This window comes from Vanacampus margaritifer, chromosome 2, assembly GCF_051991255.1.
Source record: "Vanacampus margaritifer isolate UIUO_Vmar chromosome 2, RoL_Vmar_1.0, whole genome shotgun sequence".
Lineage (NCBI taxonomy): Eukaryota > Metazoa > Chordata > Actinopteri > Syngnathiformes > Syngnathidae > Vanacampus > Vanacampus margaritifer.
This window is the reverse complement of record NC_135433.1, coordinates 39,856,104-39,991,636: the sequence shown is the minus strand read 5'-3', so window position 1 is coordinate 39,991,636 and position 135,533 is coordinate 39,856,104. Positions and strand designations below refer to the sequence as shown.

The 135,533-nt window shown below is 39.6% G+C and overlaps 13 protein-coding genes and 2 pseudogenes across 16 annotated transcripts in view; 10 read left to right on the top strand and 5 right to left on the bottom strand.

The window, feature by feature from the left end:
• The window catches only part of LOC144043012 (uncharacterized), a 2,063-nt gene extending 1,411 nt beyond the window's left edge, over positions 1-652 (top strand). Inside the window, exon 2 of the mRNA XM_077556193.1 lies at positions 1-652. This exon is cut by the window's left edge and continues 440 nt beyond it. Coding sequence (XP_077412319.1) covers positions 1-561 — 561 coding nt within the window. The 3' untranslated portion in view covers positions 562-652.
• Positions 653-3,413: 2,761 nt separating this feature from the next.
• LOC144043010 (uncharacterized) lies at positions 3,414-7,221 on the top strand. Its single transcript, XM_077556191.1, has 2 exons — positions 3,414-3,837; positions 5,557-7,221. Exons 1-2 carry the CDS (start codon positions 3,720-3,722, stop codon positions 6,741-6,743), a joined length of 1,305 nt encoding a protein of 434 aa, XP_077412317.1. The 5' UTR covers positions 3,414-3,719; the 3' UTR covers positions 6,744-7,221.
• A 2,267-nt stretch (positions 7,222-9,488) lies between these two features.
• LOC144043013 (trace amine-associated receptor 13c-like) lies at positions 9,489-11,060 on the bottom strand. The gene is given in 3 exon segments (XM_077556194.1): positions 9,489-10,305; positions 10,841-11,016; positions 11,019-11,060. Coding segments are annotated over 3 exon segments (1,035 nt in total).
• Positions 11,061-18,883: 7,823 nt separating this feature from the next.
• LOC144043015 (trace amine-associated receptor 13c-like) lies at positions 18,884-20,056 on the bottom strand (annotated as a pseudogene).
• A 4,559-nt stretch (positions 20,057-24,615) lies between these two features.
• On the top strand, positions 24,616-25,889 carry LOC144043014 (trace amine-associated receptor 1-like; annotated as a pseudogene).
• Positions 25,890-27,224: 1,335 nt separating this feature from the next.
• On the top strand, positions 27,225-40,602 carry LOC144043095 (uncharacterized). Its single transcript, XM_077556336.1, is given in 8 exon segments — positions 27,225-27,614; positions 29,361-30,362; positions 31,852-32,013; positions 34,355-34,449; positions 34,503-34,891; positions 35,207-36,213; positions 37,326-37,463; positions 39,461-40,602. Coding segments are annotated over 8 exon segments (3,882 nt in total). The 5' UTR covers positions 27,225-27,493; the 3' UTR covers positions 40,429-40,602.
• Positions 40,603-41,250: 648 nt separating this feature from the next.
• LOC144043094 (uncharacterized) lies at positions 41,251-46,920 on the top strand. The gene is made up of 4 exons (XM_077556335.1): positions 41,251-41,686; positions 42,866-43,860; positions 45,031-45,196; positions 45,712-46,920. The coding sequence occupies exons 1-4, from the start codon at positions 41,569-41,571 to the stop codon at positions 46,710-46,712; spliced, it is 2,280 nt and encodes a 759-aa protein (XP_077412461.1). The 5' UTR covers positions 41,251-41,568; the 3' UTR covers positions 46,713-46,920.
• A 599-nt stretch (positions 46,921-47,519) lies between these two features.
• LOC144043011 (uncharacterized) lies at positions 47,520-52,628 on the top strand. The gene is made up of 2 exons (XM_077556192.1): positions 47,520-47,923; positions 51,421-52,628. The coding sequence occupies exons 1-2, from the start codon at positions 47,806-47,808 to the stop codon at positions 52,431-52,433; spliced, it is 1,131 nt and encodes a 376-aa protein (XP_077412318.1). The 5' UTR covers positions 47,520-47,805; the 3' UTR covers positions 52,434-52,628.
• Positions 52,629-54,964: 2,336 nt separating this feature from the next.
• LOC144043009 (uncharacterized) lies at positions 54,965-65,300 on the top strand. 2 transcript variants are annotated; one of them, XM_077556190.1, is made up of 6 exons: positions 54,965-55,052; positions 55,117-55,175; positions 55,614-55,726; positions 61,910-62,110; positions 63,960-64,032; positions 64,161-64,306. In XM_077556190.1, exons 1-6 carry the CDS (start codon positions 55,029-55,031, stop codon positions 64,168-64,170), a joined length of 480 nt encoding a protein of 159 aa, XP_077412316.1. In that variant the 5' UTR covers positions 54,965-55,028; the 3' UTR covers positions 64,171-64,306. The 2 variants fall into 2 exon arrangements, with proteins under 2 accessions (XP_077412316.1, XP_077412315.1); XM_077556189.1 differs by lacking the exon at positions 63,960-64,032 and having other exon boundaries at positions 64,161-65,300.
• On the top strand, positions 55,760-58,059 carry LOC144044834 (general transcription factor II-I repeat domain-containing protein 2A-like). Its single transcript, XM_077559486.1, has one exon. The coding sequence runs from the start codon at positions 56,254-56,256 to the stop codon at positions 58,057-58,059; it is 1,806 nt and encodes a 601-aa protein (XP_077415612.1). The 5' UTR covers positions 55,760-56,253.
• A 4,615-nt stretch (positions 65,301-69,915) lies between the features above and the next one.
• On the top strand, positions 69,916-79,654 carry LOC144043093 (uncharacterized). Its single transcript, XM_077556333.1, has 4 exons — positions 69,916-70,349; positions 71,969-72,997; positions 76,578-76,733; positions 77,334-79,654. Exons 1-4 carry the CDS (start codon positions 70,226-70,228, stop codon positions 78,413-78,415), a joined length of 2,391 nt encoding a protein of 796 aa, XP_077412459.1. The 5' UTR covers positions 69,916-70,225; the 3' UTR covers positions 78,416-79,654.
• Positions 79,655-90,540: 10,886 nt separating this feature from the next.
• Positions 90,541-97,568, bottom strand: stap2a (signal transducing adaptor family member 2a). Its single transcript, XM_077558042.1, has 11 exons — positions 97,232-97,568; positions 96,556-96,627; positions 96,360-96,479; positions 94,173-94,229; positions 93,928-94,079; positions 93,686-93,817; positions 93,181-93,250; positions 92,870-92,972; positions 92,696-92,791; positions 92,497-92,634; positions 90,541-91,357 (listed from the first exon to the last, which is right to left on the bottom strand). The coding sequence occupies exons 1-11, from the start codon at positions 97,337-97,339 to the stop codon at positions 91,302-91,304; spliced, it is 1,104 nt and encodes a 367-aa protein (XP_077414168.1). The 5' UTR covers positions 97,340-97,568; the 3' UTR covers positions 90,541-91,301.
• A 1,131-nt stretch (positions 97,569-98,699) lies between these two features.
• Positions 98,700-115,647, bottom strand: LOC144044367 (endophilin-A2-like). Of its 3 annotated transcripts, none has more exons than XM_077558722.1 (10): positions 115,488-115,647; positions 115,331-115,402; positions 107,307-107,375; positions 107,000-107,216; positions 106,541-106,674; positions 105,555-105,713; positions 104,449-104,552; positions 103,520-103,653; positions 103,111-103,149; positions 98,700-101,563 (listed from the first exon to the last, which is right to left on the bottom strand). In XM_077558722.1, exons 2-10 carry the CDS (start codon positions 115,373-115,375, stop codon positions 101,373-101,375), a joined length of 1,092 nt encoding a protein of 363 aa, XP_077414848.1. In that variant the 5' UTR covers positions 115,376-115,402; positions 115,488-115,647; the 3' UTR covers positions 98,700-101,372. The 3 variants fall into 3 exon arrangements, with proteins under 3 accessions (XP_077414848.1, XP_077414849.1, XP_077414850.1); XM_077558723.1 differs by having other exon boundaries at positions 115,331-115,396; positions 115,488-115,646; XM_077558724.1 differs by lacking the exon at positions 103,111-103,149 and having other exon boundaries at positions 115,331-115,621.
• LOC144044370 (G-protein coupled receptor 35) overlaps positions 115,517-135,533 on the top strand; it is a 41,763-nt gene continuing 21,746 nt past the window's right edge. Inside the window, exon 1 of the mRNA XM_077558727.1 lies at positions 115,517-115,630. The gene's annotated coding sequence lies outside the window, so the exon portion shown is untranslated. The remainder of the gene's footprint in view (positions 115,631-135,533) is intronic.
• LOC144044366 (nuclear receptor ROR-beta-like) overlaps positions 117,704-135,533 on the bottom strand; it is an 18,510-nt gene continuing 680 nt past the window's right edge. Inside the window, exons 2-10 of the mRNA XM_077558720.1 lie at positions 129,544-129,629; positions 129,320-129,461; positions 127,053-127,574; positions 124,107-124,228; positions 123,842-123,974; positions 123,297-123,404; positions 122,536-122,646; positions 120,056-120,165; positions 117,704-119,975 (exon numbers count right to left, since the gene is read on the bottom strand). Of these exons, the coding sequence (XP_077414846.1) occupies positions 119,814-119,975; positions 120,056-120,165; positions 122,536-122,646; positions 123,297-123,404; positions 123,842-123,974; positions 124,107-124,228; positions 127,053-127,574; positions 129,320-129,461; positions 129,544-129,629 (1,496 nt within the window). The 3' untranslated portion in view covers positions 117,704-119,813. The remainder of the gene's footprint in view (positions 119,976-120,055; positions 120,166-122,535; positions 122,647-123,296; positions 123,405-123,841; positions 123,975-124,106; positions 124,229-127,052; positions 127,575-129,319; positions 129,462-129,543; positions 129,630-135,533) is intronic.

The following is a 135,533-nucleotide window of genomic DNA, read 5'->3' as shown; positions in this document are numbered from 1 at the left end:
CACATAGGAGGGAAATGTTATGCCTGCACGCTTTGTGGTAAAAGATTCAGCACAAAGGCATGTTTAAAAAGACACATCAGAGCACATACTGGAGAGAAACCATTTTCATGCAAACTTTGCGGGAAAAGTTTCACACAAAAGACACATTTAACCAAGCATAAGATAACACACACACAGGAAAAACCTTTTGCTTGCTTAGTTTGTGGTCAGAAATTCTCCTCAAATGAATCTTTAGCAATTTACACAAGCACACATACTGGAGAAAAAGCTTTTGCCTGTTCAGTTTGTGGTAAAAGCTTCCCCACAAATGGAAGTTTACAAAGACACATCAAAACACACACTGGAGAAAAACATTTTGCCTGCTCAGATTGCGGTAAAAGATTCTATAATAAGACACATTTAACAAGACACAAAATAGTACACAGTGGAGAAAAACCTTTTAACTGTTCAGATTGTGGTCAGAAATTCTCTTTAAAGGCGTCTCTAACAAAACACACTCTGGGGAGAGACCTTTTGTCTGTTCAGTTTGTGGTAAAAGCTTCCCCACAAATGGAAGTTTAAAAAGACACATCAAAACACACACTGGAGAAAAACATTTTGCCTGCTCAGTTTGTGAATACAGATTCACTGAAAAGTCGCAATTGACAAGACACATAAAGAAACACGCTCAAGAAAAACCTTTTGCATGCTTGGTTTGTGGTAAAACATTCAGTGTAAAGGCCACTTTAACGACACACTTGAGAACACATACCGGCGAGAAACCTTTCACTTGCAGCTTGTGTTTTAAAACGTTCACTGTCAAGCGTCTGCTGAAGGATCACAAGTGTGCTGATCACTGAAGCAGCAGAATACACGGAAGAAACTGAGGTTGGGAATCATTGTCTGATTTCCTATTCAATTACAACATGGGGTATTTATGTAGTGGAACATAGTTGTATGTGAAAAATGGAGGACATTTTTGATAGCATGTAGTAAAGTAGAAAAACAATTTGGTGCAGAAAAGTTTTGTTGTGCCAAGTTTTAAAACTATTTTTTAAATTGCTTTTTACATTTGTACATAGAACATTCCGGGATCTTTTTTTAAACTTCTACATAAGGCAGTGCTTCTCAATTATGTTTTTATTTGTTATGATCCTCCAGTAAGAAGAAAATATTTTTGCCCCACCCCACCCCCCTTCCCCCAACTCTGCTGTGAAACAGTGTCATTTATCTATAAATTGTTCTAAGTACACCTTTGCAGAGGAGCTAAAGCTTCTTGTGCACTCTCTGATAATGAAAGCGTTGCTGCCACCTACTGGAGTGGATGTGCAATTACACTTTATTCCAGTATTGGGGGGGGGGGGGGGGGCATGTTCCCTGTGGTCACTCCCTCTGAGAAGGGATGACATAAGTGCAAGAGTTGAGTCTTTACTTCTTCTAGTGTTTTTTTTCTTTTCTTTAAACAAGCATCTACTTATACTCAAGTACAAAGTGTGATTACATTTACTACATATAGTGTAATATGCATTATAATTTTGGGGTTATTTTGACTAAAGGTGCTCAAAAAGAGAAACGTGTGTGTGTGTGTGTTTTTAAATTGTTGTTATTGACGGAATATAATCAAAGTGTATTTTCACTTAATTTTGTAGTGGGTAGACAGAAATGAACAGCTTTTGCTTCTGCCCACACCCTTTCGGTTGAATGTTCATGTATGGAATTTGTTTTTGTCCATGTTGAATTTTTAATTTACCTTGCCAAAGAACCGAATACAATTTTCATTCAAATATTTTCATTAATTTTTTCCCGGGTTATGAATAAAGTGTTATAAATGAATGAGACGTATATGAGCTAGCTATCTAGCTGCTTGCTATTTTTCTAGCTATCCTGGTATAGTCTTTGGTCAGAAAGACTAGATCAAATTCCGAGGTTTAAACGTCTTCAATAAACTCCACAATGACAGCAGAACACAACATACAGTACTTGGGTGCGGACGAGTTGTAGTCCAATCAATCATTAATGTGGTGTTGTCGTAGTGGTTTTCTATAAAGAACACAAACATCATTGAAATGAGTTACACTTATTAATTACACTAATAATGCCAAATGTTTTCAGTAATAATGATTAGGAACCATTCTATTCATGGCACATGAATAATTTGAGTTACAGTATTTGCCCAAAATGCAACCTTTGCACTGAATGTCCACATGGGCGCGCCAAAGGCCGCATAATGAGTCCTGGCTTCAGAACACCAGCCCGCGAATAATGGCGAGTCTATTAAGCGTCCGAAATGGAATGTGGTATAATGGTTATAGCAGCGCCTTCAACACAATCGTTCCATCTAGACTTGTTTCTAACCTGAAGGACCTTGGCTTGTGCAACTCTATCTGCCTGTGGCTGCGTGACTGTTTGATAATAAAACAACAAATTGGGAATATTTTCTCATCTACCGCAGTTTACAACATTGGTGCCCCACAGGGTTGTTGTCTCAGTCCACTACTTTATAGTCTGTGTACACATACCAATAGTATTATTAAATTTGAGGATAATACTGTACTTGAACTCATTGCACACAACAACAAGGATGTTTACAGGGATGAGGTGAAGGAATTGTCAAAATGGTGTCAGGACTCGGAGACAGTTGAAATTGTAACTTTACATTTTTTGGTCATTCAGATTTCTGACTCCCTTTCATGGTGTCAGCTTTACTAGCAAAAAAGAAAAAGAAAAAAGCAGAGCAAAGATTATAACTATTTTGTCTCAAGAAACATGTTCTCTACGACTTTAATTTCTACAGGTCAATGATAACAGCATTCTGATTGGATCTACAGTATACTGTTTGGTTTGGGAAGATCACAACACAAGATTATAAGCACCTTACCAAGGTCAACTGGAGAAAAAAAAACTTGCTAGAGATTTAGGATATTGATTATTATCAATACTCATTACAGGAGGAAATTTCTTATATTTTAGGAGGATTTCAGAAATTTTCAGACGCCTAGACGATATTCAGGCTCTGAACTCTTGTTTTAGGGGCAGTTTTTATCTACAGCTGTTCGGATGTCAAAAAGCGGGCCTAACATCTTAATTTGATATGTGTATTATATGTGTTGTTATGGTATGTGATTATGTTTTAAGTGTCATTTGCATTGTGCTTATTTATTAGTCAAGACATTTGATTTAGAGGGTGCCAGGTCACAGCATGTTTCATTTCATATAAATGGACAGTATATTGTACTTTTTATATGAATATGACAATTAGCCGAATTAGTGACTACAGTATTTTGGCACGTTATAGTATTTGAAGCTCCTGGACCGAGATGATTAAAAAAAAATAGGATAATAATAGTAATAGACTCCTGATTCTGATTTTATACCAGTAGGCGGCGGTAATGCACCTAAACGTTATGTGCCAACCGACCAAAAAAAACACACAACAATAACGAGAAGAAGATCAACAGCACTTCTTGGCAGGTTTTGTGCAAATCAAACGCACTCCATTAAATATTTCTTCCCGAATTAGTATTGAATGGATTGAAGCCTCGACTCTGTGCGCCCCATCGTTACTCACTCATTAAGTCTTCGTGTCCGGATAATCGTCTCGGTGACCGCTGAAACTTCCCGAGTTAGTTTAGCATAGCTCGCTAGCCGCTAACAAAGGGAGATTAGATTATAGACTCGTTTGTTAGCGACACATCCTAAACAGAGATCAAGTGTGAACGAGTTGGGATTATTGTGTGCAAATGTGTGCAATATCGACAGCAGAATACGACGAGGAATTTTGTGGGACCAAAGAAGAGAGCAAACGTCAACTACTAGACGCTGTTTACAAGAACCCTCCAAATGTGCTACTCGAGGCTGGTTTGTACACACTTTATTGTTTCGTAACGTATCTACGGTTTAGTTTTAAAACTATTCAAGCGTTTATATTTGAGTGGAATGTTCATATTCTCACCTTTTCGGATTACCCAGAATGCACTGCATGTTGCCATATGGGTGGGGAGGTCCAACGAGCACCAGAGTCGTACATAGCACTAGCAGCGAGCAGAAGAACGTGTGTGTTGCACAATTCGTGTGCAGTCGTGTGCTCTAATAGCCAGGCGAAAAAATTCGGGAAGATTTTTTATCGACTCCCGAAAATTGTTACAAACGTCGAAGACGACTTTGGCTGGCTGCAATCAATTGATCAAGCCTCCTTTTAGGGTTACGATTTACTCCGATCACGTTGTCACAGATAAATATCCCCTTCGAATATGATCACTCTTATTTTCATCGTTCGTTAGACTGCTCTGCAAAAAAAAAAAAAAAGACACGTTGTTGTGACCAGCATACTGCTGTTGCCCTGCTCGGAGCCGGCGAGGCCATCACGAAATCAAACAAAACCATGCGTTGCTGATTTTGTTGTTTCTTTCAAAGCAAAATGATGAAACCTGGAAAGTGGTTTCTTGACTAGCATTTATCTTATTTCTTTATTAGGTCGTGCTGTGCTGCAATTTTTGCACATAATTCTAATTGTCTGTGGGTAAATTTCTATTATAAACATGTTTGTATTGTAAATCTGACTGGCTATAAAAGTCAGACTCAAATTTCATATATTAACATCAAAGTAATGAATACAGTTGAGAGCGAGTCATGCACCGGGAACACAGCATCTATTCGGGTTTGCTGCAGTGAAACCCCGGGCGAGACCCTCTGTTGTGCATTTAAAAGGCTAGGAAGCGCTGGGATCACGCAACTAGAGCTTTAGAGCTCTAAATTCCGATTTTCAATTGAACACACCGTCACGGGTGAATGAGTCTTTTACTACACTATAAAAAAAAACATGTTTGCTCAATGTCGACGATAGAAGGAACAATATTCAGTCGGTGTTTGTAACTAGACGTGCAGCTATTAACGGTTTTATGATTAACTGTGGTTTTTAAATGTCAGGATGAAATAACCGCAGCCGTTCAACAAAACCGGTTATTTCCATTCAGCACCATAGTTCATAGCGGGTTCCGAGGCGGCCGGGCCACGCTTGCACCGGCGGGAGGCATCCCCGCGCCGGCCTGGACCAGGTTGAGTGGACGTGGGGAAAACCTGCAGAATTGCGGCCCTCGAGGACCGAGTGTGCCCACCCCTGGCCCAGGAGATGCACAGATGGACAGATATAAAAGGAATGCAATACTATGTAAAAGTTCATTTCCGTCAGTATTATATGGTACACAACCACATGGAGCATTAAAAAACAAAAAAAATGACCAGTGCACATTGGAAAAAAAAAGGAAACACATTTTTTCATTCATCATATTTCTTTATTAATAAAACCCTTGTGTCACTTTCCTGAGATTAACCTGCAATAAATAAATAAGTGCTCTACAAAATTATAAAGTTGCTCCTTAAATGAAGCATTGGTTTGCAAAACTGCAGTAGACCAATATTTTTTATTTAAAACATATAAAAAAATTTATGGGGGGGGTTACGGCTTCATGATAGTTCAATTCATTTTCCATTGGATTGTAGAAACAATTAATACACAGTATCAAAATCACCCCTTGAGATTTGACTTTACTAAACCAATTGTGTGTTTTTGTCCTGCAGACGTCGATGAAAAATATCTTCATCCGGAGCAACAGGGACCAGCGTCCCCTCACATTAAAGTGGAGGAGGAAGAGCAGCCCCACTTTAAAGAGGAAGAGAAGCGAGAGACCGTCCTTGTTAAAGAAGAAGATGAACCAGACGCCCTCCATGTTAAAGATGAAGAGGACGACGTGGATATCAACAAATCGCCATTGACCTTTGCCCCTTTGAAGAGTGAAGGGGCAGAGCCTCCGAACAGCAGTTCAAATCAATGCATGACAACAGAAGATGATGCAGACCACTGTGGACCATCACAAACACGTAGTGATGACACATCATCACACTTCCCTGATGATGATGATGACGATGGACAGTCTGAAGGTGGTATGACATGTCACACGGACAACAAATGCTGGCAGTGCGCTCAGTGTGGGAAGACATTTTGTTCCAAGGGGAATTTGAATGTTCACATGAGAAAACACTTTGGGGACAAACCGTTTGCATGCACGGTTTGTGGTCAAAGCTTCACTGAAAGAGGCACTTTGACAGTACACACGAGAACGCACACTGGGGAGAAACCTTTTGCCTGCTCATTTTGCAGCGAAAGCTTCTCTGTAAAGGCAAGCTTAACAAGACACACAAGAACACATACTGGAGAGAAACCATTCGTGTGCTCAATTTGTGGGAAAAGATTCACCGAAAAGGGTACTTTGATAAAACACACAAGAACACACACAGGAGAAAAAAGCTTTGTCTGCTCAGTTTGTGGTAAATGTTTCTCGGAAAAAGGCACTTTGAGAAAACACACAAGAGTACACACTGGAGAGAAATCTTTTGCATGCTTAGTTTGTGGTCAAAGCTTCTCTGTCAAGACGAGTTTGACAAGGCATACAAAAACACACACGGGAGAGAAACCTTTTAGATGCTCAATTTGTAGTAAAAGCTTCGCTGCAAAGTCTTGTTTGGCAAGGCACACCAGAATACACACTGGAGAGAAACCTTTTGCATGCTCAGTTTGTGGCAAAAGTTTTGCTCAAAAGCCAAATTTAACCGTACACAAGCAAATACACACACGGGGCAAACCTTTTCCCTGCTTGGTTTGGGGTCAAGGCTTTGCGAAAAAGACACAATTAACGAGATACAAAAGAAGACACACGAGGGAGAAAAATGTTAATTCACCAGCAGCTGCTGCAGGAACTCAAGCTTGATGCTGAGAAGTGCAGTGGACAATCAAGCTGCGGAGGGGGGGGGGACCTGGAAGAAACAGGTTGTGTTTGGGGATCATGAGTCAGATTTCCATCCAAATGTTTCGAAATTTGTATGCGAATTTGCGCAAAATGGACGATTTATGCCTATTTCCAACTGCTCCTTTTTTCTTTCTTTTTTTGCACTCACACATACCAACATGGTCTCCCAGGTGGGGAAGCGAGCCCACGACAAGCTGCACCAAAGGTAAGTGACGGTAACCACTATGCCACCCGGAGCCCTTCCAGCCTCTCTTCTTTTGTGAATATACGTCACGAGATGACGTTGTAGTGACGCAACTTTGGGACAATGTTCCAGGTGGGAATGTTGGTTTTGACGGACTGAACGGAAGTAGTTTGTCTCGTTGGCTTCCCTCCCGCATGTAAGTGAAGTGTGTCGTTACATTGAGAACTGATGTTAATAAAGCCATCAAACATTGCATTCATTTTTTTCTTGAATTAATTATAAAAAAGAATCGTGTTTCTTCGTTTCCCCAAACATATCTTACTTTATCATCTGCCAGTTATTGTGACTACAAGCGTGCGTGTGACATAGTATCGGTCAAAACGTGCGACGTATATCCGGTCTTGTCGCTTATTCGCTAAACCTGTTTCCGTCGGCAAAACGCGCATTTTTCTTTTTTCGATACGCTTTAAAAAACCCTTTTAAGCATTTTTTTTTTTTGCGAATTTTGGGCCTTTTTTCGAATGTCTGGCGTTTGCATTTAGTTTCTTTTTTGCAATTCTTGAAAATAAAAATAAAAATAGGTGGATGGAAACCCACCTATTGAGGCGAATGTGTAGTAAATTAACGCAAATAAAACATGGGGACATGTTTTGACAGCAAGTCGAGTCATTTCTTTTTTTAATTCGTAAAAGCAGATTTTTGTGCATACATTTTTGGTTGTTCCAGTTGATCAAAACGGGTATTTGTATATGCTGTAATTGACATTTATTTTAATTTTATTTTTTTTAAAGCTTTGGCTTAACAACAGGAGTTGAGTCAGCACGTCGATCTTTTTTTAAACAAAAGTGTCCATATTTGTACTCTGTACTTTTCCCACCTTTGACTGTTGGATACATCTGAAAGATTATCCTGCGCAATGGTCTGTGCATTGTAATGTTGTTGACTAGGAAATTGGAATATAATACACAGTGGATGTTTATGTAATTTCCTTTACATGTAGAATAAAGTATATATCCAAATATCTATCTGTTCATCTAGTTTGGATTTCACGTACGTATTCTATCCATGATCTATTTTTTTCATCTGTTGAATTTTGTCTATTATCAGCAAATGTTTCCCAACATTTGCTTGTTCAACCTTCGCCTCAACAGGGGCTTGGCAACTTACAGTACAGTATCTGTACATACTTTCTAAATCGAGTCCTTCAACCTCAATGCTGACAAAGAGGCAAGAAAAAGAGACGTTCTATACAAAACAGCCAGGCTGAAATTGATTTTATTTATTGTAACGAAACCAGATAGACAGTGACTTGTATTCAATGAGATGTGACATGCGGTCCTTTATCTATGCAGGTGTTCACCGCAAAATGAATCATAAATGGTTATATAATGATACTCGTGTTAAAGATGTGTAACAAACTGTAATTAAGTTAATGAGTTTAAATAACTGGTTTCTTGGTTAGTTTCAATAAAACTAATGAATTAAACAAAGTAATTTTATGACGAATGAGCTGTTAATAACATATAACCTATAAACATAAATAACAAAAATAACATTTATTATTGTCATGCGGCGTGTAAGAGTGCCATGTATTTGTAACCTGTATTCTATGTGTGTGTGTGTGTGTGTGTATGCGCCTGCGTGCGTGCGTTTTGTTGCCATTTTTCATTTTATTTATTCAGCCTTTATTTTTGTAAGGCAACAGATTCTCAATTGCAATTCTGACTTGGCAGCAGAAAGTAGAGTAAAAGAAAGCGAAAATAAAAGCAAATAAAATATATAGACAACAAACTGTCCAATGTGATATAGTTACATAGTTTAGTCATTTATTATTCATGTTTTTTTTTTAATCAACATGAACCAGTGAAATTGTGTGAGTGAAAAAAGAGCCACTTAACCAGGGAGTACAGTTCATCCTATGGCCTCTCTGTGAAGCATTAAGCATTTCACAACAAACACATGATCACAGTGACACATTGCATCATCATCTAAACAACATATGATACTAGAGTGAGTAGTCGTAATAGTGTGCACCTATAACAAGGCAACTTGACAATATTCATTGACAGTAAATCACGTTTCCTGTAATCAGTTTCTTTCATAAAATGCCATTCAGGGGTGGCACAGTGAATGACTGGTTAGCATGTCCGCCTTGCAGTGCAGAGGTCGTGAGTTTGATTCCCAGGCTCCTGGGTGGAGTTTGCGTGTTGTGGGTTTTCTCCAACTACTCCAATTTCCTCCCGCATTCCACAAACATGTGTGGCAAGGAAATTGAACAATCTAAATTGTCACTAAGAGTGATTGTGAGTGTGAATGGTTGTTCGTCTATGTGTGCCCTGAGTTTGGCTGGCAACCAATTTAGGGTGTACCCCGCCTACTGCCCGGAGACAGCTAGAATAGGCTTCAGCACCCACCGCGACCCTTGTGAGGAGTAAGCGGTTTGGAAAATGGATGGATGGATGGAAGTCACATTCATAGAAGAAAACACAATCTTTTTTCACGTTCAATGTTTGAAATGGATTCTACAGTATGTTGGACTCTCGGGAGCCAGGCTGCAGTATGCGCAGAGTGACAATTTGCTTGACAGCTCTTCGAAACCAGGGGTAGAACAAGGCGTATATCAAGGGGTTCAGACATGAGTTGAGATAGTACAGGTACAGAGCGTATACTAAAAGCATCTCATAGTGTGGAGAATCAGGTACAAGAGACACACAGTAATATGGACAGAAGCAAATGATGAATATGAGAACGAGAATGCCAAGAGTCCTGGCGGCCTTCAACTCGGATTTCTTTGCTCTTAAAGGGAGAGAGTGTTGAAGTGTGCCATGCGTAACATGAGAGCGCATGGCTCGCGCCTGAGACACAGCAACCACAAACACTTTTGTGTACAGAATGACAATGATGCTGAGCGGAAGGGCGAAAGTCACCACCAGATCAACGACTCCTGTATTGAAATCGAAATTTACAACACACTCCCCATAACAGGAATTGTACTTTCCTGGACGCATTATCTCATTATAATAAATGATGGCACTGTAAGAAAGCGATGAAAACCAACACAGACAAATACAAAGCCGAACTCTTTTCACAGTGACTTTGGTGTTATAAAGCAGAGGATCACAAATAGCCACATATCGATCAACTGATATCAGCACCATGTTTCCCACCGATGCGGACGTCACTGTTAAAATTGTATACGAAAACAGTAAACACAGAATATCACCAAGAAACCAACATGATACCACCATGTAAATTTCTAACGGTACTATCTGGAAGCCCACCAGATAGTCTGCGACAGCGAGAGAGAGGAGCAGGAGGTTGGTTGGAGTGCGGAGCTGCCTAGACACACGCACACACCCACACACACGCACGCACGCACGCACACACACACACACACACACACAAGTTTGTTTTACTATCTTTGTGGGGCCATCTTATTGTCATAATATATTTCCTAGCCCCGCCCCTTAACCCCAACCATCAAAAATGATTGCCTACCCTTATTCCGTACCCTAACCTCAACCATAACCCAATTCAAACCTAAACTCTAAAAGTATTGACCCTCAAAAAGAGGTCTAAACTTGTGGGGACCAGCAAAATGGCCCCACATGGACGGGTGGGCCCCACAACTTTGTGAAATCCTGAAATGTTGCCCCCCCCTCACGAACCAACAACCTGTTAAAAAAACACACATCTGTAAGCAGAATACATACATAAAATAGTACTCAAATCAAGTCACAATCCAAAAAGTTTGTTTCCTTGAGAGAAATGAGACAATATTAACAGCTTGAGATCAACTTTGCAAAACCGGTCAAACACATAAGGGTTAGTTCTAGGGTTAGTGTTAGGGTACACCGAGAAAAAGAACACATGCCTGAAATGGGAGATTGCGATGATGACGAGCAGGTTGAGCACCACAGTGAGGACGGCAATGACGGACAACGGGACAAAGTCAGCAACAGCTTGAGATGAGGGCTTCCTGCAGGAGATGTTGGGCAGCTGTGGAAAGCAGAGATCTGATTGGTCCTTGATGTCCATGGAGAAACCAAACCGGAGGTCAGGCAGTCTTCTGCCTAAAACTCTCTGTTGTCCATCTCATTTATGTCTTTCTAGTACCTCCCCCAAGCAAATCTGATTGGGTCAAAATTTCCAAGTATGATGTCATGAATAGCACTATGCCACTACTATCAATAGTAATTTGAATACATATTAAATATAGCATCCTATTAAATATGGTCTAAAATGTTTTATTGGTGAATGTTTTTTTTCCTCTCCTTTTTATTGTTGTTATACGATCATATATTTTACTTTGGAGTCAGCCAGTCCTCCCTCAAATGTCTTCAGATTTTCCATAGTGCTGGTGCTGACTTCTAAACTGGAACTGGAAGAACTAAAAGGTTGCACATAACTTTTCTGGCCTCCTCCTGCTGGCTGCATATGCACTTCAAATTAAGTGTTAATTTTAAGATTAGGCTATTTTCAGAATCTTAACGTTTGGAATATTTGCGGAATCTTCCCGTGTATTCAATTGAGGATTTGACACGTTTGATCCAAAAGTAATATGGGTAAAAACTACCCACACTCATGAGTTCAAGCTACCGAGGGGATTCGTAAGAGTATGCAGCGTGAGTTTTGTGGCTCTATGACCCTGCTTACCAGAGGTACATGAGGATGCAATCTCAGGCAGCCATTTTTATCAGCCTGCCTGAAATTGTATCACCGCAAATCCTTTTCTGTTTGCCTAATCCGAACATGGTTTTCAGTGGAGACCGAGAGAACTAGTAAGAGTATTCAGGGTGAGTTTTGTGGCTCTGTGACCCTCCTTACTAGAGTTACATGGGGATGCAATCTCAGGCAGCCGGCATTTCCAAGTCCTATGGCATGGCTGCGCCAACAACTTCTGTTCGTCCAATCCTCATGTGCTTTTCATCATATATGGATGGTATGAGTATAAAGGGTGACTTTTTTGGCTCTATGGCCCTCCTGATCAGAGATACATGGGGATGCAATCTCAGGCAACCATTTTTTTCATCCTGCCTGAGATAGCAAAAATAAATTTTTGTTTGTCCAATCCTCACGTTTTTCATGGCGCGTTGTGGTTCAGTGGTCGTGTGGTTGTGTAACCGAGGGTTTGACATGACTTTTATTTTTTGTATCTTTATTTTTCATTTAACGCGATGTCTTCTGATTGATAGTGTTTTTTCCCATTTGCTATGAACGCCTCGCACATTAAATTGCATCATCTTTCGTTCGCTCGAGAGAGGGAACTTTCTAGAAGTTCCATGCGAGTCAGAGGAAGAAGCCGCTCTGATATATATATATATATATATATATATAATTTTTTTTTAAATCCTGAAGTTTAAGATTGGAAAGCTTTTTTTTTGTAAGCTGGGAAGCATTGGAGTCGAATGCTGTGATGCAGATAGCAGCAGAGGTAAAAGGGGAACCAGTGTATTTACACATGTACTACTATCAGGTACATTAGCACCCGAGCTAAACTTTGTCGTATGCTCCATGTGAGTTAGATATACAAATTACTTTTTGTTCGCTGTTCAACCGAAGCTCTGCTGTCTTGTATTTTTTTTAGTAGATATTTTTCACATTGAGTAATGGCGCTGCACGTTTTGTGCTGGCTGTTTTTTTTTTTTAAAAGATAGAATCGACTAAAGATTGAACTGTGCCATCTATGTCGCGTGGGACTTCGACGAAGGATGTTCAGATTTCCATGGTCGCCTACTTCCCAGGAGGGTGGTAGGACAAATCAAAAGGATTCCTTTTTTTTTTCCATTGAACACATTCTTTTTTCCCCCTGAGATCTCAATTTTTTGTGGGTCAGGCCTAATACCAAACTGATAAACGAATTTACTTGATACACAAACCGATACTAAACAGATATCAAACCGATATCCGTTTAGACACTGGAAGAGCATTTGCGATACAAACAGGGACTTTGAGAATATTTTCAAATAGATTAGACAGAAACAAAAACATTAAACAAAAAGGGGAAAAAAAAATAAAGAACCCCAAATTGTATTGAATTGTAAACTGGTATTGAACTTGTTCATAATTTGGTTTGAGAAAATCCTGTTAAAGGACTTTATTCGCACTTTTTGACCCCCTCCCCAATATATTTAATTACTGTTTGCTTGTCAGTGTGTCGCCAATCACCTCGTAACCTAAGATAAATAAACCCTAAATTGAATAGATTTGAATAGTTAATGCATCTGCGAGACATTGACTGATCTACTTTTCTATTCCTTTTCTGATTACTTGTTAGTAGAAGGGTGACACATAAGAGTAGCTACACATTAGGTGGCTACAGATGCATCGCAACGCTGAGGTTGTTGGTTCGATCCCAGGCCAGTGTGATTGCGTTGAAGTACCCTTGAGTAAGTGAACCCCCAGTTGCTCCTGATGCTGCGACATCAGCAGGTTAATGAGTAGTCAAACATGTAAAGTGGAAAAGTGCTATATAAAATGATGGACCATTTTCAGTAGAAACTGAGGGGACTAGTAAGATTATTCAGGGTGAGTTTTGTGGCTTTATGACCCTCTTGACTAGGGATGGCAATTGATAAGATTTTTCCGATTCAGATTCCGTTTTAGATTTTGCATAACGATTCGATTCTTTATCTATCGATTCTCTTATCAATTCTTTTGGGGAAAAAAGATGAATGAACAAAGATTCGCATCCACTTTTTGTATGTCTTAGTTGTATCTGTAAACAAGAGACATGTTTAAAGGTAACATGGTCTTACAAACCCAACAGTTTTAAGAGGTCCACATTCGAGGACTCAAAGGGGTCCCCAGAAAAATTTAAAAAAATAAAATAAAATTAATATAACAATTAAAAAAATAATCATCTTCTGTAGGGTGCAGAGGACGTGAGATCGAGTCCAGGCTTCGGCCTTCCTGGGTGAAGTTTGCATGTTCTCCCCGTGCTTGCGTGGGTTTTCTTCGGGTACTCCGGTTTCCTCCCACATTCTAAAGACATGCATGGCAGGTTGATTGGACACTCCAAATTGTCCATAGGTGTGATTGTGAGTATGGTTGTTTGTCTCTGTGTGTCCGGCAATTGGCTGGCAACCAGTTCAGGGTGTACCCCGCCTACTGCCCGAAGCCAGCTGGGATAGGCTCCAGCAACCCCCGCGACTCTTGTGAGGACAAGCGGTTAAGAAAATGGATAGATGGATGTAAAGGAACCAAGCGTCGTGTTGCTTATTCAACAGGGGCTTTATTTGGATTTCAGCAGCAAACTATTTGCCTACACAGTCGCATGAACCAACAAGCTGTTAAAAAAACACTTCAAGACCAACATCTGTAGGCAGAATACATCATTTTACATTTAAAAAAAGTACTCAAATCAAGTCACAATGCACACAGTTTGTTTCTTTGAGAGAAATTGGACAATATTAACAGCTTGAGATAAACTTTGCAAAACCAGTCAAACCCATAAGGGTTAGTTCTAGGGTTAGTGTTAGGGTACACCAAGAAAAAGAACCCTTGCCTGAAATGGGAGATTGAGATGATGACGAGCAGGTTGAGCACCAGGTTGAGGGTTGCAAGAGATGTCCTCAGAGGTTTCGGTCGGCCATGTTTTTGTCACTGGTTAACACCTTGGCTCATTAGCGCATTGTGATGATGACAGCGGCTTGCAATCAGAGTTGTGAAGACGACAACACATGAGGTAATGCTTGTGTGTCTCCCAGCAGAAACAGACAGCAGCCTTGTTGTCTTGAATCAGTTGGACGATGACAAATTGGCCATCGCAACCACTTTTCTGTGGGACATGGACATTGTTTAGGTTACATAAGTGATGTCCACTCGACACTTTTTGGATCTTTGCATATATATATTGTGTATTTGCACTTTCTTTGTGTACTTTGCTTACTGTAACTGCTAAAAGTGGATTAAGTAAAACATTGCAGTGTTTAACTGGTTCAAACAGAGATCAACCTTATGACACGTGTGTATGTCATATGGTAACATAAGATGTTTTTTTATACATGTGTTTAGAGTTTTGACAAGAGTGATTCATTTTGCACAGGATCTGAGATGTTCTGCATCTCATGTGCATGGTTGTCCTCATTGCGTGCAGTGTTTTTAAAATCCGAGCCCTGGATTTTGTGCTTAAGCAATCGTAAAAAACTGTAAGAGCCCCACTGACACAGCTCAGGAGCTAGTCTTCCTGGGCTTTCTTCCAAATTCATTACAATCATTTACAATCAATTTTTAAGCACACACGCACACATACACTTTACAGAAAAACAAATACTATACATGAATGAAAGCTCAATATCAAGGCAGTGAAATTACATTAAATACATACATAATACATGTAATACAATCTAAATAATAGATATGCTCCAATGTGTTTAACAAACTTAATTTATCATCTCACAGCCCAAATATGTGCATTACAAAATGAACCTACAGCCATCTCTTTCGGTAAGCGTATAAAGTAGGATTGCAGTAGATGACATTAAAGAATAAAAAAAAATAGCATTGCACCCTTAACCAAGCAGATGTAAAAAAAAATCTGTGATACTATGTTTTTATTTTTGACTTTTTCCTGGCGTCTGCACCTCCTGCGCATCTAGGTGTGCGTTAGCCTTTCCCTCTTTTTTCATTCAATCATTTTTAACATAAACTAGACTGTGCTGAAATACAAACTTGTGTATAGACATCTAGTGGGCGAAAGTCAAATTTAAATAGAGTTACTATACATTTAAAAATAATAATAAATCCATGAAATTGTGGGAACCCAATGAGGGGATGTTAGTTACCTTGTACAAAACAGCCAGGCTGAGAAAGATTGAATTTTTTATTTAAATAAAACCAGACAGACAGGGACTTGATGTATTGTCATGAGATATTACATTGGGTTCCTATATCAGTGCAGATGTCTGATGTACACAGCAGAATGAATCATAAATGATTATATAAGGGCGCCAAACCTATTGTGAGGGTCTGCTGGGAACATCTGGTGGAATCCCCTTCCAGAAATAGTTTAAATGCCCACCTCCGGCAGAACTTCTCTCTTTTCTTTCTCCCCGAGAGAGCTCAGTACTGTTCATTCGGTAATTTTACGGATTTTTCATGTCATCATCTTTTTATGTATTTATTAATTTTTTTTCTATTTTTTTTATTTTGTATGTGGCTGAGTATGTGCATGTGCGTGTGTGTGTGTGTGTGTGTGTGTGTGTGTGTGAGTGTGTACTCATTAGTTCACCTGAAACCTATTAAAAATCCCTTACCGTTCACCTAAACCGAATACTTCAGAATCCAGCTAGTCGTGAGGTTGTCAGGAGACCCGAGAAAGGATCAAAGAAAAGAAAGGAAAGTGAAATCCAGCACCGACCAGACATTACCTACTACCCACCGTGTTACCAACCAGAGTCTTTCACCAACCCCAGAAACATCTAAATTCCAACAAATTAGGGAGAACTTCTCTCTTGTCCTGAGGGAGGTGGGGGAGATTGAGTCCGAGTAGGCCATGCTCTGCGCCTCCATTGTTGAGGCGGCCGATTGGAGCTGTGGCCGTAAAGTGGTCGGTGCCTGTCGTGGCGGCAATCCTCGAACCCGCATGTGGACACCAGCGGTAAGGGATGCTGTCAAGCTGAAGAAGGAGCCCTATCGGGCCTTTTTGGCCTGTGGGACTCCGGAGGCAGGTGACAGGTACCGGCTGCCCAAGCGGAATGCAGCGTCGGCGGTCGCTTAGGTAAAAACTCGGACATGGGAAGAATTCGGTGAGGCAATGGAAAACGATTTCCGGACAGCTTTGAGGAAATTCTGGTCCACCATCTGGCGTCTCAGGAGAAGAAAGCAGTCCACCATTAACACTGTGTATAGTGGAGATGGGGTGCTGCTGACCTCGACTCGGGACGTTGTGAATCAGTTGGGAAAATTCTTCGAAGACGTCCTCAATTCCACCGACACGTCTTCCTTTGAGGAAGCAGTCTGGGGACTCTGGGGGAAAAGTCACTGAGGTGGTTTGAAAAACTCCTCAGTGGATGAGATCCGCCCGGAGTTCCTAAAGGCTCTGGATTTTGTGGGGCTGTCATGGTTGACACACCTCTACAACATCACGTGGACATCGGGGACAGTGCCTCTGGATTGGCAGACCAGGGTGGTGGTCCCCCTTTTCAAGAAGGGGGACCGGAAGGTGTGTTCCAACTATAGAGGGATAACACTCCTCATCCTCCCTGGTAAGGTCTATTCGGGGTGCTGGAGAGGAGGATCCGTCGGGAAGTCGAATCTCGGATTCAGCAGGAACAGTGTGGTTTTCGTCCCGGTCGTGGAACAGTGGACCAGCTCTACACCCTCGGAAGGGTCCTCGAGGGTGCATGGGAGTTCGCCCAACCAGTCTACATGTGTTTTGTGGATTTGGAGAAGGCGTTCGACCGTGTCCCTCGGTGAGTCCTGTGGGGGGTACTTCGGGAGTACAGGGTACCGAGCCCCCTAATACGGGCGGTTCGATCCCTGTACGACCGGCGTCAGAGTTTGTTCTGCATTGCCGGCAGTAAGTCGGATTCGTTCTCAGTGAGAGAAGATGGCCTTTTGTTACCAATTCTGTTCATAAATTTTATGGACAAAATTTCTAGGTGAAGCCGAAGCGTTGAGGGGTTCCGGTTTGGTGGCCTCAGTGTTGAATCTCTGCTTTTTGTGGATAATGTGGTGCTGTTGGCTTCATCAAGCCGTGATCTCCAACTCTCACTGGAGCTGTTTGCAGCCGAATGTGAAGCGGTTGGGATGAAAATCAGTACCTCCAAATCTGAGACCATGGTCCTCAGTCGGAAAAGGGTTCCGTGCCCTCTCCGGGTTGAGAATGAGATCCTGCCCCAAGTGGAGGAGTTCAAGTATCTTGGAGTCTTGTTCACGAGTGAGGGTAGGTTGGAGCGGGAGATCGTTAGGCGGATCGGTGCAGCGTCTAAAGTGACGAGGACTCTATCTGTCCGTTGTGGTGAAGAAGGAGCTGAGCCAAAAGGCGAAGCTTTCGATTTACCGGTTGATCTACTTTCCTACCCTCACCTATGGTCACGAGCTGTGGGTCGTCACCGAAAGAACAAGATCCCGGATACAGGTAGCCAGAATGAGCTTCCTCTGCAGGGTGTCTGGGCTCTCTCTCCCTTAGAGATAGGATGAGAAGCTCGGTCATCCGGGAGGGACTCAGGGTCGAGCCGCTGCTCTTCCACGTTGAGAGGAGCCAGTTGAGGTGGCTCGGGCATCTGTTTCGGATGCCTCCTGGACGCCTCCCTAGAGAGGTGTTCCGGGCATGTCCCACCGGCGGGAGGCCCCGGGGACGACCCAGGACACGCTGGAGAGACTATGTCTCTCGGCTGGCCTTGGAGCGCTTTGGGATCCCGCCAGAGGAGGTGGTTAAAGTGGCTGGGGAGAGGGAAGTCTGGGTTTCCCTCCTAAGGCTGCTGCCGCCGCGACCCGCATGCATGGATGGAGTTCATCAAAACAATCGTGTAAATATGGTAGAACCAGGAAATAGTAAGTGTGGAGTTGTTTACGGTCTAGTAAAGGGGCTTTCCAGGCACCTGTATGGCAAGGCAGCTTTATTTATATAGAACATGCACATTTCATACACAAGGTCAAAGTCATTGTGCTTCATATAAATAAAAGTACAACATTTAAAACCTTTAATAAAAAGCAGTTAAAAAAAAAAAAACATTTAAAAAGAAAGTATTGAAACAACAAAAACACAGTGCATAAACAAGAGTTTAAAGAAAGTGATTTAAAAAATGCTTTGAATGACCTGTATGAGGAAAATGGTTAAGTGTTTAAAAAAAGGAACATCGGGGTTAAAACCTTTTCATATTCTTTAACACATTGCCACATAACACCTCAATGCTCTCAAAGTGCATTTACAGTACATGTCAGCGTTAAAAACGTGGGAGCAAATTTGCATCTAGAGTATGTTGACCCGACAGGAGCCAGGCTGCAGAATGTACAGAGGGACAATGTGCTTGAGAGCTTTTCTAAACCCGTGGGAGAACAAGACATATATCAAGGGATTCACACACGATTTGAAATCATACAAATAAAGTACGTATTTCACCAGTGAATCCACAGACCCATTCTCAGCCACCAGACTGGAGAGAAACAGGCCAGGAAGGCCAGAACGAGAACACCAAGGGTCCTGGCCGCCTTCAACTCGGACGTCTTTGCTCTGAAAGGACCAGGATGTTGTAATTTGACACATTTTTACATGAGAGTGCATGGCAACCACAAACACTCTCATGTACAGCGTGATGATGATGCTGAGAGGAAGGACAAAACCTTAATGACCATGTCTAGAATTCTTCCATAAAACTCACAACCGATGATGCACTCTCCTCGGCAGGAGTTATACATTCCAGGATGGGCCAATTGGTCCTTTAAAACAATGCCACAATGGATAATCGCAACCAACAGAGAAAAACACAAAGTTGAATTATTTTCACGGTGACTTTGACGTTATAATGCAGGGGATCACAAATAGCCACGTAACGGTCGGCCGATATCAGTACCATGTTTCCCACAGAGGTGGATGCAGAAAGGAAAGTCATGTAACTCCACACAGAACATGCAATGTCACCGAGAAACCAGTAGGATACTGTCATGTAGAGCTCACCTGGCATCCCCACCAAGCCCACCAGAAAGTTGGAGACTGCGAGGGAGAGGAGAAGGAGGTTGGTGGGGGTGTTGATTTGCCTGCACAACCAAGGGGGGAAAAAACAGTGTTAGAAGCCCTTTCCAGGCAAATGTGACAAGGCAGAATACATCATTCAACACACTAGAATATTACAACACAATCATGGTTGCTTCCTTGAAAGAAATGAGACAATAGCAAACATGAACAGCTTGAGATCAACCTTGCAAGGTCTGTCAAACACAAAGATTACAGAAAAAATAACAAGTGCCTGAAGTGGGAGATTGAAATGATGACAAGCAAGTTGAGCAGCACAGTGAGGATGCATTCGACTGGCAGCAGGACTCTGAAAAAAAAACCTTCAGAATCAGACCAATCACATGATGGCTTCCTGCAGGAGATGTTGGGCAACTGTGGTAAGCAGAGATATGTTTGATCCTCGGTGTCCATAGAGAAGCCGGAGCATTCTGTCTAAACCACTCTGTTGTCCGTCTCATTTGTGGGCACTTGTACCCAAGACAATGTGATTGGGTCAAAGTTGTCCAAATATGATGTCATGATGAGGTCCATATCCCAGTGATGTGAATACATATTCAATATTACAGACTAAAATGTTTTCATTCCCAAACTCTTATAAATGACCAAAAGCCAGATAAAATGCCCACCTAAGGTTTGGGGGGTGAATATAGACAGGGTTGCCTCCTTGGATTTGTGGGAAGAAAAAAACAAACAGACACCTGACCAAGCTTGGGCACTTCAACACAGTCAAGCCCAAAATTATTCATACCGCCAGCAAATTTTGAATATGTGGACATTTTAGCATGACAAAATCCCAAAGCATACAGCATAAGTAGTTAAGAAATGGTTCGCGGATGAAAATATTATATACATAATGGCCCAGACATTCTAGACAGACTTGAATTCAGTTAAAAATCTGTGAGTGAAGGGAACTAAAGATTAGGGTAATGACAAGAAGAGCTCATCGCTAAAGATGAATGGGCAAAAATATCAGCCGAGTCATGCAAAAAGCTGGTCAGCAACTACAGGATGCGGTTTATTTGCTGTAAGCCAATAAAGGCTTTTTTCTTGATTTTTGAGGAGAAAGGTATGAATAATTTTGGACGTGCCACTTTTTTTTCAAAAGTATATAAAAACTGAGATTTTTTCCCCCACAGTCAGAGAGAGGGGGAGACTGTAATGCAATGTATTTCCCTCATCACAAAACAAAGTGGAATATTCAGCTAGTCACACACACTGTAAACTACAAACAAAGGCATACATTCTAAAAAACAACGTGATACAAACACGACGTGGCACCGTATAACTATTCTAGAAAAACGTCACCTACAATTACGTACGTGCTCAAAGTCACAGATAAAGTTCTATAAAAAGCCACCATGTGATACAAGTGTCGATATAAATACATTTTTGTTAAAATTTTTTGTTCAAATTGAAATGTCTGAAAATCCCGCTGTTTCTCTTTGCACTCTTTCGTTGTGACTCACTTCCCTGAGAGGAGAACTGAAAATACCGTAATGATAGTACTTTTTCTGTAAGGCGCAAAAACTTAGCTTTCAGACGCCAATGTAATTTTTCAGATAGCACAAACTGTGCCAGAGTTACGGTAATCCAAAGTGCACCTACGGAACTGTGCCACCGCCGGCACCGCCGTTTCACAGTAGCACAGGGGCATTTTCAAACTACAGAATTTAGGAAATCAAATTCAATTTTGATTAGATTCTTCCTAAAATTTGGGACAAATTGTGTCCCGGGGGAGGTTTTTATTTTCCCAGGACAGCTGGTATAAAAAAAAAAGAGAACAATTCTGGGGGAAAACGGATGAGTGGCAACTCTAATTATAGAGTCTGTCCACTTGAGGGTGGTCATGCAGGTCATGCACCAGAAGAAACCCAGAGTTGGGTTTTGGGTAGTGGTTTGGCTCCGGGTTAATGTTCACAGTTTGGCTCATTCTTAAAACTGCTGGGTCAAAAATAACCCAAATTGGGTGAAATAGTTAATAACCTACCACTAGGAGGAGGGACAGAGCCAATGCTGGGTTATTTATACCCAGTTCAATGGGTTGAGAATTTGACACGTTGGGTCAAAATTTTGATCCAACAATGAGTAATAACTACCCATATTGATCAGTTCAAGCTACCAAGAATTGGGTTACCAGGCTGCTGTGGTTAGGAAAAAAAACAAGACTGATTTTATTCCACCTTTTCCTAAGAAAAGCAACTTTCCCTTTTCAGGGGTCATCACAGTAAGTTAGTGGCATGATAATGTCACTCTACAGACATGACCAATCAACCCACGCTTAATCCTACTGAGTCTGAGCAATGTGGATCTCTAATAGATGCCAACTCAAGCTGTGTAACAAAACGTTTCACCCGGGTTAGCAAGCCTGCTGGCTAGCGTGCTCGACTGTGGCTCGACCCTCTTAACCTGGGTGACCTCAGGAAGGACCACACCAAATAACCACCATAACTTCATGCTCGAGGTAGTAGGAAGGGAATACGTCACCCACAAATACTTATTAGCGCTGCTAGAGGAGCATGGGTGTAAACAATATTTAATGACATTAATGATATCATATGTCATTCGTACTATCTTATTCCAAGAAGTAATTGCAAGGTCAATTTGTCAGTCCAGTTGAAAAACAAGCTCGGAGAAACACAAACATTGCCTCATGTGTTGTTGTGTTGTTTTCACACCTCTAATTGCAAGCCGCTGTCATCATTGCACACTAATGGGCCTTGGTGTGACGCGACAACAAAAACATAAGATCATTGTAGCCTATGAGGACGTCCTCCTGGGACATACAAGGCGCTTTAGTAAACTTCAACAAAGGCAAAGATCAACAACGGATACATTTGAATAGCTTACAACATTTTTTGCCGTTCAATTATTAAACTGTCCACGAGATGTTTTCCCATCCTGAGATAGTTTTCCTTAGAAACCTCTGATCTCACAATACTTGAATCTGGTTCAATTTATTCATTTTATAGAGCCTTGCGTGATTATTAAACCCACCTGCTTGCTTACTTTATGGGGAAATCTTTTCTTTTTTTTCTTTTTTTAGCCATGATTGGAACATAATCCATAAAAATGCATCTTTGATATTTTCTTTCTAACTTCGCTGCCATGCTTCCCCTGCACAGTATATGACAAAGGCCCAGTTTAGAGTCACAGATTGTGGTTCAAATTTGGTAACAATCGGACGAAAGGAACATCTAAATGGTGAGAATGACCCAAAAGTGGCCATTTTGAATCAAGCTGCTCGACTTCCTGTGTCTTTTTGGAAATATATTCTTGAGACTTTATTGCGGGTTTATTAAAGAGAGACTCTGTTTAAATGCAGTCAATATTGTGGTTAAGGTCAAAATTCTGGTTTCTGAAACACTCGTGAAAACCAGTTTACATGCATGAGCAGATGGAGTTACTTACATATTATCTTGATCTAAACCGAGACGCACGGTATTGTATTACGCAAATAGAAGTTATTTCTGCTTTTAACTTTCTACCGTCAATAAAAGAAATGAATGGATATTCCTGTCACTCACCACACTAATAAAGTAGTTTCCTGCTCGATTTAAAAGTGTGGTTCTCTGCTGCGTTGCCATGTAGCATTTTCTCCGTCTCCAGTTAAGCTGGGTCAGCGACTGGCAATGTAAGATGGCCGCCGCACATACAAGTGGTTCTTGAAGAAAAATATTACTTGCGGATAGAGCATGCGCAGAAAAACACCCCCTAAGTTCCGATCAAAGGAGGCCCGATCGTGTTTATATGACCAAATATTCAGGTTAGAAAAGGGGTACCCCAAGGGTCTTATTTGGGTTTTTAAAAGATGTGTACCTAATTTTAAAAAACAGCTTTATGGGCAACAAGTCTCTTGACAGTGAAGTGTGACCCTTAATCCCTTAACAATCAAACTTGAAGCTCTGTCCAGTTGGACTGTTAACCCTGTAACACCCAAACCACAGGACATCCAGTGGGACTCTTGCACCCTGACCCCCAAACCAAAAACCAGGAAATCCAGTAGGACCATAATCATCTTAATTCTAATCCTTTTTAGACTCTAACCCGTCTAATCCAACCTCATGTGGCTGGATCCTTACTCCTAATGCCTGCCTTTAACCGTAACCATTAACCGTAATCGTAAACCCGAACCCTAAATGGGCCTTCTTGCGGGCTTTTGTTTGTATAACTCAACTGAATTTAAACCTTGTGTGGTGTTTGTATTTCTGTTACTCAGCCAATGTTCATGGGTCTGGTGGACCCACAAGAGTTTTGTGTTTTCAAACAACACAATCAAATCATTTTATTTTCAAACACTTTAAAGATGTTTACTTCATATCCATCACAAGTCATATGAACAGCAAACATTGTTAGCTTTTGCCCGTAACCTTTGTTAGATCACATTTATGAATTAAACTTTTCAACCTTAATCAAATATTTTCATAACTCTTCTGATGAAACATCAACTTAAAACTAGTTGAATGGTACCTTTGCCATGACCTGAGGGAGTCTGTCTCATTTTTACTGGCACTAAGCAACTTGGAGGAGGATGGTAGGAACACTGCCACACAAAAAACTCCAAATGTGCTAAATGCTTTATGGCATACGTCACTTCCCCCTTTCTCCGTTCGTTACAAAGATGGAAGTCAATTTGAATGTCGATGCACGATTACTGCTTTCCTGGAAGAAGCTGCAAAACAACTGAAAAGTTTTGTCTGAGGTGACAAAAAAGAGGAAAAAAGGAAGCTGCCCGGATAAAATGACAATCAAGGATCAACATTGGCCCGAATCTCACTCGCTGGCATGAGCTAAAAAACATTTTTAAAAGACAATGCAATGCGCTTTTCCTCATAGGGAATAGAATGTTATATTTGATATGTATTCAAATTACTATTGATAGTAGTGGCATAGTGCTATTCATGACATCATACTTGAACAACTTTGACCCAATCAGATTTGCTTGGGGGAGGTATTAGAAAGACATAAATGAGATGGACAACAGAGAGTTTTAGGCAGAAGACTGCCTGACCTCCGGTTTGGTTTCTCCATGGACATCAAGGACCAATCAGATCTCTGCTTTCCACAGCCGCCCAACATCTCCTGCAGGAAGCCCTCATCTCAAGCTGTTGCTGACATTGTCCCGTTGTCCGTCATTGCCGTCCTCACTGTGGTGCTCAACCTGCTCGTCATCATCGCAATCTCCCATTTCAGGCATGTGTTCTTTTTCTCGGTGTACCCTAACACTAACCCTGGAATTAACCCTTATGTGTTTGACCGGTTTTGCAAAGTTGATCTCAAGCTGTTAATATTGTCTCATTTCTCTCAAAGAAACCAGCTGTGTGTATTGTGACTTGATTTGAGTACTATTTTATGTAAAATGATGTTTTCTGCCTACAGATGTTGGTTTAGAAGAGTTTTTTAACAGCTTGTTGGTTCATGTGTGTGTGTGTGTAGGCAGCTCCATACTTCAACCAACCTCCTCCTCCTCTCTCTTGCTGTCGCCGACTATCTGGTGGGCTTCCAGATAGCACCGTTAGATATGTACAGGGCGACATCCTGCTGGTCTCTTGGTGATATTCTATGTTATCTGTCTACGTATACAATTTTAACAGTGACGTCCGCATCGGTGGGAAACATGGTGCTGATATCAGTTGATCGATATTTGGCTATTTGTGATCCTCTGCTTTATAACACCAAAGTCACTGTGAAAAGAGTTCGGCTTTGTATTTGTCTGTGTTGGTTTTCATCGCTTTCTTGCAGTGCCATAATTTATTATGATGAGATAATGCGTCCAAAAAAGTACAATTCCTGTGAGTGTGTTGTTAAATTGAATTTCAATACAGGAGTCGTTGATCTGGTGGTGACTTTCGCCCTTCCGCTCAGCATCATTGTCATTCTGTACACAAAAGTGTTTGTGGTTGCTGTGTCTCAGGCGCGAGCCATGCGCTCTCATGTTACGCATGGCACACTTCAACACTCTCTCCCTTTAAGAGCAAAGAAATCCGAGTTGAAGGCCGCCAGGACTCTTGGCATTCTCGTTCTCATATTCATCATTTGCTTCTGTCCATATTACTGTGTGTCTCTTGTACCTGATTCTCCACACTATGAGATGCTTTTAGTATACGCTCTGTACCTGTACTATCTCAACTCATGTCTGAACCCCTTGATATACGCCTTGTTCTACCCCTGGTTTCGAAGAGCTGTCAAGCAAGTTGTCACTCTGCGCATACTGCAGCCTGGCTCCCGAGAGTCCAACATACTGTAGAATCCATTTCAAATGTTCATCATGTGTTTTCTCTTCTGTGTATGTGACTTTTAGAAGGAAATGGCGTATAGGAGTTAACTGGAAACTGTTGTGACCACTATGATACAAGACTTTGTTTAGATGATGAAGCAGTGAAGTAACATTGCCGAGTATCACTGTGGTTTCTCTTATGCTGTCATTATATATACACTACTCACAAAAAGTTAGGGATATTTGGCTTTCGGGTGAAATTTATGGAAATTGTCAAAAGTTCATGCTACAGTGATATATCATGAAAGTAGAACATTTAAGTAGAAGCATGCACTGCTGATTTCCTTATCTCAAATAATTTATTGAAAGAAAAGTTAACAATGGTGGGTACACCACAACGAAAAATTTCTCAATAACTCGTCACGTGCCCTTGAGCATCCATTACAGCTTGTTAACGAAGTCTCATGCTGTTCGCAAATCAACTCATTGTCTGCTGAGGCATGGCATCCCACTCTTCTTGAAGGGCAGCCCTCATTGAGATCATTGAGGTTCTGGGATGCAGAGTTTCCAGCCTCTACACAGCAACTTGGCTGATCCCACAGCTTTTCAATGGGATTCAGGACTGGAGAAAGTGCAGGCCATTCCATTTGAGGAACACCAGTCTCCAACAGCCGTTCCCTGGTGATGCCACCTCCATGAGCTGGCATTGAGGAGGATAACTGTTTCTTCTGCCCTAATGATGACAGAACGTTGGAACTTTACATTTTTATTTGCCTTACCTTTCCCTGAGCATGTCACTCTCCATACCTTCTAGAAGGTGATACTCTCCCTTTCAAGTACGACGTGCATTTAGCTAAGTGTTTAATACTCTGTTACCATTTTTTTTTTCATTTTTGAAACCAAATTTCCATGCATTGGATTAAGACAATTCTGAATTATGAGCCATCAAATGTTTTTCACTCTTATTTTCACATTGACACATGTTCACATTATTTATTGACTGGATCTAAAAATATCAAAACATACATCCATTGATTTCACAAGTTGAAATCGTATTCAATTTCAATTTATTCACGTCAAAATATTACAGTTGCATATTCATCATCATAGGGGCAACCTGAACATACAATCACATGTGAGAATGAAACCCCATAATAAGTTGCTTGTTGCTACATACAGTGTGGCTCAAACTATTGGAGACAAGTCTGTGTGTTTTTACATACTTGGCAAATGGATAATAAAGATTGTGATTCTGTTGTGATGCATGAGGTTGTTAATTTGTCCTGACTGCTGGCCCTGAGTTCCTCGAAGTGGAACAGAGCGCGCTCGGGTTTTAGTTCCGAACGCACCCTAACAATTGTTTTCTTAGCTACTTCCGTGCCCTTTTTTTCTTTGCGTAACAACAGTACACACGCGCTGCTAAATATTTATTCGCGAATCAGAACTGAACGAACTGAAAGTCCAACCTTGTACGTCTGTTTCTACTTCAAAGAACTAAGACATCATTTATGAAATCCTCGCTTGTGGATAGAATTGTCTCGGTGCTGGTTGAAACTTCTCGACTTAGCTTAGCTAAGTTTGCTAGTCGCTAACATGCGCGTTTGATAGCAACTTGTTGGGTTTATCGAGTGAACATGCTTGCAAGAACCTCAGCCGAGTACGTGGACCAAGTTTGTGGAATAAAAGAGAAGAATGAGCAACAACATCAACTGCTGGACGGCTGCAAGGAGACTCGTGTTGTGCCACACAAAGCAGGTATGTAGGCTACGTCTTTTACGCTTCATGGTAAATAATAGCGTATGTGCATTCCCGTTATAATTGTATAACAGTGATGGCCATAGGAAGCCTCTACGAAGCTCAAAAGTTTTCATGAGAAAGGTTCAATTGCGGAGGTTCGTCGTGCGTGATTGCGCGCAAACGCTTCTCTTTGTAGCTCGCCTAGCCGCTTCTTTTTTCATTAATGTGAAAGAAATTATTATAATTGAAAGTAAAATATGTCTCCGTTTATTACAGGACAATTTTACACTTTGGAAAAGGGGTGTGCACAGTATATCGGTGACACCCATCCTGCACTCGTGTGGGGTAAAGGTTCATTGACCTGGTTTTGAGCTATAACGTTGATATGTACAACAGTAAGATATTTGAAAAATATGTGTATGTCAACCAGCCAACATGAAGCTATGATCTAGCACTGTTTTGGGGTAAATAGGTCACACAACCTGCAAGCTGTTAGCGAAAATGCTAATGTTTATTAAAAAAAATGAGTGGGGTGTTGAAATAAAAACAATGAAAGACATATGTCAATCAGCCAACATGGCACGATGACCCAGCACTGCGGTCAATAGGTCACATGACAGGCGGCACGGTGAATGACTGGTTAGCAAGTCCGCCTCCCAGTGCAAAGGACGTGAGATCGAGTCCAGGCTCCGGCCTTTTTGGGTGGAGTTTGCATGTTCTCGCCGTGCCTCCGTGGGTTTTCTCGGGTACTCCGTTTTCCTCCCACGTTCCAAAGACATGTATGGCAGGTTAATTGAACACTCTAAATTGTCCCGAGGTGTGATTGTAAGTGTGAATGCTTGTTCGTCTGTGTGTAACCTGCCTACTACCTGAAGCTAGCTGGCATACGCACCAGCCCCCTGCGACCCTTGTGAGGACTAAGGGGATCAGAAAATTGATGGATGGAAGGCCACATGACCAAGAACAGTGTTGTTTTTCCCCCCCAGCTAAGTACCCCCTAAATGCACAAAGTGTGAGTCAGTGAAAGAGAGAACAGAGATCTTTTTTTTCTTTTTCCCCCAACCTTTATTTAACAAGATTTAAAAAAAAAAAAACATTGAGCTCAAGATCTCTTTTTCAAGGGTGACCTGGCCAAGAGAGCTTTACCACGATCGCAAAAGAGGACACTTAATGGTGATAATACATTTTCCGTGCACAAATCTTCATTTGTAATCAAGTAGATTTTTTTTGGGCTGCTCTCAAAATAAATCATTAACGTAATTGACAGGTGATGCTAGGTGGCAAATGGCAGCTTGGGTCGAACCATTTAGGTTAAAGGATTTTTTGCATAAATGTGAATTTTTAAATGTTTTAAAAATCTGACCAAGAAGCTAGTGAGCAAAAATGCTTTTATAGTAAAAAAATAAGAGGTGTATGTCAACCAAATTGTGGAAATCTCTGGCGTGACACCAATTCGACACATATCTCGATACACAGGTTGTGATTTGATTTGAAAAACGATGTGTTTTTTCGGAGAACGGTTTGATACGATTCAATTAAGTTTGGAAGTGATATTCAAAACAATGTAATAGTTGACATTTGTTGCTGTAGACGTCAATCATAAAACACCCAAAATTTGATTCTTGCGGCATTTTCAAAATTGCGAATAACTTGTGTTTAATCTCGTTAGTCAAGGCACCACGGAAGAAACGGTAATACACAATGTCAAAGTCACAGTATGAAATCAGACTTAACCAAACTAAATCCGTTTGTCTTGTCCTGCAGATATTGGTGAAAAATATCTCAGTCCTTGGCAGCAGGAGGCAGATTTCCCTCAAATTAAAAAGGAGGAGGAGGAAGAGCCCTTCCCCCCCAAAAAAATGGAAAATGAAAATATCAACAAGTCATTATTGACCTTTGTCACTTTCAAGAGTGAAGATGGTGAAAAGGGTGAGAGTGAAGAGAACGAAGGGGCGGAGCCTCCAGGCAGCAGATCAAGTCAACACTTGACAACAGAAGTTGATGCAGACGTCTGTGGACCATCACAAGCGCATCATGACGACACGTTAGACTTTACAGACACTGACGATGATAATGATAGTGACAATGAACGTGTAGGCTTTGAATGTTATCAGTGTGGGGGAAAATTCAAAACAAAGTGGTATTTTAAGATTCATATGAGAATACACACTGGAGAAAAACCTTTCATCTGCTCAATTTGTGGTAAAACATTCTCCACAAAGGCACATTTAAAAAATCACGCAAGAACACACACTGGAGAAAAGCCTTTTGTTTGCTCAGTTTGTGGTAAAACATTCTCCACAAAGGCACATTTAAACAATCACTCAATAACACACACTGGAGAAAAACCCTTTGTCTGCTCAGTTTGTGGTGAAAGATTTGCTTTTAAAGCCATTTTAGTAAGTCACGCAAGAATACACACCGGAGAGAAACCCTTTTCCTGCTCAGATTGTGGCAAACGCTTTTCTCAAAGCGCAACTTTACGAAATCACAAAAAAACCCACACTGGAGAAAGATGTTATGCCTGCTTCATTTGTGGTAAAAAATTTAATACTAAGTCAGATTTAACAAGACACTCAACTACACACAGTGGAGAAAAACCTTTCGCCTGCTCTGTTTGTGGCCAAAGATTCTCTCAAAGCGGTAATTTGAAAACGCACAAAAGAACACACACTGGAGAGAAACCTTTTTCCTGCACAGTTTGTGCTAAAACATTCTCTACTAAACAGCAGGTTCATAAACACAAGTGCTCTGGTCAGATTAAAAGTGGCCGTTGAGGCTTTTAAAAAAATGTCAAGAAACGGACACTTAGTGGTCAGATGCAAAAGTCTGAATTGTGCATAAAATACAAATTAGAATTTTAGGATGATTTTTAGATGCTAAGTCAATTTTTGGTGACAGAAGGACCATTATGTGATGTGATATGATTTCAAACATGCAATCAGATCAAGTACAGTGTTGTGTCGTTATAACGCGGTTCACTTTTCGCGGCCTCGCTGTACCGCAGATTTTTGTGTGTGCAATTTTGCATGCATTTTTTTTTTTACAGTGATGTACCTATTGTATCAAATTTATGAAGGTTTGAACATTGAGAATGCTTACACAAGAGAGAAATGTGATAAAATGTAAATGCCTCGATGAGAAAAGTGTATAAACTGTGGTTAGGGGTTTTACAGCCTTAAAACATAATAAATGTAAAACATAAAGCTACTTAGCGGATTTCATTTATTGGGGGTATTTTTTGGAACTTAACCCCGGAAGAAAATGATGGAACACTTTAATTATTTCGTCTTTTTGCCTGTAACAATTTTTGTAAACAACATTAAAAGCACAAGTGCAGTCACTGTAAAAGACTACTGCTTCATATAAGCGATTTGCAGATGGACCAGCTTTCTTGAGAAACATGTTTTAGTTTGGAATCAGGTAGGTTGTAGTTAACGAAAACAAAAATTGCATTGTTGCTGATGATATACAATTAAAACAAATATGCTGTTTAAAAAACAGACTAACTGAAACTAAATTTTGTGTTTACAAAACTAATAGCAGAAATTTCCTTCGTTTTCATCTTTGTCCTCTTAAAATTGGGGATAGATTGGACAGTCTTTGACATTATCATAAATCATTAGCTTCCAGGGTTCATTTTATGTATTTATTTCAGTATTCAATTGTAATGTATTCTCGTCAAAATATTACAGTTGCTTATTCATCATCATGAGGGCAACCTGAACATATCACATGTGAGAGTGACACCACACGAGAAGTTGCTTGTTGCTACATACAGTGTGGCGCAAACTATTGGAGACAATTCTGTGTGTTTTACATACTTGACAGATTCTGGTTCTGATTCTATTCACACATCTGATGTATGAGTTTGTGAAACTGCCGTCAGGGGTCTTGCTCATACTTGCTTGTAGTTTCCATTTGTCATGTCTGACGTGCTGGGCTCTGCGTTACTCGAAGTGGAACAGAGAGCGCTCGGGTTTTACTTCCGAACACACCCTACCAATTGTTTTCTTAGCTAATTCCGTGCCCTTTTTTTCTGCATAACAACAGTACACACGCGCTGTTAAATATTTCTTCGGGAATCAGTACTGAACGAACTGAATGCTCAATCTAGTACGTCTGTTTCTACTTCAAAGAACTAAGACATAATTTATGAACTCGTCGCCTGTGGATAAAATTGTCTCGGTGCTGGTTGAAACTTCTCGACTTAGCTTAGCTAAGTTCGCTAGCCGCTAACATGCGCGTTTGATAGCAACTTATCAGATAGCAACTTGTTGGGTTTATCGAGTGAACATGCTTGCAAGAACCACAGCCGAGTACGTGGACCAAGTTTGTGGAATAAAAGAGGAGAACGAGCAACAACTTCAACTGCTGGACGGCTGCAAGGAGACTCGTGTTGTGCCACACAAAGCAGGTATGTAGGCTACGTCTTTTACGCTTCATGGTAAATAATAGCGTATATGCATTCCCGTTATAATTGTATAACATTGATGGCCATAGGAAGCCTTTACGAAGCTCAAAAGTTTTCATTAGAAAGGTTCAATTGCGGAGGTTCGTCGTAAGTGATTGCGCGCAAACGCTTCTCTTTGTAGCTTGCCTAGCCGCTTTTCCTTTCATTAATGTGAAATAAGTTATTATAATTGAAAGTAAAATATGTCTCAGTTTATTACAGGACCATTTTACACTTTGGCTAAGAGGCGTGTACAGTATATCGGGCTATGTAACGTCGAGCTGTACGATATTAAGTTGTTTGAAAATGAAGAAACAGTTCAAATGTGGAAAAAAGAGGCGTATGTCAACCAGCCAACATAGCAATATGATCCAGCACTGATGTGGGGTCAATAGGTCACATGACCTAGAACAGAGGTTCTCAGCCTTTTTTCATTGATGTACCCGCTAAGAAATCGTTTTTCAGCTAACTACTCCCTAAAAGCACAAATCATTTTTGGTTGGAGAGAGAGAGAGAGAAACAGAGAACAGTGTGCTTTGCCATCATTGACTACGTTTACATGCAGTCAATATTCGGGTTAAGGTCAGAATTCCGGTTTCTGTAACAATCAAGGTAACAAGTTTACATGCGTGGCGGAAAGAATTACTCCCGTTTACATGCTCTATGTGTTCGATTGGAATAACCCATTTGGACCGCGACGCGCGGACAACGTAATTACGTAAATAACGTAATTTCCGCTTTTAACTTCCTGTGGTTCTTTGCTGCAAGCGTCATGTTTGTTGACAACGGCCCGAGTATTTCCGGTGGGTTACACGAAAGAAGCACGGACTCATATACTTGTATTTACTGTATGTGTATATAGGCACAAACTGCACAATAGGTCAAGTAAGGCAGGATCAGCGCACAATAAATTATTTGAAGGGCCCTCTGATTTAACATATTTTGAGCTCTAAATAGAAAATATATACTTCTAGCTAGTTTTTGTTGTTGTTGATTTATATGAATATTCCATGTTAACAAATCATCAATTATTATTCCCAATATCTTGTGTTCTCTAACACGTTCAATATTCACATTGCTGACTTGAATGATTATAGTTTCTTTAAGTCAATTTTATTTTATTTTTTTAACTAAATAACATAAATTTAGTCTTGATTCAGTGACAGTTTGTTTGCATCAAACCATTGTTGCAGATTGTACAATTCTTCGTTTACACTTTGGGCCAGCTTTTTTAAATCCTCACCTGCACAGAAAACATTTGTATCATCAGCAAAGAGTACCATTTTTAAAACACTAGAGAACTTGCATATGTCATTTATGTATAGTATAAACAATTTAGGACCCAAAACTGAGCCCTGGGGTACACCAAATGTGACTCTGAGTCTATTTGACATGCTCCCTCCGATTGTCACATATTGATATACAGTATTTTAGATAAATAGCTTTGTATCCAGTCTAAAGTTACACCTCTAATTCGGATTCTCTCTCATTTTTAAAATAATTTTTCATGATTTACTGTATCAAATGCTTTTTTTGGATCAAGGAAAATTCCAATAGAGTATAGTTTTTGATCAATCACATCGGTAATGATTTCCATGGATTCGGTCAAAGCTTGTCCAGTGAAATGATTTTCCCTAAAACCATACTGACTATCGTTTAATAATTTGTGCTTTGTTATAAATTTATCAAGCCTATCATTAAAAAGTTTTTCCAAGAATTTTTGACAATTGTGGACTATAAACGATATCTGCTATGTCTCCAAAATACTTAAAGTGTCCATAAAAAAAATCAAAACAACAACAAATATTAAGCAAAGGTGTGTGTACAATTATAGGTGTAAATTTGTGAAATAATTTTGGAAGTGACCTGAAAAGGTGTGAAGCACTGGTTTTGTTTAAATAAAAGGATGCATAAAAACAAAGTACAACAACAATATTTAAATCAGGTATAAGTCAGTACAAATGTAGAAAATAGAATGCAATAAAAAAATGTAGGTGATGTGTAAGCCTTTGTGCTGATTTATATATCTGTAAAAATGTTAGCTTATCAACTAAATGCACAATGCTGTTGGCAAATCTATGCACGTATAAGTGCAGTTGTTTATGTGTAAGTGGGTAGTACTCAATACGTTTTTTACTTCTTCCTACTCCCTTTTGAACATGTAAGCTGTGCTTCATGATAACCATGTATTGTATGTAAAAAAATGACTTTTCTTTTAAATCTTTTTATTTTAATTACAGTATTTCTGTTGCTGGTTTATATGTTCAACAAACAAACTAAATGTGTTTGTCTTCCTGTCCTGCAGACGTCGGTGAAAAATATCTCCGTCCTTGGCAGCAGGAGGCAGATTTCCCTCAAATTAAAGAGGAGGAGGAAGAAGAACCCTTTCCCATCGAAAAAGTGAAGGAGGAGAATATCAGTGAGTCATTATTGACCATTGTCTTGAGAGAAAGATTGAAGATGATGACAAGGGTGAGAGTGACGAGAACGGAGGGGCGGAGCCTCCAGGTGACAGCTCAACTCAATACTTGAGCACAGAAGGTGATGACTTGTCAGACCCTACTGACACTGATGAAGATGATGGTGGTGGTGACAAGAAGGACCATGATAATTATGATGATGATGAAGAGGACGACGATGATGATGAACGTGAAGGCTTTGAATTTTCTCAGTGTGGGAAAAGATTCAAATCAAAGTAGTATTTGAACACTCACATGAGAATACACATTGGGGAAAAACCTTTCGCCTGCTCAGTCTGTGGTGAAACATTCCATGCAAAGACACATTTCAAAAATCACACAAGACGACACACTGGAGAAAAGCCTTTCATCTGCAGTTTGTGGTGAAAGATTCGCTTTAAATTCAATTCTAATAAGTCACGCAAGGACACACACCGGGGAGAAACCTTTTTCCTGCTCAGACTGTGGAAAAATCTTTACCATAAATGGAAGTTTATGAAAAAACTGAACGCTTGCGGAAACCTTCCGCACCGCCGCAGCGCCCCATCCCTTCCGCACCGTATACGCACCGTACTGCAGCTGGTGTGAATTGACACGCAGACTCGAATGCTTTCTATTCCTCGCGTCCGTTCCGCAGTCAGTGTAAATTAGGGCGTCACAGTATGAAATCTGACTGAACCAAACTAAATGCGTTTGTCTTGTCCTGCAGATGTCGGTGAAAAATATCTCAGTCCTTGGCAGCAGGAGGCAGATTTTCCTCAAATTAAAAAGGAGGAGGCGGAAGAGCCCTTTCCTATCAAAAATGTCGAGGAGGAGAATATCAACAAGTCATTGCTGACATTTGTCACTTTCAAGAGAGAAGATGATGACAAGGGTGAGAGTAAAGAGAACGGAGGGGCGGAGGTTCCCGGCGGCAGCTCAAGTCAACACTTGACAACAGAAGGTGATGCAGACCTCTGTGGACCATCGCAAGAGCATCATGACGACACGTCAGACTTTACAGACGATGATTATGATAGCAACAATGAACGTGTAGGCTTTGAATGTTATCAGTGTGGGGGAAAATTCAAAACAAAGTGGTATTTGAACATTCATAGGAGAATACACACTGGAGAAAAACCTTTCATCTGCTCAGTTTGTGGTAAAACATTCAGTGCAAAGACAACTTTAAAAAATCACGCAAAAACACACACTGGAGAAAAACCTTTCAGCTGCTCAGTTTGTGGTAAAACATTCTCCAGAAAGTCACATTTAAAAAGTCATACAATAACACACACTGGAGAAAAGCCTTTTGTCTGCACAGTTTGTGGTGAAAATTTTGCTTTCAAGGCCATTTTAGTAAGTCACGCAAGAACACACACCGGAGAGAAACCGTTTTCCTGCTCAGATTGTGGCCAAAGTTTTTCTCAAACCTCAACGTTACAAAATCACAAAAAAACCCACACTGGAGAAAAACGTTATGCCTGCTTCATTTGTGGTAAAAAATTCAATGTAAAGGCAAGTTTAAAAAGACACGCAACTACACACAGTGGAGAAAAAGCTTTTGCTTGCACTGTTTGTGGCCAAAGATTCTCTCAAAGCGGTAATTTGAAAACGCACAAAAGAACACACACTGGAGAGAAACCTTTTTCCTGCACAGTTTGTGCTAAAACATTCTCAAGTAAACAGCAAGTTCAGAAACACAAGTGCTCTGGTCAAATTAATAGTGATCATTGAAGCTTTTAAAAAAAAATAAAAATAAATAAATCAAGAAACTGGCACTTTGTGGTCAGATGAATTCTGAATTGTGCATAAAATACCTAATTAAATTGTAGGATGATTTTTAGATACCAAGTCAATTTTATCAGCAAGGCAAGTTTATTTGTAGGCCTATAGCACATTTCATACACTCGGCAACTCAATGTGCTTTACACAAGGAAACAACCTATAAGCCTATGAACCTATAAGCATCAACAAACACAGAATTTAACAGCGACAGAAAAATAACAATTTTATTGTAGTGATGTAAAAAAAATAATAAAGTAAAATGTAAAGTATTTTGTCTCTTTGGCTGTTTTTGCTGATGATATAAAATAAAAACACATGCTGTTTAAAAAAAACTAAGACTAATTGAAACTACATCTTGGGTTTACAAAACTAATAGCAGAAATGTCCTTCGTTTTCGTCTTTGTTCGCTTAAAACTGGGGATGGATTGGGTAGTCTGTCAATATCGTAATCATGAGCTTTCGGGGTTCAATTTAAATACATATATTTTGGTTTTCAATTTATTCACATGTCAAAATATTACAGTTGCTTTTTTATCATGAGGGCAACATGAACATACATGTGGAAGAGACACCGCATAGAAGCTACTTAACAGTTGCTTGTCGTTACTTGGCTAATAAAGATTCTAATTCTGTTTCTATTCACGGTGCACGTGTGATGAATGAGGTTGTTCATCTGCTGTCAGCCATTTTGCTCGTACTTGCTTGTAATGAGTTCCTCGAAGTGGAGCAGAGCGCGCTCGAAGGTTAATTCCGAACGCACCCCACCAGTTGTTTTCGTATCTATTTCCGTTATACCCTTTTATTTGCATAACCACAGTCCAAACGCGCCGCTAAATATTTCTTCGCGAATCAATACTAAACTGTCTGAATGCCCAACCTAGTACGTCTGTTTCTACTTCAAAAGACTAAGACATCATTTGTGAAATCCTCGCTTGTGGATATAATTGTCTCGGTGCTTGTTGAAACTTTTCGTTTTATCTTATTTTAGCTACATTCGCTAGCAGCTAACAGAGGCGTGTTTGTTAGCAACATATCAGATAGCAACTTGATGATTTTATCGTCTGAAAATGTTTGCAAGAACGACAGCCGAGTACGTGGGGGAGGTTTGCGGAAGGAAAGAGGAAAGCGAGCATCAACAACTGCTGACCGCTGTTTGCAAGGAGCCTCGTGTTGAGCCACACAAAGCAGGTATGGAGCCTACACCTTTTTAGCTTTATAGTAAGTGGAGTATGCATTCCGTCATTAATAAATAACAAACAGTGATGGTCATATAAAGGTACGGAACCCCTCTGGTGCCAGGGTATGATTTTTTATTTATTTTTTGCTAATCTACCCCGGTTTAGTAATCTATACCCCATCCCAGTGCCACAGTTTAGCACATCAGTAAGAAACGAAGAAGAAAACACGGATATAACAGATCCGAGTTTGATTTATTTGAAAACTGGGGTAATGTTGAGTGTGAAACAGGCGAGAAACTCTATGCCATTTTCATTTTGTGAAAATGAGAACAAGTTAAAATCAGGTTTTTTGTTTTTGTTTTTAACTGTTGGCAACGAAGAAACTAGCGTCTCCACCCATGCAAAGCTTTAGAAACATTGCCATCTTCAGGACAGAAAATGCAATGGCTGTTAAGGTTTTACATTTTCGGCTAATAGACGGGAGCGCAACGGTAGAGCCAACTTCAGCATCGCTGCTCATTTGAGTTATCCATCGTTTATAGAATATATAACTAATCTATCAACCAACAATAATCATCCTGCTCTCGTGTGGGGTAAAAGTTCAATGACCTAGATTTGAGTTATAACGTCGATATGTACAATACAGACGCTCCCCAACTTACGAACGAGTTACGTTCCGAGCGATCGTTCGTAAGGTGAATTTGTTCGTAAATTGCTTCAGTGCTATATTTTGTATTATAATTTATGTTTAAAGAGAATACGTACAGTACTGTACTACGTATGTTAGAGAGAGAGAGCGAGAGACACACACAGTATGTACATGTACGTAATAAGATGAATAAAATGAAGTTTAACTTACTTTTGGAAGATGTACTCTACTTTTAAAAAAAAATCAATTCGGCAATATATCGCGATATTCCAGTGCGCAATTCTCAAATCGATTCAATATACACATATCTAGTGTTTCAATTTCTTTAATTAGGGGAGTTTGATTTCAATTACAAATATAATTTGAGTTTAATCTGGTTAGTCAAGGCACCACTGAAGAAACACAATGCCAAATTCACATCCAATTCACACCGACTGCGGAACCGACGCGGTGCGTGAGCTGTCCGTGTCCGGAAATCTGCACCCGCCAGACCACAAGATCACGGAGGTTTACGCTGGAGAGTTGTGTTCATGCCATAACAACCGAGGTGGGCATCGAGGGCCGGAGTCCTGCAGGTTTTGCATGTTGCCCTTCTCCAACACAGCTGATATATGATCAGCTCATCAGCAAGATCCGCATAATCCTGATAACGATCCTACTGGATGGAATCAGCTTCTGTTGGAAGTGAGAAACCTCCAAAACCTGCAGGACTCCGGCCCTCGAGGACCGAGATTGCCCACCTCTGTTGTATATAAAGTCCTATTGGTAAACAATAGCCACACTTGCCTGTTGTCACATCGATATGCTTTTGGACATTATTTCTGGGACTTCTACCATGGGTAAGTACGTTTTGTGTTTAAATAGTGTAATTTTATCATGTTTCATTTATTGTGAGCTCGTTTTTTTGTCTTAAATGTCCAACTCATGACATGCTTTGTAGTTAGCTAGCTTCCCTCGTCCAAAAATGAGTTTGCAAACGGTTTTATTTTGAAATAACTACCTTGATGCCGACGCTTGACTTCCTGTCTGGCTCGCGTAATTTCTTCAGCTTCATGAAAATCCGCATGCAGCGTCCGGGAAAAAAAATTGAACGCTTGCGGAAACCTTCCGCAGCGTCGCATCCCTTCCGCACCGCACCGCACACGCACACGCACACGCACACGCACACGCACACGCACACGCACACGCACACGCACCGCACTGCAGCTGGTGTGAATTGACACGCAGACTCGAATGCTTTCTATTCCTCGCGGCGGCCGTACGGAAAACGCACCGCGTCCGCAGTCAGTGTGAATTAGGCGTCACAGTATGAAATCAGACTGAACCAAACTAAATGCGTTTGTCTTCTTGTCCTGCAGATGTCGGTGAAAAATATCTCAGTCCTTGGAAGCAGGAGGCAGATTTCCCTCAAATTAAAAAGGAGGAGGAAGAGCCCTTTCCCATCAAAAAAGTGCAAGAGGAGAATATCAACAAGTCATTATTGACATTTGTCACTTTCAAGAGTGAAGATGATGAAAAGGGTGAGAGTGAAGAGAACGGAGGGGCGGAGCCTCCTGGCGGCAGCTCAAGTCAACACTTGACAACAGAAGTTGATGCAGACCTCTGTGGACCATCACATGATGATGATAGCGATGATGAACGCGTAGGCTTTGAATGTTATCAGTGTGGGGGGAAATTCAAAACAAAGTGGTATTTTAAGATTCATATGAGAATACACACTGGAGAAAAACCTTTCATCTGCTCAGTTTGTGGTAAAACATTTTCCACAAAGTCACATTTAAACAATCACGCAAGAACACACACTGGAGAAAAACCTTTCATCTGCTCAGTTTGTGGTAAAAGATTCTCCACAAAGGCACATTTAAACAATCACACAATTACACACACTGGAGAAAAGCCTTTTGTCTGCTCAGTTTGTGGTAAAAGATTTGCTTTGAAGGCAATTTTAGTAGATCACGCAAGAACACACACCGGAGAAAAACCTTTTTCCTGCTCAGACTGTGGAAAAAGCTTTGCCATAAATGGAAGTTTACAAAGGCACAAACAAATACATACAGGAGAAAAACCTCATGCCTGCGCAATTTGTGGTAAAAGATTTTATATAAAGTCACATTTAACAAGACACGCAACTACACACAGTGGAGAAAAACCTTTTGCCTGCTCTGTTTGTGGTCAAAGTTTCTCTCAAAGCGGCAATTTGAAAATGCACAAAAGAACACACACTGGAGAGAAACCTTTTTCCTGCACAATTTGTGCTAAAACATTCTCGAGTAAACAGCAGGTTCAGAAACACAAGTGCTCTGGTCGGAGTAGAAATGGTCGTTGAAGCTTTTTTTTTTATCTCAAAAAACTGACACTGTGGTCAAATGTAACATTCTGAATTTTGCATAAAATACCAAATTAAATTTTAGGATAATTTTCTTAATGTGACAGAAGAACTATTTTGTTGTCGTGATACCCCCCTCCCCTCTCCCATGTCAATAAAGTAAAATGTAAAGTATTTTGTCTCTTTTGATGTAACAATTTCTGTAAACAACTTTAAAAGCACAAGCGCACTCCCTGTAAAAACTCCTGCGTCACAAAAGTCATTTGCAGATGGGCCGGCTTTTTTGGGGTGAACTAAGTAGAAACACGTTTTAGTTTGGGAAAAGGTTATGATTAACTCAAATTGAAGGGGAAAAAACAGTTTAGCTGATTATATTTATTTAAAAAATGCTGTTTAAAAAACAAAGACTAACTGAAACTACATCCTACGTTTACAAAGCTAATAGCAGAAATGTCCTTCGTTTTCGTCTTTGTCCGCTTAAAACTGGCGATAGATTGGGTAGTCTGTCAATATCGTAATCATGAGCTTTCGGGGTTTATTTTAAATATATTTATTTCGGGTTTCAATTTCAATTTATTTACATGTCAAAATATTACAGACGCATATTCATCATGAGGCCAACCTGAACATACAATCAATCACATGTGCAAGAGACGCCCCATAGAAGCTACTTCTAACAGCTGCTTGTTGTTACTTGGCTAATAAAGATTCTGATTCTGTTTCTATTCACGGTGCACGTGTGATGAATGAGTTTTTTTTTATCTGTTGTCAGCCATCTTGCTCATTTGTCCTGCCTGACGCGCTGGCCTCTTAAGTTCCTCGAAGTGGAGCAGAGAGCGCTCAGAGTTTAGTTCCGAACGTACCCTACCAATTTTTTTCATATCTACTTCCGTGCCCTTTTTTCCTTTACATAACCATAAATATTTCTTCGCGAATCAATATTAAACTGTCTAAATGCCCAACCTAGTGCGTCTGTTTCTACTTGAAAGGGCTAAGACATAATTTATGAAATCTTAGCTTGTGGATAAAATTGTCTCGGTGCTCGTTGAAGCTTCTCGACTTGGCTTAGCTTAGCTCAGCTCGCTAGCTAGCCGCTACCAGACATATCAAATAGCAACTTGTTGGGCTTATCGTGTGAAAATGTGTGGAATAATGACAGCCGAGTACGTGGCGGACGTTTGTGGAATAAAAGAGGAACGCGAACAACAATTGCTGGACGCTGTTTGGAAGGAGCCTCGTGTTGTGCCACACAATGCAAGTATGTACGTCTTTTACGCTTTATGGTAAATAAATGGAGTATGCGTTCCCATATGAAGCCACGCGAAACTAACGTGTGGAGGTCCTACGTGCGTGATTGTGCGCAAACACTTCTTAATGTAATTTTAGCTACCCGACACTCGGGGCTCATTGGCTGCTGCGGTGAAGCTAGCCGCCTCTCTACGTAAAGATGTGTTATTGAACGTAAAATATGTTTCCGTGTATGGAATCAATATATATTTCATTGAGTAAGAGGTGTGTACAGTGTATCGGCCTATCCCGCACTCTAATGGGGGTAGCCTATTTACAATATTAAGTTAATTGAAAGGGTTGAAATAAAAGAATGAAAGAAAAGAAAGGCGTCTGGGCCGGGGTAGGTCACATGACTTGCAAGCTATAAGCGAAAATGCTCAGATTGTGTTAAATAATTGATTAATATATGAAAATATAGAAGACATTTTGTTGCCTGTAAAAAAAAGAGGTTTGATGATACCATAAGAATGTAATTTTGGGTGTTTGAAGATTAACGCCTACAGCAACAAATGTCAACCATTACATTGTTTTGAATATGGGAAAAAATGGTCAACGTGATACCTAAAATGAGACTTAACCTGGCTGAAAATGACAAGACATGATGACAATGGACCGACTTAGACTGAAAGAAAACAGGAAAATAATACACGACAGACACATGGACAAGATATGTAGCTGAGGGAACTGATTGGCTATAACACAAGGGGATGGGATGACAAGCACAGGTGGACGTGATAAGACTTGACGAGACAAAGGGAAACACAAGGAAAACGTAACAAAACACAGATCATCACAGAGAAAAAGGTAACATGCCAACTCAAATCTAATCAACAAAAACCCAAATCATGACAGTCTTGCTTGTGTAAAACCAGGAAATGGGCGTGTACCAAGGTGTGTTTATGCAGCATGAAGCCCGTTAATTTCTTTACAATTGTTTTAATTAATATTTATATTCTACAACACTGAATTTGGATTTGCCAATAGCATGTAAACAAGCTTTCAGTGGCTTGAACACATTTCTAGCGTCATTTATGAATAGTTTTAATTTAATCTTATTAGTCAAGACACCACTATACAAACAATACACACACAATCTCAAAGTCACAGCATAAACCAAACTAAATGCGTTTGTCTTCTTGTCCTGCAGACGTCGGTGAAAAATATCTCCGTCCTTGGCAGCAGGAGGAAAATTTCCCTCAAATTAAAGAGGAGGAAGAAGAACTCTTTCTCATCGAAAAAGTGAAGGAGGAGAATATCAGTGAGTCATTATTGACCATTGTCCTTGAGAAAAAGAGTGAAGATGATGACCAGGGTGAGAGTGAGGAGAACGGAGGGGCGGAGCCTCCAGGTGACAGCTCAACTCAATACTTGAACATAGAAGGTGATGCAGACCTCTGTGGACCATCACAAATGCATCATCACGACACGTCAGACCCTACTGACGCTGACACTGATGATGATGATGATGATGGTGATAATGATCATGATAATTATGATGATGATGAAGAGGATGACGATGATGATGACTCCAACAATGATGAACGTGAAGGCTTTGAATGTTCTCAGTGTGGGAAAAGATTCAAATCAAAGTGGTACTTGAATACTCACATGAGAATACACACTGGGGAAAAACCTTTCGCCTGCTCAGTCTGCGGTGAAACATTCCATGCAAAGACACATTTAAAAAATCACACAAGACGACACACTGGAGAAAAGCCTTTCATCTGCTCAGTTTGTGGTGAAAGATTCGCTTTGAATTCAATTCTAATAAGTCACGCAAGGACACACACCGGGGAGAAACCTTTTTCCTGCTCGGACTGTGGAAAAAGCTTTACCATAAACGGAAGTTTACAAAGGCACAAACAAATACACACTGGAGAAAAACCTTATGCCTGCTCAATTTGCGGTAAAAGATTCTATATAAAGGCACATATAACAAGACACTCAACTACACACAGTGGAGAAAAAGCTTTTGCTTGCTCTGTTTGTGGCCAAAGATTCTCTCAAAGCTGTAATTTGAAAACACACAAAAGAACACACACTGGAGAGAAACCTTTTCCTTGTGCAATTTGTTCTAAAAGATTCTCGAGTAAACAGCAGGTTCAGAAACACAAATGCTCTGGTCAAATCAAAAGTGGTCATTGAAGCTATAAAAAAATCTGAAGAAACTGGCACATTGTGGTCAGTCTGAATTTTGCATAAAATACCAAATTGAATGTTAGGATTGGTTTTTAGATGCCAAGTCAATGTGACCCCCCCCCCCCCCCAAAAAAAAAAACATGTCAATAAAATAAAATGTAAAATATTTTATGTCTTTGGCTGTAACATTTTTTGTGAACATTGAAATCACAAGCGCAGTCCCTGAAAAAACCTACTGCTTCACATAAGTAGTGTTGTGTCGTTTGTGAACATTTTGTTCAAAAAGAATAAATATTTTCAGATGGGCTGGCTTTTTTGACGTGAACTATGTACAAACCCACTTTATAGTTTGGAACGAGGTTATTTAGTTAACAAAAACTAACATTGGAAAAATATTTTTGCTAATGATATAAAGTAAAAACAAAAATGCTGTTTTAAAAACAAAGACTTTTACTGAAACTATATCTTATGTTTAAAAATAATAATAACAGCAGAAATGTCCTTTGTTTTCGTCTTCGTTAATATAATCATGAGCTTTTTGTGTTAAATTGAAATGTATTTGAGTATTCATTTTCAGTTTATTCACGTCAAAATATTACAGTTTTATATTCATCATCATAAGAGCAACCTAAACATACAATTATAAGAGACACCCTATAGAAGCTACTTAAAGCTAATTGGGTGGTGGCTAAGTAAGGACATTAAAATACATACCAAGGCGGAGAAAACCAGCAGTTCTGAGGTGTGCAGCAAACTGATTCCAGATGTGGGCATGGAGTCATAATAATGAGGGCAACATAAACATACCTAACCTGGATGAAAGCCACACCCCGTCATAAAAGCTAGTTAACAGTTGCATCGGAGAGGAAGTCTGTGTGTTTGTCGATAAAGACTCGGATTCAGGTTCTATTCACGATAAACGTTTGATGGATGAGCTTGTTTATCGGCCTCTGCGTTCCTTGTAGTGGAGCAGAACGCGCTCGGTGCATCGTTCCGAACGCACCCTAGTTGTTTACAAATGTGAGGTTCCGCCAAAATGGCGGAATGAATAGTCGCACTCTCTCGAGCTCTCGGGTTCAAACGTGAATTAACGCACAAATTGACACTTGCTCTCGAAAAATTATTGGTCAGAATTTAACCGAGTTAGATCAAACAAAACTGGTAGAAGAATAAACGAAGACCATCAAAATGCCTAGAAAGTCCGGTCTGAAACGGCCTAGTGACTCCAGCGAAGAGGCTAACGTTAGCTTCTTAGCTAACGACCACAACTACAGCAGCAACTGTAACCTGCAAACAAGCTTCGAAGAGGACGAATTCTCTGCTCTGCCAGTGATTCCAAGTAAGCCCCCGGTTCCGAAGAAACCTTCTTTGTTCTCAATTAAAGATTTGTTAGCAAGAAATAAAAGTGGCTACAATTTATTGCCGGAACTCCCTGACATAAAGGTCACTACGCAGAGAGATTATTATAATGATTATTTATTTTTATGTATTTTTTTGAAGGGTCGTGAGACTTAAGTCAGGGGTGGGAGATGGTTGTGTGCGTTTCTAAGTGCTGCCTGCTAATAGCAGTTTGTGTTATCATAAAAGTAGTTAATTTACAGTTAGTCTCGTCTTAATTCTGGGCACTTCCGTTAATCGTCAATTTCCGTCGATTATGATGCCCACTTTTCACCGTGTGCTTCCGCATATTTGGCGAAAGCTTTATGACACGAAGACTCGCAAAAGTACACGGAATAAGAGGGACTGTCTCACCCTGATCGAAAACAGCATAGTAGATACAGTTCACACCCAATATCAAAGTCACAGCATGAAATTTGACTGAACCAAACTAAATGTGTTTGTCTTGTCCTGCAGCCATTGGTAAAAAACATTTCAGTCCTTGGCAGCAGGAGGCAGATTTCCCTCAAATTAAAAAGGAGGAGGAAGAGCCCTTTCCCATTGAAAAAGTGGAAGAGGAGAATATCAACAAGTCATTATTGACCTTTGTGACTTTCAAGAGTGAAGATGATGAAAAGGGTGAGAGTGAAGAGAACGGAGGGGCGGAGCCTCCCGGCAGCAGATCAAGTCAGCACTTAACAGAAGGTGACGCAGACCTCTGTGGACCATCACAAGCGCATCGTGACGACACGTCAGACTTTAAAGACACTGATGATGATTATGATGATGATGGTGGTGGTGATAGTGACAAGAATGATCACGACTATTATTATGAGGAGGAGGAGGATGATTATGATGATGATGACGACGATGACAATGGCGACAACAGTGAACATGAAGGCGTTGAATGTTCTCAGTGTGGGAAACATTTTAAATCAAAGTGTTATTTGAGCAATCACATAAGAACACACACTGGAGAAAAACCTTTCATCTGTTCATTTTGTGATAAAACATTCTCCACAAAGATACTTTTAAAATGTCACACAAGAACACACACTGGAGAAAAGCCTTTCGTCTGTTCATATTGTGGTAAAAGATTCCCTGTAAAGGCAGTTCTGGTAAATCACACAAGAATACACACAGGAGAGAAACCTTTTTCCTGCTCAGATTGTGGCAAAAGCTTTTCTCAGAAATCAAGTTTACGAAAACACAAAATAACCCACACTGGAGAAAAACATTATGCCTGCTTAATTTGTGGTAAAAAATTCAATTCAAAATTTCATTTAACAAGACACTCAACTACACACAGTGGAGAAAGAGCTTTTGCCTGCTCTATTTGTGGCCAAAGATTCTCTCAAAGCGGTAATTTGAAAACGCACAAAAGAACACACACTGGAGAGAAACCTTTTTCCTGTACAACTTGTGCTAAAACATTCTCTAGTAAACAGCAGGTTCAGAAACACAAGTGTTCTGGTTAGATTAAAAGTAGTCATTGAGGCTTAAAAAAAATCGCAAGAAACTGACAGTGGTCAGATGTAAAATTTGCTTAAAAGACTTAATTTAAATTTAGGATGATTTTGAGATGTTAAGTCAAATTTATGAATGACAGAGGAAACATTATGTTGTAGTGATGTTGATTTATGTTATGTTCATTTTTGTGTAAATCAATAAATAATATATAAATTATTTTTGTCACTTTGCCAGCAACAATTTTTGTATACAACATTTAAAGCACAGTGCAGTCACTGTAAAAACCTGCTTAAGACTCTTAAGGTAAGTTGAACTATGTAGAAACACGTTTTAGTTTGGAACAAGGTACAGTATAGTTAATGAAAACTAAAATTGGAAAAACATTTTGCTAATGATATAAATTAAAAACAACACTGTTAGTAGTTAGGTGTGACGTTGACAGGATGAGATTGGTGGGGAGAGGCCACGTCCATAAAGGGGATGACATTAAGAGATGTGTAGAATAAAACTCATTTTTCAGGGAGGCGCTGACATAAATTTTAAAATAATATTATATACTTGCAAATGTTCATCCCAATCAAGTTTATGTTAGCACAGTGTGGCCCAAACCACCGGAGACAACTGTGTGTCAGTTTACATACTTGGCCAATAAAGATTCCGATGCTGTTTCTATTCACGGTATACGTGTGATGAATGATATTGTTTGTCTGTCGTTCGACAGTTTGCTCAGACTCGTTGCTTGTACAGTTTCCATTCGTCCTGACTCCTGCCTGACGTGCTGGCTCTTGATTTCCTCGAAGTGGAGTAGAGCGCACTCGGATCATAGTTCCGAACGCACCTTACCAGTTTGTTTTCATTTCTACTTCCGTGCCAATGGTTTCTTGGCGTAATCACAGTACACACGCGCCGTTAATAAGTGTTTCTGCGCGAATCAGTACTAAACAGACTGAACTCTCAACGCCGGTCTCTACTTTAAAGGACTACAACATTTATTAAATCCTTGCTCGTGGATAAACTTCTCGGTGCTCGTTGAAACTTTTCAACTTAGCTTAGCTGAATTCGCTAGCCGCCAACAGATAGCAACTTGTTTATCGTGTGAAAATGTTTGCAAGAACGACAGTCGAGTACGTGGAGAAAGTTTGTGGAATAAAAGAGGAGAACGAGCATCAACTGCTGGACGCTGGTTGCAACGAGTCTCGTGTTTTGCCGTACAAAGCAGGTAAGTATGTGCATCTTTTAGGCTTGGTTTATGCTCGACGCGTCCGCGAGTTTTAGTTTTCTTTATTAACAATATTAGTCTAGGTAATCGGTGCCAAATTACACAAGAATTGCTCACAAGGTGATACAAGCATGAAACTTTCCACAATGGGGTAGATGCCACGGACTTCCGACTTCCGGGTTTTACACATCAGCGCCGTTTCCGGCCACTGCTGGCCGCGTTCTAACACTCTCTGTGCCCCAAAACCGCGCGCTCCCGCTCATCGGCGAACGAGTAACCGAGCGGCACAAAGGCGGAAGCGCAAGTACTGGGATGCGCCTCCTCCATGGCATATAGTCCATAGTTCACAAGGGCATACTTTACTTCTAAATCCCCCCTCAGATACACGCCGTTCAGCCATAGCCTACGATCCTTTGCCTCTAATTGGCTGGTTCCCCCTGCATACACTGATTAGATTAGCTAACTTTTAGCATGAGGACTGATGAACCAATCGGAGGCAGAGTAGGGCGGGTCATGCCGAGGAAAGCAATCCTTCAAATGCTCCCTCGAGCCATAATGGCGACCCAGAAATTAAGCTCAGGTGAACTAATTTGCCCTCGTACACGGGATACTTGATCACAACGTGGGTTCAATTCTCAGTGTGCAAGCTGCCAGTTACACACTAACTACATCCTCTAAATACTGTCATTGATTTTATAACATATACTTTTTGTTTGCCTCATGATAAATACATTTGACATTATTTCAGGCTGCATGTGTTACCAAACCGTTCTTAACAAGTCATGATCATTTTATTATTGTGAGTACAGTATTGTAAGTACAAATGACCGATTTTTAATTCTTACATGTCACCGTTTCTAAAAGAGGACAGTACACCCACTTCTCCAGGGACCACTACACCACTGCTTGCACGTGCTCTATTGTACAGGTTTGTAAGGCATAATGCTTTGTCTCCTTGGCAATAAGGTCTCCTGCATTAATATTGAAAGAAGATTTTGTGCACATTTACTTACACTATAATCTATAATAATAATCTGCTTTGAAGAGATATTTGACTCATTTAGCCCTTTTCAGGAGTAAAAAAAATAATTTGTCTATACATGTGATAACTTATTTATTTTTCATGTACAATTAATACCTTTAAAAACTCATTTTGCCACTTGCTGTCACTGAAGATGATCTCACGCATACTAAGGAAGCAGGTAGCGACCAATCATGGCTCATTTTGCTAATGTCACATGACCAAACCCAAAAAACAGGTGATTGGTCGTTACCTGTTTCCTCAGCACGCATCATGTCATCATCAGTCGACAGCAAATGGCAAAATGTATTTTTATAGGTATTTATTGTACATGAATAATAATGAAGTTACCATAAATGGCTAAATGAGTCAAAGTATCCCTTGAAATCTACAGACTTGGCGGCGTTTCTCCATTGTTTCCTGCTGGGAACAAAAGACGCATTTGGGACAATGACTGCCAGTGTCGACTGTTTCACCTGTGGCAGTATCGCCACTAGAGAAAGACTGATATGTTGTTGTTTTCTTCAGGACTGATGCCGATTATTAGTAGTCAAGGAGGCCGATAACCGATATTTGGAGCCATTATTCATTGTCAGTAAAAAAAAAAAGAAAAAAGGAGGGGCGGGGGTTATATTGGAGTTTTAAAAAAAAATACATACAAATGCCAATCATGACTTTGTTGTAATGTCTTAAAGCAAGTTCATTGAACAATTTTTCTGACTTTTCAAAATGTAGGATTTTCTTTTTCTTTTTTTCCTTTTCTTTCTTTCCTTTTCTTTCTTTCTTTCTTTCTTAAACTTAGACAATAGACCAATAACCAATAACCAAATATTCAGGGAGCTTCTAAGGTTATCAGTACGTCTTAAAAAGTTGAATGGAAACTTAAACAAGTCCATACCATAGCTCTCTATAATTTTCAACAATAAATAATTTTTTTCCACAAAATTTAAAAATACCTGAAATCTTAAAACTTTCACATTTTTTTGTTTTAATGTTGAACAAAAAAAAATATTCAGAAGGTTCCCAGGGTCAGCAGCATTTCTTATAAAGTTAACTGAAATTTTAATTAAATAGTTCCCTTAGATTAAAATGGTTTTAGTTGTACTTTTTATTGGCCGTCAGATTTTTTTTTTTTTAAAGGTCAATACCGATATTTATCAAAATGCCCAATATCGGCGCCAATAATCGACCTGGTCTATCCCTACTGTGCAAGCTGTACACCTTCCAGGTAAGACTTAATGCGCCACCATTGGCCTTGCTCTCCTGCACTGGCACACATTGTCAATTCAGACGCAGCTATCTGACTCCATCCAGGGCTAGACTGGCCATCTGGCATACAGGGCAGATGCCTGGTGTGCAGGTGTGTTTTTGGGGCCAATGCGGTGCTATTGAATTATTATTCTACCCCAAGAGACTGCAGGGTTTAAAGTACTCCGGCACAGTGCCGGATTTCCGTCGTAAGAGCCACCAGCGCAATAACAAATCCAGCAAAGTAGACAGTTTTACATGGGGCGAATATTTGACAGGTCTGGCAAAACACCGCCAATGCGGAGAGAAGGCCAACTTCAAAATAAATCTTTCCATACCAAGTAATATGTGGAGCGCAATGCCAATGAACTCTTTTATTGTGAAGTTTTGCTAGTCGCGGCGCAACGGATAACTTGACTCGTCCTGCAGAACGTGAGTTTGCCGTTCTTATTGCCGGCGTAAACAATAACAGAAATCACGTTCGATCGCCAATTAAGGACACTAAAAGAAAACTTAATTATGCTGACATTGTATTGCACGGTGCCCGTTGCCAGTGTTTAGGGCGTCTGCAGTGTTAGCGTGCTAGCAGCTAGAGTCATCTGACTACTTTTCAAAAGGCAGTCTAATCGATGTGATGATACATGTACATGTATGTATATATATATATATATATATGTATATATATATATACTACTTGTTTTTTGTTGTGGTTGTTGTTTTTTACTGCAGTGGTCCCAGCATATTTATGCTATCGTTACTATATACGAACCAACTTCACAAAAGGCAGGTGATGACTTGAACAGGACATTTTCACATAGTCATAATATAACAATTTTCACTATTTAATTAACATCAAACATGGAAATGATCACATTGAGTGCTATCCCATAATATTTTGTACCATTTAGGAGTGAATATAGGAAAAATATATAAAAGTACAAAGTCATAATAACTGTGTAGCTTTTTGGTAGATTAACGGGAGTGCCCAGCTCTGTATATTTTACAATACGATGATTTTTTTTGTGCTCATAGCATGTAACATTTTTGTAGTGGTTGGAACACTTTTCTCACATTTAATTTAATTTAATTGGGGGAGCTTGATTTCAATTGTGAATATTTTGAGTTACAAGTGTGTAGAAAAAGCATAGTAGAAACAATAATAGACAACCAATATCAGTCACAGTTTTGACTGAACCAAACTAAATGCGTTTGTCTTCTTTTCCTGCAGATGTCGATGAAAAAAATTTCAATCCTTGGCAGCAGGAAGCAGATTTCCCTCAAATTAAAAAGGAGGAGGCGGAAGAGCCCTTTCTTATCAAAAATGTCGAGGAGGAGAAAATCAACAAGTCATTACTGACATTTGTCACTTTCAAGAGTGAAGATCATGACAGGGATGAGAGTAAAGAGAACGGAGGGGCGGAGCCTACAGGCAGCAGCTCAAGTCAACACTTGACAACAGAAGGCGATGCAGACCTCTGTGGACCATCGCAAGAGCATCGTGATGACACGTCAGACTTTACAGACACTGACGATGATGATGATAGCGACAATGATTGCAAAGGCTTTGAATGTTATCAGTGTGGGGGAAAATTCAAAACAAAGTGGTATTTGAACATTCACATGAGAATACACACTGGAGAAAAACCTTTCATCTGCTCAGTTTGTGGTAAAACATTATCCTCGAAGACAGGTTTAAAACGTCACGCAAGAACACACACTGGAGAAAAACTTTTCATCTGCTCAGTTTGTGGTAAAAAATTCTCCTCAAAGATAAATTTAAAATGTCACACAAGAACACACACTGGAGAAAAGCCTTTTGTCTGCTCAGTTTGTGGTAAAAGATTCTCTGAAAAGGTAGTTCTAGTAATTCACACAAGAACACACACTGGAGAGAAACCTTTTTCCTGCTCAGACTGTGGCAAAAGCTTTTCTCAGAAAACAAGTTTACGAAAACACACAATAACTCACACCGGAGAAAAACATTATGCCTGCTTAATTTGTGGTAAACGATTCATTACAAAGTCACATTTAACAAGACACTCAACTACACACAGTGGAGAAAAACCTTTCGCCTGCTCTGTTTGTGGCCAAAGATTCTCTCAAAGTGGCAATTTGAAAACGCATAAAAGAACGCACACTGGAGAGAAACCTTTTTCCTGCACAGTTTGTGCTAAAACATTCTCTACTAAACAGCAGGTTCATAAACACAAGTGCTCTGGTCAGATTAAAAGTGGTCGTTGAGGCTTTTAAAAAAATCTCAAGAAACGGACACTTAGTGGTCAGATGTAAAATTTGCATAAAACACCTATTGTATTTTAGGATGTTTTTTAGATGTTAAGTCAATTTTATCAATGACAGAAGAACCATTATGTTGTAGTGATGTTGCTTTATTTTATTATTATTTTAAAGTAAGATAATAAAGTAAGATATGAGGTATTTTTGTCTCTTTGTTTGTAACAATTTTGTATACAACATTTACAGCACAAGTGCAGTCTCTGTAAAAACCTGCTTAAGACTCTTAAGGTAAGGTGAACTATGTAGAAACACGTTTTAGTTTGGAACAAGGTTATAGTTAATGAAAACTAAAATTAGAAAAACATTTAGCTAATGATATAAATAAAATATATAAACTAATAGCAGAAATGGTCTTTGTTTTCATCTTTGCCTCTTACAGTTTTTACGATTGCATAAACACTAAAAACAAAAGAATTACATAATTATCAACGCCTTACAGGCTTACTCTAAAGGATAAAAATATTGGACAAGATTTTCACCACTATAAAGTCAACCTCACATTTTTTTCAGAACAATTCACACAATGATTTGCGAAACACTGAACACACTTTTATACATTAGACAAAGAAGTATGTCATAATGTCACTTCCTTGCAATTCCGAAGCACTGACTGAGAAATCACCACACCAAGGTTATTTTAGTTAATAAAAACTAACAATAAAATTACAACTAGAAATAAAATAAAAACGAAAATGCTTTTAAAAAAACGAAAACTTTCGCTATAATTATATAGTTTTTTAAACATAAAATGTAGTTTCAGCTAATGTATTTTGTTTTAGTCTTTGGTAATTAATCTAATACATGAGCCTTTTGGGGTGTTTTTAAATGTGATTTTAACTATATTTATTTTTGTATTAACCGGAATAAGGACCTTTTGAAAGTGTGTCGCACAGATGTGACGTCATCTACAAGCAGCCAATAGAAATTAATCTTCAGATGACGTCGCTCCTAGGCGACAATTATGCGTGCTTGACTTTTGGCAGCAATGGCTCGACTTAGCTGCTTTTTCATTTAACTTAGCCGAAATGCAACGCTACTTCAGAAAAGTGTTTCTATTTTCATTTTACTATAGTGTTTATTAAATATTGCGCACAAGTAATGCACATAAAAAAAGGAAAACTAATACTGAAACGAACTAGAACCAAACTAAAATTTAAGCATTTTTTAAATAACAAACTACAATAAAAAAGGAGCCAAACTGAAAACTAATTAAAACTAACTAGCTAAATTAATTAAAAAAAAATTTTTTTTAAAGTAAAAACGAACTAAAATGAAAATTCCAAAACTATTATAACTCTGGGCATGAGCCAGTTAAATAAACACACACACATTAGCTGTTTCGACACACGATTGCTTTATTGTTGACAAACCAATCAGTTTTGAACACTACAAAAATGCAGCAGGTTCACCTGTGTGAGAATCCGTGAGAAGTGAGGGTGAGAGGCGAGAATCCGTGGAGGGTAAGCAGGAGATAGAGGTTACCTGAAATGGGAAGAGAATGTTCTCAAAGGAGAAGAGGACCAAATTTATCAAATAAAATGTGTGCAACGCTAGTTGATTATGTCATCAACCATCAATTGATACTGAGAGAGGCTAGACCTTCCACCAAGAAAATAGTTTTTTTTTCTAGTCAGATCCAACTAGGCCAAGAGTATAGACAACCCTGGTCCTAGAGAGTCGCAGTCTTGCATGTTCATTGTTCATTTATTTCAGGCAGCAATCAAAATCAACAATTGATCAATTTCAGACAATACTCACCAAAACCTAGCCTGAAAAGGAGTGGGAGGAAGAAAATTGTGTTTTATATGCCTTCCTCCTCCAACACAGGTAATTCAAATGATCAACTCTGGAGAGGCCCCATAAGGATCCTCATCTATGTTGGAGGAGGGAGACATCTAAAACACACAGGACTGCGGCTTTCTAGGACCAGGGTTGCCTACCCCTGAATTCTGCGATTTAGGTACTACAGTATTTTTTTTATTTGTCTGTTTTCTGGGTTTACAGTGTTTGGGCAAATTTTGTTGTGATTGTCTATCTTGACTGATTTTGTTTATATGAAGACAAATGAATCTTATTATTATAATTATTATTATCATTATTATATATATTTTTTAATGATAATCTATACGTGCCAGTCACTCACCATCCCACTTGGCTGAGCACTTCCCTACAAATGTTTATTTTATTTTTTTTAAATAGCCCCAGCCCCTCCCTCCGGGCAAACGATTTAGCCAATCATAAGGTATAATACCAAAAAGTAACCAAAAATAACCAAAGCATGTAATTAAATAATATCTGCAACATATATTAACCATAACAAAAATCCTCCATTCACAATCCGTAACTTAATCTCTCAAAAAAAAGAACAAACTCATTCAATAATAAACCAAACTATTTTTGTGGTATAGTCTATAGTCATGTGACACTTGAAGCGCGGCAAAAAGCGCTATTTAAGTGGGAATCAGGAAGTGCTTCGGTTTGGTCCAGTGTGCATTGTCCAACGACCCCGCAGAATGCAGGTGAGCGTTTGCAGTGCGTGTCATGCGTCGTGCGTGTCATGCGTCGTGCGTGTCATGCGTCGTGCGTGTCATGCGTCGTGCGTGTCATGCGTCGTGCGTGTCATGCGTCGGTGTCGAGTGTGCACCCTCGGCACCAACAATGGGAAAAAAGAATGAGTCCAGGCGGCAGGTGAGCAGATTGTGAAAAATAGACGGTAGCGCGCCCCAGTCGCGAAGTGGCGGACAGTTAGAGGCGCTTCGTCACAGTCTCTGAGTTCCTCGAAGTGGAGTAGAGCACGCTCATAGGATAGTTTCGAACGCACCTTACCAGTTGTTTTCATTTTTACTTCCGTGTAAATTGTTTCTAGGCATAATCAAACACACGCGTCGCTTAATATTTCAGAACAGACTGAACCCCAAAAATAGTACGACTGTCCTTACTTTAAATAACGTAAAGATCTTTTTTTAAACCCTCGCTTGTGTACAAACACGTCTCAATGCTCATGGAAACTTCCTGACTTAGCTTAGTTTAGCTCAGCTAAGTTTGCTAGCTGCTAACAGAGGCGCGTTTGTTAGCAGTATATCAGATAGCAACTTGTTGGGCTTACTGTGTGAAAATGTTTGCAAGAACGACAGCTGAGTACGTGGAGGAAGTTTGTGGAATAAAAGAAGAAAATGAGCAACAACACCACCAACTGCTGGACGCTGATTCCAACGAGCCTCGTGTTGCGAGCAAATCAGGTATTTTTAACTTGGTTTATGCTTGATGCGTCTTCGAGTTATTAATTTCTTTATTAACAATACAGTACTAACATTTTACATGAACAATAGACCCCACTCGTTTGACGTCACCTTTGTGTGCAGACTTTGCTGTAGGACAGGCTGCTAGTTCAGAATGTAAAGTTATGTTGAACTGATGTTAATAAAGGCATTAAAAAAAAGAGGACAGGCTGCTAACGCAAATGAGTGAGTTAGAAAAGAGGCAAAAAAAGAAGAAAAAAAGTCGCCCAATCCTCGATCGCAACAATGATAAACGTCTACGCTGTCTACGGTTGCTCTAAACCAGACCTGGGCAAATTACGGCCCGCGGGCCACATCCGGCCCTTTGTACGTCCCTGTCCGGCCCGCGTGAGGCCAATCATAAACACCATAAATTAAACAAAAAAATTTTTAACTTTTATTTTGAATTTTTATTTTGAAAAGTGTTACGTCACTACGTATGCACGTCGTAGACGTAGCACTTTTACTCGCGCCAGGTTACCCTCAAGATGTCAGAACACCCCAAGAAAAGAAAAGTTGATAATGAATTCCGTATTTTCAACAAGACATGGACTGCCAAATATTTCTTCACAGAAATTAAAGGTAAAGCAGTGTGCTTAGTCTGTGGTAAACAGGTTGCTGTGTTTAAAGAATATAATTTGAATCGCCACTACACGACCAAGCATGAAGATAAATACAGAAATCTGTCTGGTGAAGAGCGTGCAATGGAGTCTGATGCATTGCTTGCAAAACTACAAACCCAACAAGGATTTTTCACTAAACTTCACACTCCCAGAGAATCAGCCGTCAGGACAAGTTATGTCATTTCTCACAAAATCGCCAGAAAAAGTAAGGCATTTTCCGACGGAGAGTTTATTAAGGAGTGTTTATTGGACTCTGCTGCGCTGATGTGCCCAGAGAAAAAGGGCGCGTTTGAGAACGTGTCACTCTCCCGACGCACTATAACCAAGTGGATTGAGGACATCGCGGGAAACTTAGAGCTTCAGCTGAAGAACAGAGCGGCCGACTTTGACTTTTTTTCTCTGGCTTTGGATGAGAGCTGCGATGTACGTGACACCGCCCAGCTGCTCATCATCTTACGTGGGATAACCGCAGACTTTCAAATCACGGAGGAGTTGGCAGCCATGCAGTCAATAAAAGGGACAACCACAGGTAATGACTTGTTCAGAGAGGTAAATGCATGTATGGCCATGTTAGGACTGAAATGGGACAAGCTTACAGGTGTGACAACAGATGGTTGTCCAAATCTGACCGGGAAAAATGTTGGACTTTTAAAGAGAATGCAGGATAAAGTGACAGAAATTAACCCTGATCAGAAATTGACATTTTTGCATTGTATCATACATCAGGAAGTGTTGTGTAAGACAGTGTTAAAAATGAAAAATGTCGTTGATGCTGTCACTAAAATAGTTAACTTCATCAGAGCGAGAGCTTTAAATCACAGACAGTTTGTTGCTTTGTTGGAGGAAAATGAGGCTGAACATGGTGACATAAGCTATCACTGCACTGTTAGGTGGCTCAGCCTTGGCAAGGTTCTGAAAAGTGTCTGGGACCTGAGAGACCAGATTCAAGAGTTCTGTATTCAGAAAGGTCATGACGTCCCAGAACTTTCAGATAACGACTGGTTGGCAGACCTCGGATTCGCTGTGGATGTGACTGCACTAATGAACAAACTAAATGTCAAAATGCAGAGCAAGGGCCTTTTTGTGCATGAGATGTACAGTGCAGTGAAGGCTTTCATGAGAAAACTGCAGCTTCTCTCAAGCCAAGTGAAGGAAAACATTCTGACCCACTTGCCAACACTTAAGGAAGCCAAAAGATCAGGTGATCATCTCCAAAAGTACTCAACCATGTTAGAAGCATTGCATGCAGAGTTTTCAAGGCGATTTCAAGATTTCAAAACTCTTGAGAGTGAAATGCACATGGTTTCTTCTCCCTTCAACTGCAGTGTGGATGATGCACCAAGTGAAGTTCAGATGGAACTCATTGATCTGCAGTCTGACACACTTCTGACAGATCACTTCAAGTCAGTCTCACTGCTGGACTTTTACTCCGCCCTCAAAGAGGAGAACTTTCCACACCTGAGGAGGCATGCTCAGAGGATCCTAGTCCTCTTTGGATCTACCTATCATTGTGAACAGACATTCTCAGTTATGAAGTTCAACAAATCCAAACACAGATCCTCTATGACTGATGACCACCTCTCAGCTGTCCTTCGCATAGCCACTTCAGACATTTCGCCAGATTTCACTGCCCTTGTTCAAGCCCAGAACAGACTGGATTATTCTCACTGAAGAGGTAACATGAGGTGGAAAACATTACAAGTTATTGTTTGTGGAGATTAACAAATTAAAAATAAATTGCACTGGTTCAATAATTGTTTTTCTTATTTAACCAATACACCACAATTTCACATAACCTAATATAAATATTTACAGAGTGTTTTATTCTTCTGATTATCAGTACCAGCTATTCAAAATATTTAATTTGAGCATTTTACAATGAAAGAAAGTTGGTGGCCCTCTGACACAATTCAGGTTTCTCATGCGGCCCCCGATAAAAATTAATTGCCCACCCCTGCTCTAAACGCTCATCTACCTAGAGATAAATCATTCTTCTTTATACCGGCAGAACTTGTAACTGTTAAGAACTTAGTGTTTCCTATACGAGGCTGTGATTCTGCTATTTCCACAATTCAACGCTTTATTTTCACGGCGTGTTCCATCTCGTGTTGAAACGCCCCCGCCATCTTGCAATGGGGGCACACAAACTGTAATAATAAACATATGCGCCAGATTCTACAAGAAAAGAACAAAATTGTGCCTAGCGGAAAGTTTTCCTGTGATTCTAAAATTACAGATATAAATTGGAAAAGCGTGTAAATAAAGGCTTAAATATCACTACAGGTAACCGAGGTCACTTTGTTTTCGTCTTATAAACTGTATTCGAACAATAAACAGTACACAAAATATGTGAGAAAATTGAATACAAACAAATCAAACACAGAACACGCCAGGGAGGTTAAAAGCATATAGAAGTTCAACAAAATAAAATCATCAATATAACAAAAAGGGAAAAAATAAGATGCAAAGTCGCATAAATAAAAGATAAAGTTTCCAGCATTTGTATGTTTTCACAGCTTTTGGATACATACAAGTAGATAATGATGAAAAATAACTTTTTATGGATATAAAAAACTCAATGAAGGATGGTTTCTTATGCATAGAAAGAGAGAGAAGGCTAATAAGGTTTATCACATGAAATTGTGCATGTTCAATTGTATTCATTTCTTTATTTAAATTCAAAATGTTTGGATGGATAGATACAGTGAAAAAACATGAGGATTCATAATTCAGAGTTGTCTAATCCAATGCTTGGATGTTTGGTTTTAAAAATGAAAAACCTAACAACTACATTAATGAAACACATGGTGTAAACAATTTAGTTAATAAAGTAACAATTTGATAAAGTGCATTTTTCCAACAAGTCGAGCCCGTAAGGAGTTTCTACCTCACCTTCACACATCTTGTATTTTTTTTACTGCCATATTTTTATATATTTTTTTAAAGATTGTGTGTAAATTAAAAAATAAAAATACATGAAGATTAAAGCGTTGTAGTCGGGATTCGAACCCAACTCCGAAAAAGCATCCGTTTTAACCATTGAGCTAAACGGCGACAGTGCCTCACATGTAGAATCACTTCACATAATGTATGGAAAGTGAAACTTCACATGTAGGACTTGGCCCATTTGGACTCGATGTCCCCTGCCTCCCCCGGTTCAAGGGAGAAGTTCTACCGGAGGTGGTCGTTCAAACTCTTTCTTTCCAGTCCGTTTCCAGCAAACCCTCACAATAGGTCTGCCAGGTCTGACCGGCATCTTCCCCCACCATCGGAGCAAACACACCACCAGGCGGTGATCGGTTGACAGCTCCGCCCCTTTCTTCACCCGAGTGTCCAAAACATGCGGCCGCAAATCCGATGACACGACTACAAAGTCATTGCCCACGTGAGCGTTGAAGTCCCCCAGCAGAACGAGGGAGTCCCCACAGGGAGCGCTCTCCAGCACAAGGACTCCAAAAAGGGTGGGTACTCTGAACTGCTGTTTGATGCATAGGCACAAACAGTCAAGACCCGTACCCCCACCCGAAGGCGGAGGGAGGCTACCCTCTCGTCTACCGGGGTGATCGCCAACGTACAGGCGCGAAGCCGTATGCCCACACCTGAACACATGGAACTTCTCAGCCTCACACACCAGCTTGGGCTTCTTCCCCGCCAGAGAGGTGACATTCCATATCCCAAGAGCCAGCTTCTGTAGCCGGGGATCGGTCCCCGCCCTTGGCAGCCGCCCATCCCACTACGCACCCGACCCCTTAAGCCCCTCCCACCGTTGGAGAGCCCATGGGAAGGGGGACCCACGTTGCCTCTTCGGCCGGACTTTGTATCGGTCCGTTGTGGTGAAGAAGGAGCTGGGCCGATAGGCAAAGCTCTCGATTTACCAATAGGTGGCAGATGGATGGGTAACGATAAAAATGCAAAATCTTGTGGCCAACCTGTAGCACTAGCAAACATTATGTACCGCGTTGGCTACAGTCTACATCAGGGATATGCAAGTTCGGTCCTAGAGAACCGCATGTTTTTGATGTTTCTCTCCTGGAACACAGCTGAGAGGCTCCTGCAGAACGTAATGATGACCTGATGATTTGAAACACCTGCTTTTGGAGGCAGGAGACACCGAAAACATGCAGGACTGCGGCCTGTTAGGACCGAACTTGCCTGTCCCTGGTTTATGTTGAATTTGTTCCCGAGTCCCAGTTATTCTCTTCATTGTCGTTCACATGTCCTCTTCCAATTGTAATTTTTTGCGAGATTTCTCTCCAAGTTGGGATCGAATTCATCGCGCTACTTGCGCATGCACTTTTATGAAAAACAACTGCACAAGGAACCAAAATAACACTAATACAATTACTTATCGTCTGTTCTTGTATTACTGCTTAATTTGGTTCTTTATGTTGTTCATTGTAAAGAACTTTGCTTCTCACTTTATTTGTCATATTAATTTATGGTATTTATACTTTTGATTAATGTTATATCTAGATTTTTTTTAATTTTTTTTACTCCATCCTCTCTGGCTCTGGTGCCGTGCATCCATAGTGGTACACACTTACAAAGTGAGTACAGAAGAAAGTTACGATTGAATTCTATTAAAATAACTTGTTTTTCACACATTGGGAAGAATTTGTTCCTTTGCGTAGTCTTATCTCACCTGTGCGTATGTGTTCCCACAGCATTTGTGTGTGAATATTTGTTATTTGAAGGAAAAACACTCAAAAGTCATTTTGAATGGGATCCTCCCTTCGCTTTTAGCTTTAGCGCTAGGCTAGCAAAGTTTTCAAAACGAAGCATGTTTTGTATTTAAATGTACAGTGGATGTAATTCTTGTTGTCATGTATTTAGTTTTGCGGTGAACTCCAACTGGGGTGTCATTAAACATCTTAAAGGACGCTTGGGGGACAACAGAATAACCAGAATAACACATACGCTATCCACACTCGCTAGTTGCTAATGCTACGCAAACAAAATGATGCATTTAGGGTACTTTCACAGCGTCTGAAACTTCGGTTTTCTTTGATAATAACGTACTAAGGAGGAAATAATTGGCCATTTGGCCCATTTGACGATTGTTTTGGCAGATGTTTGAAGGGCAATAATCGGCCGATTATAATCGGTGACAAATTAATCGGTTGTGCTCTACTTTTACGTACATTTAACGTAAGCGTTGTTCAGGAAGGGATTTGTGAAAGTTAGCAACAGAGCAATGTTGCACATGTCTGTCTACAAAGAAGCCAGAACCAGAAGTCGGAATAGTGATTTAAAAAAACAAACAAAAAAAAACTATTTTTTTAAATACATTTTTATTTTTTGGGGGGGGGAAATGTTGTCATGGGAAGGTTTGTTTAAAAACATTCAAACTATTCTCCCTACAGTCAATGACTTGAAAAGTCCATTTGCATAGACTATTTATAAAACTGAAAAAAAAAAAAGCATAATATGGAAAAAAAAATCCTCAACGGTTCATAAAGCTTTGCCCGGACCCATCTCTAGTATTAAACAAACTAAATGTGTTTATCTTCTTGTCCTGTAGACGCCGATGAGAAATATCTTCATGCTTGTCAACAAGAACCAGATTTCCCTCAAATTAAAGAGGAGGAGGAGGAGCAACCTTGTATCACAGAGGCGGAAAAACCCTTTTGCATCAAAGACGTGGAGGAGAGAGATAAGGGTGAGGGTGAAGAGAACAAAGGGGCGGAGCCTCCAAGCAGCAAGTCAAGTCAACACTTAACAGGTGATGATGCCGAACTCTGTGGACCATCACAAGCGCGTCGTGATGACACGTCAGACGTTACAGACACTGCTGCTGATGATGATAATGATGTGGGTGGTGATGACAAGAATGATCATGACTATTATTATGATGAGGACAAAAAGGATGACGACAATGAACGCGCAGGCTTTGAATGTTATCAGTGTGGGGGAAAATTCCAAACAAAGTGGTATTTAAACATTCATATGAGAATACACACTGGAGAAAAACCTTTCATCTGCTCAGTTTGTGGTAAAACATTCTCCACAAAGTCACATTTAAACAATCACGCAAAAAGACACACTGGAGGAAAGACTTTTGTCTGCTCAGTCTGTGGTAAATCATTGTCCTCGGAGAGAATTTTAACGAATCACACAAGAACACACAGACTGGAGAGAAACCATTTTCCTGCTCAGATTGTGGCAAAGGCTTTACCGTGAGCGGTTATTTGCTGCAGCACAAACAAATACACAGTGTCGAAAAACGTTATGCTTGCTCAATTTGTGGTAAAATATTTCATTTGAAGCAAGGTTTAACAAGACACTCAATTACACATAGTGGAGAAAGAGCTTTTTCCTGCACAGTAAACAGCAGGTTCAGAAACACAAGTGCTCTGGTTAGAGTAAAAGTAAAGCTTTAAAAAAAAAAAAAAAGCTGAAGAAACTGACACTTTTTGGTTAGCTGTAATATTGTTAGTTTTGCACAAAATACCAAGTTAAATGTTGTGATTTTTAGATGCCAACTCAATTTTATCAGCAACAAAAGAACCATTACTTTGTAGCGATATTGATATGCAGTGTGTATCAATTTTGCCATTCCAGATATGTCAATAAAGGAAGGTGTAAATTATTTTGTCTCTTTGCCTGTAACCTTGTAGGTGGAAAGCACCATATAAATGAATTATCATTTAGTGAAGTCACTGTAAAAAAAAAAAAAACTACTTACTGCTTCACTTAACTATTTGCAGCTCGATGGGCCAACATTCTCGAGGTGAGCTATGTAGAAACATGTTTTGATTTCCTTCCTCAGAACATTACCCAGAGAGAGAGAGCAGCTGGAATGAAGTATTTTTTCTAAATTTCTTTTTCTTTTTCTTTTTTAATTAAAAAAAAAAAAAAGACAAACCAGATATTGTGATATCACTACAGGGGGAACTTGGTCATGGCAATAAGCAAGTGAGAACAAAACTACAACTGCAGTTTGTTTAAAAAACAAACAAACAGCTGAAACAGGCGTACTTATTACTGAACTTTCCAGTTGGCGAGGAGGTTAGTCCTAAATTCACGAGTCGCAGAGAGGGCTAACTATGAAGTTCAATTAGGGTCAAAAGTTTTGTACTTTGAAAAAATACAACTTTAAACTGAAAACTGTTGAGTAAATCTTGAATTTGGCAAAATATAAAAATGCAATGATGTGTGAAATGAATTTGTATAATTTTGAATAAATTACTTTCATTTTTTGCTTCCAATATATATTTTGACATTTCAGGTCTTATTTTTTTCCGTTTCAGATGTTTTATTTTTTAAACTTATTTTTTTCAGTCAAATATTTGTTTCACTTTCAGATCATTTTGTTTATTTATTTTTTCTTATTTTTGGGGGGGAGTTTTGAACCGAATTTTACATGGGGGTGTGGTAACAAATGAGCAGGGCGTAGAATCATGAGTGACAGCTACACACTACTTTGGAACCTCTCCCAGTGACGGTGCCTTCAATAAACTAGGAAATGAAAGAAATCTAACTCAAGACTTATAGACACCCTATTCATGTGATTGGCAGAATAAGAATTGATGCTTTGTGTACTTTAAATACTCATTGTTTACTTTCCTTAGTCACAGAGAGCCACAGCAGAAGGATGAAAGAAAAAAGAGGTTGCAGCTTGATTTCAATTACACATAATTTGAGGTGCAAGTTTTGGTCATGGAACATAGATAAATAATCTCGTTAGTCAAGCCACCACTGTAGAAACAGTATTTACACAATGTCAAAATCACAGTATTAACCAAACTAAATGCGTTTGTCTTGTCCTGCAGATGTCGGTGAAAAATATCTCAGTCCTTGGCAGCAGGAGGCAGATTTCCCTCAAATTAAAAAGGAGGAGGAGGAAAAGCCCTTTCCTATCAAAAATGTCGAAGAGGAGAAAATCAACAAGTCATTACTGACATTTGTCACTTTCAAGAGTGAAGATCATGACAGGGATGAGAGTAAAGAGAACGGAGGGGCGGAGCCTGCAGGCAGCAGCTCAAGTCAACACTTGACAACAGAAGGCGATGCCGACCTCTGTGGACCATCACATCAAGTGCATCATGATGACACGTCAGACTTTACAGACACTGACGATGACGACGATGAGTACGACGACAATGAACGTCAAGGCTTCGAATGTTCTCAGTGTGGGAAAAAATTCAAAACAAAGTGGTATTTGAACACTCACATGAGAACACACACTGGAGAAAAACCTTTCATCTGCTCAGTTTGTGGTGAAACATTCCACGCAAAGAGACATTTAAAAAGTCACACAAGACGACACACTGGAGAAAAACCTTTCATCTGCTCAGTTTGTGGTAAAAGATTCGCTGTGAAAATAGTTTTGATAAGTCACGCAAGAACACACACTGGAGAGAAACCGTTTTCCTGCTCAGATTGTGACAAAAGCTTTCCTGGAAAATCAAGTTTACAAAGGCACAAAAAAACACACACTGGAGAAAAACATTATGCCTGCTCAATTTGTGGTAAACGATTCCATCTAAAGGCATATTTAACAAGACACTCAATTACACACAGTGGAGAAAGAGCTTTTGCCTGTTCGGTTTGTGGCCAAAGATTCTCTCAAAGCGGTAATTTGAAAACGCACAAAAGAACACACACTGGAGAGAAACCTTTTCCTTGTGCAATTTGTGCTAAAACATTCTCCAGTAAACAGCAGGCTCAAAAACACAAGTGCTCTGGTCAAATCAAAAATGGTCATTGAAGCTTTTTTTTTTTTATTCCAAGAAACTGACACTTTATGGTCAGATGTAAAATTGTCAGTTTTGCATAAAATACGAAATTGAATTTTATGATGATTTTTAGATCAAGTCAATTTTATAACCGTAAAAGAACAATTATGTTGAATTGATGGTGTGTTTTTTAAAAGTGATATCAAACATGTCAATAAAGTGAGATGTGAATTATTTTATCTCTGCCTGTAACATTATTGTAAACAACATTAAAAGCACAAGTGCAATCATTGTAAAAATCTGCATCAGGTGGGCAAGCTTGTAGAAACATGGTTTAATTTGGAACGAGGTGATAGTTAAAGAAAACAAAAATTGTAAAAATAAAAATAAAAAATCGTTAGAGCTGCTTCCTGTAAGAATTTGCCCAAAAATGTATTTGCAATAGACTTTTAATTGGCTTTTTTTTTTTTTATTAATTTTTTTAATGACAAACATCTTTTGATTAGCGTCTGGCTAATAAATTTCAGACTGCATTCAGTTTCAAATTTCCCACCCTCTGTCCTGTGGATGTGACGTCATGTGTGCATTGTGTGCATGAGAAGGGAGGAGGTAGTAGCAATAGAGATCGCGAGATACTGTGACTATCGCGAGACCTGCAACAAGACTGGGAATCCACAACATGGCGGCACCCTGCTGCTAAGATAGAACTAGCTCTATTTTGCTAAAACAAATCCGAATTTAACCACCATACCACTTGGCTTTTCTCTTCTCTCTTTCATACGGCAGATTTGGAATACCACCCAGAGTGGAGGACCTCGAACGTTTCATCGACAGATACTTTTACAGCTACGCGATGGAGGATCCTACGTACGAGAAACCTTCCAAGGGGAGAAAAAATTACTAATATAAAAAATATTAAAATGCATTCAAAATAAAAATAAGTGTGGAAAGCATTTCCAGGTCAAAATTAATTTGGATAATTATTTTGAATAAATTACTTTCATTTTTTGCTTCCTATATGTTTTGACATTTGAGGTCTTATTTTTTTTCAGTTCAAGAAAAAAAAAAATTCAGTCAAATATTTTTTTCACTTTCAGATCTTTTTGTTTCATTTTTTTTCTTTTCTTTTTTTGAGTTTCAGACTTTTGACCCGAATTTTACATGGGGGTGTGGTAACAAATGAGCAGGGCGTAGAATCATGAGTGACAGCTACACTAAAGTGAAAGTTTGGAACCTCCCCCAGTGACGGTGCCTTCAGGAAACTAGGAAATTAAAGAAATCTAACTCAGGGTTTATAGACACCCTATGCATGTGATTGGCAGAATAAGAATTGATGCTTTGTGTACTTTACTAATTTAAATACTCATTGTTTACTTTTGAAGAAGGTATATTAAAAATCCATACTTTTGCGTGTCCAATAAATCAAATTATGGGATAAGAAATGAACAGAGTTCCTGCGCAGGATGATTTATTCCGGAGATTTCCGTTACATCATTGAATCAAACTCCAACAGTGTCAGATCAATAATGCTACTCCTCTTTCGAAGAGCCCACACTTTATTACAATCAAATCGCAAGAACAGTGTCTCCAACACCGCCCCTCATGAATAAGTAAATGTCTTATATAATGGAAAAATACAGGTTGGAAAACAGAGTTCTCAGCACACAGATACAGCTGTGTTCGTCTCTAGTCAAAATATACTTTCAAGGCACTTCTCAGTACTTTCTCCCATAACAAAATCTCACAAACAAGTTGAACTCAACAGCTCCTAATGTAACATAGTTATATGAGTGTGCGCTCTCTCTCACGAACAGAAATGTGTTTTCGCACAGAGAATGAACTTCTAGACCAAACAATGGGTCCCACCTTAAGGTCAAATTATACTGAGATCAAAACTACTTTACCTACTTCACATCTATAAAACATTTCAACATGGTTGATATAAAGAATTAAAATGTTAATAATGTATAACAATGGTTAATATATGAAATAAAGTATTAAAAATGTTAATAATGTATAACACTTTCCAAAGTAAGAAAAAATGACTCCGTGACGGACACGGATGATCTAGCTACTACGGACGTCTCGGTCAGTATGCTGGATTCCATAAACAAAAAACTAGATGTCCCCTGCCTCATTTGCGAGGACGTCAAGGAATTAAAGGTGAGATTGGAATTCGTTGGCCAACAGGTAAGTGACCTCCAACGAGATAATGTCGAGTTACGTTCTTCACTCGCGGCTGTTTCAGCCGAGTTGGAAATGATTAAAAAGGAGAATGAAACGCAAAAAGAAACAGTTCTGGATGTCCAATCCCGTAGCATGCGGGAGAATTTAATATTCTCAGGCATATCCGAAAACACCTCTGAGAATCCAGAGGCTGAGATAAAAAAAATAATTATGACTTCGTTAAAAATTCCTCAGGAGACGGTAAATATCTCTCTTCACCGTGTAAATCGGCTCTGAGCTTGTAGGGGCAACGTCAAATTACCATCCGATATCTCTAATTAATATTGACATGTGTTAGGAATATATATATATATATATATTCGTTATACATTTGCTAAAACTTATTTAAGCTGTTTGTTGTGGGAATTTGTGCATTATCCCTTTTGTCAAACATATTCAAAGTTGTTTGCAGTGAAGAAGTGTTGTATGAAGATCGCTTTGGACAGACGCATTGAGGCCCAGGAGACGCTTATCAGATCCACGACTAACGCATGACGACGGCTACCAAGGGTTGATAACTGGTGTAAACAGATGACTAAGCAAAAATGCCTTGCCTTAGAATAACATATGTCTGGTGTAAACACCTCTGATAACGATTAGCCACACCCTGTATGGGCTGGGCTGGGCTTTTGCTGCGTTCAATAAAGACCAAGCTGAACGGGAGGAAGGGGAGAGCATCTGATGAGATGGCCATGCCTCCGTACCTTGTTCTCTTGCTAGCAACAAAACTTTCGGTGTCTTTGCCTACTTTTGTTGAGTGATGATTTCTACAAATGTCTGCAGGTAAACCTGACAAAATGGTATAAAAATGAAAGTTTTTTTTTTTTTTTTACGTCTAAGTCTAGACCCCTCGTCTATTCTTGGAGGTTTAAATAACCGCTACACATTTTCTTGAAGTTTATTTTTATACCAATTGCATACGCCTCGTCTAATCTGAGACGTTTAAATAACCGCTAATAGACGTCTAAATTTAAACTTTTGCTAGACGTTCACTTTTATACCAAATTTAAACCCCCATTACACGTCGTATAGATGTCTGTTAAACATTATTTACAACAAACCAATATTAAAGGAAATTAAAGTTGTCAAAATTGAATGTTATATCAGGTTGTCTAAAAAAGGGACCACATCTCACCTGTGATCCTTACCTTGATGTAGTTCCAGGATGACAATTCCCAACACGTGTTTTTGGAACTTTTAATTAGGTTAAATGCCATGCTCATTTTACCATTGGATATAAATACATCTCTTGATGTTAACATTAACCAAACTATCCTACTTAGATCTAAATCAATACATTGTTTTTCAAACATTATCCAACCATCACAAACATTTGAATGTGAAGATATATTTTTAATTTCTTTACACATTTATAAACAATATTACCAATATGATATAAACACTTGTTTTGTTTGGAAATTGGGGTGGAAAAGTGGCTTAAAGTCTACAAAATTACAAAAATAGTAAAAAATAAATAAATTAAATAAAATCCAGACACTACCTGCCTGGGATGCATAAACCAAAACGCAGAAGAAGAAGAAAAAAACACACCAATTTCTAATTTCCCAGGACATAATATCAAAAGTCTGCCGAGTCTTTATGGGCAACTGTCCACTCTCAGCTTTGATTTCTCCCCAAGAGTTGAGGCTCTTTAACCCATCCAAGGGCCTTATTACTAAAAGTATGTAGCATTCTCTGGCAACATGTTCAGGGTGTACCCTGCCTACTGTCCGAAGCCAGCTGGGATAGGCTCCAGCAACTCCCCGTGACCCTTGTGAGGACAAGCGGTTTAGAAAATGGATGGATGGATGTAGCATTCTGTCTGTGCGTTTGGATATGTTGTAGTTTGATTTGGTTGTACATATCAAGCAACATCTCTCTCTTTTTTAGTAAAGGTGTAGTCCGAAGGTTTTGTTTTGGCCTGCCTAGGACGTTTCTGGGTGGAGATTCAATGTTTTCCTTTCAGCCAGCCGACCGCTGACATCTGCAAAAATACTGCCATTATTTATATCACGGCTTTTGGTTTTAGATCTCCGAGATACATTGTAAAAAAATAATAATAATAATTGTCTGCAATGGAGTGCAAATATTTGTTGATGACAAATTACACACTTCTGATTAAATCACTCTTGCGAGCACCGTGGCACAAATATTACCTTGTGGGGTACTGGCTGCGGACAGTGTGGAGTAGAAAAGGCAATTAAATTACACCCCCCCCCCCCCCATTTTTTATTTTTTTAAACACTCTCACTATTGTGATCATATACAGGTGCTCGTAAAAAAAATTTGAATATCCTCAAAAAGTTGAGTAATTTCTGTAATTCCATTCAAAAAGTCAAACTTTTATAGATTAAAGATTCAGGGCCCACAATTTAAGTGATTTCAAGTATTTATTTGTTTATTTTTTTTTACATTATTTGGGTTTTCAGCTCATAAAACCCACTAAAACAGGATGTCAAAAAACTAAAATAATGTGAAGAAATCAACATGCAAAAAAAGATGCATGGTATTTTCAAAACGATATGTCAAATACTGTAAATATGTGAGTGCCGTAAATTGTAAACTGTATTTCCGGTCACGCATGCGCAGAACCAATAGAGCAGTTTGGCCTGGGACCGAAGGGGTACCGTACTTCCGACAACACCCTTCCCCTTTTGCCAGCATCGTCCGCTGCACAGTTTTGTACTTTCGTGAATATGTCCGATTACCGAACCGAATAAATCCTCGATACAGAACGACTTTACAAGACACAATTTTTTTTTTTTTAATCTAAGTGTCCGGGAAAAAACTCGTCTCAGTGCACGTTTAAGCTTGTCGGCCTTGTTAGTTTGGCTTTCAGCTCGCTGGGCGCTAACAAAAAGAGAGACTCGTTTGTAAGCGACAAGGCGCTAAACAGAAACCCAGTGGGAGAGTGTTGGGATTCTCGTGTTTAAATGTGTTCAAGAACGACAGCAAAATCCGCGGAGGCACTTTGTGGAATAAAAGAAGAGGACGAGCAACATCTTCAGCTGCGGAGCGATGTCTGCAAGGAGCCTCGAGTTGTGCTACATAGAGCAGGTTTGTACACTTCGTCGCTCACTATATATTTAGTAAACAACTCGATCAATGAGCTTCAAGGGTAGTCACCTGAAATGGTTTTCCAACGGCATTGAAGGAGTTCCCAGAGGTGAGAATGCCAAGAGTGTGCAAAGCAGTAATCAGAGCAAAGGGTAGCTATTTTTAAAAAACTAGAATCTAAAACATTTTTTCACCTTTTTTAAAGTACATAACTCCACATGTGTTCATTCTTAGTTCTGATGCCTTCAGTGAGAATCTACAATATAAAAAGTAATGAGAATAAAGCAATTGACACAATGAATGAGATGTGTCTTAACTTTTGGCCTGTACTTTACGTAATTGTATTTCACAAACGTATTGTCTTACGTCGATTGGACTAAAGGTAAAGGTTCTTATAATAAATATAACTAATATACTTTATCTGTATTACTTTGTGTGGGTGTTTTGCGACAGCACTTTTATTAGCGTAGCTAGTATTTATTAGCAAGCCACTTCCAAGGTATGTAGACACCGAATGCGAACTTTTGCCGTCATGTCAGGTGCCAAGTTAGCCGTCCATCCGCAGCTCGAGGTGATGCGGATATAAAATTTGGGCATTTCTGTCACACAGAGCACAGAAAGGGATACAAAAATGGAATCAACTATCGCGAAAAGACGGGTGGGTCGAAATCTCTGCATTCGGGCAAATTTATATCTTATATTCAATATAACGTCTCTATCTCACATCCCTAACGCAAACTCTTTTTTTTTTTTCAAAACCCACAAAACATGTTAATCCTCCCCAAAACACATTTTCTCACCTCAGGCATAAAATCTTTATTAATAATGTATCCATTTTTAGACCTTGTAGCCATTTTTGTATGGAGGACCAAAACTGCCCAAATTAAAAAATAAATGACTAAAAGTGAAAATAAAAACGGATATAAAAAATATAATTCGGAAATTAAATACAAAAAATAAATATAAATGGAAATAAAAACAATTATCTATCTATCTATCTATCTATCTATCTATCTATCTATCTATCTATCTATCTATCTATCTATGTGTGTATATATATGTGTGTGTGTGTATCTATATATATACACACATATATATATATATATATATATAGATAGATAGATAGATATATATATAGATATATATATATAGATATATATATATCTATATATAGATAGATAGATAGATATATAGATAGATATTTCTTTTGGGGTACTCTGAATAACAGAAGGGCACATTTGAACAACGCTCACACAAGGTTTTGAACAACCTCGGGCAGATTAATTTACCGGAAAAAAACGTATTAAAAGAATCGATACATGGTTTTATGAATCGATATTGGGCTATGAAAAGCAATATCGATATAATGATATTTTAAAGCCAGCCCTAATATGCACAATTTTCACCTTCACTCATCCCACGTCTGTCTTTCAAAATAAGATGCAATGTGACCATAATTTTGATCATATCATTATAACATTGGAGCAATTTGAGGATGTATTTGTTTACATTTTTATAAGTTGATATAGTTCTAAGTTAACACTTGCCAATCTGCCAAATGCGTGTTGAAATTCATTCTGGTTGGTGACCAAAAGGGTTTGTCTTCTTGTGTTCTGCAGGCGTCAGTGAAAACTCTCTGTGTCTTGAGCAACAGAGGCCCAATTGCTCTCATGTTAAGGAGGAAGAAGTAGAAAAGCCCATTCACATTAAAAAGGAGGAAGAGGATGATTTGCCATTGACCTTTGTCCCTTTAAAGAGTGAAGATGGAGGTGAGAGTGGGGAGAACAGAGGGGCGGAGCCTCCAAGCAGCAGCTCAAGTCAACACATGAAAGCGGAAGATGATGGAGACCACTGTGGACAATCTCAAGCAGATAATGACGACATATTATTGGACTCACCTGACACTGATGATGAGGAGGAGGAGGAGGAGGAGGAGGAGGAGGAGGAAGAAGAGTCTGAAGGTGGTATGCCATTTCACACCGACAGCACATGTTCTCTGTGTGGGAAAACGTTAAGCTCAAAGTTCAGTTTGAAAGTTCACATGAGAGTACATACTAGAGAGAAACCTTATGCCTGCTCATTTTGTAGTAAAAGATTCATTGATCAAAGCACTTTGATAAAACACACAAGAACACACACGGGGGGGAAACCGTTTACTTGTTCAGTTTGTGGCAAAAGATTTGCTGCAAATGGACATTTAAAAAGACACAAACTAGTACACACGGGAGAAAAGGCCTTTGCCTGCACAGTATGTGGCAAAAGCTACCCTGTCAAGTCAAATTTAATACAGCACAGAAGAACACACACTGGAGAGAAACCTTTTACGTGCTCAGTTTGTTGTCGAAGCTTCTCTGTGAAGGCAGATTTAACAAGACACACAAGAACACACACAGGAGAAAAACCTTTTGCCTGCTCAGTCTGTGGCAAAAGATTCTCTGTAAAAGGAACCTTAACAGACCACACAAGAACACACACAGGAGAGAAACCTTTTAGCTGTTCAGTTTGTGGTAAAAGCTTCTCTGTCAGGACAAATTTAGCAACGCACAAAAGAACACACACCGAAAAGAACACGTTCAGTTGCAGTGTGTGTGCTAAAAGATTTTCTAGCCATGCTTACGTTAAGCAGCACAAGTGTACATATGAGAAGAGCAGACACAATTAGCTTGAAGAAGAATTTCAAAAAATAACACTTGATGCCCAATTCAGATTTTTTGTTAACTCCGATCTTTTTATGGACTGGTCACACGCAGCCACGATTTTTTTTCACAAATATCAGATTTTTTTCACGCAGTGTGAACGGTACAATTCCGATATTTTTCACGAGACCTGGGCCTCTTTCGTTTGTGGATTTATATCCGATATGTATGCACTGTGAACGCTCATCCGCACGCATCCGATTCATACCTCATCAAAAGCCCGATATGCGTTCGGGCGGGAGAGAGTGCTTGGAAGGGAGACGACTGACGTCTGTGAATATATACAAAGCTGTTTTGAGTAACAGTTAAATGTTTATTTGTCTTTAATTTAATCACACTTGAAACGTGAAGCATAAAGTTGACATGTGTGGCGATAGTAGAAATTGGGCCCTGCAGACGGTTCAACACGAACGGTGATGACGCGACGTCATCGTCAATGAAATGAAGATATCGAGGAGTCTCCCCTCTTTTCCCCAAAATATTTCTACCGCTTCCAACCTCACTACTCTGGCTGTGATGAGTTTGACGGGTTTCTGCTCTGTTTGTAAACACTGACTGAGGCCGAGGACAGCAGCCAACCAGGAGCGAGCGTGAAAACAGTCCACCAATCGGGAGCGGGCGTTCGCACAGCTTAATTTGCATAATGTATGTAATCCAACTCCTAACACGTCCGCAAAAAGGAGTCCACCAGCCCACCAATCAGTAGCGCGCGTTGGCATAGCTGAATTTGCATATGACACTGATAAAAGTCGCTTCGGCGGCTTGGCTGGCGGTAAAACGTTGCGAGTCGGGTTACTTCCGTGAACACGACAACGTGACATTGTTTTGGGTTTTACGTCACTCGACGTGTGCTCTTTGCACATGCGAGTCACATCACGGGCGCGTTGCGTTCACATTGAAGTCGCATTTGTTTTTGTAATGTGAACAGTCCATAAAAAGATCGGATTTAACAAAAATTTGAATTGGGCATCACGCCCTGCAGTGCGAACGTAGCCTTAGATAACTTTTTTTTAGTCTCACAATGGGGACATTTATAATGTCATTTTGAATCGACTTTAATTTCATGACGATGTTGAAAAGATAAGACAATACTATTTTAGCGATTATCAGCTGTTTTCCAAATTTGCAATTCCACTAAGACAAAGAGGTCTTGATTACTTCTAACACTGTTTTTGCTGTGTTTGTTTTTTACTCCATATTTTTAGGTTTAAAGTTTGTTTGTACTTATTCTTTTCAGATTTTTTTTATGCTGCATTCATTTTCACTATGCATGTTCAAAATAAATTTTGGGGGAAAAAATTACAATATGTTCTTATTCTCTTTTAAAATCACTTCATGCACTCGTCCCGGACGCTGGACATCCTCTGGCATCCGCTCTTCTCCCTCTCTCTCTTTTTTTCCCCTTAGCTGCTCTTGGCGGCTCAAAAACTTTTAAGAACTTCTCTGTTCTTTTTTTTCTTCTCAGCTGCACGCCAAGCTCCAATCTCGCAAGCTGGCCATCGTGAAACACGACAGGCCAAAGCGCGTACGATAGTGGTGGGCAAACTCGGTCCTTGGGCCGGAGTCCTGCAGGTTTTAGATGTTTCCCTGCTCCAATCGCTGTCCGGCTTACGCGGAACTTGCTGATGAGCTCCAGGTGTGTTGGAGAAGGGAAACATCCCAAACCTGCAGGACTCCGGCCCTCAGGGACTGAGTTTGCCCCAAAAGGTTATAACTCTGCCTTGTTTTTTTTGCTTTATGATGACCACCGGACAGTTTGTTGTAACTTCGCAGGGATAACTGTAGTTGTCGACCACACAGGGGTGCCGTTTGTTAACAACATAGCTGTATTTTGAAGCTTAAACTTTGATGTGTTGTTACTCTGTTTAAGAAATTAACTAATGTTTCTGCCTTTCTGGCGTTTTGACTTTTCATGTGCCTGTGTCTATATTATTCATATGCTGCCATTTTATTGTATTAAAAAACATAAACATATTTATGAGTCATTCATTTGCTGTCGGTTTTCCAAAGCAACCACTTTTCAGTAAGGCATTAAGAGAAATGTCACCATGGGCTGACATAAAAACAAAACAAATAAAATAAAATATTGACGAGGCAAAGATTGTCGGATCCCGTCGACGAAGAGGAGAAGACTTGGACGAAAAGTAGGCTACAGACCAGAGAGTTGGCTGGTTGATTTATTGAACATATTATCCATCCATCCATTTTCTTGGCCGCTTTTCCTCACTAGGGTCGCGGGGGTGCTGGAGCCTATCCCAGCTGGCTTCGGGCAGTAGGCGGGGTACACCCTGAACTGGTTGCCAGCCAATCGCAGGGCACACAGAGACGAACAACCACACTCACATTCACACCTAGGGACAATTTGGAGTGTTCAATTAACCTGCCATGCATGTTTTTGGAATGTGGGAGGAAACCGGAGTACCCGGTGAAAACCCACGCAAGCACGGGGAGAACATGCAAACTCCACCCAGGAAGGCCGAAGCCCGGACTCGATCTCACGTCCTCTGCACTGGGAGGCGGACGTGCTAACCAGTCAGCCACCGTGCTGCCCTGAACATATTAGCACATTACAAAATATAAGTTGAAGTTAAAATAAAAATGTGAAGAAAATAATTAATCATTGTCATAATCTACATGTTCAAAAGGAGTAGGGATCACAATAACTTATTTATTCCTATCCAATAACGTATCATTAAAATAAAATAAAGGAAAATCAACAAGTTATGAACAGTTTGCTGGCAGGTTCCATCTAAAGATCCAACACCTGTGTGGACTCCAGTAGTCCCGGGAGAGGAGCTACAATACATAATTTACATGTACATAAAAAAAAGTAGCTACTCAAACGGCTTGTATTTACGTGTAATAATAATTTTGACAATGACATCATAACCAGAACTCAAGCCGTTAAAATTACGGCTCTGGGTGATCTTATTAGTAGTTTTAAAATTCTGATAGACATAGTGTTAAAGCAAAGAGCGACTCCTGTTCTTTTTCAGTGGGTTAAAGATTTAGGCTTAAGAGTTTTACATCACATAAACATGTGATTTGTGCATATAGTCCTATAACAAAAAAAGAAAAATATATAACACCCTGATGATTATCGCTAAAAACGTTTTACACAAATGCAAATTCATGAAATATCACCTGCCGTTCTTAATTTATATGAATTGAGAAAAAAAAAACATTAAAATGGGGTCAAACCAAGCAAGCCTCAACTCTTTTATTTTCTCCGTTGTTTTCATTGCTAGCAACTTCCGCTGCACAACTTCACACTTCCGTGAACGTTTTTTCCTTTGCTAAGGAACGCCAATACCTCCCCTGGCAGTACACTGAGCGGACTAAATCCTCGACACGGCACGCCTATCACTACTTTAATGGACTAAAATATTTTTATTATTAGTAGTAAATCCGCGTCTCTGGATAAACTCGTCTCGGTGAACGTTAAAGCTTCTCGGTCTGGTTAGCTTAGCTTTTAGCTTGCGAGGTGCTAACAAAAGAGCCTCGTTTGTAAACGACACGTCCCTAAACTGAAATCCAGTCGGAAAGCGTTGCTATTATCGTGTTAAAATGTGTACAAGAACGACAGCAAACTACGCGGAGGCACTTTGTGGAATTAAAGAAGAGAACGAGCAACTTCAGCTGCAGAGCGGTGTTCGCAAGCTGCCTTTAGTTGTGCTACACAAGGCAGGTTTGTACACTTTTTCACCTGTTTAGTACACGACTCGTTATAAATATTCGCGTGTTTGTATTTTGATGGAATAACCCTTATTACTCAGGGTAGACATGGCCAGATGAAATTGTTTGAGGAAAATGCGTTTAGGAGTTTCCCAGGCTATTCTGCTGAACACTTCATGCCAAATGAAATAGTTTCCCCACTCTCATACATTTACACTAATTAAAACACACTTAAAAGTATGAAAGACCCCTTTTTAAACACGTAAAACATAAATAACATACACAGAATAAAAATAACAGTAGAAATGTACAACTTTGCTCACAAGAACGTATCTGTAAAATGTCTTTCCTATTCAGAGCGACTTTCTGACCTCTAAGCTCCACCAACTGTACAGGAAGCCCAAAACATTTCCATATATAGTCAGTGAAGTCCACTGAAGCAACCCGTCTGTATTCATCCCCCACACACGACAAGCGGTGGGTGTTTCTTTCAGTCTTCGGGAAACAGGGCGTCCTCAGTGATGCGACAGAATTTCCGTCTTATACTGCATGTATGTACCACACAGCTGGCACCTACACAAACCAAATGTGTTTGTCTTCTTGTGTCCTGCAGACGTCAGTGAAAACGACCTTGGTCTTGAGCAACGGGAGCCTGAGTCCTCTCATATTAAACAGGAAGAAGAAGAGGAGGAAGAGCACCTTTACATCAAAATGGAGGAGGAGGAGGACGATGTCACCAAATTGCCATTGACGTTTGTCCTTTTAAAGAGTGAAGACGAGGGTGAGAGTGAGGACAACGGAGGGGCGGAGCCTGGAAGCAGTAGCTCAAGTCAACAGATGACAACAGGTCTTGTAGATCACAGGGGACCATCGCTACAAGATGGCCTCTTAGCTCCACTGTCCGATAATGATGACCAAGCATTACAACACTATCCTGATGATGATGATGATGATGATGATGATGATGATGAACGGTCCGAAGGTGATATGGCAGGTCATGCAGATAGCAAATGCAGGAAATGTTCTCAGTGTGGCAAAGCATTTAGCTCAAAGCAGGGTTTGAACGTTCACACGAGAGTACACACTGGAGAGAAACCTTTTGCCTGCTCAGTTTGTGGTAAAAGATTCACTGAGAAAGGCACTTTGATAAAACACACGAGAACGCACACAGGTGAGAAACCTTACACCTGCTCGGTGTGCGGTAAAAGATTTACTGAAAATGGACATTTAACAAGACACACGAGAACGCACACTGGAGAAAAACCTTTTGTCTGCAAAGTGTGTGGCAAAAGCTATTCTGAAAAGTCCAATTTAACCCAGCACACAAGAACACACACTGGAGAAAAACCTTTTCTGTGCTCAGTTTGTGGTGAAAGCTTCTCTGTGAAGTCACATTTAACAAGACACGCAAGAAAACACACTGGTGAGAAACCTTTTGCCTGCTCAGTTTGTGGCAAGAGATTCTCTGTAAGTACAAGCTTAACGGATCACACCCGAATCCACACTGGAGAGAAACCTTTTACCTGCTCCGTTTGTGGCAAAAGCTTCTCTGTTAGGACAAATTTAGCAAAGCACAAAAGAACACACTGTGAGGAGGAAGATTTTGGCTGCACAGTTTGTGGTAAAAGCTTCCCTGTAAAGTCAAGTTTAATAAACCACGCAAGAACACACCGAAAAGAAAACATTCAGTTGTAATGTGTGCGCTAAAAGATTTTCTAGTAATGCGGTTGTTAAGAGACACATGGGTGCATTTTGAAAACAGCAGTTATCGTTGATGCTTTAAGAAGAATTTGAATTATTATTAGTCCTACATTGAGGACAGTTGCCATGTGTATTTGAATACATTTAAATGAAAAACAAAAAGTTGGTTGAGTTGATCTTTTATTTCCAGTGCAAAACATACTCTGTGGGTTATTTAAAACTAAAATTCTTAATTTAAAAATAATTAGATATTATTATGGTATTAAGAGTATGATAATTAACTCTTTATATGTTGCAAATGTCTTGTTTAACTATACAAGCCATCTACCATAGAACATTTCCTTGAAATTTGTATGAAAATCAAGACCCCATCTGAGTGAATATTATTACCAAGACTAAAATAATAGAATAATAATAATAATAAATTCTCCCAATGTTTCCAGAATTGACATCTGATTCACCAGAATGCGTTTCCATAATGAAAATAAACACAAAAATAAGATTTAGCTCCTGATTAAACCTTATTTAGTCATGCGGACCCAGTTTCTGGAAAGATCATCTTCCCATTCATGAAGACAAAACAACCACGGAAAGCATAAGCAGCTTTTTCAATCTTTTTTCTCGCTTTCTGTCGATCTCATACATTCGAACAGTTGGCAATTGAGGCTGGTGGCCTGTTCATTTGCTGCATTGCACTGACCTCTAGTGGCCGTTTGTGCTATACTCGTGTTAATTTTATTTGCAATTTTTTAATTTAGTCCAGTTTCAATCACTTGTTTTCATCATAATCATACCTCTTCCCGTTTTTATTTAGTCTATTTTTAATCGACTATAAATCTATCATTTTAGTTTTTATTTTAGTCCAAGAAAACATAATCTTATCCATCTAGTTTTTAGTCAACAAAAACTGTCAAGGGTTTAGTCTAGTTTTAGTCAGGACAATCATTTTACCCCTGTATATATTTTTGTCAGCAGATTATGATGAACATTTTGGATCTAAAACTATTTCACATCAAATTTTCTTATGTAAAACAACTTCAATTATATAGAATATCAAAAGTGGCTCCATGCTATGAGCAAGTAAATTAGCCAGCATTAGTTAGCGGTCGGATTAACATTGTTGGAACGTTAAAACCGCTGGATTAATGTTAATTTTCTTTTTAATATTTCACCTTGAATTCACCTCCTGTATACCCCATGTGTTTGTGCTTGTTTGCTTGTTGAACTCGCTAGCTGCAGATTTTTTTTGGGGGGGGGGGGGGGGGGGGGTCTGTGTGTCACATGACAGTTTCACAGTGCTATTAAGCATTTTAAATAAAAAAAATATAAAAAAATTCAAAAAAAAGTTTTTAGTAAGTACATTTTCTTTTCGTCTTCATTAGTCGACAAAAATGCATACTGATTTAAGTCTTATTAATGTTTTTTTTTTTTGTCTAGTCTAGTTTTAGTCCGGTGAAAAATGTGTGTTGACAAAATAATTTTTGTTCGTTGACGAAGACTAATGTGTACAAATGAATTCGGTGCCAACTGTTAAGTGCATGAGTATATTAATGTTCAAACTGCCTATTTCAGTGGCTTACAAGGGTTATTACTGTCCAACATAAGTAAACAAAAATACACATGTATAACCAGGGGTGAAAGTGGGCCGGAACTGTCCGGAACGCAGTTCCGGTAATAAAAAAATAAAAAATAAAAAATGGACCGGTGTCGGGCTGCTAGATTGTATCGCGGTCCCCTACAGTTGATGTCACGCTACAGGATTGGCTGGAAATTGTCCGTTTACAATTGTTCAATAAAGTTGTATGAAAAAACATTGGAACTAAATCAAATGTCATTGAAATAACAAAATGTATGGACTGAAATTGTAAAAACGTGAATACACCTAAGAATATAAAAGCAGGATACTTTAAGATTGAAGAAATAATAAAATAGCACCTTCACTTTTCGATTCACTTTCGTTTGGTTTCTTTTTCTAGCTCTTTACAAATCACAATACATCACAAAAACAGTCTTAATGATAATAGGAAAAATAATTTATTCACAAATGTAGATTTATTAAATGTCGACCTTTGTTTTTGATTTATTGTAAGGAAATTGAAGAGTTTGGAAGGACATTGCGGAGGGTGAAGACGAAGCAAGCCTTGTCGGTATTTAATAACTTAAAAAGTTAACTGTCTGATTAGACCTTTTTTTTCTTTTAAACAAAAAAGGAAAACAAATTGATATTGTCGGGCTGCGCTGTGGGAAACAGGAAGTGATGCATTTGAGGTGCGGGGTCACTAAATAGCTTGTGACTTTTATTGTTACTTGAGAAAACATTTTTAAAAAAATACAACATTAATAGTTATTATATGTTGAGTAAAAAAAAAAGACTGCCTTATCTTTATTTTATCCTGCCACCGACTGTAGTGAATATGCAATTCTAACTTGTTCCAGTAAAGAGAGAGAGAAAAAAAAATCCTTCAGGTCCCCCATCCCCCCCTGCATCAGATTTTCCTGCAACAGCAAACCTACCAAAAACATGGACCGTGATCTTGGAGAATCCATAGCTGGTGGTCTTAGTGGCCCAGTACAGGTCGTCTTCATGTCAGTGATCTCCACGTCCCCGTTGGCCTCACTGACCCTCATGTTGTCAATTGGAATCGGTGCATAATTGTATGCCCAGACCGCACCACTCCTTTCTCTGGATATTAATCTGACGTGGTCGCCCTTGAGGATGTCGCAGAACACTTGGGCCTTGCTGCTCCTGCACTCAACTGACAGAAGCAGACAGAGGTGCCAAAAGTATTTCTCAAGTGTACACATACTCAAAAAGGTCAAAAGTGAAGTACTGATTGGATGATGAATTTCATTTCCTGCAACGTCAAACTCACCAATAACCTGGATATCAAAATAGTCCAGTGTTTTTTTGTCTTTTCTTATCTTGTAGGTTACCGTGTGCCGTGTGTCGCCGACATTCAGGTTCTTGATCGTCAGGGTGGTACCGACTATGGTGTACTTTGAAACAGCGACAACGCCGTAGTTCTCGTGTTTCAAACTGAAAGTATTTTTCTCATCTGTGAGTGCCAATTGCAGCTTTCGGCCCTCGGTGCCCTTGTACTCAATTGACAGGAAAAACAAGCAGAGGTGGCAAAAGTATGACTCCATTTTTCCACAAGTAGAAATTCACATACTACTGGTGGAAAGTACGGATTGGACGTGTTTAAGTAACATTCAACCTCTCATTAAACCAAGCACAAAAGTAAAATTGTATTTGTATAGCCAAGTTCAAACAGTATTTTGTCTTGTGTTGCTCTTACGCTATCATCAAGAAATTTCCCAGCAAACACATACAGTTGGGGGCCATATGGGTCTAGTTGGGCTTTGGCTGGGCTTCGGTGGGCCCCACTTGGGCAGTAGATGGGCTCAGCTAAGAATAAGCAATAAGTGGGCTCTGGCTGGGCTTCACTCCAAATTATTCAAATTTGGCACATTAACAGCATGGGCGATGGAGCTCACTCCCTGGCCTATATTTCTTTACCATCGAGTAAGATTTTCTTTTTGGAAAAAAAATGCACAAAAAAAAATCGATATTTCACCTTAATATCCATTAGTAGGACCATTAATGGGCCATTTCATACAAGTTTGATAGCACAAGATTAACATTCAAACCTAGATGAAAGCGCTGCACAGCATTCCAAATAAATATGGGAAAACTCTTCCCCTTTCGAGCCAATTAAAGGAAGTCTGCCGCTTAGCAACATTTTGCCACCTCAACAAGGATTTCAGGTTCATTTGAGGTGGGTACAGGCATCAGAAATACCATAATCAGCCCAGTGGGCCCCAGATGGTAGACAGCTGGGTTGCCAAGTGGGTTTTAGCTAGGCCCATATGAGACCCACCTTGAAACCATCTGGACATGCCCACATGGAGCCACCATGAAATCCCTGGCCAAAATTAACTGGGACCCAGTTGGGCAGCCCAGATAGGACCCACATGGGCGTGTTGGCAGGGTTGTGTATCATTGACTCTGGAAATTGCCTCTGAAATTCAAACAAGAGTCAGTAAGTGGAAAATCATTTTCTATGGTGCAATGCATCATGGGATAGTTGCGTTCCTGATGCAATGTGTGATACATTGAGCGCACGCTGTGCTCACTACATTCCATTCTAGCACTACAAAATGGCTGCCTCTCCACATTGTGGATTGGGAGCAACTGACTAAACCGGTTTGTTGCGGATTTTGGAGTAACCTGGCCTGCATTATTCACTGAAAAACTTATCGTGTGCTTTCTAAATACCACAAATGACAACAAAGCCTGAGCTTTTAGAAATGGAGTGCTTTAGTGCCATCGTGTGGCACCTGTAGGTAATTGTAGACGTTTTCAAGGTAAGTATATTAGGGTCAGAATTTAACTATTGAATTTAAAAAACAACTTCCCTCTGAGGAAGGGACACCAGTTTATTTGCCTGGCCAGGAGTTCAGCACCCCTAAACATCTGACCCGAGAATCGCCCCTGAAGCAAAAACCCGGACTGTGATGTTCAAGTCTTTAAAGGTGGTGGTCTTGCTGGCCTCATCCAGCCCACTGTCACTTTTCTTCAGGCCAGTGATCCTCACATGCCCGTTTGTCACAAGTGCTAAGCTTTTTGGAATTGAATGACCAGTCGACGCCATTTCTTTGTCCGGATCTCAATCTGACGTAACCGCCCTCGATGACGTCACAGACCATTTCCACTTTATCGCTCCTGCACTCAACTGACAGAAGCAGAAGTATTTCTCAAGCGTACACCAGTGTTATCACAGTTACCTTGAAAAAGTAAATTGGTTAGTTTCCTCCAGTGGTGTCCAAACTACGGCTGGGGGCCATTTATGGCCCGCCGTCCATTTTCTAGCGGCCCGCAGTAGATATAAAACAAAACTTTAAATCTGGCTTGCAACCCTAATTTTTAAAGTTTTGTTTTTTGATGTTTAATTCCAAGTTTTTATTCAAGTAAATATTTGTTTACAAGCTGTGTAGACACTAGAAGATGTACGATTAATTGCACAAAATTGTGTGATTAACTAGTTAAAAAAATGTAACCGTTTGACAGTGCTAGTTATTGGTTATTAATTCATGTATGTGATCATATTCATGTCTAGCAGTGCTCACATTTTCAAATGTTCACTTAATTACAACGCCCCATCACAGGTGAGCTAATTTTAAAAGGCTGCGGGCCACTCATGTGGCCCTTAAGGGGCAAAATAGCCGACAGGCATCGTTAGTGACCCGTGTTTTACACATAGGTTGTGTTAGGTTCAGGTGGTAATTTCACAAGAATATAAAGTGGAACTTTTCGCAGATAAAGTAGCAAGTATGTTATTAGGGTCATAATTTAAAGGTGAAGTGAAGCCAACCCCCCCCCCAAAAAAACAAACAAACAAACAAACAAACAAACAAACAAACAAACAAACAAACAAACAAACAAACAAACAAAAACAAAACATAAACAAAAACAAAAATCTTGGTATGTTCTATTCAGCCCCACTAATTTAGATTATTAGATATATTTTTGGGTTAATATTGCATTAGTGGGATATGAGTTAAGCAGCATAATCCAGCAGATATTTTTTTGAATCGATATCAAAAGATGGCCATTTTGTTACTTGCTGACTTGCTGTCAAGTAAAAATGACATCACAGTTGCTCAAGTCTCAGATAACAACCAATCACAGATCAGCTTCAGGAATCAGGTGAGCTGTGATTGATGGTTGCCTGATCCCTGAGCAACTGTGATGTCATCTTCAGTCGACAGCAAGTGGCAAAATGGCCACCCCCTCTGATGGATAAAAATGGCTGGATTTTGCTGCATAACTCATGTTCCTCAAATGTAATATTAATCAGAATGTCATGTATAGACTAGTGAGGTCACATATGACATATGTCAATTAATGTTGACTTCCTGGTAAACAATTACATTTTAAAAAACAACTTAAATTTAACCCCATATTGTAGAAGGGATGCTAGTTTATTTGACGGACAGTTGATGCTCAATTGCTACGATTTTTCATGGGGGGCTTTCATTGATACAACGCATAGATTTTCCTGTAATAGCAAACCTATTAAAAACACGGATTATGATCTCCTTTTTTTGCATTCACTCACAAACACGCACACATACAAATTTGGGTCTCCCAGGCGTGGAAGCGAACCCACGCCAAGCTGCATCGTAGGCAAGTGACGGTATCACTTAATGATGGGTCCGGCAACACCAATGCATCGATGCGTGTGTCAAGTTTGAACTCAGGTGTCGGTGCGTGTAGCGTTTTGTGAAAACCACGTGACCGACACAGCCGCTGTGTCACTCATCGCTGCCTGTTACCAGAAGTCGAGCTTTATAAGGAAGTGCCAAAGCGCGTCTGTTAGCGGGTTGCGTCTCTAATGATTCACACATTTTAATGAGGCTCAATAATTCCCTTCAAATCAGTGTTAAAGGGGTTCCGAAAGGAGAAGAAAAAAATGATTGTCCTACACGGTAGAATCAAATTACGGTAAAATCTTTTAATTTACCATTTTGGTTTCACTTTCCATATACATTATATAAAGTGATTTTACGCAGAGGACTTTCTGTTTTGCTCAATGGTAAAAGCGGCGACGAAAGCGCCTTAGATCGCTTGCGCTTAATCGTGGTTGGGTTCGAATCCCGACTACGAAACATAAATCTCAATATATTTTTATTTTTTTATTTACACACAATCTTAAACAAATATATACAAATGTGGCAGTAAAAAATAAAATAAATACAACACGTGTGAAGGTGAGGTAGAAACTCATCACGGGCTCGACTTGTTGGAAAAATGCACTTATACTTTATCAAATTGTTACTTTATTAACTAAATTGTTTATACCATGTGTTTCATTAATGTAGTTAGGTTTTTCATTTTTCAAACCAAACTTCCACGCATTGGATTAGACAATTCTGAATTATAACTCCTCATGTTTTTCTCCGCATCTATCCACCCAAACATTTTTAATTTAAATGAAGAAATTAATACAATAGGACATGCACAATTTTATGTGATAAACCTTATTAGTCTTCTAGAAAAATGTTTACAAATTTATGCATAAGAAACCATTCTTCATTGAGTTTTTTTTTTTTACATCCATAAAAAGTTATTTTTCATCATTATCTACTTGTATGTATCCAAAAGCTGTGAAAACGTTATCATTTATTCATGTGACTTTGTTTGCACTCTTATTTTTTATTTATTTTTTGTTATATTGATGGTTTTATTTTGTTTAACTTCTATATGCTTTTAACCTCCCTGGCGTGTTCTGTGTTTGATTTGTTTGTATTCCATTTTCTCACATATTTCGTGTACTGTTTATTGTTCGAATAAAGTTTGTAAGAAGAAGGGAAAAAAAAGTCACCTCGGTTACCTGTAGTGACATTTAAGATCCAGCAGGTGTCAGTATTCAGCGGCACAATATCAACACAGTGTGTCATTGTGTCAAACCGCTTCCTGACGCCTCATCGACCCATCACTAGTACCACTGCTCCACCTGGAGCCCATTTGTCCGGATATACTAATCTGGCGTAGCCGCCCTTGATGAAGTCACATCCCATCCACCTGGTACTCAACTGACAGAAACACAAGTGACAAACGTATTCCTCAAGTTTATGCATATTCAAAAGACAAAATAAAATGATTGTTGAATGTGTTTACTTAATAAAAAAAAAATATTAAAAAAGGAATGTAACCAAGTACAAAAGTAAAACAGATAAAAAAATTAAAAAAATACATTGTAAAAATATTTTTTACAGTAAATATAGATTTTGAGAATTTGGCACAACAACAAAAATATTATCTTGGACTTGAAGCCAAAATGCCAAATGTTCTGGAAGACAACTTCCACGATTGCCGTGACATCATCACAACGTAGCAACTCAATGATAGCTGGGCTCGGCTGCAGCACTTTCTGGAATAAATGTTATCAAATTTATGTTAAAAATATGCACACACACAAAAATCAAACTGTGGCTTTTTCTACTTTTGGAAATGCTCAAAAAGGCTTCGAGGGCTAATAAAGTCATACGAGCTGTTTGTGCAGCATCAAACTCACCAAAAACCTGTACATCGAAATGTACTCTCTTGACATCCCATTGGAGTAAATTGTTGATGCTGGCTGTGAAACTCCCACTTCTACTCGGCCCCAGTGATTTGAGTGTCAGGAAACATTCATCTAGGGCACGGTTAGGCAACCCTGGTCCTTGAGAGCCACTGTCCTGCCTGTTTTCCATGTCTCCCTCCTCAAACACAGCTGACTCAACTGATCAGCTAATCAGCAAGCTCTATAGAAGCCTGATAATGACCTTGTTCTTCAATCAGGTGTGTTGATGGAGGGAGACATGGAAAACAGGCAGGTTGTTTTGTCAACTTTTATGTTTCCGTGGCTCAACTCGAATTTTTTTGGACGGAGTTCGCGTTTGAAATCCATTTTTGTTTGCCCTTGATGACCTTAAACATCACTGCCAGAACTAAAACACAGAAATGGTGAAGTATAGAAGAAGTATAGAAGTAGCCTATCCTTCACCTGAAAAATTACTCGAGTACACAAGTAGTAGGCTATTTAATTATTTGATAACTTGTCCCAAGAACAATTTCAGAAGCCAAAGTGGTCACTTTTGATGCGGCCACAAAATATTGTTGCCAATTATTTCCAACAGGCCGATGGGGAACATCTTGCATCTAACTTTCCCCTTTTATGCAAATGACGTTTAACCTTTTTTTGGGACTATATTTGGATGTAATGTAGACATGTTACGCTGCATTTAAATATGGCATCAATAAAAGCATAATACTAAAACAAGTCGTGCACAAGCAAATGCCGTCTCCAACAACAAATGTGATCGAAATTTGTTTTGAAAAGGTCATTTACCGTCGCCTTTTTGTTTCCCCCCATTACGCACAAAGGCTTGAGTCGCCTCCACAGCAACAAGTTCATAAAAAGAGGAACAATGAATCCCGAAAACACTTGGACTTGTTTGACTAAAATGTCGATTTTCATTTGGCCACATTTTCAATTTTCGGCTTAGATTTGATTCCATTTGCGCGTTTGGAGGACATTGAAAGTGTTGCGCTCAAAGTTTGGCAAAACTGCAAGTTGCATCGCGGCAATGACGTCACGTATTTGCTTTGGGAAAGTGCTAACATAACACGCGCTTTTAAATAAAGCAATAAATAAAATAAAAAACACACACATTCGCGCGTACCTTGAAAAACATGCGTGACAAAAAAAAAGGCCAACCATAGCAGCTTGGAGACGTCCATCTTCTCGCTCTCCTCTTTAAAAAAAATCAAAAAAATCTTATCTCCTCTTTCCTGGCAGCGACTCTCGAGGACGACTTGCAAGATGGCTTTAAGACTAGTAAAACTAGTAGATGATGCAAACAAACACTTGATGACGACAACAAGCGGTCCGCCGAAAAACCGACAACCACGCCCAAATAAAGCTAGCAAAGAACGCGCGCACTCATCATCATCATCATCATCATCATGATCATGAAAGGACGCTTTAAAAGTTTGCATCACAGGTGTGCACCTGTCGGTCGAAATAAACTGCTTGTCCGAAAACACTGACCTATGGGTCTGCGCATGCGGATGTTAAAGTATCGTCCGTTCCCCTCGAAGGGCTGTTGGATTATATTTATTTATCCAATATTTGACCAGATATGACAGTTGAAACCTATTTGAATGCGAATAACTGACGTCAGTCCACTTAATTAGTATGCCTCGATCCTTTGGCTTCGACAAACTGACGCGTAGCGCGTGCGCAGTGATGCTTTCAGATCGTCTGCTCCCTTCGACCGTACACAAACAAAGCATTGGCATATTTGTCCTTTGCTCGCTGTTGAAGGAGAAAGTACAAACTTGTTTTGTAACAGATTACACAAAAATGTTTGGGATGTTATTAAATGTTTTATGTTTACATAAAATAAACGTTCCATTCACAGAAGAACAAGGGACCTAAAAATAAAAATTAATAATTATATGTCAGGTCAATTTGTGGATTATGTTATAATCCACAAATTGTTGACTTTATCGTTGCTTTGTTTGTTCCTCGGATCTGTCGATGGCAATGTTAAATCCTCTTCCCCTGTCCAGAGTCTTAACCTTACCTAACCTAACCTTAGATTGAACAGTGTAACAACCCGCAATGTGGCACCGCGCCACTATGGGGAGAGAGTTGTCTAAAAAATATTCACACAAATTAATTTGTGATTTTCACGTCTTTTTAATTTTGTGTGAGCATTTTCCATGACTTCTGCTTGCGAGTTGTCGAAAGTGCGTTTGTGGATCGTTGCGCACGCGCATTTATTTTTTAGACAATCACGCTAAATCGAGATATTTTCGCTCGCACGCACGCGCACACACACGCGCGCTCTCTCAAGATATTCACATGTGTTTAAGGCCCGTTCCTCCGCCGTCCACGGGGAGGCAGTATTACTTACTGTCTCCATTGAACGGGAACAAACAGTTTCTGCTTCTCATTTAAAATTGGACATTGAAAAACAGAAATCGAATCTTTATCTGACCTGTCATTATCTGTTTATTTTGCACAAGTCGGAAAACAAAATGCCACCTAAGTTTGTTTCCCTTGAGCTTGTTTTGCTTTCACTCAAAGGCACTCTTCTTCTGCTGTGAAATGTTCTTCTTCTACTTAAGCAGCAGCGGCCAAAGAAGAAGAGTGTATTTCGAGTGAAGCTAAAACAAACTCGAGGGAAACAAATTAAGGTTGCATTTTGTTTCCGAATTTTGTCAGATTAACACATAATAGGGCAGCACGGTGGCTGACTGGTTAGCACGTCCGCCTCCCAGTGCTGAGGACGTGAGATCGAGTCCGGGCTTCGGCCTTCCTGGGTGGAGTTTGCATGTTCTCCCCGTGCTTGCGTGGGTTTTCACCGGGTACTCCGGTTTCCTCCCACATTCCAAAGACATGCATGGCAGGTTAATTGAACACTCCAAATTGTCCATAGGTGTGATTGTGAGAATGGTTGTTTGTCTCTGTGTGCCCTGCGATTGGCTGGCAACCAGTTCAGGGTGTACCCTGCCTACTGCCCGAAGCCAGCTGGGATAGGCTCCAGCACCCCCACGACCCTTGTGAGGAAAAAGCGGTCAAGAAAATGGATGGATGGATGGATGGAACACATAATAGAAGATCAGATTTAAACAATATATATAAAAACTGTTACACAATATGTTTCTTTTTTCGCCCTGATAGCTCAGGAGTAAATCATCATCACCATCATCGCTCTTTGTTGTTGTTGTTGTTGCTTTGCCATCATACTACTCTTAAAGGGCCAGACTTGACCTGTAACAGGAAGCATCTGTTTGATTATGTTGAGGGGAAATGTAAAATAAAGTATCGACTATATAAAAACTGTTACCCAAGATGTTTAATATGGACAAGTTAGAAAGTTGCCTGTTTTTGCCAATCAAAATTTCACAAGATCTTGTATTGTGATAGGGCAGACTGATAGTGTTAAACAAGGGAGAAACTCATTTTGATTTTATTTAAATAGGAGCCCATCAAAATCATTGATTTCATCCATACTGGATGTAATGTTCGTGTTGAAAATGCAAACGTTGGACACTCATTGAAAGCTGGGGCAGCAAATAAGGTGAAAACCCTTTAACGCTGTGTTATTTTTGTAGCAATAAGAGCCCATCAAAGTCATTGATTTAATCAAAAATCGATGTAATCTTGGCAGTAAAAATGCACATGTTGGACATTTTGAACTTATTCCATTTGGCCAATATTTTCGTTTGAAAGCTGGGGTAGTGTAGAGTGTGTAACAGGTGAGAAATTCTATGTTATTTCGATTTTGTGGAAATGGGAGCAAGCTGAAATCAGGGTTTTTAAAAGGATGAAACCATCATCTTTCTTTACTCATGCAAAACTGTGGAAAACACTGCCACCAACAGGCGAAAAAGCACAATTGCGTTTGCAAATTATGTTCAATAGTCGTAATCTTTTTTGTATTGTTCACAGGTAAACTTATTGTCCCACACTGATGGAGAGTAACGAAGTACCAATACTTAATAGTTATTGTACACTTTTTCATTATTTTCTTCGTGTGTATGAAAAAGTGACCAGTACTTAATTTAACATTTAATCACAAAGTTGTCAAGGCAATTCAAAGTACACAAAAGAAGAAGAAGAAAAAAAGTAGTTGGAATCATAAATCAATTATCATTTATATTTTCCTCACTCTTCTGTTGCTGTAGCTCAGTCAATTTCATTTTAAACACTTGAACAACTTGTAGTAGAAAAAAGTTTTGCAGGGACAAATTGCTCCCATGCATAGTTTAATGCCCTTGACATCTAACAAAAACATATAGAGACGGAAGGAACACTTTTCAGTCACAGACACAGTGAGGGGACGGGACGCAGCCCAATTCTTTTGTGTGATTAATTAAAGGCCACACAGACCTTTTGTGTTTTGCTGCCATTTTAAAAGGGCCACACCACTAGACCACAGTTCCTGTTCTCACAGGTTGTTGCACTGATCTTTGTAATCAATGCTGTGTTTTGTTAAAAATGTCCTTTCGCAGCTCCAGTAGTTGAGCACAAAAACAGCTTGCTCAGCAAAAAAACAGCACCAGGCTCAGTTGGCTGTCCCTATTTTGTTAGATTTTTAGTTGGACTTCTCGAGGCCCTCATTGTGAGGAAAAGTTTTGTGCTCAGGGATAGTAAACAGTACTTTGTGCGGTTCAAGTATCAAGTGTGCCCACACCAGTCTCGATCTTAACAAAAGTCCGACATCAACACCTGCAACAACGATACGCAGCCTTTTGCGTTCCACCTCCAAGGCACAGGATGAATACGTAGCTGCGATGGGAAAGCGTTTGGCACCTTCTTCACTCCTGACTGGCTCGTCTCTTCTCCAGTTTCACTTTGAGCTCCTCGTTGAGAGCTGCAAGAGGAGTGAAAAAGACATTTCTTGAGATTTCTTTTCAGCATTCAGACACTGTGCCAGATATTGACAATTCCGAACTTCCGTGTATTTCTGCTATTTCCACAATGCAGCGCTTCATTTCCATGGCGTGTATTGCTTTTGCCTGTGACTAGCATACAAACCAGGCGTATTGTTATAGTAGTCAAACAACATTTGAACACATTTTCAAATCTAAATAATTTACACAAATCTAATTAAAATGATCCAAAGTCCAATGCTTTAAACCTAATCTTTTAACTGCACCTACTTTGGTGTAGGGTATTCCAGGAATCCACAGACTACTACCGGGGGTGCTTGTGTTTTTAAACTTCATTGTGTTTGTTCGCTTTTTTTATATTTATGTGAAGCACATTGTGTTGCCTTTTCAAATATGAAAGGCGCTAACAAATAAAAAATTGTTTGTTTGTTTGCATTTCAATGAGAGGAGAGCGTCTATAGACAAAGGAAAAATGCTGCATTCGAGGAATGTGGGAAATCGGAATCATCCCGGATTGTGTCAGTTCTGACCTCAAAGCATTCGAGGCAAACAAGACATGCTCAAATGACGTGATTTGGAATGACTGCATTCACCAGAACAACAAAGAATCTATTGGAATCAGCCATCTTTGTTGTTTACATTTGCCTCAAATGCTTTGAGGGCGGAACTGCGGCACTCCGAGTGGAATAAACCCGCTTTTAAACGCTCCTCGAATGCAGGATAAGACCGCCCTTTTGACTTGTGACGTAATTTCAGAATTGTCAAAAGCAAAGCAGTCCCAGAAGTTTACTGAGCATGCTGTTTGTTTCACAGCAGTTAGAGCGTTCTTTTATTTGTACACACAGGCAAAAAATGTTGCTGGCCTTTTGTGAGAGAAGTGAAAAGGGAAGAGAAAGCCACAATCGTCACAAGAACATTTTCCCAGAAGCATTGAGAGTTGTCAGGATAGCAAATTACACTGTCAACATTTTCAAAGTTATTGCAGAGATGACACATAACCTTACCTTTAACTCCGCTAGCTTAAAGCTAACAGATAATGAACGTCGCCTACGTGGCGAAGGGAACAACGGAACAACTTAAACTCATATTTTGAGGCATCCCACCTGACTGCAGCACTTACACTGTGCAAGAGGGGAAGGTGACAGGATGAGTCGTCTCATGGGGTTGGTGGGCGAGGCAGGCACTGATGAGGTCAGGATGCGGCGGTCCGGAGCAGGGGAGCGGGGCAGGGGGCTGCTGGGCCAACGATCTGCACCGACTGTAATTCAAATAAGAAATAAAAGGATTGAATACTTGCTGAGAAGTGCTTTCAGACAAACCTTGCTTGGGGGGAAGTGCAGGAGCTTTTGGCAGAGGGCTTGTGGGGGCGGTGTGTAGGATCCTTTCGCCATTCTCGTCATTGGCAGAAACATATGCTGAGGACGCAAAAATATTCCATAACTCTACTCAGAGAAAAAAATTAACCACAAGGCAAAAAAAACCCCACAACTCACTAATATTCTCCTCATAAGGTTCTTCTAGGAGAAACGGTTGAAGAGTTCCAGCTGTCTTTTCCACGAGGGCATTAATGACATCATGAAGTGTTGCACAGGGAATCTAAAGCAATAAAAGGAAAACTTCAGTTTCTTGACAAGATGGATGCAGTATATCAATATTAGTGGTTCTCATACTCAAGGGCTGAGCTGCAAGCGTCACATGACCAAACCCAGAAAACAGGTGAGCCCTGATTGATCGTTAGCTGAGCTTTTCTATGAGAACCACTCACTGACCTACAGCAAGGACTGCACAATTTAAATGAACTAACCGGATTTTCCACATCAATCACATAGCCACCCTGGTCCCGCTGTGTTACTCGGTAATGTCTGAACACTGACCTGAATGGAGCACAAACGAACAAATCTGAAGCACTGAGACGTTTCAATTCATCGTTAAATGGGAAGTCAACCTTCAACATTTCTTGACAATAATATATTATAGTGACCTCACTACATTCTGATTAATATCACATTTTGGGGAATATGAGTTATGAAGCAAAATCCAGTTTTTTTTAATCCATCTCAGGGGGCGGCCATTTTGCCACTTGCTGTCCACTGAAGATGACATCACAGTTGCTCAGGTCTCAGGCAATAACCAATCTCAGCTCACCTGTTTTCTTCATAATCCTTCATAATTGCTGGATTTTGCTGCTTTATTTATATTCCACTAACGCAATATTAACCAGAATACCGTATTTAGACTAGTGGGGCTGCGTAGAACATATTATTGTCAAGAATTTTTTTGACTTCCCTTTGAATGTTTGTGCAGTTTACCCGTTGAGGTCCTGTCGCGTGGTGACAGCCAATGAGCTTCCATCTCTTCCGGGACGCAGCAACATGTTGCCACAATCTGGGTGTCTCTCTAGGAGGACTTCGGCCTCCGTTCGTGACACTGGGCGAAAACACCTGCGAAAACACAGCAACACCATACACACACCAGACAGAACTTTTGATCAGGGATTCTCAATTATTATTTTTGTCCAGATGCTGCAGTAGTGTGTATGGGGAAAACCTACGGTGGGATCTCTCCCACTAAAGGGACAGAGAGAGGCGAAGGAGGTGCTCGTGTAGGGGTGCGACTTCTCCGCCTGGACCTTTCTTTGTCCACGACCTCCTTCAGCATCTGGAGCTGGCCCGGCAGCAACGTTAGGCTCGATGGTACATTCAGCTATAAAATAACGGAGGGGAAAACATGTTACGGGATGGAATAATACAGAGGGACTTGTACAAAAATAGTCAAGTGGAAAAACGGATCGATTACATCGATCACAGAGTAGAGGAAACCCTTCCACAGCTCCCGTGATTCCAGGTTGGGTGTCTGGGAAAAAAACATACAGTGACTTTCAATATGTAACACCCCAAGAAAGGTCCATTTAAGTTTAAACAAATCAAATAAGAACATTTTCGTCAGCAAATCTGCAATGCCCAAGTTCCTGCTCCCTCTCAAATACCTTTCAGGTATCTTTAAATGATGCGTAGTTCTTATTCATATTAGTTGTGTCGTACAGCATACAACTTTTCTTTTTACTCCTTTGACAGTTGCATGAAGTTAATACAACAATCGCAACCTTAAAATACAAGTAACTCGCCAGTCGCATTTTTTAACACATGAGCCGCGTTTCCACCGCAGGACGTCCGGGTATGGGGAGGTGGGTAGGGACTTTCACAGGAACCGTTCTCTCAGCCGTCCCGCTTGTGGCTGTGTCTCACTGCGGAGTACAACCGATTTCGCGACATCACAAGTTTTCATAGACACGTAAACGCCATGCGACGGTTTCTCTCGTGACGTCACTCAAGCACCCCCCGACGAAAATCACGAGGAAAGAAGAAAACTTTACGTGGTTGCTATTTTTCCTCTGCTTTTTATTTTATGTACTTGCCGTGGATGGATGGTTTGAGTGAGAGTATACGGAGTTTACATTAAGAATTTCAAAAGGCTGACTTGCAAGTCACGGGTTTCTGTGACGTCAACCAAACAGCGTCGTAAAAATCAGAACGAGGAAAGAGAAAAAACTTGTGGCGGTTGCTGTTTTTTTCTGCTTTTATTTGATGTACTTGGCGTGGATGGATGGTTTGAGTGAGAGGAGACGGCGTCTAGATGAAGAATTTGAAAAGGCTAGCAGTAGAGTGGAACGAAAATAGGCAAAGGATTATTAAGAGAATTGTTTTGGTGGAAGTGACTTAAGCCGAGAATGCGTCATCGTCGCGCATGAAGGTAAGATAATTTTTTATACTAAATAATTTTTAGCCAATCAGCACGTAAGCCCGATCGGGAGTTAATCGGGCCGGCGGAGTACCTACCCTCGAGTAGGACCTCCGCTCGTCCCCATACATTCTTGTAAATGTGGCCCGGTTGGGAAGGCTCCTGCAGTGGAGACGCGCACATACGGGGCTGGCCCCGTAAATTTACCCCGAAGTTCCTGCGGTGGAAACGCGGCTATGGTGTGGCTGATTATTTCCTTCGATAAGCTTTCAAGATGGATACTGGATTTGCAAACCCAGTTAAAGTTTATTGTCAGATTAACATAAAACAAAGACAATTTTATGTGTCTTTAAAACAACCATATACGTGTGCCTTAGTCCATTTAGCTCAATGCTAACAAACAAGGCTAAATGCTATAGACAAAATCAGCATCCTTTAACTCATTCACTGCCTTTAAAAAGTATACTTGTCAATTTTTTTCAGAATCTGATTCTAGCAACAGCTATTTATAACGTAAACTGTGGATCAACAAAGATAATATAACAATAGACCTACGGAACTCATATCGCTGGCAAACTCCTATCTCACAATTTGGTGAATTTCATTTTTTTTTTCAAAATCTTTACAATCCGTCGGCCCACACGTATGGGTGTTATTTTATTTTTTACAAATGATTTACCAGTGTAAAGTGTTGAAAACGACTCTTAATGGTCACACAAATGTGCCATTTTCAGGGTTTTCTGAAAAGTGCCGAGTTAGGAGGTACATGCCAACATTGTATTCTTTATCCTCTGCGAAGAACAACTAAGGTTGCTGCGGTTTAGTGACAAGCGACAACCTTCATGTATATTTGTATGACTGTATTACACTAAGGTGGGGCCAATTAATGAACGCACACCAAAAGGAGCAACACAGTGTACATTGAACTCAAGCAAAATATGTGGCAGAAACTCTTAAGCGCTTTAGATTCTATTTAATTATGGATAACTGCATGTTTTTTCATTACACATTACATTTATTTGCGTGTGTGCGTGTCGGCTAGAACAATTAAATGGCATTCCCATTCATTTCAATGAGGTAAAGATGATTTAATATGCTAATGTTTTGAGTTCCCAGCGTGGTTACGAAACATTCAACTTTTATGTCAAGACACCATTGTAACACTGTGTTGTGTGTTTTTACAAGGTCCAACCTATTCCATGGGTGTGTCGAGCGCATACGTGTGTGGAAACTAAGGGACATTACCGTTATTCTGGTTTCTCCGTCTTTCATGCGCAAGAGGAGTCTTGCTGCTTCCAAATTTCTGTCTCGGCTGCAATCATCCTTCAGAGACACAAACCCGCCGAGGTCCAGCTTCTCTACATACTGCAATGCAGCACATGCAAAAATCATACATAACGTTTCAATCTCAAAGAGACTTGACCCACTGCATCATACTTACATGAGTGTCCTTAGAATTATTGAAGAAATACAAGGCATTCCCACACAGACATGTCCACAGACGCCTGGGTGCCTGCAACAAAGAAAAATAGACGTGTAGCATCTGTTTAGTGTTCTTTCTTCATCCATCTCATTTCCTGCCAATGAGACCAATGGTGGGTGGGCAGCAGCTGCTGTCAGAGGACCACTGCATTAGCCTGCACCTGAGCCTGTCTCAAATGACAAGCACTGGCCTGCAGTAAAAACATCTTAATGAGAGCCTGGGGGACCCTGAGCGGGTGGTATCCCCCCTTGTGTCCCCACCATGGATAGTTGGATAGGTAGCGTCGTGCTCAGAAAGGCTTCCTTCAATATTTCAATGTAACTTAAATGATAGTATAAACACACACATCAGTGAGCAGTCTGTTGCTATGGCTACAACATTCTCCAAGACAGCACACCGGATGTGTGATCCATTCAACAAAACGCCCGACACTTAATGAATTCAGAAGACAATTAAGCAGTTGTTTTCTTGAATAGCGGATCTGAAGGCACGCCATAACTGAGGTGGCAAGACAAGAAACAAAATGAAAATCCCTGCAGGTTAACGTTCACTCGCCTCGCCCATTCCCGCATGATAAGGAAGTTGACAGTTCAATGGGGAAACACCGGCACGAAACCCGGACGAGCATACGTGCCTTTTCTTTGGGTCCTCGCTTCTCCAGATAGCCTTCGTAGTAACAGGGCGGGAGCTGCGCGCGGGTCCCCCCCGGTCCGGGGCGCTGCCTGACGGGTGCAGCCGCCATGAGTGTCGCTGGCTGAGCACCACCAGAGGACAAAGGGGCGCGCAGAGCAATCCGGGCAAGGGACACGCCTTCTCCCGATGAGATGGTGCTGTGGCAATAAGCCAACAGCTGGCTGGCGGAGCATGCTGTGTCTAGTGGGAGGTCACACAAATGAGGAAGGGGGGGGGGTTGCACTGTGTGTGCTGATTATACATAGGTTGAGGGAAATATGTCTTGTGGACAACCTACAATTGTATATAGAAGACAGAATTAATAATATAGTATATAGAAAATGGGAAGATTAGCGCATGATTTCTTTGTCTCAGCATTCCATTTCTATATTATTACAGGGGTCCAGACTGCCCCTAAATGGTGGAATCTTTCTATGAAAATTTGAGATGAATAATTTTTTTTCACCTACTCGTGTCTGTGATTAAAAAATTTTTTTTTTAAATTACTTTAGTTAGTACTAGTCACAATTTTTGGTTGCTGACACTTCAGCTCATTCATTAGTAATTTAATGAAAATGAGTAGAGTGAATATTTACTTTGCAAGTCGATTAACAGTGTGCATCCTTAAATATTCTACTTGCAGCCCTAAAATTTCAACAACAACAAAAAAAAGTCAGTATGTCTGGAGTCCTACATTCGCCCTCATTAAAATCACAGGCAATCCAATCCCAGCTGACTATGTGCAAGAGGCGAGGTACATCCTGGAAACTGCCAGGACTGGCATCACAAAACAGTTTGGTCCCGATGACCCACCAACTCGTCCACACACATAAAAAAATCCTGCAACGTTTTCTTCATTCAGTGCGTTAGAAGAGGTGATAGTTGTGGCAAAACAACTCATGGCTGTTTCACTATGACAACACTCCTGCTCACAATGCCCTGAGCATCCAGCACTTCCTGCCTGAGAAGACATGGCAGTGCTGGAGTAACCTTCCTATTCACTAGTGCTGTCACGATTATTTTTTTTTTTATTTTTTAGACTCGATTATTCAATTGGTTAATCAAATCATTTTTTATTTATGCATTAAAGTGTTTTACAGAAGAGTTTTTTTAAATATAGTGATTACAAAAAAAAGGGGGGGGGGGGTGATTGATGTTCTTGTCAACCTTTTTGGAACTGATTATGTTACCGGTTCGGTCATTGTCATATGTCTTATTTTGATTGAAGACAGAAGATAATCAATCTTCTTCCATGAAAGACTACATAAATCAGTGATTAATTTAGCGTCTTTAAGCATGTTTTCGGCAATGTGGAAGGAAGATTCAGTACCCGGATAACATGCAAATTCCTGTGCTGCCCTAACTAATCAAACGTGACATACTCAAACCTTAGACTGTGGGACAACTGACAAGATGAAACAAGAAACAGGTTAGCAGTATGACAACATTTATTTGAATAAGTAAATAGACAGCCTCCTCCCCCTTTACATATAATACATAAAATAAACAAAAATCAAACATCATAAAGAGGTAATCCACACATCCTCAAGATAATCCTGGATAATCCCACTTTTAGTCTCCTGATGTGTCACAGTCAGCAAATGAATACATTTAAGACAGATAGTGATAAGGACGCATGCAAGTGGCTACATTTTGACACACAACATTAAGCTCAAGTATGATAAAATAAAGCTTTAACACTTCCTTCATTCACGGTGCATTTTTTAAGGGCCTTGATCAAGCAGCACACAAACACTGAAGTCCTTAGTTCCATGACATTATTCATCGTTAACATTTTCCAATCTGAGCCCCAAACTCCTCCTCGTCAACTCCTTTGATTTAGTGTAATGAGGCATGTAAACACACACCTGAACCATGTAGTTATTCCTCTGCACAGACGACCCCCGCCACCAAGCCTCCAAAATAAGAGGAATAGCACAGGGATGAATGCAAACATAATATTTGGATGCATATACAGCTACAGCGAGATTATTCCAGAGCTCCAAAAGGCACCATGGGATTGGGATGGGGGCAGATAATGAGAAAGGGGGCAGGGCACCGGGGGCAGGGCACCGGGGGCAGGTGGTGAATAAAGACGAGCGGGGGAGGGCATAATCCACTGCTGTGTGTCTTTCCTCCTGAAAAGACCTGTCTTTTCCACTCAAGGCTCAAAATAGTGATGGCTGAGTTGAGCAGGGCAGTAACAAGTGTATCAGCGACGACAGGAAAAATTCGGCATTTTTGGGAATTGAACAACCATCGCAGTTGATAAGTGAAAACAGCTATTGTGTACCGGACTTGCTTAAGTTAGTGAGAGAAAAAGATGGAGGATGCATTATCAGTCAGGTCTGGCGCAGCGTTTGACCCAATACACATCAAGGCAAGTTCCATGCTTCTAGTTAAATGTTAAAATAGGCTGTAGCGTGTCCAGCATCTTGACGATTCACTGACAAACAGTTGGCTCTGCGCCCAGAAAACATTGTAAGCGACACTGCCAGCAGCATCAATCGAGCCTGAGGAGATTCGGGAGTTGCATGCTAATGGCTTTGGTATGACACTTTTACCATCCATCTCAAATATCGGCCATGGTTGGGATGCATTAGACAAAAAAAAATGTGCAAAGCGCTTCCTTTTTTTGGAAAAGTTTACGTTTTGCGGCATTATGTTGCACTTCCATTTTGATAAACGGAAGCTGTTAGGCATCCACTCAGAGAAGGAGGAACAGGAGTGCAAACAAACGATACAAGAGCTGTGATGAACCGTACAATTGTTGCATTCAGAGGGGAAGTTAACCCAGAAATATTCTTGACAATAATCTTATACAGTATGTAGCCAAACTAGTGTTTGTTGAATACAAGTTAAGTGGCAAAATTCCAGCTGTTTTTTTTATCCACCTCAGCGGCGGCCATTTTGCCTCTTGCTGTCGACTGAAATTTTCAGTTATGTCATTTTCAGTAGCTCAGAGCTCAGGTAACAAGCAATCATGGCTCACCTGTTTTCTGAAGCTGAGCCGTGATTGGTTGTTAACCGAGCCCTGAGCAACTGTTGTGCAAAATGGCCGCCCGCTGAGATGGATAAAAACAGGCAGATTTTGCTGCTTAATTCATATTCCACAAACACAATATTAAACAGAATGCTGTGTTTAGATTAGTGGAGTGCATAGAACATTATAGTTAAGATTTTTTCCCGGGTTGACTTCTCTTTAAAATGCTTTACACATGATCTGCCATGTTCTTTCGTTTCTTAACATCAGTTTTGTTTGGATTATGCAGTCTAGATATATAGTGAACGTCAACAACTGTCCAATACCATCTAATAGATCAGAATATTTTTAATTTAATACTTTTTTTTTATCTACAGTATCCATGCCAGCAACATAATGATAGAACAATTAAATATTAAACTGGCCCCTTGTATCCATTATTATTTAGTTGTACGTTCATTTTGGGAAGGAGTTATATCTGCAGGATTTTTATTAAATAGGATAAACAGGATATCTGCAAATTGCCTTCTGCAAAAATGTTCTTTCTAAATAAGTAAAAGATTTAGATCAGAGATCAAGTTTTGGCCATCGATACATGCCTAGGCTCAAAAAAAGGGATACACTATCTGATGAGAATAATTCAAACCATGAAGAGGAACAACACTAGATGGCAGTAATGTATGGTCTAAAAAAGGCAGACCTTCATGACAATGCCAGCAAGGGGAATGACTTGTTATATTAATAACAAAAACGGCCTCAAATAAACTCGTGAGAATACAAATAAAGTTGGTGCACTTATTAGTGTTGGGGAAGCTTCCTGAAAAAAAAAAAAAAAAGTTATAATGGAGTAGTGAAAAAAGTGCACAGGTGCATTGCGGGTTCAAGGCTTGGGAGTGCCGTAAGTGCACCCAAACATTACATTGGTTTTCTAACTTAAAGCCTTTGGTCCTTATTTTGAGAAAAAAAAAAATCTGAAAATTTACACAATGCTTTCTGACCAAATTCCAGAGGATAACAAAATAGGCCCTCATAATGAGATGTTGCGTTTTCCCACAAATATGTTGCTTGAGTGAATAATTCCTCCTCCTCACATTCCCAGTTTGATTCAGCCGCATTGCACTCAGTGTGACAGTGGAACGATCACTTCAACGTAGTTGTTGGGGAAATATCCCGTCTTGCCACGAAGCTTCCCCTCAAACCAGTTCTCATCAATGTAACTGACCAAGGTGATGGTGTCCCCCTCGCGGAAGGCCAGCTCGTGCTCGTTCTCGGGGTCAAAGTCGTAGAGCGCTTTACAGCAAGGCTCGGCCGCTGAAATGAGACGAAGAGGAACAATGTCAGGCTGAGGAACACCTTGATAGTTTTGTGCCTAATGTGATTAGTATCGACTTGGAGGAGATTTCATGAGAAGCTGTGCGTGAGTGGCATGTTTCCACCAGGAGTGTCGCAGTCTGGAATAGAAGCCGTAGCTGTTACCCTACAATGCTGTAGGTAAAAACTGTTTGAAGCTTGACACCTGCACCAATGTTGCATATCGTCGCTGTCAGGCGGAAAACTTGTATGTCCAAATATGGTCAATTTCATAAAAAAAGAAGAAGAAAAAAAGATTGATCTGGCCTCAGATCATCTGTTATTAGCAAAATAGCTTGAGAACAAATCTATTAAATGTCTTAAAAAAAAAGGTGCTTTGAAACTCGTCCTCTGCGGGAGCCGCACAGCATTATGTTGCTTCAAGATTTAAAGTCTGGATGTTATTTAGACAATAGAGTGAAAATAGTTAAAAATTGATTGCTGTAATGCTTCAGTTTAGAAGGCACGTTTACATACAGATGTGTTTTCGCCACATGGTTTTATTTTTTGCATCACTCGTGACTCTTAAAACCTTTGAATATGTGTTTGGAGGAAGATGGAACCACAGTTGTTTGTTTCTGTCAAGTATTAATTTTATTTTATATTTTTTTTAATCTAGTTGGGGGATTGGCATGAGCGCAGACTTTGATGTGGACAGCTGGCACTGTTCAAGCACAGCGTAATATATTTGTGATTCTTAATGAACGGAATTTTGGGGTGTTGTGTTGATGTTAGCGTGCAACAGCACAGCATATGACAGCAATCTAAAAACCAACTTCAACAATACAGTGTTTTATAACTCAAGCAAGATGGAGTTATTTTTTTAATTTCCTGGAAAGTAGTGGTTTTGGACATGCAAGGATTCTGTTTGACAGCGACGATATTTACAAAGTACTATTGTTACCTCCATCAAGGGTGTTTACAGGCTTTGCTTGGAAGCAAATTAAGTCTAAATTTAATGCAGTCCAAATTACATTTGGAAGTTAAAACAAGACCTACATTGGCTGGGAACTGGCTCTGCAGGATCAGTTGTAATGTGAAACTAAATTTCATCTGGTGCATACTGGCATCAATTCCATTTAACAAGTTCAGACACATGTGTTACTGTCAGTACTCATCAGATCAGGTTTAAATTTGTTATGCTAAATTTGGATCTGGAGAAGCTAGGTAAAAGCAGCTGCTTCATTTTATAAAAGGCCTTTTTTTTTTCTCTTGCTGGAGGTTTTGATGAGGAAAAAAATGTTTTTAGCAAAGATACATACAATCTGACAAAAAAGAAGAATCTGTAAGTCTTGAAAACCAAGAATGAGTTAGGTTGTTTCCTCAAGAGTCTACATTATGTCCGTGCAGCCTAATCGGTCCCCATTTGACAAGCCCCATCGTGCTGTGTCGCCCACACAGGGCACCGAACAGCACCCTTCAACAAGCAAACACTTTTCTGCCTTGCAATGTGCAAATGAGGGCGCACAATGAATGAACGAGGCTTTTTCATCTTTTGGCTCACTCACGCGCTCTGTTCTTGAAGGAAGTCCTCGGGAAAGACGGACCTGGATATTGTTCATGTTGCAAAGGGAAAGGCACATCAGTCATAACCAAACAAATGCCCTCTAGGAGTGTAAATGAGTGTAATCACACAATACTTTTCTACCTCCCCCCACAAACTTTGAACACATTTACACTTATCAAAACAGTCTAAACATACTGTAAATTTGCAAGCATAGCGTAGGCTGTGGTCTGACAGCAGCTTCTGTGTGAGTGTGTTTTACAGGCATTAAATACATTGCTGAAAAGTGCATCGTGACTGTGGAAGAACATTCATGTGTCAAGCATAAACCAAATTAAACATAAACGTATACTGTAAAAACCCCTTTGTGATGAACCGTGATGTAGGGAAACATTTTATACGAGAACATGTACCTGGAGAGTAAGCTGGAGGGCTTGTTGCAGTTGGTGTGTAACTGCCGTTGGACTGCTCAGTCTCTCCATAGTCAAAACTTTGCCTGGGTTTGGGTCTGTACACTTGCCTTGGTTGGGACTGACTTTCTTCAACTCTGTGTGAACATAAACAATAAGAATTTTAATATTAGTTATTTATAATTCATGTACACGTTTTACACACTAAATAAAGTTAACAGCAGTTTAAATAGCAGAAAATGTAATGTGAAAAACTGAAAATGCTTTGTTTTATAACCAAACCTCAGACTAGATAATAGGAGTGTGAATTGCCCAGTACCTGGCGATTCGATTTGTATCACGATTGATAGGTCACGAATCGATTAGATACCGATTAAATCCGATACAAATCTAGAAATTGCTTATTGCGATTTTTTTTTTAACTCAAATTTAGAAAAAACAAATCAGTAAATTTGTACATGTAAACTGTAAGATTTGTAAAAAAATTTATTTATTTATCAGAAAATTTAGGTTGCAATCTGTTTAATGTTTGAACAGCACTGAAATAAAATATTAAGGCTTAATGTTCCATTAATACAACATTCTTCCATGCTTAATGTGTGAATCCTAACCCTAAGTAAGACGTTTTGTTGAACATTTCCATAAAAAAATTGATGTTTAAAAATAGATTCGGCTGCATATTGAATCGATTCGAGAATTGCGTGCTGTAATATTACGATATATTGCCGAATCGATAATACAATAAAAAGAACAGTTAAAAGCTAAAAACGTGTGCCTTGAGCCACCTCTTAAAAATATAAATAGTTTATGCGTCTATATAATATATACGTCTATACAATAGTCTCTTATATAGCACTTAACATACAAAAAAAAAGAAGAAGTTAAAAATCAACTAAACACAATCAAGCTCTACAAATAGTCACCGAGCTGACCTTTTTGTCATTTCAGCAGAAAGTTCTTGCAGAATCTCTGTGGCACTTCTGTGGTACTGCAGCATGGATTCTACAAAAGCTGCCAGCTGGCTCACCTGCTCCACCTACAGAACAACAAAAAGAAAGACAAAGTATTCTTTATTTGCTTATAATATGTCAAAATCCAACCATCTTAAATCTGAACTGAAAAAAAGCAGCAAAGCAGGTTAGACAAGCTCACGTTGCCCGTTCAAAGTCAGAAACCAAACCAAACGAAAAAGCAGACCGTATTTGACACATCAGCTGGCATATACCAAATGCATGGGGTAGTGCAAGAAGAAGCACAACAAGTTCTTCCCTAGCCAAGGAAAGAGCTTCCTGAAACTATCACAAGCAGTTTTCTGTTTCTTAGGAGCAGTTGTGAGGTCTAAGTACAAAAACAGTCTACTTGGCAATGAGTGACGAGAAAAAACACAAATTTCCGCGTGTCTAAGCCAAGATGGCAACAGATGGTAAATCAAGGTTGTTTTTAAATTTTGCGCATTACATGATTTGCTCATAAACCAGATCGCTCAAAACCCGAGGTTCCGCTGTACATGACAGCTATGGGGAACTCCTCTAGGAAGCAAAATCTATTCTACACAATGTTGGAACCAAAACATAATTAAAACTCATTGAGACTCTCTGATCCCATTCAAAATGTTATTTGAATAAATAACAATTGTTTGGTAGCTAAATTTCTCCATAATTGATCAAGGAAGTTCAGTCACATTATCCCCCCCCCCCCCCAATTTTTTTTAGCATAATTATCTTTGTAAAAGCAGCATTTTTGATATCGCTCTTGATCTGAAATCAGATGTACTGTATCTAATGTTGCGTCTCGTGAGTGTATTGACTGAATGGTACTTAGCTTTATCAAATATATTTCTTCTGTACAGTACACAAAAAAATACTTACATTAATGAGACCTGAATGGTCATCTGGACTTTTTGTAACTATGTTAATGAATCTTTAAGCAACAGTTAGCCTCACCTGATTGTAATAAACAAGAGTCAACCTACTATAAATAACAGTATTTTTTGTGTAAAACAAATATACAACCATCATTTAGTCAACTGCCCACTCACGTCAGTCTCCAGCAGGTTGTACATGGAACTCTCAGCAGAGTTTTTGGACTCATGGAACTTCTCCAAGGCCTGCCTGATCTCCTCATCTGGAATTTTACCCTGACGTTTCTTTTTATAGTCGTAGTCCAGGCGGCGGCCCTCCATCTTCTTCACATGGTGCTGATACAGTAAGAGGATTAAAATGGTAGAAAAATGAGACAAATGTGCTGTATTTTAGTGCCAGTACTTCTGAGCAGTTTGGAAAAATATAGGCCAAGTGTGCCTGCTTCAGACTATACTACAGAATAAAAGGGCATGAAAAAAAATTGTTAAGAAAATAACCCATCGTCCTATATTAGTTGGTCTGAATACATTTAAATGTCTATGTTTTGTCATCTATGACAGCCCTGTTTTTACCTTTGTTTGAGGTGTTTCTGTGACATTGAATCGGTATCAAGGTACGTTGCGCAGGTATGGTATTAAAGTCAGAATTTTGATATTGTGACAAGCGTAGTCATCAATTGATTTTTGATGCCTGTACAGATACAAGACTGCAATGTGTAGCTTTCACATGCACTGGCTTACTTATTCCTGTGTTTTGGGGCGGCAGATAATTATTTTAATAATCGCTTAATCCATTTACTGCTTTTTTGATAAATTGATGCCTGAGATGGGGAAAAAACATGTTTTAATTTCCATCAATTTATACATAAACAGGACATTATTTCAATTTGACAATGCATAAAATTCACAAATTGATTATGATTTAGTTCTATTTCGTAACATCTGCCAGAAAACAGGCAAAAATGTCAATCGTCTTCCAAAGTAAAAGCAGATGTGTTCAAATGTCGCATTTTGATCAAACGCAAAGACAATTAGTCTGCTTTCATGAAGGACTAATGAAATCAAACAATATTTACTGCTTAGAGGCTGAAATTCTGACTACTCATATTAAACAAGGTCTCTAAATGATTAATTGATTATTAAAATAGTTACTGTGCTTGTACCTGAATATCTTTGATGTCCTTTTCAAAGACTCCTTGCAGCGGGTCAATAAAATTCTGCTTTACATCAATGTCCAGACTGTCCTTGATGGCTGACAATCTATTCATTGATTCTCCCATAACCACGAGAGCGCCCCCTGGAGGAAACAAGTACCAAATGCAGCTTTGTAAAGTATGGGTCACAGAAGAAAGGTGCTTTCATCAAGCCAGACATGTTTGGAACCCTAATTGACAAGATGCTAAAAACAGTGCCTGGTTTTATCAATACAAAATCATCAATAATTGTCCTTGTACTATATTCATGTTCTTTTCTCCTAATAGTAATAGTAATATATATATATATATATATATATATATATATATATATATATATATATATATATATATATATATATATATATATATATATATATATATATATATATATATTCAAATGTAATCAACTTTTTTTTCTTTCTTTACCAAAGTTGCTTTGGTGGCCCATGTCCCCTCCGTATTTGACCATGCACTCTCCTAACAGGCCTTCGCACTGCGGGTAGCCAGGACTGTTCAGCTGCCCACGGAATTTGGACACCGTGTTGAGCATGGACAGTTTGGCTCTGTAGGCTGGGTTAGGCTGGAGATACTCTGTTGTTTTGGTGATGACTTCAATCACTGCTTTGCTGGTGACATCTGCTCTCTGGAGGCACAGATTAGGAAGGGATAGCCACTTAATTATGCACAAGTGCAAAAATCTAGGTTCTCGTTCATCTTGAAATTATTGTGATACCCTTTCAAGGTCCTTGAAGTCGTCATCCAGCTTAGTTCCCTCTGCACCGCCAACCTTCTCACTCACCCTCTGAAAACACAAAGGAACAAAACTATACCCATACTCTGAAGTATGCTTTTCACCTTAAGAGTTCAAACAACAATTTCACAGCATCGTATCCACTTCTAAATTTCACAAAAACACTTCACGCACGGCATCAGCAAATCTTACGAGACAAAGTATGGAAAAAAATGTATCCATAAATTCATCCAACTGATTTTCTTTTTTTACTGCCGATTTTTTTCTTTTATCGATGTAGCAATTTCAGACTTCTTTTTAAATCAAAATATCATAAATTATAATATTATTATTACCATACCACCATCATCATCAGTAGTAGTAATGGTAGTAATAGTAACACAGATTTTTTGGGGTATATTTTTGTGTGAAATATGAAAAGAACAGTTGAACAGACAATGCAACTTTCTATGTAGCGGGAGTACATCTGTCTCCTGGCCATTTAATAGTATATGGCTCAACAATATGTAGGTAGGGAATACAAATAAACAGATGAAAGGAGCATTCACTAAAAAAATCTGATAATGTGTCATATGAGGCGATTCACACTCAACTATCCTCCCACTACACATTTGTTTATATTAATAAAAATCAATCAACTAATAAATAATAAAATATAAATTATGTATAATAATAATAATCATTCTTCTTTTCCTTTCGGCTGTTCCCTTCAGGGGTCGCCACAGCAAATCAGTTGTCTCCATCTAACCCTGTCCTCTGCATCCTTCTACCTTTATGTCCTCTTTAACTACATCCATAGACCTCCTCTTTGGTCTTCCTCTAGACCAGAGGTGGGCATTGAGGGCCGAAGTCCTGCAGGTTTTGCATATTGCCCTTCTCCAACACAGCTGATATATGATCAGCTCATCAGGAAGCTCTGCATAAACCTGATAACGATCCTGTTGATTGGAATCAGCTTGTGTTGGAAGCGAGAAACTTCCAAAACCTGCAGGACTCCGGCCCTCGAGGACCGAGATTGCCCACCTCTGCTCTAGACCTTCTGTCTGGCATTTGGAAACTCAGCATCCTTCTGCCAATATACTCACTAGCTCTCCTGTGGACATGTCCAAACCATCTCAGTCTGGCCTCTCTGAATTAATCTCCAAAGCCTCTAACATGTGCTGTCCCTCTGATGTACTCATTCCTGATTCTATCCATCCTGGTCACTCCCAAAGAGAACCTCAGCATCTTCATCTCTGCTACCTCCAGTTCTGCCTCCTTTCTTTTCCTGACACTTTTCTCCACCCGTTCCAGCCTGCCTGCACACGCTTCTTCACTTCTTTTCCACACTCCATTGCTCTGGACTGTTGACCCTAAATACTTAAACTCCTCCACCTTCTTGATCTCTTCTCCCTGTAACCTCACACTTCCACGTGGGTCCCTCCCATTGACACACAGATACTCCGTCTTGCTACGGCTAACCTTCATTCCCCTCCTTTCCAGGGCAAACCTCCACGCCTCTAGCTTCTCCTCCACCTCTTCCCTGCTCTCACTACAGATCACAATGTCATCTGCAAACATCATAGTCCATGGAGATTCCTGTCTAACCTCGTCTGCCATCCTGTCCATTACCATAGCGAACAAGAAGGGGCTCAGAGCTGATCCCTGATGTAGTCCCACCTCCACTTTGAACTCCTCTGTCACACCTCACCACTGTCTTACAGTCCTCATACATGTCCTGCACCACTTGAACATACTTCTCTGTCACTCCAGACTTCCTCATACAAAATCACAGTTCCTCTCTGGGCACCCTGTCGTAAGCTTTCTCCAGATCTACAAAGACACAATGCAGCTCCTTCTGACCTTCTCTGTACTTCTCTATCAACATCCTCAAAGCAAATACTGCATCTGTGGGACTCTTTTTTTTTTGGCATGAAACCATACTGCTGCTCACAAATGTTCACCTCTGCCCTCAGTCTAGCTTCAACTACTATTTCCCATAGTTTCATTGTGTGGCTCATTAGCTTTATTCCTCTGCACATCTCCCTTGTTCTTAAGAATGGGCACCAACACACTTCTCCATTCCTCAGGCATCTTCTCACTATCCAAAATCCTGTTGAAAGTCAGAAATTCAACTGCTACCTCTCCGAGACACTTCTATACCTCCACAGGTATATCATCAGGACCAAGTGCCTTTCCACACTTCATCCTCTTTAATGCCCTACTCACTTCATCCTTACTAATCTTTGCTACTTCCTGGTCCACAACAGTCAACTCTTCTACTCTTCGTTTTCCTCAACTCTTCAAAGTACTCTTTCCATCTTCCCATCACATTACTGGCATCCGTCAACACACTTCCATCCCTATATTTTATTACCCTAACCTGTTTCACGTCCTTTCCATCTCTGTCTCTTTGCCTTGCCAACCTGTATAGATCAGTCTCTCTCTCCTTACTATCCAACCTAGCATACAAGTCATCGTAAGCCCCTTGTTTGGCCTTTGCCACTTATACTTTCACCTTACGCTGCATTTCCCTTTACTCCTGCCTATTTTCTTCAGTCCTCTCAGTGTCCCATTTCTTCTTAGCTAACCTCTTCCTATGGATCCACTTCTGCACCTCGTCATTCCACCACCAAGTCTCCTTATCTCCTTTCCTTCCAGATGACACACCAAGGACTGTCCTACCTGTCTCCCCGATCACATTTGCTGTAGTTGTACAGTCATCCGGAAGCACCTCCTGACCATCTAGAGCCTGTCTCAACTCCTTCCTGAAAGTCATACAACACTCTTCCTTTTTCAGCTTCCACCATTTCGTCCTCTGCTCTGCCTTTGCCGTCTTTGTCTTCCTCACCACCAGAGTCATCCTACATACTACCATTCTATGCTGTCTGGCTACACTCTCACCTACCACTATTTTGCAATTGCTGATCTCGTGCAGATTACACCATCTACACAAGATGTAGTCTACCTGTGTACTCGTACCTCCACTCTTGTAGGTCACCCTATGCTCCTGCCTCTTCTGGAAGAAAGTATTTACGACAGCCATTTTAATTCTTTTTGCAAAGTCAGCCACCATCTGTCCTTCTGCGTTCCTCTCCTGGATACCAAACTTGCCTATGACCTCCTCATCACCTCTGTTTCCTGCACTAACGTGTCCAATGACAACTCTCTCACTTCTAGGGATGCTCTCCATCATTTCATCAAGGTCCAACCAAAGGTTTTCCTTCTCAATGCTCCAAATTGTCCATAGGTGTGATTGTGAGTGTAAATGGTTGTTCGTCACTGTGTGCCCTGTGATTGGCTGGCAACCAGTTCAGGGCGTTCCCCGCCTACTGCCCGAAGCCAGCTGGGATAGGCTCCAGCCCCCCGCGACCCTTCTGAGGACAAGCGATTAAGAAAATGGATGGATGGACGGATATTATACAAATGATAAAATATGAATTTAATGCATATTATAATTAATTATATACATATAAAAAACATTTTTTTTTAATTAGTACCAACAACATATTCCTGTTATTTCTTGACTATCACGGATGCATGTTTTAAGAAGTCCATGGTAGACACGGGAGGACCACAGTCACAATTACTGTTCATGTACCTTATTTATTGATGATTGAATTAATTTGGCAATTTCAGTCAAAAAGATGGACATCAAGCTAGCTGTCCCAATGTCTGCTCATCCTGTGCAATGTGGTGAAACACTTCTGGCACACTGCAGGAACAATTTCAAAATAAAAGCCTAACAAAGCCTTAATGTTCATGTCATTATTGATTGGGCTTTGTTATTTTAAAGTAGGCCTTTAGTGTTTGGCGGCGTGTTGCCGTAGTGCACGTTGTGAACAATTATTGTGACAGCTGGCTTGTTTCTGACCTTTTGTGCCTGAAAACATACCATGCTCAACATATTGCTCTTGAGGCCTATTTGGTCCCGTTGCTTCCAAACTATGCGGCCTATTCATTTCAGGATCAACACTAGAGACAACTGCATAGGCATGCTCTATACTAATTCTGGTTGTGTGTTGTCCTGTCATATGTTTGATAATTATGGAACAGTACATTTATTAAAGTCATTTTGAAGTTAATAAATGTGCATGGAAATTCACATTTTCCAAATTATTACATAAGAAATATAAACTATTCAATGCTGTAAAGGAAAAAAAAAAGTAAAGTATCCCTTTAAATTAAATGTTTTACTTCTTTATTTTATTTATTTATTTAATTATCAACAGTGAATATCTTTTTTGTTTGTTTTGTTTTACAATTGATTTACAGTTAGGCCAATGTCTTGTTCATCTTAAAGGGATACTTGACTCATTGAGCCATTTTCAACAGCAAGAAGATAATATTTTGTCTATACTTAATGTGCTTCATTATTTTTCATGAACAATTAACTCTTTCACTGCCAGACGTTTTCAGAAACGGGATATCGCCAGTGCCAGCCGATTTAAGCCTTTTGACCGATCTTTCAAGGTCCACAGAAAATGTTGTGTTTGGACTATGGAAACACACATACTACCAAATGAAAGATTGAACTCTCATCTTTCAAAAAAAAAAAAAAGTTTGTTTCTACCTTATTCCGTTCTTCAGTAATCAACAATAGAAAATGGTTAGTTTCACCCAAATGCTCTGTTTTGAAACAAAAAGTGGAGAAAAAGAGCTTTTTGTGAAACGATGTTATTTCATGCACTCTAGTGAATTGTACACTTCTTTTTGTCCATGAATGATGCCACAAACACCTAAATAGAGCTTTACTTCTGTAAAACGCTATCACCAACAATGAAAAAGTGTTTTTTGGTTGCAAAATACGTTTATTTCCATTCAACAGTGTAACAATTTGACAAAATTATTTCACAAACTATTTACAAATGTGTGCAACTGTGGTACTATTTACAATTATGTGGATGTTTCAAATACAGTTTTTCTTTTTGTAACGCTCCCATGCGTGCAAGGAGACGCAGCAGGATTTGCACAACAGATTAGTTTTACTTGCGATGGCTCCTTTCGCGTGCAGACGTTACACTTTCTTGACGGCCTTTTTTTCTGGGGAATAGCAAGTAGCAGACTGTACCCACTCCTCCGATGAATATGCATTGGACTCGGGGCACTCTTCGTCGTCCGATTGAACGTCCGCCTGAGCGTGCTCGGTTGTGCTCCGCGTTTTCCGGTGTTAGCATCGCTAGCCGGTGAACCTTTATGACGTCGTCAAAGCCGCCGCGTCAACGCTTGCAACTTCAGCGTCAACCTCGGAGTCACCATCATCATCATCGATGATGATCATCGTCGTCATCAATGTGTTCTTTAGCGTTGGTCGATGCCTTTCGTCTTTGAAAAAAATTCCCAAGTGTTAGCTGCTTGCAACCGGTCGCCATTGTTCGCTTCTTCAGCCATCTAGCTCCGCCTCACGTCTTCTACTGCCACGTCAATGCTTCCAACCTCGGAGTCACCATCATCATCATCGATGATGATCATCGTCGTCATCAATGTGCTCTTTAGCGTTGGTCGATGCTTTTCGTCTTTGAAAAAAACTGCTCGAGCGTGAGACGCTTGCAACCGGTCGCCATGTTCTCTTCCCTTCCCCAGCCATTGTCCCCTCTAGCTCCGCCTCACGTCTTCTACTGACGCCTACTCAATCTTGTCAAAAGAGAGTCATTGCTGCCATCTAGGGGCCAAAAATAGTCATTAGGCTAACTAGATCTGCTTGAAACTTTCACCACAGCTGGCCAAGGCTTTCCTCCACCCGTTTCAAAAAAAAATTTAAAAAAATTGGATGACGTCTTTTAACGTCATTGGCGGCCCTCCGTAGGTTTTTACTTGACGTCTTTTAACGTCCATGGCAGTGAAAGAGTTAATAACTTTAAAACTAATTTTGCCACTTGCTGTCGACTGAAGATAACATCATCTGTGCTGAGGAAACGTAACGACCAATTATGGCTCAGCTCTCTGACCAAACCCGGAAAACAGGTGAAAATGCTGAAAATGGCTCAATGACTTAAGTATCCTTTTATTGTCTGGTGCCACTTAAGTGTATAAGTGACTGCGACACAAAAGGAAACAGTGAATGCCTATAAAGCACAGTTTTTTGGCAGTACAATGCCTGAGGTATTTATGTAAGAATTTGTGAAGTGGCCTTTGGCTATTATTAAGAAAACTTTTGGAAAATGTGTCAATTAGCTCTTGAATTCAAAACTTTTATGAGATGTTTTTGTTGTCAACATATTGGGTCAAACACATTTACCTTTACTTGCACTAGAAATTTAAAATAAACAGGAAACTGAAGAAACAAGGGTAGTCTCTTAAATTTTCTCATTGCTGTAGTGACTAGCTTAACATTTTTAGGTGCTACAAATACAGTACTTACTGCATTATTTATTTATTCATTCATTTTTCATTGAACCACAAAAAAAACATGGCACGATTGTCAAGGAAGAAAATGATTGACCTGGACGCTGTCGCTATATATAAATAAAACAAAGGCGGGAGGAAATGCACTATTGACTGCACTTGTACCTGTGCTTTAACCAAAAGAGACTCTGCACGCTTTGTTTTTTTCATCCCCAGTTAAATATACACCTATACAGTAAAGTATTATTGTTAAACACAATATACTGTACTGGTATGGCATGACAGCAGCTGGCGGGATGCTGCTTTCTATCCGGGAATCTTTATTTTTGTTGTGAAAGCCCACTTGATCCGAGATGGCATTTTTGATTGTTACATCTGCAACATTGTGACAAAATTTGAATCACAGCAAAACAAGTGGTTAGCCACTTATGACAACTAATAGCAGAAAATGTGATGGGGATTGGGGACATCCCTAATCATTTGGCTTTAGCCTGCTTTTAGTTCTGACTTGTCAAGCTTCTGACATCCATGCCCACTGGACTGTGAAACTGGTTTCCTCGAGTTATTGACATAACTAAGATTCCAGTTGTCGTCATGCAGGAATGACACTCCCATCAAGTTGAGCGTGCCCGCCAATCACATGTTGGGCTGTAGCAGTGACTTGCAAAACAAGCGCCTTCAAAGCATACCGGTTTTGCCAGTTATGTTGTTTTTAGTTGCGCTTCGTATTTCTTATGGGGAAACAGAAAGCCAGCTCATTTTGTTAAAGGCATTTGCCTGACAAAGGGTTAAAATCTGGTCATCTTTCTGATTCGGTTGTGATGAGTTTAAAGGAGTTATGATTCAGTGAGGCATTTTTTCCACAGTGAAAAGCAGATAAAATAGTGATCGTTTACATTAAGCTTTTTTCCTCCTAAATGTTAAATACCAATTATCACTGGTCTACTTTAGAAGAATGTTGGCCAGATGGCTAAGTATTCTGCTAAATCTCTTTAGCATACGTCCTTGGATTAAGCCTGTATCACCACCAATCTGTTAGAATTGATCATGATTTATGATTAAAAGACAATGACATTAATTTGTATATTATCAGCCTACAACATACACATATTTTCTTGTTTCTGCAACATAATTTCACATAACGTTAGCCAAAAACATACAGTAATTGCCTAAAACCCTGTTTCATTTACTCTTACAATATCTGTAAAAAAATTCCAATGTGCTTGCAAAAAGTTGTGTTTTTTGTTATTAATGTCAAGATTCTCACTCAACTAGGTCATGGGTGAATGGAGTCAATTGGACTCTTAATGTTTGTTAAATTTGTGTCTTTTCTAGTTTTCAGAAAACGTTAAAAATGACTGGAAATGCACAATAGTAAAAAATAAAATAAAATAAATTGCACGTAAGCACTAAGTCAACTTGGAGTTGTTGTTGTTTTATGACCTTTAATACCTTAAAAGTTTGTTTTTGTTCCAACACCACTTTACGACCTTTAGCCAACATGCTGTTTGTGACTATACACATGTAAACACGTTTTATCACGAGTTTGTCGTAACATATTTGACGCTATTTACTCAACCAGCTAGCTTGGGGCTAACGTAAACTTAATTGCCATTAAAAAAAAAACGTGCTAACAAGCTCGCTAGCTAGCGGCTAAATTAGAAAAATCATCGCGCTCTTACCTGGCTGGCTTTGTAAAATTGCTTCTTAATCCCAGCGACGGACATCGTGCAAGTCTCTTTTGTCCGCTGGACCTCAACAGGGAGAAAATATTTAGGAAGTGGCAAACGCAAAAGTTGTGGTGAGCGCTCGAGCAAGCACTAGCGAGCAGACAAGTACCACGTCTTCAAATTTTGGATGGCAGATGTGGAATTTAAAAAACTTCCTTCAGTTCCTTGGCGACCGCAGCTTCCTGGCTCCGGCTTGTTGTGGGAGGCTCCAGGGCCGTCGAAGAAGTGGGTCAACTGCTGACGCGCTCCCAGGTTCGTTTTTCAACCATCTAAAATGACTTTCATTCTTTCACTACTCAAAAGACACTTGGTTTTTCGCAAAATCACAACCTTATGTTTTCAACGATAAACTAAGTGGTTAAAATAAGTGCATATATGGTTGTAAATAATACAAATAAAATAAAAATAGGATAATGTGTGAGTAGGCCTACCGTAAGTCTAATAAATGAACAATTGATATGTTGATTTACACTACCAGTAATAGTTTTGAACAGTTTCTGTAGCAATAGAAAGTGCTAGTGTATGCATATAATCAACTTGGTGCCTATTTTATGGATAAATAATTCATTTTGTGGGATTTTGCACTTTACCAACTGTATGGGTGCTCCAATCGAAGTTTCGTTGTTCCTTTGTGACAATGACAATAAATATTCTGAATCCGAATCTATAGTTAGACAGCTCACTGAAAGTTATGTATTCGACTTTCGGGTGAAACTATATAATGCACTTTAACCTTGATTGATTAACTTAATTTGACCTATAATTTTGTAAAATGCATATATGTGACCACATGTTGAATAAACTTGCTCTAATGAAACCAAATAACAAAATTCACAAATCCATGCAAAACGTCTATGCCTTTCAGTGACTCTTTCAGTAGCCTATCTCTGAGTATCTTTGCTGCCTTCACTGTTCTGTGGTGTTACTCTGGTCTCGTGATGTCAAAATATTACAGGACTGTTCAAATGCCATTTCTAATTAAACCTGGTGTATGCCATGTAATGTATTTGTCCATTTATGGATCCAACCCCTGTTCTTTAGTTTGCTTTTTAGTTCTTTAGAGAAGAAACAGAAAGTTGTGACATTGAACAGTTGTACTGTACTGTACATTCAGAAGTTTAAACTGGTCATCAGGTCAAATCAAGTTCAGGTGTAAATAGCCAATTTTAGGCTTATCTTCAAATTACACCCAAAAGCTTAATATCACTCATTGTTTGAGAGAAGTGTATTTATAAAAATATCACAGCAAGCCATTAACCAAAATGTCAAAAAGTGTATAGCATACTGAAATAATGATCTCATCTCAATTTACTCCCAATTTGTAAAACGTATAGCCCGCAGGTCATAACTGTCCCAAATGGCGGTATAAAACAAACTAACTGCAGTTTTTCAATAAAAGTAAGTTGTTGCTATTGTTTTTTCCCCCCACTGGAGGTCACGTTGACGTACAATTTTATTTCTGTAAAAATTTATACAGAAATGCTTTAAGACGATATATTTTAGTGTAACTTTAGATTAAGTATACTGCTTAGTGAAACTTTTAACTTATTTTGTACGACTGGCGACAAGTGGATACTGTACACCAGGGGTGTCAAACTCACATTAGCTCGGGGGCCGCATAGAAGAAAATATATTACCAAGTAGGCCGGATCGGTAAAATAATGGTATATAACTTAAAAACAATTGCTGTCAATTATAAGCAGATTTTCACTATTTGTGAGCCAGCCCTAAATGATGGAGCTCAACTGTAATCATATAGTTCCAAAAATGCAATTATGCATTGTGTGGCGCAGTTGATGAAGTTATAAGGACGTTAATCTTTGTCATATGTATTTGTGTTACCAGTAATTGAATTTGCGTCGTATTTAACACGTTTATGTCGGTCTATGATTTAAAAAAAAAAAAAACACAACAATTTAATTTTAGGTTGTGTGTAAAATAATGACATCCAGGACGATTCCATGTACAAGTTGCATTGCTTATCTGAGGACTGCTTGTGAAATTACAAATGTATATGTTTTGATTGTGGCTGGCTAATTAATTGGTCTAACATTACTTTTTATTTTTTAACTTAACAAAATCATCTCACGGGCCGGATTAAACCCCTTTGCGGGCCTATTCCGGCCCGCAGGCCTTATGTTGGACACCACTGATGTAAACAATTTACCATCTGTAATCTATTGTCATGTATATGTTGCTGGCAGCTAAAGATAAACAAGATACACTATTTGCAGTCAATAAATCATAATTTACACCTGATAATCTCTCACAGTGCAGTGGTCAGGAATCACGGATCTATTTAAAATTGAAATGACTCGACAGGCATTTTTAAAGAAGAAACCATTTATTACATTCTTAAAACCACATGTAATGTATCCCAATGGACAACAATATATATCAGGCTGTGTGACTCACTTAAGTCTTGAACTAGTAATATATCTCTTGCACATTTTTTCCTTACAAGGAAAGAAAAGGGAGACAAGTCTTTATTTTTTGGACTTTCCCAATCATTTGCCAATAAAAAAATAAAAAAGATTACTGACTTTAAAGACCAAAATTGGAGACCTGTAAGTGATAAGAGACAAATACCTAAGTGAAGATCACAGCAAAAGGAAAAAAAAAAAAAAACATTAAACCCCAAGAATGAAATTTGTCTTTAAACGAATTTGTTTGTATTCCTATGTAAATGTTCATAAATTTAAAAGTTACAATATTAGGACAAACGGGAAAGGGGTCCGGACAGTTTGTGAGCAACATTCACAAAAATAGAACTTACGTCCACAGTGATTATGGTTGTGGGGTGCAAAGGCGTGAGGAGTACAAGGCTGGTCGTAAAAAGGGACAAGAGATCGCAGCTAGCTCCCTGAGTGGCAGGCGGCAGGCGCAAAAACTTCACAGCCCCCAAGTAAGACATGTTCACCTCAATGCTAAAACAACTTGCGCAAGTTTTTGTTCAAGTGAAACGTTGAGGGACAGAAAACAAAAAGGTCAACAAAAATGTCTTACTGGCTTTGAGGCCCATCTCAGGGGGGCAGCTGGTAGCTCTGTCTGGCATTAGACTAGTGTCCAGTGAGAAACAGGATAAGTGCTTTTTTATTCAAACAAGTGTTGGCTTTGGGACTAAAAGGGGGAAGAGGAACAACAATTGTACAAATAATACAGTTGCTCCAACCAGCAAGGAGGGGTTATGATACAAATCGTGGACCATCGGGACCTGAACAAGTGCGACAACACAAGTGATGGAATTATACTACACCTGACTGCTGGTTAGAAACAGCTGGGAGAGGACACTTGTTTATCCCCTCTTAGAAAGTTCCAAAAGTTTGCCTTGCTTGATCTTTTCCTTTCGAGTCCCGTTTGTCGTCCTCTTCTCTCTTTTCTGGCAAGGGCGGAGCCTTCAGCAGCCCGCGCTCAGGTTAAATGCCAAACAAAGACAATTTGTTTCCTCCGTCGCATGGACTGCCCCTGTTTGCATCTACAACAAGTGTCTGTTCATCTGTTCACCCACCATAGTGGGTTTGCTGTCATTGGGGGGGAGGGGTGGTGGTGGTTGTCATGGAAACCTGAGAGTACTATATAGAGAGGAAAATAGTCCAGAGTCCAAATATCAGCTTGCTTTTCTGTACATCTCACTTTTCTCTCCTTTCGTTCTGAACTAATCTCACACATTCTTAACACTCTCCGCAGTCTCACATAGTCATCTATTTACATTCTTATTTAAAATATTTGTATATAAATGTGTATATAAATTAAAGATCATTTCATCTTGCCCTGTCACGAAGTGGCATTTGCAAGGAAAAGGGAGGCGTGGGACTGAGGTTTCTCAAGAGCCTACTCAAGGCAGCACCGAACACAGGCGAAATGTTGTGAGAGAAGCGGCTCGAGGAGGTGACGTTGTGTGTTTTCTAGAAAACGACTTGTGATCTTGGTCCCTAAGTGTCAGTACATGAATAGGGCGGTGTATGAATATGCACACATACCATACTGATTACGAAAGATCAATCTTATTTCTGTGATCATGTATAAAACTGTCTGAGCGTGACAGGGTTATACATTCATTTTTGAGTCCTTGCTTGTGCACTGGTGCTTGTCGATGAGGTACATTCATTACAGGTTGGGCGATCCGCAGCGGATCAGACGTTACACAAACTTTGTATCTGCCTCATGCATCTGCTGGTTGGTGCTGCTACAATACGCAGAGGAGCATGAGCGTGCATGGTCTGTAGTGTAAGGTGCTTTGCCTGCTCGGAAAGTGGAGGGCTACTTTGGAATCACGGGAGACGGAGTATTTTAAATCCTGGATTGTCTTAGAACTGCTGGTTGTTGAACGTCAACATTATTTATCCTGCTCTGTCTCTCCTTTTCCCTTCCTCGAAATATACTCCCTCCATCTCTCGGTCAGTCAGTCAGTCTTTCTGTCAGTCTGTCCATCTGTCTAGCTGTTGGTGGAGTCGGGCAGGGACATGTCGGTTCCAAACACCTCGCGGTACAGCGGAGGGAAACTGTAAGCGGTCTCTGGGTGGACTAAACGGAAAAACTCCAGTTTGTCAATGTGGAGGTTACAAATAGATTTCATGATAGGTAGTTTGGACAGCATCTGTGGAGAATTAAAGAGATACGGTGAGCCCCTTTTCTCTTGATGTAAGCATTTGCTCATTGAAGCATCTTCATTTTTACCTTGTCCAGTTTCTCCTCAGAAGCATTCTTGAGAAGACTGTGCTGCAGAGCCAGGTAAACTTTCTCCTGAAGCTTCTGAACCTTTTGGCCATCCATCAGCCAGGGACGATCTAGCAAAATCACAGTAATGGCACATTAGGTGAAAGTGTCATTATGTAATTTTTGCTGAGTAAGTGTTCACTGAGCCAGCAAGTCAGTTTATTGAATACAGTAATCCCCCGCGGAAATATAGAGTGAGCAGTATCGTACGAGTAATTGATTCCCCTCCCAAAATGTTTAGAGTCATTGTCTTTACAGTGATGCCTTGAGAAATGAGTGACCCAACCCAACTTATGAGTTTTCAAGATCTGAGCTGCCAATCAGCTGATTTGAGATAAATAAAGAACAATAGGTCTCCCAATCATATCGCTGACCTTGTACCTCCAAAATAGTCACTTTTCAGGAGACCCCAAACCATTAAAATTGCATCGTCAAGGAGAGCAAATCATTTTCAACTCTTAAGATTGGTCGATAATTTGTAAAAATAACAACCGACACGTGGACTGACCAATAGTATAGATTTATGAAAACATGAAATTGTATCAAGTTGTGAGGTTTTGGTCAACTTTATCGCTTGGGGAGAACGACTACCAATCCAGCCATACTGGAACCCCAGAGGGGATCTGAGCTTCCAGTACAGCAACTCGTATTTTTACGTTATACTGCCCTCAAGTGGCCAAGACGCGCACACCAGAATGAGCAGCACAATGTGTATTGCAAGAGAAAGTGTGACAAAAAAACGCTTCTTTTGAATAATATTTCATGTTATCGTGTTGTTTTTATAAAGAATAATAAAAAAATATATATATTTTCTCATTAAAAACACAGCATTTTTTGGGGGTGGCTCAAATGGATTTATGGCATTTCCATTCATTTCACTGGAGAAATGAAATTTGAAATTAGAGAGAGTCCTTATAACAAGTATCTACAGAAAAATCAAAACAAGAACAAAAATTAAGCAAAGGTGTGCTTCTGGAAGAGGTGTCAATTTGTGGAATCATTTTGATAATGACCTGAAAAGATGCAAGTCACTTGCTGAGTTTAAAAAAAATGTTTAAAAGCAAAGTTCAAGAAAATGATTTAAATCAGACTTGAGCTGGCAAAACAGCAGAAATTGTGTAATTTCTTTCGATTTATCAGTACGAGTGTAATGAAAATTGTATATGTGAATATGAGGATGAATTATTATGGTGTATGCCTATGAATTACATGTACATATGCTACGGGCAAATGTACGTACATGTCAAAGTGCAGTTGTATACACAAACAGGTTCATACATTTTCTTTCATTGAATTATATTAACCTATTATATATTATATTATACAGTATATCTATAAGTCAAATACACAAGGGGTAGGACTAGATACGTTTTTAACTTCTTCCTACTCCCTTTTGAACATGTAAACTCTTTTCTTTCTTCCTATTCTTGTTTTTTCTTTTTTACTTCAACTTATATTTTATACTTGTAATGTGTTTTATGTTTTTATATGTTTATATGTTCAATAAACCAACTAAACCAAACCAAAACCAAAAATATGATTTGAGATTTTTTGAATTATGACTGGTCACGGAATAAATTTAACTTGTATCTCAAGGCACCATTCTATTCATTTAAGTCATAAATTTACCACAAACTATGATCCTAAAACACGTTAACTCATTCACTGCCATTGACAGCTATAGACGTAAAAAAAATCCTTAGAATTCATATTTCTATTAGTTTAACATTTTTTCTACTTTTGTTAACGAATTTTTAATAATCTTGAAGTCGCGTCAGGCGATTACATTTTTTAAATTGTAATTAATCGCATGTCTTCAATAGTTAACTCACGATTAATCACACATTTTATATCTGTATTTCTAAAAAAAAAAAATCTGGGTTTTCATACTCTTGTTAACAAAAGTGGAAAAACATGTTAAACTAATAGAAATAGTTCAAATGAATTTTTGGCGTCTATAGCCGTCAATGGCAGTGAATGAGTAAATATAATTTCATCCAAACTCACCTTACAATTTACTCCCAAAAAAAAAAAAGACCTAAGATTAATTTGATTAGTTTAACATTTTTTCCACTTTTGTTAACAAGAGTATGGAAACCTAGAATTTTTTTTATTGTACATTTACAACAGATATAACATTTGTGATTAATCGTGAGTTAACTAGTGAAGTCATGCGATTTAATACGATAAAATAAATAAATAATCGCCTGATGCCCCAAATTTTTTATAATCTTTTTTTTTTTTTTTAATGGATTTATGGCTGTGAATGAGTTAAGAACAAGCACAAAAACCACAAACTTGTAGGTTTATACGAGTATACATTTTTGATTAGTTACCGTGACTGTGCAAGGGGATAGTACAGTATATAATGCTATAATTCTGTGCCTGAAGATAATAATAATAATGGCAGAAAATGTATAAAGTAGAGGACAAATAGTCACCAGGGGAGAGAAGAACGGTCGCGCTAAACAAAGCCATCTCTTCATCAGACAGCTGGAGACGGCAGAGTCCTTTGCCCAGTTCAAATACGGCACTGACAAGGTCATCACAACCTGAATAAACACATTATGAAAGTCATTGCATTACTTAATGATGTGTCAAAGGGCTAACTTAAGTTTTGAAGAAGGCCTCCACTTAATAATCATAGTAATAGTGTTCATGTAATCTAAATAAAAAAGCACCACTGCACAATAATTTTAGACATTATGAGAGACAAAGATCACTGCTTCTTGAGGTAACAATGACGTATAGGGAAGCTAAGAGTCTTTTTTTTTTTTTTACCAGAGGAGGCAGTGTTGAGTCACTTGTGGATCAGTTCTACATGAGGGAGTTATGCCCAGATAGATAGATGCCTTGTTTGAACAATCACAATTTAGAGATGGTTTATTTGTGACTGAAATCCTGTTGACTTATAGTACATGACCTAATTGGTACATGTGAGCTAATTATTGTGTTCCTTTTTAAAAATGCACTTGTTTTATATTTATAACCTGCGGTACACATTTAAGATCGTCATCCTGTTTCTGTGTGAACGTTGCCATCTGCTGTATGTTACTCCATTTGCTACTGTTGTATCTTGATGGATACATGATCAGCTATTTAGATTAAAAACGTTTAATAAAAGCATAGAATGAAAACAACATTTGGATTTACTATTGGTTAGCTGTCTTTTTGAATAAAGGCATTCCCGTGTGATGCTCACCAAGCGCTTTGAAAAACTGAGGCGAGGCAAATTTTTCATTGAAGAAAATGGTGCTGTTGTTGACGTTGAAAGCCCGGCACATACGAATCAGCAGGACCTCCAGGCATCCTGAAAGGGTAGCCATTGGGGCAAAGATGTGGAGAAATGCACGAGGAGGGAAATAGGAGGGGGTTCCAAAATGCTCCAACATTAACACAGAGACAAATGTCAATTTGGATTCAGATTAATATACATCATATATGTGACATTTTGAACCATTTAAACAAATGCATGTTTTAAAGAGTTCAATTTACAAAAAAGTAAATACATTGTCAGATACATGTTTTTTTCCCATATATATATTAAGTATATATGAAGAAAATGAGTTACACATTTTCCAGAATAATGTTTTCCTCCCCATTGTTCAAATACATGGGGCAAATGAAGGAAGAGAAGATTGGAGAGAAAGAACAAGAAGGAACTCAAGTTAGCAAGTTTAAGACTCATGTTTACTCGGGTAGTGAACAATGATGTCTAAATATACCCATTGTGGACTGGACACTGACCTGCTTTCAGCAAAATAATCTGGTCATTCTGGCAAAGGTCCATAAATCCAGCAATTCTTTTGGCAAACTCCACCACATACTGGATGGCATTTGTAATGTGGTGTGCACACTGTTGCCACATCCACTCAGCTGACTGATAAACACAGGGAAAAAATCACTCAAATGTAGTTATCGAACACCACATTAACAGTTAAGTCTGCTCCTGAGCTGTTATTGTATTCTCACATGACATGAAAAAAAATGCACACAGGGCGATAATGTGTACCTTGTTCTGAAAAGCACGCGTTTCCTCAGGTGTGTATTGTACCCAGGTGAATCTCTTCATGTCCTCAGCACTGTACTGACACGTCTCCAAGTGAGACTTCACAATACATTGAGTGATTCGCTCTGTATGACAAAAACATAAAAAGCATACAAGCATATTCATCACTCAAAATATTTAAACACCAGTTTAGCTTTTCACAAGTCGACAACATGATTCTGTTTATCTATCCAAAAGTCATGGCAGTGTGACCTTGCATCACTGGTGGTTACCAATCTACTTTATCTGGTTTCCTCGTCTTTCAGTTAATGATTATTTTTCCCCAATAAGCAGTTGGGTGTTTTGCAAATGATATCACAAGCAGGACAGAGGCCGTTGTTCTTTGAAGGTATATATATCCAATATTATTCACTACATAAATAATCTTTCATTTTAATTTACATAGTAATCTGAAAAATCTTGACATTTTACAAACACAACTTTTCATTTCTATGCTGATTACATTGCCATACACGATTCTCAGTATTTACAACTTGTGTTTGACAACTCCTAGTACGTGAGCCCTGAGGGGTTTGTGTTTTCCAGTGATGGACTTAGTTGTTGGTGATCGGACCAATGTAGTTTTTTTTTTTATATGGATGCTGTGCAATTCGGCGTCCCAAAGCACAAACTGATTTGGCTATTTTGGCACTTTATATTGTATTAAAAAGATCTGAAATTCATTTTTAATCCCTCGTTACATTGGGGGTGTTCAAAGCTGGTGTCCTAAATGTGAAGGCTTCATTGTTAATTTTATCAATCGTTTACTGTTTTTATTGTTACTTTTGCTGCCCTCTTGGCCAGGTCTCCCTTTTAAAAAAGGTATTTGAACTCAATGGAATTAACCTGGCTAGATAAAGGCTGAATAAAACAAATACAACATTAATTGAATACCTCTCTGACATTGTCAATTAAAACTGAGCATTATTATCTTTGAGATGTATCCAATAGTACACTGCGTACTCTGGGCAATAAATTATATTTTATTGTTTCTTGGCAAACTACTTTGGTTACCGGCATAACTCCCTATAGAAAGAAAAATACACAATGGTCACTGAAATAACCTAAAAAGTGACCAAAGTATAGTGGACCCCAGCTATTTGCGCAACGTAAGGACTGAGCCTGGGCAGCATATTAGATATTATATTAGTTTAGTTTACTTAAAACCATATAAGTATACCTCCAATTATGAGCCCAAAACACTTTAATGTCATTTTAAACACTTCCAAACATTTTTTTTACCCTTAAAAATGCAGTACAGTGAACAACTTACTTTTAATCTTGTAATGCGCGCATGTCAAATGTATTTGCGACGTCTTCCTGACACCTGCTTTTGTTCTCGTCTGTTGTTCTTAAGTGTATCTAGAGTTTGGTGCTTGCACTTTGTCCTATTGTGTTGGGGGTTTAATCAGAGGGCAAGGCATAATCCATAAAGCAAGCTTGTAGTCATAACTTATGGCAACATGACAAAACATTGTGTAGCTGGTAATGCCAGGCCTTCAAAATAAAAGCAGAAGAGCTTTACTCAAGGATAACATGCGACAAAGAAGTGCTCTGTTAAAGAAAGAACTACCCACAATAGCCAGAATGAATATTAACAAGCCACAAAGGTGAATGTCCTGAGGCAGATGAGCCAAAACTTGAGCTTTTTGCCAAGTCACATCAGGTCTGTTTACAGTCGCAGTCATTCCGTTTACAAAGAACAATGACACGACTATGAAACATGGATGCTCGGTTCTGTTCTGGCACTGCTTTGCTAAATCTGTCAAGACTATCAGGACATTATGGAGCTGCGTAGTGTCAGAAAGCTTGGTCACAGCCGCAGAAACAACCAAGAATGGCTAAGAACAAAACGTCTGACTGTTTTCAAGTGACCTACTTGTCCAAATACTAGACTTATATCAGGGAATTCAGTTGAGAAATTCCTTCCTTTTAGGAGCTGACACAAAGTCAGAAGCAGCCTTCAAAACCTGAGTGTGTGGGACAAAATACCCGTTGACAGGTGCAGAAGTTTGACTTAGACCAGGGGTCAGCAACCTTTACTATCAAAAGAGCCATTTTAGGCCAAATAAAAAAATAAAATAAAAAAATAAAATAAAATATGTCTGGAGCCGCAAAACATTTGAACATTATGATGAAGGAACTGTTAGTGTAAGCCTAATGTGCTGAAGGCCTCATCTTCTACTTTTGGATTTTTTTCCTGCCTTTTTTGCAATCAATTTTCAGATTTTTCTTTTGACAATTTTATGGAAATTTTTGGTAATTTTTCTTCTTTTGTTTTTGGACATTTTGTAGTTACATTTTTAACATTTTATTTTCAAAAACAAACAAACACGTTTTCTGCCTTTTTTGGTTGAGATCTCTGACATTTTTGGCAATTTCATAGAATTTTCTGATAATTTTTTGCTTTTCCTCATCCTTTTGGATGTTTTTAGGCCATTTTTTTTTGACTTTTTCATCTCCCAATCGTGTCTTTCTGACAACTTAAAATATTGACTCTTTTTTTAAATATTAAATTATTCATTTTGTATCAAAATCATTAATTCATTTAAATAATGTTTTATCTAAAAAATAAAGATGTAAAAAATAAATAAATATTGAAATAAATCATGTATTAAATTAATTACCAAAGATGAAAACTAAGGACATTTTCACTATAATTATAGTTAGTTTTGTAAATGGAAAATGTAGTTTCAGTTAGTTTTTTTAAAAGCATTTTCGTTTTTTTAACATTTTATTTCATTAACGAAAATGTTTTTTGAATTTTAGTTGTAGTTATTTTGTTAGTCATAGTCAACTAAAAACACCTTGGCTTGGTCCACCCCTAGTAAATTTTCAGTAAAATTACTATTTTTAAATATCATGGTATTTCAGTGAGAATCGTGGTGTTTTGGTGTGGTCACAACTCACCAAGGTCTGTTATTGAGCAGTCATCAGGCAACTGGTCCAGCAGTGCATGTGTGTCTCCAAGCAGTGGATGAGTGTGCAGGAGTTGAATGCCATTGCTGTCTGACCCATCCATCATTGACTGCTGCGGAGAATTCTGATTGGACAGGGATGATGAAAAGGAAGAAGCGGATGATGAGTTGGAGGTGTTTCCTGTGCTGGTCCCTCCGCTTCCGCCCAGTTGCTCCAGGCTGCAGTACTCGCTGGCCTCCTCGGGGGTCAGCGGAAGGTCAAATAGGTCGGGAAGTGCTGCAATGTCATCGAGGTCGCTGAGGGTGGAGCTGGAGCCCCCGGTGCTGTAGGAACGGCTCAAACCTCCCTCGCCGTCCTCTTCGCTACCGCCGCACGCACCGTCCTCCCTGGGTAAGGATAGCGTAGTAGAGACCCCATCTTCGGAGCCCACACACTCCTGGGATTTCTGATGCTTCTGCACTTCAGCGTACAGGCTATCACGCTGCTTTTTGGACATACGACCAAACTTCACCGCTGTTGAGAGAAATTTCATCTTAGACATTGGATCATGCAACCTCATGTATTTAAAGGGGATGTTCTATGTAGCCCCACTAGTCTATATACGGTATTCTGGTTAATATTGTGTTATTGGAATATGAGTTAAGCAATAAAATCCAGCAGGCGACCATTTTTCCACTCGCTGTTGAGTAAAAATGACATCAAAGTTGCTCAGGTCTCAGGTAACAACTAATTACATCTCAGCTTCAGAAAACAGGTGAGCTGTGATTGGTCATTGCCTGAGCCCAGCATTGTGATGTCATCTTCAGTCGACAGCAAGAGGTAAAATGGCCGCCCCCCGAGATGGATACAAACAGCTGGATTTTGCTGCCTAACTCATATTCCACAAATGTAATATTCATCAGAAGGTCATGTTTAGACTAGTCAGGTCACATATAACATATGCCATGAAATATTTAACGTTGACTTCCCCATTTGATTTAACACATCCACTATCTTTATATTTGTCAACTGGAATTCAACTGTTTACTGCCAGCATACTGTATATTTTTCAAGTATGAGTGGATGGATGTTTTTCTATTGGTAAATGTGGAAGAGGGTCTGATTCATAAACCACTGTAATGACTAACAGACACACTACTTTTGCCTTGGCACAGTATTGTGAGTTTTGTGTTTATTAATGATGATTAAATTACAAATTTTGACATACAAAGTGCTGCGCGTGAGAATAGATGATGCAGCACATGGAATGAATGATGAACGGCACGTAACAAAAAGCCACTCAAGCATTACACAGTTGTATATCTGTAAATACATTATTTTGCCATAAAAAGCCCTTTCTCAGTCATTTTCTTTTCATTGTTCTATAGTTTGAGGTATCACAAAATCAAAAAATAACTTTTGGTAAGTTTAGTGCTTACACTGTTGCAGAATACAATCTTGAAAGATTCGTCAAAATGCTCTAAAACAGCTGGAAATATGGAGACAAACATATGAACAAAACAGACTTTTGTTCAAGTCATGTCACCTAATTTGTAAAGCTGGCACATTTTTATTTTTACAGTTCAGCGCCACTCAGCTTTAGAACCGTAAATAATGTTGAATCATACCAGTGTGTGACACAGTCTAGAGGAGGACAACATGTGACATCCAGTAAACGCGCTACAGCACATACTGTATAATCTGTTGCAGTAAAGTCATCCATTTTATTGGTCAGCTGCATCTGCATAACAGTTTTGTACTAGGGACCTTTTTGTTGTTGATGTGATGTAATAGGTAAATCAGCAATGTCTCAGTGGGAAGCAATTTAAAAAGGGATCCCCGTCTTAGTGTAACAGAGGCGGACACAGTTTGGAGATCAGTGTATTTATTAACTGTCTAGTTAATGTGATTTTGGTTCTCGACATCTTTTGACCGTGACTCCATCTGCCACCTTAACCTCCAAGTAGAACTGTATGTTCCAGGTTTGATATCGAGTTTACCCAATGACAATCTATAGCAGCCCAAAAAAAGAGTAGCACGCATCTACCAACAGCTGAAGTGGAACATTAGCACTGAGGGCTTCAGATTCTCATGGTATCACCTTCAATTTAGAGGAATGTGTGGCTTGGCTCTGTAGCAGAGGCACATCTGCTCAACTTTGTTATTTAGGTCTCACTAAAAGCCTCACAGTTGTGATACAGTTTGATTGCGCCACAGTGGGTAATCATGAAAAAAATATAGGACATGTGCGAAAGGAGTGTGAGCTCTGTTGCGTTTACCATCTCTGCTCATGCCCAACGCCAGACACTTCTGTAGACGACAGTGCTGGCAGCGGTTTCGGTTCGTTCGGTCAATCAAACAGTTCCTCTGGCGCGAGCAAGAGTACATGGCGTTGTTTTGCTGGCTGCGACGGAAGAACCCCTAAAAGAGATGAGATCCGATTGACACCTGCACATTTGAGATCAAACAAGTACATTGACGCATCTCTTGTGTTCCTTCTTACCTTGCAGCCTTCACAGGTGATGACCCCATAGTGGATCCCCGAGGACTTGTCCCCACAGATTTTGCAGGGGATGACCTCGATTTGAGCTGCAGGACCAAAATCAAAATTGAGCAGGTTAGAACAAAATGGTCTTGTGAAAACAGATGGGTTTTTTTTTGAGAATTGCTGCCAATACTGAAATACTTTAGCCAAACCTACAACACATACACACATTATAACCTGGTGTCTGTGTTTCTGATTCAGAGTGCATTGATTGTCCAAGTTGTGTTTTTCCTCATAATTTAAACTTATAGATAAGCAAGGTCTTTCTTTACGACACTTGCTCTTATTTGTTTTATCAAGCTTTCTGAATAGCACTTCTGTGATTAGCTCCAACGCAATGTTTTTTATGCACTCAGATAAGCAGCTTTTCTATTGCTTTATGATAACGGTTGTGAACTTTGCCTGTCTTTTAGCTCACTTCATCCGTACAGAGCTGCCTTGTTCTCGTCAGTGATAAATCTTGACCAAAATAATATCCATTGTGTCTTCCGTTGACCTAGAAACCGCGAGCTGTGGCCTTATCTTATTAAATGGTCATATATATTTCACCTCCAACTGATACACAGTGCAAAGTGCTTTCAACAATCTATAAAATCCTACCTTTGGTCCTACACAAATCTAAAGCTCTTGTGAATAAAGGAGCCCGTCAAGTTTGCACACAGAAATACTAAGACAAGAGAAGCCATCTTGCCTTCAACTGTGTTTGTCTGCACTGTGCATGAGGCCCCCACGAAGGAACAGATTGCACAAACAGATAAGGGGATCACATGACTGTTGCACACAGAGATGAACAAAGAGTCTTTCTGTTTCAGAGGCTAAACAACAATATCATACGATATGTTGCCTTCTGTTTTTCAACTCTCAAGTTTGTCTGATCCACATTTATTGAGTAATGGAATGTAATGTAATGTAACCACTTCTTAGAATACCTTTTAAAGACAATTTTTCCACCACGTATACGCACTTGGTTGCCTGCTCAGCTCTAAAGCTGTTGACTAAAATACTTTACTCCAACTGATCAGGGCAGCTGCAGGCATGCAATGGAAAAACAAAATACCCTCCACCCCCTCCGTCTCTTTCTGAGGCTCTCCTCTCCCTCCCGCCCACATCTCTCGATTATATAACCCTCGTCTGTGAGCATTCCTCGCAACACTCATTCAGCCGGCTCACTCTAGCAACATTTTGACGGCCCGCCCCCGCCGGATTCTCGCTATCCCACTGGCTGGGCGCTGACGGCAACCTGCTTGCTATTGGCCGAGTCAACTGTCATGGCCGCTCTAGCCTGTCAGCCCATGTGGACATTCTGTCCCACTGACACACTTTCCCAGTGCAAGGAGAGGGAGGAGGGAAACAGGCACATCACAACGCTCCACAGACCAGTTTTAAGGTGGAGCTCGCTAAAAATCTTTCCTTAAGGCTTGCGTCAGAAAAATGCTGTTGCATAACAGTCAAATTAAACACTACAAGTAATAACAATGATACGGGAAAAACGGCACCTACCAGTTTTGCCTTGAAATACACGAATAAGCATATCATGTTTTATTACTGACACACACATTTAAAATGATCAAGCTACAGTAAGGATAAAGTAGGAACCTGAATGCCAGCTTGTCTTTGATCGTGAGCTTCGCTACAGCCCCCCGTCTATTCTTATCCAGTGCTAAGAGCCAGAAATACAGTACAGATGTCCATACGGTCACCCACTCTCAATGTTGCAATGCAAGTTTCTAATCTCTTGACCAAAGATGGTATCACAGTCTATACTGTAGAACTCCAGTGCGAGCATGTAGATGAAAAGGAATGTTGACATTCATTCTTCCATCACTTTGCAAAGGCACAGGAAACTAGACATGTGTTACGGCAGTGGTTCTCACCCTTTTTTCAGTGACGTACCCCTTGTGAAATATTTTTGCAGCCAAGTACCGCCTAACCAGCGCAAAGGATTTCTGATTGAAGAAAAATAAATGAATAAATAAAAAGATATAGCTAAAAAAAAGAATAAATAAATAAATAATGTAATATAAATAAAGATTTGTGCACATACAAATTATTATCAACAACAAAAAAAATCATCTTTTGGGATCATAGTAAAGCTCTGTTCTCCCCCCAGAATAATTAACTAAATGTTAAATAAAGTTTTCAAGTGATTGACAGGTGATTTCTGGTGGCAACCATTCAGGTATGGGGGAAATGCTGGGTTTTTAGGATACTGAAATTGAATAGCCTACTGAATATAAAATTCATTTTATGAACTTATATATTTTTTAGAAATATTTACATATACTGTTTAAATATATTTTAAAATCTCACGTACCCTCTGGAGTGCCTTCACGTACCACCAGGGGTACACGTACCCCCATTTGAGAACCCCTGTGTTAAGGCAACATTTACTATACAATCTGATTATCATAGTTGACCTGTCTGACCTTTTGTTGTAAAGAGAACTGCTGCATTCAAACCAATCTATAAAGGCTTGTCTTTTTTTACAAACTCAACGTTTCTCATCCGCCAACAAATTGACACAGCCACAAAATAGATGTTGAAAATATTTTTTTTCACAGAAAGACAAGCCTGGTTAAAAAACAAACAAAAAAAACTGAAGAAACTTTTTAACAGCTCAAGTGTTTCTTAGACAGTTAAATGTCTGACCTTGTTATCATCTGTTAAAAAGGCCATTTCACTTTAGGATGGTGAAGAGTGAAGCAGAGAAAAGGGACTTTATTCTTCCAACATTTTCTTTTAGGTGTCTAATGTGGAACAGACTACCAGTAATTGCACAACCAGTGCCCGTAGGCCAGTGTGTCAAACAGGTAGTGTGTCAGTGTGTCAGCAACATGTCGGAGAATGAAAAATTTATTCTGACCCTCCACATGCTCCACCTTGCATGTACGGTACGGTCACATGGTGCCAACATATGTAACTAATGTCAATACTTGCGCAGCCAATTTCGACACAAATTGTTCTAGTTAGTACGTCATAATATTATGAGCACAGCTTGATGCCCTTCGGCAACACTTGGTGGAAGCCAGTCTTCTGTGTTTTTTTAAATTAGTTAATTAATTAATTAATTAACTAACGAAACACTAATCTTCATACCATTGCTCGGTGTGTTGTAAGTTAACCCTCTGTCTATTTATGCATACACTTTGAGAGCAAATGAGCCAAGTATGCATTGCTGTGACTTGCTAATTGGAAGGGATGCCAGCATGGGGTTTCATTCCATGGCGTTCAGCAAAGCTGATTGCATCATGTCTCACAGCAGGGTGCAAAATGATGGTGCAGCACATGCAGTCGTATTGCAAGCCGTCACAATTATATTACATCAAGCCATGTTGTGTGCATCCCTGTTGAGAAAACCCAGAATATTCATTTTTGAATTGACTACACATTTCCATGCAATATAGAGCTTTTAAGTATATTTAAAAAAATCACTGAAGCTGAAAGGGGTTAGAACCGAGCAAAGAATTTTAAAGGCCTTCTCTGATATGATGCTGTACCTTTCCACATGTAATCAACACATGCTGCACTTTAAAATACATCTAGAAACCAAATGTACCATCTGGCAAAGCCTGCAATCTTATGTTAGTATGCTAACGCTGGCCTCAATAATTTAGACTAAAATAATTGAGATATAGCAGCCATGTACTGTACATGTTCAAACAGACTGAGTGACTAACCTACATTTTCAGCACAGTGTTCTAAGTAAGGGCTACAGTTTGTTTACAGTCGCATATCCTGCACCAAAATGGGGAACTTCCCACCACCAGGGGCCCTCTGCTTCTTCCTAGAACTCAGCCCTCATTTTCTGTATTCCACATGCCTCCCGACAAAAACAACTACTGTAAAGTATACTGTAATCCCCTGCTATTTGTGGGGGACTGAGCTCTGCCACCTATAGCCAAAAATAAATACATTTAAAAAATGAGTAATTGAGCCCCTCCACCCCCATAATGTTCATAACTGCCTATAGTAATAGTATAAACCATAACTATACCACAGACTAAATCAGTTCAGTATATTTCAAACTTATTTTACATCAACTTTAAAATAAATGACTTACAGAGGATTTGAGTTTGGAAAAAAAAGGCGGAAATGTCCGTGTACGTGCACATGTGGTGAAGATTCTCCATAACTGCCATTAACAATCCAGTCTAAATTGAGCTCCTCCCCAGCATACGTATTAAGCATGTTTCAGTTGAGAAATACCACTTCAACATACTTCCTTGACACTAATTCCTATTTATACAGGCCTTTGGTGGCATCTTGAAAAATAAATGAAATAGTTTTCTTTTTTTTTTTGTCATGTACACATGGAGCTGGGGGCTACTTAAAGGGGAAGTTTTATCTCCAGGGACGGCCATTTTGCCACATTCGTTCGAATGAACATGACATCACAGTTACTCAGGGCTCAGGTAATAACCAATCATGGCTCAGCTTGTGAACATCACATGACCAAATGCAGAAAACAGGTGAGCTGTGACTTGTCATTATCTGAGCCTTGAGCTGTGATGTTATTTTCAGTCAACAGCCAGTGGCAAAATGGTCGCCTCCTGAGCTGCATATAATTGAGTGGATTTTGCTGCTTTATTCATATTGCCTAAATGCAATAATAATCAGAAGTGGGGGTGCATACAACATATTAATGTAAAGAAAACTTGTGGGTTGACTTTCTCCTTTTTACGCAAGTGGGGTATCAATGTCTTGATCAAAGACACCACAGCTGTGTATCCAGGGATGGCCTTGAACCCCACGGTTATAGGTGACTATCTTAATCGCTTTGCCACGGCTGTCCCATATTGTGGCTTTTTAGGATGTTTCAGAAAATGCACACACACAAAAAAAAAACACAAATAGGTGAAGTTTTTTTTGAAGTGTGTGATTAACTGGGGATAGGTCCCATGGCAAAATACATGATTTGGTGAATATGCAGGGTTTCACTGAACTCTGCTGTGCTGTGGAATGTCTCATTCTAGCACAGGACATAAGTAGATGTGAATGTATGGCAATTAGATCATTTTGATTATCAAATTACATTATCTAAAATAAATGCTAATATTGCATAAGTACCAACACTAACTCAAACTCACTAACAGCATTTCTAAATAAGTATCTATCATTGTAAGCCATTGTGTGGATGTTACTGACAGCTGGAATGTACAGATGTTAATCATAGGCTGCACTGTCTGGCCTATGCCCGGTCAAGTTCAAGTTGATTCCGCAGTGGCGGTTGTGAGGAGTCAAGTTGAAGTGCAAGGGCAAGTGTCGGTGTGCTTTTTTGCACATGGCCTGCAGGCAGTCAGGCAGGCGCTTCCCTCAGCCGCCCCCCTCCCTCTGCTGCGCATGCTGTGTAACGTTGGGTGACATAACTGGGTCAGTGGAACAGCCAGGTCCCTCTCCCTCTGTACAGCCACACGGCAGGCCATGCTGGCCATGCTATGCCAGTTCGACGACACCACAGTCAGCCAGATAAAATGGCATAATAAATCTCAAGTCTCATATTTTTATTCTATTTTATTAATAATAATGGTCTTAACAGTTTTCGTTTTCATACACGTAGCCATAACCAGATACATGTGACATACTCATTAAAAAAAAAAATCAATAGAGGATGAACTAATGTGCAGTGTTCTATGGAATTGGCAGAATTAAAGTATAGAAATATAAACATCTTGGTTACATAATTGTAGCTTTGGTTAACAACAAGCTCGTCTCACGCCCCTCCTCTCTTCCTATTGCATAACACAAACATGGATACCAAACCAAAGTGCACAGATGGTCTCCCAAGTGATAGATGTCATATAAATGATAATTTATACAGGTTTGACATTATTATTATCAGTCAAAAATGACATGTACTTAATTGATCAATCAATCAGTGTATGGTTTAATATTCAAAAAGTCATACGTTTTATGGTTTTAATTCATCTCATTTCATTCATTATAAACCG

Coding starts and splice junctions, on each gene's coding strand:
- stap2a (XM_077558042.1), bottom strand. CDS start 97,339: ATGGCGGCTGCACCCGTCAGGCAGCGCCCCGGACCGGGGGGGACCCGC. Junction 92,792..92,869: donor ACCTTATGAGGAGAATATTA/GTGAGTTGTGGG, acceptor TTGCGTCCTCAG/CATATGTTTCTGCCAATGAC. Junction 92,635..92,695: donor TGCACTTCCCCCCAAGCAAG/GTTTGTCTGAAA, acceptor TTTGAATTACAG/TCGGTGCAGATCGTTGGCCC.
- LOC144043094 (XM_077556335.1), top strand. CDS start 41,569: ATGTGTGGAATAATGACAGCCGAGTACGTGGCGGACGTTTGTGGAATA. Junction 41,687..42,865: donor TGTTGTGCCACACAATGCAA/GTATGTACGTCT, acceptor CTTGTCCTGCAG/ACGTCGGTGAAAAATATCTC. Junction 43,861..45,030: donor GTCAAATCAAAAGTGGTCAT/TGAAGCTATAAA, acceptor GTAGAAGAATAA/ACGAAGACCATCAAAATGCC.
- LOC144044834 (XM_077559486.1), top strand. CDS start 56,254: ATGTCAGAACACCCCAAGAAAAGAAAAGTTGATAATGAATTCCGTATT.
- LOC144043009 (XM_077556189.1), top strand. CDS start 55,029: ATGCGTCGTGCGTGTCATGCGTCG. Junction 55,053..55,116: donor GTCGTGCGTGTCATGCGTCG/TGCGTGTCATGC, acceptor TGTCATGCGTCG/GTGTCGAGTGTGCACCCTCG. Junction 55,176..55,613: donor AGAATGAGTCCAGGCGGCAG/GTGAGCAGATTG, acceptor AATGTTTGCAAG/AACGACAGCTGAGTACGTGG.
- LOC144043011 (XM_077556192.1), top strand. CDS start 47,806: ATGTTTGCAAGAACGACAGTCGAGTACGTGGAGAAAGTTTGTGGAATA. Junction 47,924..51,420: donor TGTTTTGCCGTACAAAGCAG/GTAAGTATGTGC, acceptor CTTTTCCTGCAG/ATGTCGATGAAAAAAATTTC.
- LOC144043093 (XM_077556333.1), top strand. CDS start 70,226: ATGTGTTCAAGAACGACAGCAAAATCCGCGGAGGCACTTTGTGGAATA. Junction 70,350..71,968: donor AGTTGTGCTACATAGAGCAG/GTTTGTACACTT, acceptor TGTGTTCTGCAG/GCGTCAGTGAAAACTCTCTG. Junction 76,734..77,333: donor AGTTGTGCTACACAAGGCAG/GTTTGTACACTT, acceptor TGTGTCCTGCAG/ACGTCAGTGAAAACGACCTT.
- LOC144043010 (XM_077556191.1), top strand. CDS start 3,720: ATGTGTGCAATATCGACAGCAGAATACGACGAGGAATTTTGTGGGACC. Junction 3,838..5,556: donor AAATGTGCTACTCGAGGCTG/GTTTGTACACAC, acceptor TTTGTCCTGCAG/ACGTCGATGAAAAATATCTT.
- LOC144044367 (XM_077558722.1), bottom strand. CDS start 115,375: ATGTCCGTCGCTGGGATTAAGAAGCAATTTTACAAAGCCAGCCAG. Junction 107,376..115,330: donor AATTTTACAAAGCCAGCCAG/GTAAGAGCGCGA, acceptor TTGTGTTTTCAG/AGGGTGAGTGAGAAGGTTGG. Junction 107,217..107,306: donor ACTTCAAGGACCTTGAAAGG/GTATCACAATAA, acceptor CTGTGCCTCCAG/AGAGCAGATGTCACCAGCAA.